The sequence below is a fragment of the Anarhichas minor genome, unplaced genomic scaffold (assembly GCF_050575085.1).
Source record: "Anarhichas minor isolate MPS153535 unplaced genomic scaffold, ASM5057508v1 ptg000014l, whole genome shotgun sequence".
In the NCBI taxonomy this organism is placed as follows: domain Eukaryota; kingdom Metazoa; phylum Chordata; class Actinopteri; order Perciformes; family Anarhichadidae; genus Anarhichas; species Anarhichas minor.
This window is the reverse complement of record NW_027466460.1, coordinates 7,558,158-7,685,721: the sequence shown is the minus strand read 5'-3', so window position 1 is coordinate 7,685,721 and position 127,564 is coordinate 7,558,158. Positions and strand designations below refer to the sequence as shown.

General features: G+C 38.7%; 12 protein-coding genes across 18 annotated transcripts; 6 read left to right on the top strand and 6 right to left on the bottom strand.

The window, feature by feature from the left end:
- Positions 1-7,198: 7,198 nt before the first annotated feature.
- On the bottom strand, positions 7,199-12,708 carry LOC142950002 (zona pellucida sperm-binding protein 2-like). The gene is made up of 21 exons (XM_076091907.1): positions 12,689-12,708; positions 12,530-12,606; positions 12,349-12,444; positions 12,136-12,260; positions 11,500-11,643; positions 11,351-11,425; positions 11,086-11,250; positions 10,914-11,010; positions 10,612-10,829; positions 10,376-10,532; positions 10,088-10,296; positions 9,872-9,989; positions 9,512-9,711; positions 9,334-9,448; positions 9,080-9,249; positions 8,918-9,009; positions 8,706-8,836; positions 8,419-8,608; positions 8,141-8,282; positions 7,914-8,043; positions 7,199-7,835 (listed from the first exon to the last, which is right to left on the bottom strand). Exons 1-21 carry the CDS (start codon positions 12,706-12,708, stop codon positions 7,765-7,767), a joined length of 2,742 nt encoding a protein of 913 aa, XP_075948022.1. The 3' UTR covers positions 7,199-7,764.
- Positions 12,709-15,117: 2,409 nt separating this feature from the next.
- On the bottom strand, positions 15,118-18,303 carry ccdc86 (coiled-coil domain containing 86). The gene is made up of 4 exons (XM_076091295.1): positions 17,670-18,303; positions 16,820-16,949; positions 16,652-16,726; positions 15,118-16,103 (listed from the first exon to the last, which is right to left on the bottom strand). The coding sequence occupies exons 1-4, from the start codon at positions 18,212-18,214 to the stop codon at positions 15,951-15,953; spliced, it is 903 nt and encodes a 300-aa protein (XP_075947410.1). The 5' UTR covers positions 18,215-18,303; the 3' UTR covers positions 15,118-15,950.
- A 733-nt stretch (positions 18,304-19,036) lies between these two features.
- Positions 19,037-26,109, bottom strand: LOC142950001 (polyunsaturated fatty acid lipoxygenase ALOX15B-like). The gene is made up of 14 exons (XM_076091905.1): positions 25,957-26,109; positions 25,395-25,599; positions 25,163-25,244; positions 24,697-24,819; positions 24,494-24,597; positions 23,959-24,125; positions 23,645-23,788; positions 22,113-22,316; positions 21,844-21,930; positions 21,429-21,598; positions 20,837-20,958; positions 20,265-20,365; positions 19,409-19,579; positions 19,037-19,216 (listed from the first exon to the last, which is right to left on the bottom strand). Exons 1-14 carry the CDS (start codon positions 26,107-26,109, stop codon positions 19,037-19,039), a joined length of 2,013 nt encoding a protein of 670 aa, XP_075948020.1.
- A 6,654-nt stretch (positions 26,110-32,763) lies between these two features.
- Positions 32,764-43,321, top strand: LOC142949573 (NLR family CARD domain-containing protein 3-like). The gene is made up of 8 exons (XM_076091294.1): positions 32,764-32,866; positions 33,870-34,019; positions 34,311-34,427; positions 35,274-35,377; positions 36,792-38,577; positions 40,517-40,693; positions 41,813-41,986; positions 42,770-43,321. Exons 1-8 carry the CDS (start codon positions 32,793-32,795, stop codon positions 42,792-42,794), a joined length of 2,607 nt encoding a protein of 868 aa, XP_075947409.1. The 5' UTR covers positions 32,764-32,792; the 3' UTR covers positions 42,795-43,321.
- Positions 43,322-44,407: 1,086 nt separating this feature from the next.
- Positions 44,408-51,503, top strand: LOC142949572 (beta-galactosidase-like). Its single transcript, XM_076091293.1, has 16 exons — positions 44,408-44,563; positions 44,930-45,099; positions 45,364-45,514; positions 46,797-46,857; positions 46,990-47,084; positions 47,173-47,353; positions 47,919-47,977; positions 48,067-48,188; positions 48,367-48,407; positions 48,702-48,814; positions 48,975-49,049; positions 49,149-49,238; positions 49,360-49,473; positions 49,828-49,959; positions 50,209-50,442; positions 50,817-51,503. The coding sequence occupies exons 1-16, from the start codon at positions 44,507-44,509 to the stop codon at positions 51,069-51,071; spliced, it is 1,950 nt and encodes a 649-aa protein (XP_075947408.1). The 5' UTR covers positions 44,408-44,506; the 3' UTR covers positions 51,072-51,503.
- A 1,568-nt stretch (positions 51,504-53,071) lies between these two features.
- On the top strand, positions 53,072-60,691 carry glb1 (galactosidase, beta 1). The gene is made up of 16 exons (XM_076091289.1): positions 53,072-53,242; positions 53,703-53,872; positions 54,400-54,550; positions 55,771-55,831; positions 56,094-56,188; positions 56,277-56,457; positions 57,019-57,077; positions 57,167-57,288; positions 57,546-57,586; positions 57,881-57,993; positions 58,154-58,228; positions 58,328-58,417; positions 58,539-58,652; positions 59,007-59,138; positions 59,388-59,621; positions 59,998-60,691. The coding sequence occupies exons 1-16, from the start codon at positions 53,186-53,188 to the stop codon at positions 60,250-60,252; spliced, it is 1,950 nt and encodes a 649-aa protein (XP_075947404.1). The 5' UTR covers positions 53,072-53,185; the 3' UTR covers positions 60,253-60,691.
- A 1,080-nt stretch (positions 60,692-61,771) lies between these two features.
- On the top strand, positions 61,772-66,579 carry cldnd1b (claudin domain containing 1b). Of its 2 annotated transcripts, none has more exons than XM_076091292.1 (5): positions 61,772-61,890; positions 62,236-62,716; positions 63,145-63,252; positions 63,749-63,886; positions 65,086-66,579. In XM_076091292.1, exons 2-5 carry the CDS (start codon positions 62,458-62,460, stop codon positions 65,304-65,306), a joined length of 726 nt encoding a protein of 241 aa, XP_075947407.1. In that variant the 5' UTR covers positions 61,772-61,890; positions 62,236-62,457; the 3' UTR covers positions 65,307-66,579. The 2 variants fall into 2 exon arrangements, with proteins under 2 accessions (XP_075947407.1, XP_075947406.1); XM_076091291.1 differs by having other exon boundaries at positions 62,236-62,743.
- A 10,955-nt stretch (positions 66,580-77,534) lies between these two features.
- On the bottom strand, positions 77,535-79,952 carry LOC142950107 (N-acyl-aromatic-L-amino acid amidohydrolase (carboxylate-forming) B-like). Its single transcript, XM_076092006.1, has 6 exons — positions 79,726-79,952; positions 79,381-79,573; positions 78,765-78,858; positions 78,561-78,668; positions 78,142-78,254; positions 77,535-77,729 (listed from the first exon to the last, which is right to left on the bottom strand). The coding sequence occupies exons 1-6, from the start codon at positions 79,950-79,952 to the stop codon at positions 77,535-77,537; spliced, it is 930 nt and encodes a 309-aa protein (XP_075948121.1).
- Positions 79,953-86,752: 6,800 nt separating this feature from the next.
- Positions 86,753-92,713, top strand: LOC142949566 (neuromedin-K receptor-like). The gene is made up of 5 exons (XM_076091285.1): positions 86,753-87,120; positions 87,979-88,167; positions 88,369-88,519; positions 90,988-91,184; positions 91,285-92,713. Exons 1-5 carry the CDS (start codon positions 86,753-86,755, stop codon positions 91,505-91,507), a joined length of 1,128 nt encoding a protein of 375 aa, XP_075947400.1. The 3' UTR covers positions 91,508-92,713.
- Positions 92,274-96,230, bottom strand: LOC142949568 (ecto-ADP-ribosyltransferase 4). Of its 2 annotated transcripts, none has more exons than XM_076091287.1 (4): positions 96,022-96,230; positions 94,914-95,000; positions 94,103-94,791; positions 92,274-93,023 (listed from the first exon to the last, which is right to left on the bottom strand). In XM_076091287.1, exons 2-4 carry the CDS (start codon positions 94,962-94,964, stop codon positions 92,948-92,950), a joined length of 816 nt encoding a protein of 271 aa, XP_075947402.1. In that variant the 5' UTR covers positions 94,965-95,000; positions 96,022-96,230; the 3' UTR covers positions 92,274-92,947. The 2 variants fall into 2 exon arrangements, with proteins under 2 accessions (XP_075947402.1, XP_075947401.1); XM_076091286.1 differs by lacking the exon at positions 96,022-96,230 and adding an exon at positions 95,225-95,374.
- Positions 96,041-103,722, top strand: primpol (primase and polymerase (DNA-directed)). The gene is made up of 16 exons (XM_076091284.1): positions 96,041-96,509; positions 97,180-97,472; positions 97,590-97,684; positions 97,764-97,902; positions 98,599-98,746; positions 98,838-98,934; positions 99,025-99,173; positions 99,317-99,479; positions 99,564-99,661; positions 99,796-99,888; positions 100,487-100,595; positions 100,688-100,764; positions 100,890-100,936; positions 101,041-101,274; positions 101,744-101,768; positions 103,094-103,722. Exons 2-14 carry the CDS (start codon positions 97,299-97,301, stop codon positions 101,269-101,271), a joined length of 1,620 nt encoding a protein of 539 aa, XP_075947399.1. The 5' UTR covers positions 96,041-96,509; positions 97,180-97,298; the 3' UTR covers positions 101,272-101,274; positions 101,744-101,768; positions 103,094-103,722.
- Positions 103,723-104,846: 1,124 nt separating this feature from the next.
- acsl1a (acyl-CoA synthetase long chain family member 1a) lies at positions 104,847-124,302 on the bottom strand. 5 transcript variants are annotated; one of them, XM_076091280.1, is made up of 22 exons: positions 121,666-121,803; positions 121,198-121,544; positions 114,763-114,975; positions 113,374-113,488; positions 113,228-113,292; positions 113,004-113,105; positions 112,264-112,363; positions 111,984-112,159; positions 111,723-111,755; positions 111,471-111,522; positions 111,310-111,383; positions 110,228-110,305; positions 109,671-109,805; positions 109,304-109,438; positions 108,869-108,964; positions 108,710-108,782; positions 108,517-108,605; positions 106,982-107,098; positions 106,705-106,848; positions 106,493-106,594; positions 106,340-106,411; positions 104,847-106,173 (listed from the first exon to the last, which is right to left on the bottom strand). In XM_076091280.1, the coding sequence occupies exons 3-22, from the start codon at positions 114,955-114,957 to the stop codon at positions 106,033-106,035; spliced, it is 2,094 nt and encodes a 697-aa protein (XP_075947395.1). In that variant the 5' UTR covers positions 114,958-114,975; positions 121,198-121,544; positions 121,666-121,803; the 3' UTR covers positions 104,847-106,032. The 5 variants fall into 5 exon arrangements, with proteins under 5 accessions (XP_075947395.1, XP_075947398.1, XP_075947394.1 ...); XM_076091283.1 differs by lacking the exons at positions 110,228-110,305; positions 121,198-121,544; positions 121,666-121,803 and adding exons at positions 110,368-110,445; positions 124,225-124,302; XM_076091279.1 differs by lacking the exons at positions 121,198-121,544; positions 121,666-121,803 and adding an exon at positions 124,225-124,302.
- Positions 124,303-127,564: the final 3,262 nt, after the last annotated feature.

Below are 127,564 nucleotides of genomic sequence, written 5' to 3'. Positions count from 1 at the left end.
GCTTTATATTTGTTTCAAGAGTCGGTATCAACGTATTCATTTGCTACTTGTATTTAGACTGAAAATAACAAATGTTGATCACTCTATATTTAAATGACTAGCACTTCATTCTGAAAAAGTCCTTCAACTGAAGGAAGATTATTTACTTTGTATAGATTAGATAACTACATTTTCAAGAAAGACTAAACTTTATACAGGATTTTGAGAAAACAGTTTGTACATTCGTTTAAATATCATTCCTAAAACATTGAAACCACTAGTACACGTTTGTGATGGGCAGGAGACGCTTTGGAAAATTGCAGTCGACTTTAAAAGTGATGACAATAACAAGACACAAACCGAGATGTTCAGAGTTCTACCAAACTTTTATTATGATCAACATTTGAACACACTGGATCATCTAGATTTTCGAAACCTATCAACACCAGTGATTTATAACATGGTTATTTGGTTATATATTTAAACATAAAGTATATGTTTCTGTGTGCATAACAATGACTGTATTCTGTAAAAACAGGTAAAGGCAACACAACCAAGTTACAAGAGGAACTTGTAGAGAACAACACTAAAGTAACACGCAACAAGACTGCTCGTGTACGTGACCCCAGCATGTGCAGCAGCGTTGGTGGTGTTTGTTGTTATCGCCGCTGTTGTCGTGGCTGCGCCGGTCGTAGCTGCGGCAGTTGTGACTGCGGCGGTCGTGGCTGCAGCAGTCGTAGCTGCGGCAGCTGCAGGTGCTGTAGTCTGAGCATTTGCTGATGCTATTACAAAATAAATAAATATAAAATAGATAAGACATACATTTGAAAGAGAACACTATGTCCCTTTTCCAAAATTTGCAGTGCACTGTAACAAGAAAAATAAGCTCCACTCACCAATGAGAAGGAGTTGTACAATAATTGGCAGAATCATTTTGAACCTCTGTTGTATCTAAAAAAAAAAATATCAAAAATTATGTTTTCTTGCAAGGTCAAACAAAACAATTCCTTCCATGTAAAAGTGAACTAAGAATGTCAGAGATTTCTAAAAAAAGATCTTAAACACAATTGATGACAATACTGAAAACAATAAATATGAATAACGCCACAAAATCTGTTTTCTACACACTTAAATATAGAAAATTATAAACAAAAAGATTGTACTTACAAAACTCCGGATTTTACTTATGTAGCTGCCTTGAGCTGTTGTATGAATGCTGCTTCTCTTGACTCGCACTTTAATTAGTTCACCGTCAGATGTGCACCAAGTTTGTCACGGCCTTTATATGGTGAGTGACCGACATGAATAATGATGTTCAAGACACCCAGTTTCAACGTGATTGAAAGATGATCATTACTTCTCAATCGGTCCCCTCAGTGTAACAAATTGCTTTGTTAATAGGTCAGTCTGACAGAAAATTAATGAATTCATTTGTAAAGCAAAAATGCCAAACATTTCATGGTTGCAGCTTCACAAATCTCCACAAATTTCACAAAAGATTTTATTTTATTTTAAGAATTTTGAGGTTTGGGCTATTGGTTGAACTGAAGGTATCCATTTGGGCTCTGGGTAATTGTGACAACTTATCTCAGTATTTTCAGAAGTTTTACAAATCAAACAACCCACTCAATCAGTTGATTGCAAAAATAAGCATCAGATTAATCCATAATGAAAACAATCATTAGTTGCATTTACTAAATAGTAAAAAAAAAAGAGAGCTGCACCTCAAGCAACAAAAATAAAATCTGCTTTTACATTGCATGGCCAATAACCATGAGTAATATACTCTAATGATGTAATTTTACAGTATAACAGGGGCGTTTTGCATTGAGTATACTTTTACTTGTAATACAATTATAGTGATAATATATAGTATACTATCCAAATTATACTTGCATACTTTTGCTTCAGTTACATTTTCAAGTCAGGACTTTTACTTGTGACAGTAATTTCAAAGTGTGGTGTTGATACTTTTGCTGATAAGTAAAGCACCCGAATGCTTCCTCCCACTGCCATTAACAATCCTCTAAAGCAGAGGTCTTCAACAGGGGGTCCGCAGAGGTACGTCCTTTGTACCGGTGTTACGTCCCTTCTGGTTTTTGAACCTACTGGTTTGGAGAGACGCCCAAGGTAACCAGTTGTTTCAGTTCACCCTAAACCAAAACGTTCCCTGGACAGTAACGAGGTATGACCTAATCGATAAATACCTGAATGACTGACGCACCTCTGAGATTAAGTGGCGGATCGCGTAGCGCGACGTCTTTGGATTTATTACTGTTTTGCTCGACAGAGTTCGAATCCAGGTTGTTGCGACCTTTCCATGAATATATTTTCTTCAATGTATTTCTTCATACACTTATACAATCGTAATCCGAGATGTGGTTTATAGATCTCCAGCAATATGTTTGTGAATGTTTGACGAATCTGACGACAGAGACAGAAAACAGCTGCTGCACACGGAGGAGAAACCAGTAGGTTCAAAAACCAGAAGGGACGTAACTCCGGAGCACAATGGCACCGAACTCATTGCAGTAGAGGTGAGGCGTTCCAACGTTTAATTAAATGTTTGTGGATAGGTTGAGTTATACTACACGGAAGCCAGGAGGTTGCTGTTCAAAAGCAGACTCTTAAATCGTGATTGTCTCTCAGATCTTGAAGCTTCGTCAAACTTCCAAAATCAACACAAGGATTATTTTCCTACTTTTTTTCATAACCAGTGTAAATCTAGAAAACACACCTAAAAGATTTTACTCGACTATATTTTCGAGACCAACCTTCTTATGATTGCAAATTAGTTTGAAATAAAATAACATAAAACATAACAAATATGAGAACTGAAACAAACGGGAGATAATTGACACACTTATACAGGTAGGCAAAGGTTGTTCAATCAGGAGGAACTTAATTTACAGTGAACAAATACATTTATTAAATTGTGCAAAGTAAAGATTTTGGAGAGTCGACACTGGTGGGGGTGTTGAAGACAGTCGGGGCAGGTTGAAGATCTAGATGATGGCATGTGGCGTGGGACTGAGTTCAATGAGCTCAGCAGGAGAAACCTTGAGCACCAGATGTGATGATGAATGGGGAGGAGGGTCACATCGATTCTGAAATGACAACTGACTGCAGAGAAGAGAACAGGTCTTTAAAGTTTGACGGAAAATATATGATTGGCTTAGGGAGGCCGTGGCAAAATCGCCTACTGTCTGCTGATAGAGTAGGAGTCAGAGAGTGAGAGCCAGAGAGAGTTGCGAGTGAATGAGAGCATAAAAACACTGTCCCAAAGTTACAGGTCAGATATGCTACTGGTTTACACGACAGGAGTTTGGTATCTTACCTGGTATCTTACCTGTCCCCAGGTAGCATTGAAGAGTGGCCGACCATCTTTACACAATGCTGACGGCAGCCTGCGGCTTGCCCCACATGCCGACTCCTGTCACCATGCAGGACTCAAGAGCGCGACTGTGTCAGCTCCCACAGTTCAAACACTCACCGTCAGCATTGGCTCAGAGACGCCAGGGCTACTACCTGGGTGTTGAGTGGTTGAAGATACTGAGGTTAAATGGCACAAGCCATCTGGCTTCATACATAAGATGACACGTCAACATTATATTCTGTGATGGAACACACATGTTCCATCCAGCATTCTATTCTATTCTATTCTATAGGGCAGATAATGTCTCCTTTTATGAATTCACTATTTGCTAGTCCAGCGTTCACTATGTTTTCCATGGCACAGTTTTCACAAAACTCCACACATGATGACCCATTAGCAGTAATGACATAACACTGTATATTACAAAAAAAATATTTTGTCTGTTGCAGCCATTTTAAATCATACATACAACAAGTCACAACAAAAGTTTAAACTCTTGCAAATAACTCCACAAATTATCCTTTTAACATTGTTAAGCTGTCCATGTTTGCAAATTCATATTCAAATGCTAATACCGTATATTGCATCCCGTGTACTGTATGGTAACTATATCCACGCCCAAATCTCACCTGCACCTGAGTTTGGGAATTAGTCAGTTGATGGATTTAAGACCTTGAAACTGTTTTGAACTGAATTATTTGGTGGATAATAGTTATTAAGACAAATAATAAGTCTTTCTACTAATTATCTTTTGTTTGCGTAGCACGTTTCACCGCTCCGATTGGAAGAAACCCAATTTGCATTTTACTATGACTTTTTTCGACACGCTAAACTGACTTTGTTATGACTTTATTCAACATGGTATACTATGACTTTTTTATGACCATCCGACATAATCCATAACTTTTGACAAAGTACCATCTAATTCAGTGGTCCCCAATCTTTTTTGCACCACGGACCGGTTTCATGTAAGACAATATTTTCACGGACCGGCCTTCAAGGTGTGGCGGGAAAACACGACGAAATAAAATGATACGACCGGCATGAAAACAAATTTAAAATGCATAAATAAATACAACTCACAATAACGCTGAATCAGTGGGAGCCATGAGCTTGTTTCTCTGTTTTCCTGTCTCCTTTAGTGGCCTTTTCACATTTGCAAAGACGCTCTCCAAAAGTTATTTACTCATGTTCGCTAGTTTGCGGGCTTAATTTTTGAGGTAACATATCACGTGACCGAGACAAGCGTCTTGACATGTGTCATGAGGCACAGGCGGATGAAATTGCGAGAGATTATCTCTCCTGATCATTCACTGAAGACTGCATCAGTGGTGTTGTATCACAACAGAAACACTATCGAAAGACAACATTTAGTGACACACTTGGGAATGTATGGCGAATATGAACAAAACCTATAAAAAGACATATTTAGTTGATTTCAAAACTCAATAACTATGTGTTAGACAATCTTAAAAACGAATATGTATCATTGACACAATACATTTGTTGTCATTTTAAATAGGTAATGAACTCTAATTCTGCTTCTGCCATTAAATGAAAGCTTGAAAATGCATTTTTCTGTCTGATGAATATAAAGAAGTAAACATGTCCCCACTAGGGGACAGTGTTTCCTAAAACAACACTTACCTCTGTGAATAAATGTGAGAATACCATTCATCCCATAATTTACTGGGATAGTCCCTAAACCTCTGTGCTTGTATTTTAACATTATTTTAGAAAGCTACTACTCTGTACAACATGTCGAGTGATATGCATCCGATTTAAGCAGCACCTTTATTTTTATTTGCGGAGATGTAGTTATTTTTGGACTGCTACGTATTTAGACTGCAGTTGCAGCCACAAGGGAAACCTCTTGTTGGAGCTGGACGTGGTCATGTATTGTTTAAATGATTAGTGCTGACATCAGAGTCAATGTCATGTAATATAACAAGAAGCTGTCAGCTTATTACTGTATCATTTCACAGTCCTAAACCCCTTAACCCGATACATGCAACGACATATTTAAATGGCTCTTACCAGTGTTTATAGGCGCTGTTGGCAGGTATGATAAAATACCTAAAGACTTTTAATTCATGAGGCCATTACATTTTTTCCAACTGGAAGAATCTCGAGTTAGATCAGAAAAGGAATTATCATTTGCTCTTAATGTGGTCAAACTACAAATGTTTTTGCAGCAAACGGTTTGATTTATAGTGGTGTCATTGCTTGTACAGGTTGCTTTATGTTTATATTCATGCTGATATCTTAAAAAAAAATAAATCAATCCATTCCTATCCAGATCAAATAACGATAACTTGTTCTATGACTGCTGTACATAAATATAAGTAAATTGACGACATGTACATTTGACAACAATGTGTTTTCTTTAGCTGACAGATTTAAGGATATATAAAATATGTACTCTATAGTTTATGAAGCTGTCAGTATCCCCTTTCTATCTTGTGCTGCTGGTCCAGACGTGTCTGTTCCAGGCTCACTTTGGCATCTTCAAAATCTGGATTGAGCTTTATTGCTTGCTGGAAGTCACCCTTGGCATCGTCGAAAAAACCTGTAAGATAGTAAAAACATGTACATACATCATAAGTTTATGATTTGTAATGAACTGCCTAACTGGCTTGTTAAGAGTCATCACTTTCATTTAGTGGGCAGCATGAGCACGAGCGCTATCAGCGAGTACACAGCTCCATCTAGAGTATCAAAAAGGAAAGGACACATCAACCCACCTATTGTTGTGAATATGACTATTGATTTTCAGATTGAATCTTATATCTGATCTGTATCAAAGGACAGCTTGTTGACTGTTTAAGAAAAGAAAAGACACCATGATGAATTGTATTGAAAATGCAGAAGTATTGAGCAGAAAGGGACAACAGGAATCTTGTGGAAAGGCATATTTGATGAAGGAAGCTTTGATCAATATTTCACTGAGCCAGTGTTGTTTTCTTCATTGATTGTCTTACTAATCTCAGTATCTAATGTGTCAAAGGCAGTCTAAGAGTGTCGGATAGTTTCACAGATTTTTTTCCTGGCCTTTCAAACAGTGGTAAAGCAATGTAACCAGAGTTCACTGTTGCTCTTAATTTTACTAAAACCTAATTTCTGAGGAAGTTAAACATGTTGAAAAAACAGGCTGTGTTTTGATAAGGTGTTGGGCCAATGAAAACCATCTTCTAAAAACATATTCCCCCATTTGGTGCGATGATGGTTAAGGTGGAGAACGTTGTTAAACATGGTCAAACATTTCCCATAGGTGTTCCATTGAGTTGACATCTGGTAACTGTATGGAAATATCTGCATTTTGCTTCTTATTTTCAGCTTTTGTATAAAATCTGGTATGAATTGAGTCTTTGCACCCATAGATATAGATTCCTCCTTGAATACATTTTTAATTCAATTTAGACACGATGACAACAAATCCTAAATTTCGGCAACAGACTAGTCCATTCTTTGAATGTACAGAGTCGCCTTTTTGCGGTACTCATAGAAGAGTGCCGCCGTAAGACATTGCCAGGCCTGAAATGATGGCGAAAGTGTCCAGTTCGAACCTACGATCTGGGTGAACTTCGTGACTACTCCAAATGCCTCGTTAAACCGCCATCGTCAGATTCATTGACAGTCTGGGATCACTTTCTTTCAAGACCTCGCTACAGTCAAGTCTGTCAGACATATCTGTTGAACATAGCAGAATTTTTATTAAATTAACATGGTTACCTGCAATAATTTGATTCCTTAGCGGAGGATAAATTGCAGAAGCCGGAGATTTGCAGCTGTTGCAGTAAATTACCCTGGGATCAAAGTTTGGGAGAGCAGTCGGAAAGGCTTTTCCGGAACCTGGAGACAGCAATCTCGCTAAGGGATGACTGGATGTTTGAGAGAGCAGCCAGGACCGGATCTTCTTCCTGAAGATCGGCGTACGGAAGGGGTCTTGCTCTTTTAGCCGTGGTGCTAACATCAGTGGAAGCGAAAGCATGAGCGATGGTGGCGGGGAGACGACAATTCTGCTTGGATGTACTTTTCGTAGGAGTAGCGACAGGAGGAACTACGGCCTGATCGTTAGCATTTGCTACGAAAAACTGAAGGTCTTCGTGACTTGCCCCAAGGGACGCAGGGCATTCGCAGCAATAGAGTGCTTTGTTAGACTTTACTTAACTATCTTTACCTAGACATTTGCTGCTTTATAGTTTTAAAAATTTGACAGCCCCTTTAGTAACCTAAAGCTTGTGGCCCAAAAAATAAAAAAAATAAATAAAAGAAACAGCACTCTCCTAAAAGAAGGATTGCCGTCTTGACTGACTTATAATGCAGGGTTAAGACAAAAGAGGACTTCCCAAAGCTTTGATACATATTGAGCAAAGAAAAGACTGCACAAAAGTTTAAAGACAATTTGTTTATTCAGATGTTAACACAATAGGCCCAGAGGAGATTTGCCTTTGCTGAGTAGAGTCTGTTCCTCTTTGCCCTAGAAAGACAAGAAGAGTATAGATCACCAACTGCACGTAGATTTAGTCGACAAAATTTTTCTCCAGATTACACTTACCCCGTCTTACTCCTTTCATCTCTTGCGGTCTGGAGTAAATCTGGGGTGTAGGTTGCACACACTGGCCTCTGCACAAACCATCGAATTGGCTGTTTTTGTCACAAATCGCTGCATCACAGTGGATATAGATCTGCAGACAGAAGGGTTTATTACACAGGGCTACATGCTGCTGTACCATGCAATGTGGCCAATACACACTTCATTTGGTTACAACAGTCCCACTTTACCTCATCTTTCAGAACCGCCTCATCTTTAGTGAAGGTGAACATCTTTATAGAGAAGCGTTTGATGTGGGATGGGACTAAAACCCTTGCGTCGCTCACAACAGGATGGAAAATGGTCACATGGCTATCATCAGGATTCTCACAACTGGAGGGAATAAAACAAGCTTCTGAATGCTTTTTGTTAAACCCATGACATTTGGATTATGTTTTAGGGATTGTCACAAATTGCTTTCAATAAAGAGAAAAGCTGAAGGTGCACAAAGTTTTATGCTGCCATTTACCCGTCCACAATGATATCCCAGAGAGGCAGAGACGTCCGGTTGTCATAAAGTGTAGCCCAACACTTCTCCACAATGAGCTCCAAATTTGGGTCAGTAGACTCAATCAGCTCCACCTCAAAATACAGAGGCTGCCTCAGATATTTCACAACTGGATAATCTTCTGCTTGGTAGAAGAGATTGTATGATGAATCTGGAAGAGTAGAGTCACATTAGTAAAAGGCATGGACCGGCCAGACGGTGTACAGTCTTGCAAAAACAAGATAGGCGTTTAATGAAGTCAACCTTACCTTGGGCTAGCCTCATTTGCACCATCAGCTGCCCTGAGCCGATCTCTGCTGTGGGTTCATAGCGTCTTGGTTTAGAGCTGAATGCGACAGTCCGAGTCTCATTGACCACGTAGTAGCAGGAAACGGTCTGTCTATAGGAGAAAAATACACTGTAGGTGTTGACCTCTCACTAGACGGTATGTCCGGATAAAAGATTGGACGAGTCCCTTTACCTGTACTCAGGATCGACTGGCGATGTGGAGGCTACTCTTTTGTTGTAATACAGTCCAATCTCATTTTCATACAGCATGTAGTGGTCAAAGAACTAAAATAAAAGTGAGGCATTAGAATGTTTAAGAAAATAATTTGTAGATTTAAGGTGAACCAACACTTACTGTTCTAGTGGTTCCACAGGAATCGACACTGAAAGAGAAATATGCAGAGCGATCGTCACTGAACGCCGGTTTGCAGGACTGGTCCTTTAGGGTCAGCCTACTTGGGCTGAGATTGGGCACAGATTCCACCTTCACAGCCATAGCGGTCATGGTTCCATTGGGGTAGCACACTGAGGATAGAGGTGGTAAGGTTGAAAAAAAATATCCTACAATCCCAATCAGCAGAAATACTGCATTTTTTTTTTATGCCTTACTGGTTGTTGTAAAGAGGAAGGTGCAGGACAGGTAGAGATCAGAAAGCACCCAGTTGTTGATGGGATCCAACAGAAGCAAGTCAACTCGGGTTCTGACTGAATCCGAGGTTATCAGCTGTAAGACAAAAGGTAAGTTATCCAGTGCAGCAAATTTATGAGATTTTATTGTTCGACATACCTCGAACGCTGTGTCCTTGGCAGTGTATGGCAGGATGAGGGTAAAGTGTGTGCCGTTTCCTTGGAAATTGTATTCCTCAGCCATCTCAGCTGTCAGCACTCGAGGGCCAAGCATGGCCTTGAAATTGTGGCCTTGATTTCCGTATTTTACACCGATGTAAAACTGATTCTGGTCACAGGTGCCAGTGATGGTGGGTAGCTCTAAAAGCAGAGAAACATTTATTAACCATTTGAGTGAGCAACTTTCTCTCCCTTTGGTGTTAAGGGAAGACACACAATATTAGTTGAAACATTCTCCTATTCCCCGTTGGGTCAAAGCAATTAACTAGATACCGTGAAAAGCAAAAGCATGAGAGCTCACCAACATCCTGATGAGATGCCTGCAACTCGACTGGGTGCGCAAATTGAGTTTCTTCAGGCAGGGTGATAAACCCAAAGATCAGAGGGAGGAAGTAGGTTGTAACCAAGCGGTCAGGATTCTGCAGATAGAAACGGCTCAGTTAGGTCTTTGAAACACTGGCATGCAGAGCAAATAAGCTGGCACGGAGTGGCTTTTTGCATTTATAATTTCACATACATGTTTCAGGACTACAGCCGAATCGAAGGGTACTGAAAGAGAGAAGCTCTTGGTTCCATTGGAGTGGTTGTGCTCCTGGACGGTGAAGCCTCTGGCATTGCTCTCCTCAACAGTGAGAACCCCGGTGGAGAAGGTGATGTTCCTCAGCACCACATCATGAAGAAAGGTGCTCAAGATAATGCTGAACACCCGGGCCTCTGGAACAGTATCTGAGGAACAGAAAGAGACAGGTTTGTAGCCTTCTTCTCGAGCCTGAGATTCTGTTGTCTACTGGAGAATGTGACTTACTTTCGTGGAAGTGGGGAGGTTGAGGCATAAGAGGGGTGGTAATGGGGAACAAAACCTTGTATCTGGTATCATCTTGGGTGTCAGTGGTCCTCCACAGTACCTCAAGCATGGGCTCCACAATGTAGGTGATGTGGTACTGGTAATCTGGGGCATGGCTCTGCAATTATTCATGACATTTTAATAAAACATGCAAAGACTAGTGACTCTTGCATTTCTAATGTAGAAGACTTCCCAACCTTGAAGTGACCATCAGGCGAGCCCACTGGGATCTCAATGACGATGTGATGGCGTGTGGTGGACAGTGTGTAACCCCGTGCGGCCATCTGAGCTCCATCAAGCCTCTTCCCGTTGATGCCCATGTGCATTTCTAGGACTTCAAAGTTGCCATCCAACAGCTGTGTCACACGGCGAGGTACGTGCCAAGAGATTACATTGTTGATGAAGAGGACGCCACCTGTAAATGATAAAGCAACTGTTGACGCAACTGTGTGACAACTAAATGTTAACTGTGTCCAGCCACTGATTGCTCGAGACTTACCTGTGGGACAAGCAGCTGCCAGGTTCACCACATTCAGACCATGCGGTGCCTGATAGTAGGCGCTCACCCTGAAAACTTCAATGGGGACTCCACCCACCTAAAAGATGTCAGGTTTAACATCATGCTTTTAATGTCACGTAAAATGCAAAACACTGCGATGAGTGTTACTTACCTCCTCCGAATAAGTCTCTGCTGTATTGTACGGGGATCGCATAACCAGACGGGTCGAGGTCACCATGGCACCATAGCCGGCTTGTTCAGCCTCACTAAGCACCATGGACACTGGTTCTGGGGTGTAGAATGTCAACTTCCAGATACCATGCGCTGCCCCAGAGGCCTATAGGGAAGGGAAGAATGAGTAATTTCCCCCGTTTGCAATAACAAATGTTGCAGGTTGAACAGCAAGTCCACCCCAACAGTGGATTTGTAACACATACATCAGGAATGGCGTCGATATCTTTAACATCTTGAGCCTGTCTCTTTGCTTCAGGAGTAGTAATGTGGTTTGACACCTAAAACAAGAAATGGTGGTTTAATAGTTTGTTATGACACTGGTTGGTTGACCCATTAATGTAAAGTGACCTACTTCCATGTAGTTCCTGTCACAGAGAATCTCTCTTGACGCCCACCGAGTGTAGCTGCAAGTCTGCATCACATCATGGGTAACCACGTCTGATTGAGTGTGGCCGTACATTCGGAGCCTTAAGCCAACATTAAAGGTCTGATCGTCCTACAAATGCAATGCATGAAATGAGAAGAATTTTGGCATTAGTGGAGTCAAGAGCTGAAATCACGCAATTTGTTATTTAAGTAATTAATGAAAAGAGTCAAATATTTCCAGCCACCTTTGTCCATTTTGGCATTGTTAAATTGCCTAGTGTTGAGATATTATAAAGCTTCATTTAAAAAATTCACAGACCAAACATTAATTTAAGAGAGATAATGGGCAGATAAATGCAGCCTTGAGATTTTTACACCACATTACGAACACTTTGTGTCCTATAAAATGCATGTAGAGGGAAGGAGAGAAAATACTGACAATTGCAGTTAAACACGGGAGGTTCTATTCAAAGTTTTTCAGAAAAGCAACTACAAAATAGGAACTACTGTGTGCCTCAAAAATTAGTCTCGAGAATTTAAGGGATATGTGAACTACACCATGATGTTTTTCTCACTGGCGAATTATAATAAATGTCATCTAATAAATTGAGCTTAAACGCACTTTGTTGTCCACGTAGCAGCCCAGCAGAGACGAGTAGATTCTGGTGTTACCCCACGGGTCAGACTCCATGCTGTATCCACACTGAGCAGCCAATCTGGGTGTTAACACAATGTGCTGGGTGCCATCTGGGGGGGGGGAAGACAGACAACCATGACAGGACTTTACTCACCTAGTGATGCACCAATCATGTTCATTAGCAGATTTTATACTCACCGACGGCTTCAACCTCAAGCTCGTTCCCCACTGCTAGGGCCTTGTCCAATGAAAGCCTCATTAGATTACCCACACAGTCTGACCGTAAACCACTGCCTGTTAAAGAAAAGGCTTGTGAGGAAGAGTAAACGTTCTTTAACAATAACAGTGGTAAAGTAATTTAGTTTGAATTCAGGCTTACGTGACTGAGAATTGAGTTTCATATTTGGCCTTGCTTGACCCAAGAGGATTACTGCAGCCATCAAGTTCCATAACAAACTTGAACAAGTAAAACACATAGTTTAGATACATTAAGTGTGCAGCTAGCAGTCTTTGAAACAAAGAATCAAAATTAACCTACATGTTCCCAAGCCTCCACATGTTGCAGTCTGAGCGCATCCTAACAAAAGAACTAGAGGAATCAAATCACTGTCAGCGCTTGGCACTGCACGCCCAGCACACCAGACAACAAACCAACTCAGAAGAGAAGTGACTGACTACCTTACTGCTCCAGCACCAGCTGTTTTATACATCAGCAAATTACAATACACAGGTGAGACCAATTGGTGATTCTCCACCCAGCTCACATGAAGTGAGACAGCTTGATGTTTTATGAAGACTGGAAAATCTTAATATATGCATACACAATAATCGGTAGTGTGATAAAAAATTATCCATTGTTCACTGATTACAAACATATATACATTTGAGTTTGGCATCAAAAATATATAATTTTAATTATTCGAGAGATCCAGTGTCAAAAGAGGCCGAGTATCTTTCCTGAAAACCATAAATTTAGAAATAAATTTAAGACACAAAACATGTTTTTCCTTTGCAGCTGAGAGACTTATAATTTTTATTGCATGCAAACACTTGATTTAGGTTTGTTTATAGTCACAAACCTCCTCCCAGTGTGTTCAAGATGGGGCAATAACATGTATTACCGACAGTAAAACCCAAGCTCATCTTTTCACCTGGTGCTTCTGGGTCGATAAGTCTGCGCAAGCGCGGTCCACTCACAGAATTATACAATAATATGCTTTAAAGGATATGTTTCCCATATTTCAGGACACTTACTAATATGGGGATCAAGACGATGAGAAACTTGAGACAAACATGTAAATTTCCTCATTGAACCTGAACTATCGAATATATTAATTTACCTGCCAAAAGAAGTTTATTGTGACAACCCCAAATTAAAATGTGCAGAGCAAAGATGAATTAGGGATTTAGGGCCAGATTCAAATGAAACATACTAAATTAAAAACATGATTAAGTGCCTTCTAGGGGGTCAGCGAACTTTTTGGTTGATTAGACAATTTGTTTATTTAAATTTTTTTCCCAAACATGAATGTGTCCATTATTTTAATAGTTCAGTATTGTATGCAAGATAACAGATATGTTTATGCATGACAGTGGCACTAATAGGCCATCACTCATTTCCACATTTATGTTTAAAATGAAAACAATTTGAATAGCTTGTGTGCATGATTATCATGCAATTGACAGACAATGTTGATGTTGGCATTGGTATCAGCTGACAAGGTATGTTTATAAATGGCGGTGGCACGGCTACTCACTGTACCTTGCACATGTTTAAAATAAAAACATGAATATATGAACCTGTGTATTATTTGAATAGCTTAGTATTGAATGCACAATAAAGAGGTATGTTTATACATGGCACTAGGCCAGTAAACAGTAAGACCAGCTTCAAGAAGTCCAGTAGAATACAGTTACTAAATAGAATTCAGTTGCCACAATAGCAATTACAGCATAATGGATTTTTTTATTTATTTTTTCTAGTGAGGTATGGTGTTCACGATAAAAAACATTAAAAAACATATATGTGACACACTGAAATGTAATGTATAAAAAAGTATTCCAGTCATAATGTCAGGGGACTGACTCAGTAATGTTATTAAGTATCATACATCCAGTTTATTTGGTCAGCTAAAACAAATGCAGTCTAACACATCAGCCCTGCAATAATCCTACATGAATATGATATAATGGGGCTGAATTGTTTTCAAGACATTTGTCATTTATAGAAGGTAGATTGTGTTACTTAGTCCTTTGTTTACATGGTCTTATTTTAATCCCATAGTTTACTTTGAAATCCAATATCGTGGAGAACAGAGCCTAAACAATAAACATGTGTTACTGCCCAGCGTCTGCACTGTAAATATGGTGAACAGCAGTGCCATCTGTCCTGTAACAGCCTCTTGCTTAACCTGATGAAAAATAAACAGTGTCTGACAATAGGCGCAGTGTCACCTCCCTCACACTATACATCTCAGGTGAAGCCATAATAATGAGACAAAACATATCATTGGCTGTTGATTAATAGATCATAATTATTGTTTTGTCTGCGAAGTGTCAACAAAATCGTTAAAAATTGCCATTATTATTTTCCAAAGCCCAAGTTGACACTTTCTAAATGCTTGTTTTGTCTGACTTTAAGTCAAAAACTCAAGTTCACTATCATATAAAAGAAAGGGTCAGAACCTCACATTTGAGAGGCTGATACCTGTGAATATTTGTCATATTTGGAAGCAATTAAAACATTTTCTTTCAATTGATAAATCAATTAATTGTTTCAGCTCAAAATTCACCCATTTTATAAAATTTAAAACAATAAAATGAATTGACTTTGGAAACAAGTTGTCAAAACAAACTCACCACACGATCCCTTTTTTCTATATTCTGGATACGTATCACACAATTAAGCTCAGCAGATGTACTTTTTCTAGTAATAACCAGTAAATAATTGAAGACTGAAGACATAGGTTGTCACTCTAAAGCTTCCATGTAATTTATTAAGTGCATTTAAAGTTATACAAGGAAAACATTTTGTTGATTTTGGCAGTCCCTCTGGACAAAAGCGGTCGTGTTTCCAAGCACAAGAGTCCCTTTAGAAAACCTCTCATTTTACTGCAGCAGGGTCTGACAGTCGGCCCCACTCAGTCCTGGTTCTCCCGTGCGCCCAGTACTATGGCCCGAGTCTCCGCTGTATGGTGTCGGTGTTGGCTCCCCTCAGGGACCGGTGTAGCAGCGAGGTGATGCTCTGCTCCTCTAACTAATAACATTATAGAAAATCTTCTCGCTGACGGTCTCAGATACTTATGTAGGTCATAACCAGTTAAGTTCCTCACAATAACTTTAAATGACACAATACTCAAGAACACCTCAACAATTGAAAAGTACATATTTCTGGTATTGTTGTTCTAATGGTATACATACTTTAAACTCGTCATACCTTCACTGTTTTTTTAACTTGTATTTCCCGGCCATCAAGTAGTGTGACAATTTGATTTACAATAAGAATTTCAATTTTATTAAATATAAAATCCTACAAGTAAAACAAAATTGGTCATATGTGATGTTTTACAGGCTTTTGAGAGACGTTAACAGAATAGGCAAATCAATGATCGGATATGTATGCCAAAAAAAAAAAAGACAACAGAAAAGGTTGAATCTTTAGAGTGGCGACCAACAGCAATCTCACCTATTGTGCAAAATGTTTAACTCCCATACAGATGTGCTTGCTGTATTTCAGACATCCACATATAAAACATGTAGGCCAAGTTCTGAAGAGTTGCATTTTTATTATCTCACAATCTTTAGGTCATATCTTGTTCAACCTTCTGACTTTTTTGCGCTTTGACTTTTACGCGCTGCTTCTGTGACTTCTGCAGCAGAGCCAGCGTGTCTCTCTTCTCAATTTTCCTGAGTTGTTTCTTCTTCATCCTCTTGATCTTTGCCGTGTTCGTGATCTGTGATACAAAAGAGACAGTAGAATATAAACAACGGTCAAATCTCCAATACAAAGATTGTGTGGGCTTATGTTGCCAATCAATTATCATACCTGCAAACTCATGAGAGGTGAAAAAGGTGACAAGCCCGAAACCCTGTCGGGTTCAAGTCTGAACGGTAACGGAACATAACGTAACTTAAACTGTAACGGAGGGAAATGAAGACGCTGTAGACATCTTAACGCTGATTGGCCAAGACTCAACACGTCAAAGATGTTCTATTGCGAAGATCACGACATCACATTTTCGCCTCGTCTCACTCCAATCTGAGAAACGCTGGCTGGCTGGCCAGTTGACACATATTTTGACTATCTCTGTTGAACATTTATTTTTTTACTTAAAACTTCCTGTTTCAAAATAAAAGCCATCTAGCGTCTTTCTGTGGACAGAATCCCTTCATTGTTATCACGAGGCTTTTATTCTGAAATATTGTGGCCCGGGCATTAGGTTGTCATCATATATTGGGTGAAGTCTTCCAGAACTTTTAGTGTGAACAACAGTTGACATACCACTTGCACAATCTCTGATTTGCGTTCGTTCTCTGCACGACGTTTCAAGTTGTCCTCTCTCCTTTTCCTCTTGTCCTATAAAGCCAGGGAACATAGAATATAATGTGAAAAAAGGTGCAAACACTTAAAACATTACAACGGTTAAATCATCACACAGCTTCTGCCTACCTCTCTCTGTTTGGCTTTATCCCCTTTAAGCTGCAAAGTATACCGTTTCACCAGGTCCTTGTCCCGTTTGGCCTCCATCTTCTTTTCCCAAGAAGAGCACAATGGTTTGTCTCTCAACATTGCAGAGAACCTGAAAGACAAAATCAGATATAGCAGGTTTATAGATGATACAAGATTGTTGGCTGGAATAATTTGCATGTACGGCAACATGAGGCCAGGGACTGCTGTGGCCCTAAAAGCTGAGTCAGTTTAGTGACGAATGCTGGTAGACTTTTGGTAGAAACACATCCTCCCTCTTGTGTATTAATACTTTTTTCTACAATCCGCAATTCATTTTCATTCAGTGGAATAAGCCGACCTTCATCCGTCTTACATGATACTTTAACACAAACTGCTATACGATAACTTAACCTAAATTAAATCACACAATTATGATTCAGTGATATAATACCTAATCGATTTTTAAAAAATCCAACAAGTGACAGATTTGAGATGTGCTGCTAAGAACACAATGCTTTCAGAACTGAGGTGTGATACTCGACCCTCATTTATATTTCAAAACCAATATTACAGATGTATTACTTTCTGCAGCTTCCCCCTTTAACTCTATGGAGATATATAGCATCTTAGTTTCTAAAGCGATGTTTTATATAAAAAAGAATTAGTAACTAAAGCTCTTAAATATAAATAGTGGAGTAAAAAGTACAATATTTCCCTCTGAAATGTAGATGAGTAGAAGTATATTGTTGCATGAAATCAAAACAAAAACTTGACTTAAATGACAGTAAGCTACTTAATTAAATGTAACGTTACTCAGTTACTTCCACAGTAAGACTAACGCTATCCTCACCTCAGCTTGTTGCGGTCCTTCCACACTCTGCCGGATTTGGGTTTTCCCAGCGGAATGACCGGACTTTGTTTCGCACTTAAACCCAGACGAGGCTTCTTCTTTGGAGCGGCCGCAGAACTCGTGGGTGCCGTTTCTGCCGGTGCAGGCCCGGGCAGAAGAATGTCTTCGTTCCCGTTAACGTGGCCTCCGTCTGTATCTGCTGCAGCCTGTGCGTGCGGCTCCGCTTGCTCTGACGAGGTAACGTCACCGGACTCCGGTTCGACTGACATGGCGAGCTTCTCTTCGGCCAGACTCTCGAGTTTCTGCCCTGCTACCTCCGTGTTTTCCTTTTCTACCGTCGCCAGCTCCTGGAGGACGGACCTCCTGGTCCTCCGGCTGGGGGTCCTCACTGGGGCTTCTGAGTCCAGAAGTGCGGCTGGAGTGCGCACTTTGCGGCCGCTGCGGGTCCGTCTGGTCTCTGGCGGGGGATCCTGGACCTCCTTCTCCTCGTGTCCCACTTCAGAACCGGTAGTTACTTCTAGCATGGCTGTCTGCCTCTTTGACATGTTTCTAATTAAGTTGGCTACACCAAATTACTCTGATAAACTTGCGTACCCACGTGTGACCACCGCCAGCGTTGTATACTTGCTTTACTTCCGCTTCTAAGGCGGATGGTAAACAACGTAGCAGCGCATTATCTCCCCCTACTGGTCTGGAGTGTGAACTGCAAACTTCCTATTCTAGTACTCTGCCTCATTTCTTTGTTGAACCCATAGACTGTTGATGAAAATCTCTCAACAAATTGCCTACAAACCCATACTAGAAATAAATGGAAGAATTGATGAACACAAATCCAAATAGTTTATTTTTTTTTAAACATTTCACAGTACATATTTTTGTTATGTATTTTTCTTTTTTTTTGAGAGGAAAAACACCCAATATCAATGTTATGAATCAATTCTTTATTATGCGGCATGGGGGAACACACCTCAGAGATGAAAGTGCAGTTTCTCTCTGTTTTTATAGAGAAGAAAAAAACAAGCATAACAACAGACAGAAACAACTCCAGGACTATTGAAGCATTATCTCTTTCTATGATGACAGAAACCTCCTTTCTTCTACATCGTTAAGCATACATTGCTCTGTCTGATAATTCCTTGTTTTGCACAGTTTATTTCTAAAATGTTAGTCATAATGCTAAATAATATTTTTCCCACAGAAAGTTTTTAAAATAAGATGCTCTGTATATTAATTAACGATGATCACATGCAGTAGTTTCTTTCACCTATAGTAGTTATTAGTTAAAACATGCAGTTCTTCCCTTTCTCACTTCTGTTAATATGATGCTGTATTTGGCCAACAGCTGTGGAGATCACACCTTATGATATTCAAAGGGACACACTATTTTCTACCTCCTTTGGATCCAGGTATGTGTATGGGACGTCCAGATCCTTGTTTCTGTTTGTGATGGCCTCACTTAAGATTTGAAGCTCTCCTTGAAAATCCCTGATCAGGTCGCAGGGAGTCTCCTCACTAAAATGCTGCTCTGGGTAGTGGCCAAGAGGGACCTGATGACATCAATGATATATTTAAAAACTTTTTTTTAAATGTTTATCAAACATAAACTATTAGTAAAAGAATGAACAGTTTGTAGGAAGTTACCAGGATTTTTCCATGGCTCGAAGAGGGTATTTTTGTTTTAATACCTCAAACATAAATGTGATTTGCTATTTTATTTTCATGAGGTTTTGTACACTTACGGAGTCATAGGATGGCCTGCTAAGTAGCCACATGGCAGCCATTCCGTTTGCTGCAATGCCCATGTTAGGCAACGCCTGCAGCATTGTGGCCTCGTTTGTTGTCCCCTTTTTGGTTGGTGGAGGAATTTCCAGGGTGGTGGGAGTGTTGGGCATCCAGCCACCGTAGTCAAACTGCGACGAATGAATGATTGACAGATGATTAATACTTTGAGAAGCCACATCATGTCAGTAGTTGGAAAGTTGACTACGTTGGTCCACACTGAAATATTCCAATAACTATTGGATGCATGCAATATGGATTGGAACAAAACCTTTGCAGACATTCATGGTCCCCAGAGGATGGCTTTGGTGTTCCAAAGTTTCTCCCTAGAGCCACCATGAGGTGGACATTCAACTTTCTGCTGGATTGCCATTTCATTTAGTTTAAACATTCATGTTGAGCTCAGGGTGATAACTTTAGTGATCCTATGACTTTTCATTGGGTGCTATCATCAGATCAAAATTTGTATATGTCCAATACTTTGTAGCCAAATACCTTAAAATCTATTGACATTCCCATCAGCCTAAGCTGCACTTTTTGTTTTGTGCTAATTTTGCAAATGCTTGCATGTAAACGTAGATTGTGATCTTATAAACACTATACCTGCTAAAAGTCAGCATGATAGCGTTGCCATTGTGAGTATCATAGCATTCGTGGCATTTAGCTCAAAGCATCACCGTGCCAAAGTGCAGCCTCACAGACCTGCTGGCATGGCTTAGAGACTCTTGTTTATGTTAAGGACTTAAGACTAACAGACAACCTGATAAACCTATTCCACAAAAATAGCAACATTATGATTTTATAAAAAGGCCTCACCTGTCCAGCGTTCACAGCCGAGTGCTGTCCTGAGCAAGTGAAGATCACCATGGTGACAAACTTCACCATCTCAGCCACAGTGGTGAAGCTCTGTGGAATCCCTGAGAATTAGAGGGAATAAACTGCGTTACCAAAAGGTTCTCGGGATTCAGAGACTAAATATATCAGTAAGCAACCATTTGCAATCTAATGCTATAGTGGGGTCATGGCTACTAGAGAATGAAGTCGCTCTCCCTCTCTTGTAATCCAAGCTTCTCTGTGTTTTGTTTACGTAGCCGGGCCGGCCCAACAGGCATTTTAGTGCATGTGAGTCTCAGTGTGTGCCCCACTGGTTAGCTCAAGGTTGCTGATCTACACTGTGCTCATAGGGCGGGACCGCTGATAACGCCGTCCTGACACACGGCATCATCGCGGAAGCACAGCTTTCTCCATGTTGAGAGACTATACAGCCCAATATCACAAATTTGCCCCAAGGGTCTTTGCAATCTGTAGAGCATATGACACCCTCTGTCCTTTGACCTTTGCTTCCGATAAGGAACAACACCCCCCTAAAATATCCCCTTAAAGCCCACCTGTGCCGGTTTGGGAAAGGAATCCATGTTCAAAAATGTCCGAAATCCACTTCTGTAGTTCAGAGTCTTTCTGGACCTCAGTGTCATTCTTGTAGTAGAAGCTCAGCACTCCCTTCACAAACCTTTGACAAATGTGGATAAGTTCTGTTAAACACATTCCCAGTTGAATTAGCCATTTTTTTTAAATACACACTGCAGTAGTAAGACATTATTTTGTAAGACAATTTAAGGCCATCTCTTTAGAATGATCAGCTCTGTTCTTTTTAAGAATTTGATGCAATAGCTTATTCAACACAGTAGATCACACAATTATAAATAAATAGTTTTTTTTACATTTTACAAAACATTTTACAAAACTTGCCAATTGTCTTATTGAGAGTGAGATGAGAAGATTAATATCACTCTCATATGTGTGTGTTAAGTATAGGTCTACAACTGGTAACAGTTAGCCTGGCTTGCTTCATAGTTCAAATATATACCTATAAGCACCTCTAAATTGGACTCATTGACACATTAGCATGACAGCTACATGTCACTAAAACATACATGATTTTGCAATAATGTGCAACAGAATGCAAACTGCCTATAATACTTGTGGATGATACTCCAAAGCTTGATTCCATCATCCCTGTAGTAGAAGTTCGGTACATCCTCCAGCCCACGGTCAACAATGTCGTCTGGTATGCAGAGGGAGCGGTAGGTCACTGAGGACAGTGATCTCTTCAGGAGTGTCCTCTTACCCTCTCCTCCAGAAGCTGCAAACTAGGAGAAAATCAAATGTGTACATGATTGGTGTGGAGAAAAATGTTTCAGTCAAACTTCACTTTGATGAACAACAGAATAAACTTGATGAGCTTCAGTTGTCCGTACTCGAATATGAGTTTATTACAACACAGATCTGACGTAAGAGAAGATCTTGGTAATGTATGCCTGGATACAGTCTAAAACATTACATTTGCTCAGCTTCATACACTGTGTCCCCACTGAGCATGTTGTTCATTTCATACCTTTATGAAAAATCCATCATCAGATATTAGAAGACCTCGAGCTAACTTGTTGATCTGTAGAGTGTAGCGCGTGTGAGGTACAAGGAGCTGAGGGAAAGACAAAACCTCTGTGAACGTGATGCTTCTATACCATTTAGCAGTGTGGAATACTTAAACAAATATATACACACTAAAACATTATGATTCATCCACTTTGGAAGACACAAAAAACAGCAACTTGAAAAAAATTACAACTCCAGTAAAAATTCCGTATTCTCCCTTTCAGTTACCTTGTACAGCGGATGCACCATGGGCACGTTGCGCAGCAGTGACACTGCAAAAACTTCAGCCAGCAAATGACTGCGCAGCAGGTGAGCATTGAGTTGATGGTCGTTGAAATCTGCACTTCTCACAAAAATCTTGGCCGTCAACCAGTCGTACTCAGAGTCAGTAGGAAAGAAGATGGGATTATCATCTGCTGGCGTCTGCTTCAGCTGCAGGAGAAGGAAGGGAGGTGTGGTTAATTCAATCCATTCAATACATTACCAGTAGTGGTCAATAGGAAGAAATGAGAAAATTCATTGCTTTAATCCAGGCGGCAACCTCTGGTCTGGGAGTTTTCCCTGTTTTCACTTTTAACTCTTTCACGGTGTTTTCAGTTCATGAAAGTTAAGTGTAACATTTTGTCACCAAAATGTCAGTGTTTGGTTCGGTTGTACTCCACCCTCTCAAACTGTGTGTTTATGACAGGTGAAAAAAAATTGGTAATTTACAAAGCTAGTTCTAAATGTGCTCAAAGAGTCACATGAATAGTAGTAATTCAAGCAAACTCTAATTTCAATGTCTAATTAAGCTTAGTTCATACTCGCCGTAGTGAAGCCGGCGCAAGGCACACGTGATCACATGACTGTCACAAATAGTTCACTGATTAAAAACACTATTTACATGTTTTGGGATTTTTTTACAGGGCTTGTACAAAGGTAATAAAGTAGTCCATTAATATGAGATATGACTTTACAGATAATTACAATCCCTCCTCGTCATTGTGAAGGTTGATTTATGGCTTTTTGCCAGATACACCTACAGTCTATGGGCATATCTATGGGTTACACTCGTTGTCTTTTTGATTACTTACAGTTAATTTTGTTTGTACGCCTTCTGGTGTTTCGGAGAATAATGCAGCGTATAAACGCCTCCTTTCATGCTCGGAGTTCACACCAAGGGCGAGTATTAATAAAGCTTTACATTTGAATATCACCACAAACCACCAATCACGAAACATCATCAAGTAGACAAATGGGTTTAGCCTCTGTTATGCAGCTAACGTTCAGTGAAACAAAATGGATCGGTTTTGAAATCAAAAAGTGATGTGGGAGACAACAGTAAAAGCTTCAAAGTGTGTGGTGATGAACCCTGAATTCATGGAATTTGGATTCATAATGGCAGCCAGTGAAAGGTGAGGGTAAGAAGAATATTTATTCTGGTCTTTACAGCTGAGAGAGGCATCATTTACAGCCTAGTTAAGTTTTTTTCATTTTTCTTTGTCACTATTTGGTTTTTTTCTCATTTATTAATTGGGGTTTTAACAATCAGAAGTGAGCCAAAAGGAACACCTGGTTTAGAGTGAATGAAGAACTTATAACTTTCAGGGATGGAAAAAAAATAGGGAACAGAAAGAATATATTTGCCAAATATTGTTTTCACATTTTCTTATGTCGTAAATACAGGAGAGAAAACAAAGATCACACTTAGAAAATGGATCACCAGAATTATTTTCCCACTTGCTTCCCAGGGCATCCGTATATTTGAGTGTTAATCTCACCTGAATAGCAATTGGCACCAGCTCATCACCAGATGTTTTGTGAAGCAGGACGAGGGGAGCCATCAAGTACTGCCTCTTCCCGTTGATGATGTTTGGTTTCAGCCCATCCAAATGCTTGAAGTCACACAGGAATATGTTTCCTTTCTGTATTTCATTTAGTGAGGATGAGAAATTATTTAACTCACATGCATACAGTGTGAATATTAATTATACTAAGCGAACGTAAGTGAATGTTAATGCAACATGCTTTTCCAAATTGAACATGTCATGGAGCAAAATATGAGTCTAAGATCAATCAAAGTCAAGACATTTACCTCCATTTCACCTTCCAAGCTACACTGATCACCGAGGAAGACCATGTCATCACTGACAGGAAAGTTCGTGGGCAGGACTGAACAACGTTGGATCAACATGGGGTTGACACCGTTTAGAAACTGGTAGCCAAAGAAAGCGTCCTCCTCCCAATGTTTCTGGACATATTCTGGGAAAAAAGTTAAACTTCATTGAGTTATAAACTTTGTGCTAGAAAATATATTACAGTTATCAGCTTCACTCTACACTGTATATGAAACAGGAAAATTGCAAACAATGTGTTGCACAGACTGCACTCACAGACATGGTTGTTTATAGTTATTTATCAAAGTCTTGATTGTATTCAATTAAATATTGTTACACATTTCTTTCTGTGAGATTTTTTCCCCTGTTTACTGAGCTATAAGTGATAATAATTATAATATATATATGATAAGTTTAGCATCATGGAATACAGTTTAATATCTGAATGAGTACAATTTAATATACTATCATGCATACAGTATCAAGTATTTCATTAAACTACCATGATAGTACCTGATATCTTAGTCCGTTTGAACCAGAACACCTTCTTGATAGCATCAATATTCGGCCAGTTCTCCTTGGCATCAGTAAGTCCCTTCAGTTTCAGCTCAGCCAGCCTAGAAAATAAAAGCATAGTGTAACTTTATGATGATGCCGGACTGATTTAATAGGTAGGTACATAGTTACATAGATCTGACAGAATTTGAGGACATCACCCAGTGAGTGCAGTGAAGTGAAACTCTGTGGTCTTGGTGAAGGAGAACTGGACCTCACTAGGCAGAGAAAGAGGGTCTTTTGCATTCATGCAGTGGGGTACTCCCTCTCTATAGTCATCCCAGCTGGAAAAGAGAGAGGAGCAGATTGATAAGGAACAGTAGATTTAGAGTATGCAAGCATAATATACTTGACACGTATGCTATATTGTAATTTTGCAACATCCATCCATCCATTATTCAAACCGCTTATCATAATCCGAAGGCAGAGTACACCCAGACAGATCGCTAGACTATCGCAGGGACTTTGCAACATGATATAATATCAAATATTTAAATAAACCATGGCAGGTGTCGCAATGTCATCTTGTGGTTAATTTATAATTAATATTTTCTCGCAAAAGGGCGTAGATGAATGTTAGTTTTGGGTTGCATAAAGTCAAATAATGTATAAGCTCTGATTGCTCACCCATAGTCTTCCCCTCGCTGCTTCAGCTCCAGCACCCGACTGTACTTGCCAAGATCATGGTGGTCGTCAAAGATTCTCAGAGCTTGAAGAAAGAAATAACAAGGTTTAAAATTGTTGATAAATACAGCGAGTTGGTTACTCCAGCCTCCTTATAGATCAGCATTTCCTTCTTTTGTCTTCTGTGGTCAGTGAACAGCGTACAGGATGTCTGACAAGTCTAATTCACACAAACCTGTTCCCTCTCTGAAGCGGTGCACCTCATTGTCAGAGATCCAGCGGTAGATGGGAAAGTTGTAGGTGTCACCCTCAGGGGATCTCACTTCCACCTTGGCAGGGAACCAAGACTTTTCAAGGAACAGTAGGAGACACGGTTTATCTATCTCTATTAGGATCAGCTTTCCAATGGAGTCGGGGCAGGACACGGTAAAACTGGACACCTGGAGTTGAAAACATTCATACAAGAGATAAAAATGTATTTGATAACTAAGAACTGAGCTGTAACATCCAAATACTTATCATAAACTACTGAATGTGGAAGGGTGGACAAAATAAAAACTTAAGCAAAATGATGTCACTGCATAAAATATGTATTCATGGGGATTTGTTTTGTTGCTTTGGTCACCTTTGTGGCCGTAAGTTAAAGAGTTACAGAGCAGCACATATCCTGTTGCTGCACATATGAGTCTGAGTTGACCAGACTTTACATCAGCTTCTCTAGATTGATATTTAATGTGCCATAATCTCGTAAAGTTGAGACAGTATGTTATACATTTAGAGCAATATTTCAGACTTACTGCTCCACTGATGAAGGATAAAGGTCCTTTGAAGCCTATCAGCCAGGTGCGTTTGCTCTCCCCTTCCGTGCCCACCAGCTTAATGCAGACACTGTTAAAAGTGCTGGCAGAGGCGAGGTTGCCAGTGTATATGGTCACTATATAATTCACCATTTTCACACTGGAAAGCAGAAGAAACCTGGTGGGGAGAGAAAAATAATAACCATTCTCAGCACTGTTCAGGTTAACTATCATGTAGACCTGAGAGTAAACACTTTAAAATACCGGTATCACAATGAAAAGGCTATTGGCAAATGCTGTTATAATAACTGATATTAAATTATTCTTTTCTACCTTATTTATTACAATCCAGTCTATGTGAACCGAAAAAGCATCTCTCTTCTTACCTGTTAATGAGAAGTTCCTTTTTGAACTGCTCACCACTGAGTCCCCTTTTTATACAGTTTTGTGGGAGTGCATTCAGGGAGTAGTAGCCAGCTGAATGCTGATGGAATGTTGGACATATATCAAGTTAGACCTACAAAACAACAGGGAAATGAAGCAAATAAGGAAGCACTATTATCATTCAAGACAATCAAGGTTTTCCACCTGTGAGGAAAATCCCTGTTATAATTATGCATAGTCATAATGTTCCTGTTTATATAATAATGACCAGAGGCTTATGTATTCACATGATGGTTATTGGTTAAGTTGGTAACTGCATTAAGTAAACTCGCAAAATACTTTAAGGGTTAGACTTCATTCTGTATATATGTGTTTTTGTGTGTATTTTGAGAAAATAAGGATATGCATAAATAAGATACCTTATGTACAAACCACCTGACATGGATGAGTAGGACGTTAAGCAGTTGGATTGCAGATGTTTCACATATAAAGGGTAAAAGTAATGCATCCTAAGTCATTACATGTCAAATCCATGTTAAATGGATATTTGGTCTACTGGTATACTTCGATTTCCAACTTGCATCTTTTACTAGACTAAAACCTGATATTTTTCAGTATTTTACATGACATTTGGGAGCTAGTCCAGGATGTCTGACTGGAGGAGTCCCTGAAACGTGGTGACAGGTCAACCATGCACAGCCGAGGAATGGGTTTCTCCCTGAGAGAGGCTCGTAATCAACCTGAGGGGATGGGAGAGGCTCCTGAATCAGAGGGTGCATCACAGATTCCTCAACATGGCGTCTCAAGGGATAAATATTATCTAGAAAAGGTGAGGACACAATATAGCCTCCAGAGTAGAACTCACTAAAGCACTGACAAGTTTATTAATGATGTTGGACACTTTGTTTAAGCTTAAAAGATAAACAGGATCCTTGTTAATTAAGTCAAAGTTAACTTAACACCCACTAAAGGAAGAATGGGGAAATAAACTAATACACACATGTCGGCACAGAATCAAGGACCTACTCTATTTTCTATTTATTTCCTTTTGGTCCATGTGGGGTGGCCCCATGGTCTCTGATATGCGGATGACATTCCAGAGTCAAAGGAAGATGATAAGGAAGGCTAGTATATAGTTTCTAACTAGTCTTCCTTCATGAAATCTGTTATCTCCTCATCTGCTCTGGCTGTCGTCACTATGACAAAATGTAATATATCAGGTTTTCTTTAAATGTTTATTGACAGTTCCAAAAGTATTTTTTCATTTTCCACATCTATTCTTGATGATCTGACCTTGTTCCCTGTTCACTTCACAGGCAAATCCTCCAAGCACAGATTTCTTTACGTAAATACAGAGCTCCAGCCCCAACTGTTTTCTCAAAAGTCCCGAATCGTTTAGATTTTTTAAATACCTTAAACTTTGTGAGTATTTGAGAGTAAGAGACATTTAGAAGAAAAGAGGAGGAAAGGAGAACAGAGTGACCAGCAGTAGATCAAATAAAGTACCGTAAAATAATAATATATGCTCCTGTTGTTTATCCGACTATGCTATTCCCTAAAGAAATCCATTATTGAAGACCACATTTACTTGGCATTATTGGGGATCCTTTATTTGAAATGACAACAGTCCAGAATAGATTTAGATCCAACTGTAGCACATTTGCCAAATATTCGTTCTGTGAACTCTACTCCAGCATAGAATAACAAAAATAAGTTTCAAGATTACTAATGCTGTTTACACCAAATTCCTTCGCTGTTATGTAAATTCTAAAATAGTCACAGTTTTTGCCTTTTTTTGATGGTCAAAGTGAACATTTTCATCCAGAAGGAAAATGACAGTTGGGGTACAATTATATGCAAAATAAGATGTAGGCTCTACAGGCAGGCTGTCCCCTAAAGATAATGTTCCCATACAACAAAACAATACATTGTGAATTACTTTTGAAAGGAAAATTGTTTTGTTGTGGATTACGCATGCTTTTGACTTATCATAAATCTGTCTCAAAACACAAGCCTTTCACACAGGAGACTGCTGTTTGTGTTACGGGTGTACAAAGTACTTTTGTTTCCTTATTGTTTTGTTTCAATTTCGTAATCCTTTTAAGTCAACCCATGATGTTTTTTTTAACTAAACCTTACTAAGAAATTGTGTAGTGTTTTTAGATTTATTATGTTCGTTAACCACGTGTTTAAAATGGTTTAAAACTGCGCCCTTTCTGTCCGGATAAAAATATGGTTCCCTCGAAACGTAATTGAGAGTTTAGGTGTATGGGAGCATCATTTTATAGGTGACAGCTACAGGAAAGCTACAGAATGAATGTTACTATCACGTTTTTCTAAATGATGTACAGCCATTCTAGCATCTCAAATGGCTTGAAGAATCGTGCATATAGCTGTGGCAAATGGGAAAAAAAATATTTCAACCTTTTAACCCCCTAGGTTTGGGCTGAGTCACAAATTTTTACTCTGCCCCTGAAATTGATACTCTAATAACTTCAATCCACTTTTTAGTTGTACACTGTCCTCATTTCTCTAACAGACAGCTGGTGGTTTGTGGACAATGAAATAAAATATGTTCAGGGCGAGGCCCCATGACTTCAGTTTTGTCTGAGTTAAACATGAGGAAGTTGCAGGTCATCCAGGTTTTTATTTCCCTAAGACATGCTTGAAGTTTAGCCAACTGGTTGGTTTCGTCTGGCTTGATCGATAGATATAATTGGGTATCATCTGCATAACAATGAAAGTTTGTTTCGTGTTTACTGATAATCTTGCTTAAAGGATGCATATATAAGGTGAATAGAATTGGTCCAAGCACAGCATCTTGTGGGACTTTGCGACTAACTTTGGCGTGCATCGATGATTCATCATTTACAAAATGGGATTGATCTGACAATTGGGACTTAAACCAATTGAGTGTGGCTCCTTTAATGCTAATTAAATGTTCCAGTCTCTGTAATAGGATATGATGGTCAATGATGTCAAATGCAGCACTGAGGTTCTAACAAGACAAGTACAGAGACAAGTTTTTTGCAATTAGAAGGCCATTAGTATTTTTCACCAGTGCTATCGCTGTGCTATGATGCACTCTTAATCCTGACTGAAAATCTTCAAATAAACTAATGTTATGTAGAAAGTCCCTCAAAAATGCTCTGACTCTCTGTCAGCTACAGTGCTGAGGAGATCAATATTATTGATGAGTAGTAGACTGCTCTGATATTACGAAGGGTCTTCCGATACATTTTAAGACTCTCGCCAGACTGTTTTAAGGACTAAACTTGATAAAGATTCTTAGTAATTCAGATTCAGAAATTTCAGAATAAAGACCTGGGGCCTGGTACACTATAACAAATAGAATAGGCTTGAGTCAAAGAAGGCTGCTACTCCACCTCCTTGGCCTGTGCCTCGAGGAATGTGAGTCTCAATATGACTTGGAGGAGTTGATTCATTTAGGCTGATACATTCTTCATTACACAGCCAGGTTTTCTTAAGACTAAATAATAAATATGATTATCTGATATTAAATCATTCACTAATAGATCTGATATTTAAGTGTCCACATTTAATTTCCTATTTTGTTGCACTGTTGCGGTGGTCGTGTTCATTTTTATTAGGCTATTGTGTGTAACTCCTCTTCTATTTACTTCTGATTTATCTCATTTAAGTGGCTGTGGGGAAGACACATGGTCTCTATGGGTCTTTGGGTTACTGCTCTAATGAGAGTGCAGAGAAGCGTGTAAGGGAGCAACTCTGCTTCCTGATCTCCACTCTGAGTTAAGTCCACGAATAAACTCGGTCAGATTTCTAGATATGAGCATCGCGCTATCCAAAGTGGGATGAATGCTGCCGTTAATCAAACCAGGTCATCCCCAGAAAGTCTGGCAATTATCTACGAAGCCCACATCATTTGCAGGACAGCACCCCGACAGCCAGCGGTGGAATGATGACATGCAACTGAACATGTCATCCTTGGTTAGATTTGGTGAGGGGTCATATTTTCTTTCTATTTCTTAGCACTATTGTGTAGCACAATTTGTATAATGTACTGGTAAAAGACATAAGGCACAAACTTGAAGGGTTGAATAATTTTTTTGGGACCTATATTAATGAATGTGTGTGTTGTAGCTGCCTCTCAGCTTGAACAAATGGAGGCCAGCCCTGTAAAGACAAACTTATGCACTCAATTTGTCTGTTTGGTTTCCTCAACACAATGTGGTCATTGTGGTACAACCTTTGTCAAAATGATGATGTATTGAATGAATTGTTGCTTTATTGTGCAATAATATAATTTGTAATGTTTGTGTTCAGGTCACTCACCTCTGTTGTTGAAACACTTAAGATAAGGTAAGATGATGAGACCACAGTTTAATACTTTTAATCAGTTATTCATAACACACTTTAATGCAATCTTAAGGTTACTAAAATTGTACTGTATGTGCTGAGAAAAATCACATCCAGCACCCGGACTATCAGCACTGGCACCCCTCAGGGATGTGTGCTCTCCCCACTGCTCTTCTCCCTCTACACCAACGACTGCACCTCGGAGGACCCAACTGTTAAACTCCTGAAGTTCGCAGACGACACAGCGGTCATCGGCCTCATCAGGGACGGTGATGAGTCTGCGTACAGACGGGAGGTTGAACAGCTGGTCCTCTGGTGTGGACAGAACAACCTGGAGCTAAACAAGCTCAAAACTGTGGAGATGACAGTGGACTTCAGGAGGAGCCCCCCAACACTACCCTTCCCTCACCATACTCAACAGCACTGTGTCTGTGGTGGAGACCTTCAAGTTTCTGGGATCCACAATCTCCCAGGACCTGAAGTGGGCCCCCAACATCGACACCATCAGGAAAAAGACCCAGCAGAGGTTATACTTCCTGCGCCAGCTCAGGAAGTTCAACCTGCCTCAGGAACTGCTGATCCTGTTTTACTCCACCATCATCCAGTCTGTTCTCTGTTCTTCTATCACTGTGTGGTTTGGATCGGCCACCAAACAGGATAGAAACAGACTACAACGGATTGTCAGGTCTGCAGAGAGAATCATTGGTTCCAGCCTGCCCTCCATCCTGGACTTGTACACCTCCAGAGTCCGGAAACGGGCTGGAAAGATCACTGCAGACCCATCACACCCTGGACACGACCTGTTCCAACTCCTCTCCTCTGGTAGGCGCTACAGGGCTCTTTACGCCAAAACCACCAGACACAGGAACAGCTTATTTCCACTGGCAGTCACTCTCATGAACAATTAACAGTCAAACTGCACTACTACCTCCATTCTGCACTATCACCTTAATTCCATGGACACTGTTGTTGTATGGGTTATGTTCATATATATAGATACACTGTTAGCCCGAACTAGTTGACTTTACTAGAAAATCGCGTGGAAACCCGTTGCCTCAAACCATTTAAGTTTTTACAAATGGAGGAACTAAACAGATCAAGTTGTGTTAACATAGAAGCTTAATGAATGCAGTAGACAAATTTAAGTCCACATTAGTAATCTTTACTAAAAATCATGAATTCACTTGAATTATTTTTTCTTTAGTCTAAGTTTAATGAAATAACTATTTTAAGTTCAACATACATACGCATATATAAACAAATCACTAATATAACATTATTTATTGCTACTTAAGACCATTAGTTTATTTAAGTAATGTCTTTACTTTTAATTCAATTAATTATACTATTTGATTTTGAGATTTAATGTATTGTTTCAAGAAAATTGTACAGAAGGAAAGAAATTAAACAATAAATTTTAATGTTCCGATGTGTTTTATTTTTTCAAAACATTGCATTGTAACTGTTAAAACTGAAAGAAATTCCAACTTGTCGAGGGAAGAAATACAGCATTACACAGTAACTGTGCCTTGTGAATGACTATTCACATGCAAACATTTCAACTTGACTGGATAAGGACAGAGGAACTGGGTTAAACATATCGAAACAACTGAACACCAATATGCAGTCCAGAGACAGACAAGAAAGACAGACAGAGAGAGAGACAGACAGACAGCAGTACAATGCCTCCAAGTCTTGTGTGTATGTAGAGGGTCAGATGAAAGGTGGTTCATCTTAACGTCCTCCTGTCACACAGAAAGCTCCAGATCTAGAGGAATATGAAGCAGCTGATGTTCAACTGTGTTGTTGTTCCTCACAGTCTGGAACAGAAACCTTTACACAGAAAGCTCTTATAGATTCATGTTCATGATTTAAACATAAAGATAATGCAGCAACATTTTGACCAAAACTCATTTTCATTCAACCTGTTCAAGCCGAGAGAGACGTTCATAAACACATCATAATACAAAGAGGATCTGTGTGAGCTCACAAACACACCCACAGGAACTCTTCTGTGGGTTCTACAGGAACTCAACTGATTTCCTGTAAATGAAGAGGGTCGGAGGTACAGTGATGATGTGATCCAGGTACATGAGAACAGGAAAAGAACCCTGATGTGTTTATCAGAAAGTTCAGACTCCATTTTGAGTCACAGAGCAGAAGGAGAGAAGCTGAAGGCTGAGGCAGGGTGAGTGTTAATCCAACATTTGATTGTTTTACTGTCACAGTGTGTGAGTCACTTTCCTCCCTGTGGACTGTAGAGCAGTGGTTCTCAACTGGTCTGGCTGCGGGACCCACCATCACCCCTTAATGACAAGCCGCGACCCACGACCCAAATTATATATATATATAATTTGGGTATATCTATATTCAAGAAGTACTAGTAGTAACATCTCTGTGTAACTGTCAAATCAAATAAAGAAAGTACACATCAATTATATTTTAACAATTATTATTCTCAGTTTTCAAATTGAACTGGATGGATTATAAATAATACATAGAAATACATGAATAAATGTTCTTCTCATTTCAAGTAAAATAATGGCTGGATTAAAAAATAAATTATGTAACGAAATTCATTTTAGAAATATTATTTCCACTGAATTGCCCTGCAGCTTTAAATTCAGTTCATTCAGGGTGAAGTGATAAATCCACAATATAATATTTTTTCTCATCTTCGAAAAAGAGAAATGAGTGTGGGAAGAATTCAGCTATATGAGTCTGTCCAGTCAGAGTCTAATGACTCTGGTCTCTCTGGTCATTTTCTCTTTTGGAGATCGTCCTATGATTTGACTTACTCAACTCACACCTCAATAGTCCTGCTCTGCTGTCTATCTCCTCGTCTCTCCTCCGTGTGTCACGGTGTGTGTACATCTCACTCAAATCAGGAAACTTGTCAGAATACCCATATTTGATTGGCTGAGCTGCATCACGTGATGTGATTCACAACGCATTGATCGGTGTGTTTCCTGCACCGCTGAACAAGTGCCGTAAATGCTGGAATAATTCCGCTGCATAAAAAATGCCCTTCAAAATTTTTTTGTCAGGCAAAGGCCCGCGACCCACTGAAAACGGGTCCGCGACCCACTTTTGGGTCGCGACCCAGCAGTTGAGAGTGTGTTACTTCCTGTTCTCTCGTCTTGATTCTGGTGTCTGCTCTCTCACAGTCAGTGTTACTGTTTTACTCTCAGACTGACTTCAGATCAGAAGATGAGTGGTTGTGAGGAGGAAGAGGAGGACAGAGCAGAGTCTCTAGTCTCTGGCTGTCTGTCTATGAAGAGTGATCGGTCCAAAAGGCTTCCTCTGTTCTTCAGTAAAGAACCTGGACCCTCAGACACACAGTAAGAGAACTTCTACTAACTCATTCATAGGAGTCATTTTCTCTTCCTGTACCTCTGACAATGTGTTCTGTAGATTTAGAGGTGTTGAGTTGAGTTTGAGGTTCTTCCTCTTAGTATCAGTGACAGCTGTCAGTCACCTAGAAAAGCTGTGATGTAATCTAAGAGCACTAATACAAATTTTAAAAGCTTCTAAATATCTGCAGTAACAGTAGTTTGTGTATTCAGATCTACTTTAATGTCTTTGTTGTTTTCAAAGATTCATTCTGAATAAAATCATCTTGATGTTTGCAGAGTTCAGTCCAGACAGAGAGCAGAGTCTCCAGGATTCATCTGTCTGTCTATGAAGAGTGATCGGTCCAAAGATCATCCTCCAGTCTTCAGTGATGAACCTGGACCCTCAGACACACAGTAAGAGACTGTTGTTACTGTGAGCTGACCTGATGAAGATGATGCATTGAGGATGAAGACTAAAATGTTCTGCTCAAAGATTTATATTATATTTTCATGAGATGAAGCTCAAAGGTTCACTTCCTACAGATTCAGAGCTTTCAGTGTGAAGCTTTAAATCTTTAGTAAGTGGACCTTTGAGTTCAGACTCTCTCCTCCATATATTGATCCTGAAGGTCTAGAACAAACATCATGAGCAGAACTGATGTCAAAGTTCTCTGCTGACAAAAACTAGACAGGAAATGGTCAACTGTACATTTGGACCTCTTCTGTTTTCATCATGTTTGAATTGATCCTTCATTTGATAGTTGACAGTAGAAAGTGACAGAAAACAGACATGAAGAAGGAAAGTGTGTGGACTTGAACCTGAGACTCCACTGTTACATACTGTGTGTTAGACTGTTGCTCCACCACAACATGTAGACCTCTTCTAACCTCAGTTCAAACACAACTAACTCAAGCTGAGCTGTGACACAGTAAAGGACATGATCAGCTCTCTCTAATGGAGGACTTTTACTGTGAAGGAGCTGCAGGAAGTGTTGAGTTAGTTATAAACAAACTACAGACAGATCACTCAATGTTTCATCAGACAGCCTGATATGAAAAGCAGCTGATTAGAGTTTATGAAAGCAGGAGAGTTGAAATCAAAGAACATTTTCATTACAGACTGAACGCTGAATTCAAAGAGAAAAGTAACACTTTAACTGTTCTCTGTGAACATCTGAGCTTCTACACACTTTAGTCCACATCTGGATGTTTTAACAACAACCAACAAATCATTCCAGTTCTAAAAAAATGTCTTTACAGGAAGTGGAAGAGGAGTCGTGTTTCTAAGTTCTTTCTGAGGCTGATGTCCAGATCCAGAACCAGAGCTGGACTGCAGACAGCCACTGAGACCAGAAGTGTCCAAAGTAAGACTGTCCATTTCTCTGCTGATGTCTTCATGTCTGGAAACAGGACGTGTTGTTTTAATACAGAGACACTTGTTGGATTGAACGATGTGAACACACAAAGGAAGAAGCTCTCATTGATTCATATACGGTCCTAGTCTGTTTGTTGACGGAGCCGCGGTGTGTTTCAAAGAGCAGATCGATCCGGGCAATATAACTAACAGGCTCTGTGTGAGAAATATGAAATCAATGTGACGATGAATGTATTTTAACAACTAACACACAGACACACATCTTTGATCCACGTCGTTCATAACTGGACTTTTAACAGTCGCTCTGTTAACTTTGTCTGTCGGCTACAGCTCAACAAAACAGGAAGTAAGAACAATCAACACAGAGTTAATATAATGTACTCTTTTAGTTTACAGTAGAGACTTTGAATGAAACATAACAGTTCCATAAAAATCAATCTGCATTTATTGATTGTAATTATATCTGGTTGGCAAAAGAAAAACTGTAGTTTCTGTTAGTTTAGTTTCTAACAATATCTACTAAAAACACTCTTCTGGTTCAGTTCATGCAGTCAATCATTAATGACAATTACATATGTTTTTATGATTCAGTAGGAAACATGAATCCATGTTTGTCCTCAGCTTTATTCTTTTAATTTGATCTCAATAACCTTCATGATAATACAATCCCACCCGTTCTCATAAGTGTTGAATGGATTAACAAAGCAATAGTTAGTAGTTTGAATGTTTTCTTGTGTGTGAACACAAAGTAAGGAGGCCCCCAAAGAAAGTCTTTCCTAGAGCCCCTGTTGTCTAGAGCCCAGTCTGGGTTAGCTCACAGCTGATAACGTGTCATCAAAGTGTAGCCCCGCCTCCTGTTAGCCCTCAGGGAAACACTCTCAGAAGTGCTGCTGTTTGAACTGTTAGCACCGTTAGCTGCTAGCCGCCGGCTCAGCGGTCAGCCATGTTGAGAGCCGCGTGGAGTCAACAGAAACGCTCTGAATTCACTATTCAGCAGCTTTAACTCATGAAACAGGTGAGACTGACACAGGTGGAACAAATCCAGGCGGGACAGACGATCACAAAGACAGGAAGTAAAGTGATCTTTCAAAATAAAACAGGAAACCGACCATGTAGAATCCCAGCACCATGACAGAGACGGTCTCCTCCCTCAAACCAAAGCCACGTCTGTAGCTACACTGACTGGATCAACACTGTCTGTGCTGGTGACCAGAGAGAAAGCTCTCTGTGTTCACATCTCACTACTTTAGTAGCTTCTAACTGAATTTAACTGAAAGTTACTTTCACTCATATGTCCCCCTTTGTAGGTTCAGATATCAGCCTGATGTTATTGTTTACTGATTGTTTTAGTCAAATCAATATCATATCTTCTTTATATGTTCTCTCTGGTTTCTCTGTTTCAGGAGATAGTGGTCTGCAGGAGGTTTTAGATGAACTTAAGATCAGTCTGAAGAAGAGATGTGAATGTGTGACTGAAGGAAGTGATGAAACAGGAAGTGGAACCCTCCTCAACAGGATCTACACTGAGCTCTACATCACAGAGGGACAGAGTGAAGAGGTTAATACCCAACATGAGGTGAGGCAGCTTGAGTCAGCTTCCAAGAAGAAGACCCTCCATGACACTCCGATCAAGTGCCACGACATCTTTAAAGCCTCAGCTGACCAACAGAGACGCATCAGAGTCGTTCTGACCAACGGCGTCGCCGGCGTTGGAAAAACCTTCTCGGTGCAGAAGTTCACTCTGGACTGGGCCGAGGGTTTGGAGAACCAAGATGTCAGTCTGGTGGTTCTGGTTTCGTTCAGGGAGCTGAACTTGATCAAAGATGAGCAGTACAGTCTTCTCCAGCTGATCCATGTTTTCTATCCAACATTACAGAAGGTCCCAGCAGAGAAGCTCTCTGTCTGTAAAGTTCTGTTCATCTTTGATGGTCTGGATGAAACCAGACTTTCATTGGATTTCATCAACAATGAGGTCGTGTCTGATGTCACACAGAAGGCATCGGTCAACGTGCTGCTGACGAACCTCATCGAGGGGAACCTGCTTCCCTCGGCTCTCGTCTGGATAACTTCCAGACCTGCAGCAGCCAATCAGATCCCTCCTACACATGTTGACAGGATAACAGAAATACGAGGCTTCACCGACCCCCAGAAGGACGAGTACTTCAGGAGGAGGTTCAGTGATGAAGAGCTGTCCAGCAGAATCATCTCACACATCAAGACATCCAGGAGCCTCCACATCATGTGTCTGATCCCAGTCTTCTGCTGGATCACTGCTACAGTTCTGGACCACATGTGGACTACAGACCAGAGAGGAGAGATGCCCAAGACCCTGACTGACATGTACTCACACTTCCTGCTGGTCCAGACAAAGAGGAAGAAGCAGAAGTACCATGAGGGACATGAGACGAGTCCTCAGGAGCTGACGGAGGCTGACAGGGAAGTTCTTCTGAAGCTGGGGAGGCTGGCGTTTGAACATCTGGAGAAAGGAAACATCATGTTCTACCAAGAAGATCTGGAGCAGTGTGGTCTTGATGTCACGGAGGCCTCGGTGTTCTCAGGAGTTTGTAGTGAGATCTTCAAAAGAGAGAGTGTGATCTTCCAGAAAACAGTCTACTGCTTTGTTCATCTGAGTGTTCAAGAGTTTCTGGCTGCAGTCTACATGTTCCACTGTTTCACAAACAGGAAGAAAGAGGTACTGAAGGACTTCATGGGATATTACTATTCATCTCTGGAGGACTTCTTGTGTACAGCCATGGAGAAATCCCTTCAAAGTCAAAATGGCCACCTGGACCTGTTTGTCCGCTTCCTTCATGGCCTCTCTCTGGAGTCCAACCAGAGACTCTTAGGAGGCCTGCTGGGTCAGACAGACAACAGTCCAGAAACCATCCAGAGAGCCAGCAACAACCTGAAGTGGATGAAGAGTGATTATACCCCTCCTGACAGAAGCATCAACATCTTCCACTGTCTGATGGAGATGAACGAGCTCTCAGGACATCAGGAGATCCAAGAGTTCCTGAAGTCAGAGAACATATTGGAGAAGGAACTCTCAGTGATCCACTGCTCAGCTCTGGCCTACATGCTGCAGATGTCAGAGGAGGTTCTGGATGAGTTCGACCTGAAGAAGTACAAGACATCAGATGAGGGACGAAGGAGACTGATTCTAGCTGTGAGGAACTGCAGAAAGGCTCAGTAAGTCCAGATGTGATTAACTTTATGAATCAGTGTAGATCAGTAGTTTAGTTCTTCAAATACAGACACTATGAAATTCATATTCTTAAAATAGTGTTCCAGTTGTTTAATACAAAATTATAATTCAGTTATATTTCATCACAGATGTTCTTGATGTTTCAAATGCTGCGAGTGAAAACATGTTTCAGTTTCAGTTGGTTTAGTTTTCACTGTGAAATTAATGAACACAGTTATTCTATTGATTTCTAATGGTTGTTATATTTTATATTGATATAATTCTTCCTCTATTTATCTTCCTTTGGGTGATGGAGGCGACATGCAAACCTGCTGAAACAAATGAAGGACTTTAGAGGTTGTGTTTGAGCTTTTATCACAACATATAAAATGTGTTTTTATTGAAGCCAAATGTCCATAAATGTTTTCCATAAATACATGTGAGAAATTCAAACAAGGAAACCAACAAAGTGATTCTTTGAACCGTTGCCTCCACGAAGGAGTTCAGATTTCCTCTTTACCCAGCTGAGTAACATGAAGTATGTTTATTATGGTCCACATGAAGTCCTTGTGTCTCCTAAGATCCAGACCCTGTAGGGTCAGATGGAATGTAATGTACTTCTACATTTACCTGACGGAGAAATGTTACTGGTTACATTGAAGATTCACATTTGACTCACAAAATATACAAGAATTAAAATATGAAGCATTATTATTTATTAACTATCCAGCATCATGTTAGAACTGAAAGCTCCACCTTTAACAGACGTTAATAATATTATTATTATTTACGTCATATTATTCATATTCATATTAATATTATTCCTTATTTTGATCCTTTGGCAACAATCTTTACTTAGTGTAAACTGTGGGACTGCAGGACTTTTACTGAGCGGTATTAACAGTTCTACAAAACCATTTGACAAAACCATCACTGTTATATTATTATTAAATTGAGTATGTAACTGTTGCTGCACTGTGAACACAAGTGAAGTTGTGAGATGATGTTGAATGCTGTAACAGTGATTTAGTAGCACAAGAAGAGAAAAGTCATCACATCAGAGAACTGATTCAGTGATGTCAGTTACACATCAATATATATCTGAGGTTTAGCATTAGCATTAGCCACATTAGCCTCCATAAACTGCTGGTCATACAAGACAAAGACTGTCGCTGTAAATCTCCAGAGTGTTGAACCGAGAAATGTTTCATTTTATTGTTTATGAATTCAACTTTTCATTTTTTAAGTTTTTTTTACATCGTCCTGTTTTTAAATCTTTTAATTTGTTCTTTTACTCAGAAATAAACTCAGAATGGTTGAATTCAGACTTTTATAAAGATCTTATGAACACCATGTTATGTTTTTAATGCTGATTCACTGAAACATATTTCTGATGACATCATGTTGAAAATGATAAAGTTGAAAATAATGCAGCCTCATTGGTGTTGAATACTTTTATTTAGAGGCTCAGAACGACAAAAACATCTAATTATATAAATATTAAATCATATACAGGTCTAATATTATCAAGTAATCTGTTTCAGTCCTGTAACGTTCTTCAGCTGTCTCTGAATGTTCTGGAGGTGAACCTGACAGCAGCAGGTAGCTGTAGCTGTTAACCTGCTTTTCTAATGAAGAAGGCCTCATGCTAACGTTGTGGAGACAGACATGGGATCAGATCACACTGACAGACTGGACATTATGGAAGCCTCAATGTAACAACACTGTCTCCCTTCATCTGCACATTAAAGAAAAACAAAGATTAAAAGTCTGCAGGTAGGAGAGAGAGAGTGATGAGAGTTATTGTTTCATGTGAAACACAGTGAGATAAGATTAGCTGAACCACTGATGTGAAGAGATAATGTTCATCAAAACAGGAAGCAGGAAGTAAATATTAAGTGTCCTCTTTCATAATAATATTTTGTAATATTTGTGTCGTTCCAGACTTACTGACTGTGATCTCTCATGGACTCACTGTGAAGTTGTGGCCTCAGCTCTGAAGTCCAACCCCTCCCATCTGAGAGAGCTGGACCTGAGTAACAACTACTACCTGGAGGATTCAGGAATGGAGCTGCTGTCTGCTGGACTGAAGAGTCCACACTGTCGACTGGAGACTCTGAGGTCAGTTCACTGACTGAAAGGTTTCAGGGTTTGGCTGAAAACAAAGGCTGACTATTTGTTAGAGTAACAGAAAGTAGAGAAATTAAGTGATTGACAGGAGAGTTTTTAGCTTCCACAGACTCTCAGTGAAGGTGATGTCAGTCCTGATGAGGCTGTAGAGTGTGTGAGGGGGATGATAATAAGCAGCAGCCTAACACCGGCCCAAACGTCTCCACAGAGCAGGCTTTTAGAACATAAGTCTCTTGTAATTACTTGAAAAAGATGTCAGTTGAGACCAGTCATAGTGAAAGTGGCTCTTCAACAAGTGATGATTATGAATGACATCATCAAACTATAGATGTTTAAGGTTCTAACTTGTTTCCAAGTTCTTGTTGACAGCAGGTCTATCTGTGGTTCTGTTTTCATGTTTTGTCTCATTATCTGAAGACACAGACCTTTAGGTTACAACTAAAAACACATGTTGCAGTTTGTACTGATGTGACCAGAATGTAGCATGTAGCATGTAGCATGCTAAAAAAAAGCTAAATCTACAGTCTGACAGAAATACCTGATGTTTTATTGATTCAGAAAGAATCTCCAGTCTACCTCTCCTTCTATATCCCACAATGCAAAGCGCTGGAACAGCACATTCTTTGTTCTATTTCATCACTAAATTCACCAATGAGGACTTTTGAGGAGAGAAATCAACTTTGTAGATTTAAAACATTGTCAGTTAAATTGATTGAACATTTGAGTGATGTTTTATATTTACAGTCACACACACACACACACACACACACACACACACACACACACACACACACACACAGAGATCTAGTCATATTTCTTAATGCAGCTGTTTAAAGGATCAATATAGTCTTGATCCTCTAGTTCCAGACCTGACTGAGACCAGCAGCATGGTGTTAATCTGTGTTGACATCAATAGGTGTATGAATGTTGTGGTGACATGTGGATGATGTCTGTAGAAGGCTGACATGATGATGATCCACAATAACACAATGACAAAGAGAAAAGCTCATTGATGAGGACATAGTCATGTTGAGCTACACATTTAAAACATGAACACATCTGATTGGATTATAAATGGATTCTTATCTTCATCATTTATTCTTTATTCAGGTTCAAGAGCTGCAGGTTGTCAGACATCAGCTGTACTTCTCTCGCCTCAGCTCTGAAGTCCAACCCCTACCATCTGAGAGAACTGGATCTGAGATACAACGAACTGGAGGATTCAGATGTGAAGCTGCTGTCTGATCTTGTGGAGAGTCCAGACTGTAGACTGGAGACTCTGAGGTCAGTAGAGGGTTGGACTCAGTCCATGCTGGTTCCAGCAGTATTGAACTAAACACAGATCCAGTATTTCCTGTAAACCTCCAACCTTCTCAGTGAAGGTGTGAGAGGAGAACACTGACAGGCTTCAGGATTGGACAGAAAGTCAGCCAATCAGATGAGCCACAAGCTTGTTGTGATCATGTTTGTGAGTAGTGGTAGGAGGAGGAGGAGGAGGAGGAGGAGGGGTAGAAGGAAGAGGAGGAGGAGGGGTAGTCGTAGGAGGAGGAGGAGGAGTGGTAGGAGGAGGAAGAGTAGTGGGAGGAGGAGGAGGAGTAGTGGTAGGAGGAGGAGGAGGAGGAGTGGTAGGAGGAGTAGTGGTAGGAGGAGGAGGAGGAGTGGTAGGAGGAAGAGTAGTGGTAGGAGGAGGAAGAGTAGTGGGAGGAGGAGGAGGGAGACATTCAAATGTCAGTGAGACTGTGGTTTTTATCAGCTTTGAACCCATCATTACAGTGAGCAGTGAACACCTCTCTGTTTCTGCAGTCGTGATGCGTTCACTACCCTCAGCTCTTTATCTCCACTGTGTACTTGAGTGAAATGTGCAGAGTGAACAGACTTGATGTCCAAAGTGTGTGCAGGTGTGTGAGCTTGGAGCTCAGTGTGTTCACTCCAATACGTTAAGATGAGAGCTGAAGGGACTGAAGTCCTGTTGCTCTTTCGACTGGATGTGCTGCATCACTGACTGACAGGTGATGAAGGGAGTCTCTGCAAACACTCATTCATCTCTTCTTCTTCTTCTCTCCTCAGATGGAGGAGATCTCACTGGAAGTGAGTCCATCATCATCTCTGTGATCATCTGGATCTGATCAGAGGATCACAGAGGATCTGGACTCCTCACTCCACCTGGACCTGGATTTAGTTTAGTCCTTTGGTTCCTTCATGTGTTCTGACCCTAAAGTGTCTCTGCAGATGAGTTGTGTTCATGACAACATGACAGCAGATGAACACATTTAAATGGATGTTTCTGCTTTGCTTTCTGTTGCAGCTCCTCCCTGTGGAACGATGGAGTTCTGCACTTTATTTACTCATATTTCTCAGTAACAGTGGGAGTTGATATCACATGTATGAAGTTACCTTATTACCACCAATACCAGCCACTTCTCATGTTATAACAGACTCAGATTAGCTTGTAACAAACAGGAAGAGAAGATAAAACCTGAACCTGAACTCAATAAATACATAAATATATCTTTTGTTTTCATGCTTTCATTCCATCTTCACATCATGTGCATCGTAGTTTGTTCTTTGTACTTTAGTGATCTGTTGTATTTAAAGTTACTACGAAGAACTTTCATTTAGTGAAAGAAGACCACCCACTGTCAGAGTGGAGCTCAGAAAACAACCTTCTGCTCAACGTCAGTAAAACCAAGGAGCTGATTGTTGATTATATAAAAAAGGAGGTGAAGATATCTCTGTCTCCATCAATGGAGCTTCAACAGCTTTACGTTCCTGTGAATCAGCATCACAAACAACCTGACGTGGTCCTCACACATCTCCATCCTGGAGAAGAAAGACTGTATTCCTGAAGGAAACTCAAGAAGTTCCTTGTTAACTTTGACAGAGGAGCAACAGAAACATGACCAACTGTCATGAGAGGTTCAGGGTCCAGGACAGGAGAGCTCTCCATACTTTTTGGATATATATTTATATTTATAGTGTAGTCGTTAAATATTTATGCTTACATCTGTTCTACTTTTTTTGTTTTTTGTTTTTGTTGTCCCTGTCTGTTATTTTTCTTAAATATATTTACATTTTGTTCCTGTTTATTTGTAAATTCTGTGCATGTACGTGGAGAGCAACGAAAAACCGGAGTCATTTGTCAGAGAGGCATTCACTAAACTCTATGGACGTTTGTATTAAATATCTAATATTTCTATGGTTTGAAACTGAACTTCATATTGTCAAAAAACTAAACAAAGACAAAAGACCTGTGTGAAAAATGGCATCACATCAAACATTGTCTTACTTTGTTTATGCGGAGATATGATTTGAAGATATATGGGTATATAGATATAGATCGATTCCCTCTTATTCATTTCTTGGACATTTTAAACCATTTCTCTCTGTGATCCATCTTTCCTGTAGCTTTTTATTATTTTATTTTTCAGACAAGATTTGTAGACTATTTGTTATTTTCAACGTTGTGCGTTTTAAAGTTTGTTGTGCAGGTTTATCTATTCCCTCATTGACGAGAAACTCTGCTAAAGCCTTTACACATCATCTCGCCCCAAACGCCATAATTAAAAAGCGCGACACTGCCACCTACTGATCAACACCTTGTTGTTTTTACACCACAACGATGCAGCGTCCCATGATTTTACTTCCGCAACTCATGAAACCACACCATTCAAAAGAGCACAGTGTACTCAGGGAAGTAAGAAGTGTAGCTGACTGTGACCAACTAAAGAGCATTGCTTGAAAAGCTGCATTCATTTATTAATGCAACACGTACACCGGACAGCACGGCTCGAGTGAGGATTCATCATGTCTCTGCTCAGATTCGGAAGCATGCTGCTGTTGTTGCTGCTGTTTGGACATTCAGTAAGTACCTCTGACTTTTTAAAGGGTTTTATACCCTGTTGTCTGCCACAACATTTCAAAACAAAGGATTGGGACTTGGTCTCAAATTCATTTTTTTTGTTTTTTTTAATACACTGAGACACACGACATGAATGTCAATGTGAGTTAATATTTTTTGATATTTTTGGGCTAAATGCATGTTAACAGTAAAGTTGGATTAAGTCAGGCTCAAATTGTCTTGTCAGCTCAGTTAAAAAAAATACATTGTTTTTCTTTTATGTCTGTAAAGTGAGATGTCAGCCCTGCACCATACAAAACATTAAACTTTAATCACATGATGGAACACAATATAAACTGACTCATTGTGAGTTAAATTATGACCTGCAGCTCGGGGCACCAGGTTCATTCAGCGTGGATTACCAGAAGGACTGCTTTCGGAAAGATGGGGAGGAGTTTCGATACATATCAGGGAGCATCCATTACAGCCGGATCCCCCGGGTCTACTGGAAGGACCGGCTGCTCAAGATGTACATGGCAGGGCTGAATGCCATCCAGATGTACGTTTACTTCATGTCTCACTGTCTTACTGCATCACTCTAACTTTGGTTTGTTGTTGCAACCACAGGCTGTTGTTGTGACTGTGCCATGTTTCAACAGAGAAATCAGTTCACATCACTGTTGGCTCTTTTAATGTTTGCATGTGGTTGTGCTGCAGTCATTCTACAAAATGGCATAATTTGTCAGCAGTCACATGTGCTGTAGTGATGTAAGTATGTAAGTATGTGTGTTTGGATAATATTGACACTTTATTCACGTTGAAGGTACATTCCCTGGAGCTACCACGAGGAGTTTCCGGACCGGTACGATTTTAGTGGAGACAAGGATCTTGGATATTTCCTTCAACTGGCCCAAGACATAGGTTTAGTGGTCATCCTTCGTGCTGGACCCTACATATGTGCAGAGTGGGACATGGTGAGTGCCGGATGTCAGTAAACACATTTTGAGTTTTTGACGGTATTAAGAGACCATTCAAGAAGAAAGAAATACAGAACACATTAGACTCTTCAGTATTTCCATCTTATGCTACTTTATACTTCTAGTTCAACACATTTCAGAGGAAAATATTGTACTTTTTACACAACTACATTTATTTGACAGCTGTAGTTACCAATAACTTTTCAGATCAAGAGTATACACACAAACCATCTGGTCAACTTCTCACATATGATGCATTTACCCAACAGTAAATAAAGTAAAATCATAAGAAGATCTCTCTGAGCCGTGACTTGTCATTAAGGAATGATGGTGGGTCCCACAGCCAGACCAGCTGAGAACCATTGTCCTCCATGAGCGCAGAAAATATTATATTTTCCTGAATATAAGCTTCTGCATTTTCCAAATGCTCTAGTACTATTCAAACGTATTGTAAGTCTCGTGCCGAACGGTACGTACATTTAATACGTACATAGTTACAGCCTTAGAAACTAATAATAACTGTGGTGCCATCATGTGGTTATAAGGAGGTATTTCAGCTGCAGGACAACAGTGAAGGCCTAGGTATAAAATGCACGGCCCGCCACTGTAATTAAGGTACTATGCAGTTTATGTCAGCTTAATAATAAAAGTGTGACATGTAGATATGTCGTGTGTATGTTGCACATGCAGTATAATTTTCCTTCCAGCTCAAAGATGTCGGGACAACCTTCTAAATATATATTTTGGTTTGAATGTTTTGCTGTTTGCTGTTCCTACTAATTATATGTTCATAAGCGGTAACCAAAGGCCAATAATTAGTCGATAATATCTCAAAAATGTTGCCAATTTCTAACTGGAAACCCTTACTGTACAGACGTGATCTTTTAAGCGGCTAATACTTTTCTACTTCTACTAGTAAAATGATGACAATACTTCCCCAATACATTGTCATCTCTTTGATTTATACTGAGGGATGGTACAGTATACCTATGTTTATGGTCATAGGTTTACTGTTCAGTTTTTATATATATTTGGGGATGTTTTGATGTTTGTTCTCCAGTATGAGAGCTAATCAACACTGAAATCTGTTGTAGCCAATGTAAACTTTTTATTGTCACTTAAAGTGTACAGAGGGTGTTTGATATTTAAAACATAGATTATAAGTGTGTTATCACTTTAAATTGCACTTACACTAGATGAGGTTATCCGTTATGGTTGGTAGGCCATTTAAATTGCACCAAAAGCCTTTTGCCATTGTTTGTGTTATTCTGTCAACCAGGGGGGGCTCCCTGCCTGGCTTCTCAAGAAGAAAGACATTGTGCTGCGGTCCTCAGATCCAGGTGAGAATCAAAGAAAAACAGGATGAATGCTGACATATATATATATATATATATATATATATATATATATATATATAGTCATGGTTGCATGCAGCAGTACATACAACACTATAATGATTTGCTTTGTGTCAGATTACATCAAAGCAGTAGATAAGTGGATGGGGAAGCTACTGCCAATGATGAAGCCTTTTCTCTATCAGAACGGTGGTCCTATCATCACTGTACAGGTGAGTCTTACGCGCATTACGTTTCATTTCAGAACTTGATTCCATAAGAAAAATAACATTTCCCTCCTGCTGTGGCTGTGTCTGGTAGGTGGAGAATGAATACGGTAGTTATTTCGCCTGTGACTTCAGCTATATGCACCACCTGACTCAGCTGTTCCGGTCTCACCTTGGTGAGGAGGTGGTGCTCTTTACCACAGATGGAGCTGGGCTCAGCTACCTCAAATGTGGCGCAATACAAGGTCTCTACACTACTGTTGACTTTGGGCCAGGTAGGTGTTGGGAGTCTAGTCAGTGCAATGCAATTGACAGCAAACATTGACTGTTGGTTAAAGGTTCAGTTATGTATTTCATTTCATTTCATGTTTATTTGGTAGGGACAAATACAATACACATGTTTTCAATGCAATGTATACCAGCATTCTTGGCTACTGCTAATAACCCTAGAAGGGCCTGTAAATATTTAAAGAATTAAACTATGTGGTACAATATGTTGTCCTTAAAGAAACAGCAGAACAGCTTGCCAACATACTCATACATTGACCACAGAAACTTGATTGATTGACTGACTGTTCATCTTAACATTTAGTTAAGTCTTTTGATCTTAAGTGTCAAACACTGGGCTACAGCTTCCAGATGCTGTGACAATATGTCTGACACTGCAGTAGCAGTATTGTAAAAGCAATTTGAGATTAGATGCATTACATGAGGATTTACAGTACTTCAATCATTTTCTTCTTTTTATGTCATATCTTAGATTAGTCAGCAGTCATGAGGAAGTCGCACAAATAGCTTTTTTTTACCCATGAGCTTATCTTTGTGTTTTCATCCTGTTAGGTGAGAATGTAAACGCTGCCTTTGCTGCACAGAGACACGCTGAGCCTCATGGACCTTTGGCAAGTATTTCCCCCGAAACAGTTTGTGATTTCAAAACCACACTGCATTTTCTCTCAGGCACTCATGAGGTTTTCTGCTGTATGAACAGGTGAACTCTGAATTGTACACTGGCTGGCTGGACCACTGGGGGTCACGTCACTCTGTTGTGTCGTCTGCCATAGTGGCAAAGTCCCTCAACGAGATCCTTGCCCTGGGAGCAAACGTCAACATGTGAGTCTTCAGATTTAATGACACACTGAAGGCATATACAATTACACAAAATATATTAATATCATGGTGACTCTACGGCCACCATCATAATATGTAACTCAAGTTACTTTTCGAGTTATTTGAATCTATTTGTGCTTTTATTGTTGTCTACATTTCACTTTAATTTCTCTCCCCACAGGTACATGTTCATAGGGGGAACAACCTTTGGATTATGGAATGGTGAGTGCACTTTAACAGACTAGTTTGATGAGAAGACATGATAATTTCAAGTGACTGACAGCAAAGCCACTTGGGTCTTTTCTGTTTTTGGAATGATTAACTTCAGAATCAGAATTGTTTATTGCCAAGTACGTTACACATACAAGGAATTTGGCTTGGTGATTGGTGCATAACAGTAAACACAGTGCAATAGTATATACAAATAAGAGTATGTTAAAGCCTTTCTATGTTTATTAATAGAGAAAAGATGTGCAAGGGTGTGTAACAGCCTCTGATTGCCTCTCGATATCTCAGGTGCAAACGATCCATACGCCTCGCAGCCCACGAGCTACGACTTCGACGCCCCGCTCACGGAAGCAGGAGACCTGACGGAGAAATACTTTGCAATTAGAGAGGTGATCAAAATGGTGAGAACACTGGTGCAGGCCTCTAATTTTTTTGAAGTATTTCTTCAGCTGTTTTGTGTAAAATTGAATGGCATTATCAAATTGTCACATCCACAAGTGTTACATTTGTATTTTTGGAGTATATGTCATCTGGAAGAACATGTGTATTTTTTCACAACAGTACCGTAAGATACCTGCGGGACCAATACCGCCTTCAACTCCAAAGTACGCATATGGGACTGTTGGGATGAAAAAGGTAAGCAGGCAGTGGACACTGTTTCCATTGAAAGACTTTTTGTCACATGATTTAAAACATGAAGAATAAATTATAAAAAGCAACCCTGTGTCACCACAGCTCCAGGTGCTATCAGATGCTTTAGAAACACTGTCTTTCTCCGGCCCCATCAAAAACAAATATCCTCAGACTTTCATTGAACTGAACCAGGTATCCTTTAATGCTTTTCTCTTTTATGTTGTGAAAAACCAACAATATTTTTTCCACCTGATTTTAACTTTTTTAGCTGTTGATTTGTCTAAAATGTATCTCTTTCCTGTTTGTCCTTTAGGCCTTTGGTTATGTGCTCTACAGGACCACTCTGCCTGTTAACTGCAACACACCAACTCCGCTGTCATCTCCACTGAACGGCGTCCACGATAGAGCGTATGTGTCAGTGGACGGGGTGAGTCTGATTGTTTCTTATCAGAAGTTACACGCAGGTCCACGCTCATGCCTTTTGTTGTCTTTGCTCATCACCAGATGAGTTAAACTATGCTGCATTGGTACAATTTGAAATGCGTCAATAGCGTCTCATTTGACTCATTTTAGATTAGCAGCAGTTCTTGCACGGTCGCATGTTTTAAGACGACATTGAACTCTTGAGAACTTGAGCTTCTTTTGTATAAATGTTAAACAAATAGCATAGTAAGATAGATAGATACTGGTATAGAAAAATCTAAACATGATGCCCAGTTCTAGTTGAAAATGTAGCAAACTCTGATTATTTCTGATTTAATCATGCTGATTTCTTCTCAAGGTGGCTGTGGGGATTCTTGAAAGGAACAAAGTCATAACTGTCAATGTGACTGGGAAAGCTGGCAGTCAGGTGGACATACTGGTGGAGAATATGGGTCGGATCAACTACGGAAAAAACATTAACGACTTTAAGGTTTATTTCCAGCTACATTTTCAAGATACTATGTGTGCTTTGACGTATAAATGTCACAACGCTTTACTTGATTTCATTTTGCAGGTTTTACAAGCCTTAAAAACTTAATATTAGATTTAACTGCAACAAAATTCTGTTTTGTATTTGAATTTCACACTTTCTGTGAAGTAAAACTTCTGAACAATTTCCAAAACTGGGATGTCGGTGTGAATTCTCAGCTCCTCCCGTCTGTTTGTTTGTACTGCGCAGGGCCTGGTGTCCAACCTGACTCTAGGGAAGGATACGCTCACTGGCTGGACCATGTACAGCCTGAACATCGATGAAGCGGTCAGTCAGGGTCTTCTCGGTGAAACGAAACCAACAGACCCACCTAAGCCCCCTGCTCTCTCCCTGCCAACCTTCTACGAGGGAAGCTTCATTATTCCTGCCGGCATCCCAGACCTTCCCCAGGACACCTACATCAAGCTGCCCAAATGGAGGAAGGCATGTCACCCAAGCGTTTTTTGATTTAGTTAGAATTGAAGCCACTTTGCCCTTAAAAAAATAAAATAAGAACAATGTCAATTGAGCATAAACCCTGATTGTTCGTAGTAACATTTTTAATGACTCCAGGGTCATATGCGCTCAAAATTTGTTTTTAAATTATTTGTTGATAAGACAACTGAAAAAAAAATAATCGCCAACAATTTTGATAATGGATTCATCGTTTAAGTCAAAAGTTAAAATGTGGAAGAACTAATAAAAATTCATGCTGTTTGAGTGTATTTTGTCAAGATATTCTCTAGCATGGGCTCAATCAAATGATCGCAATGCTAATACTGTCGACGAATTACTCAGTTCTGTCATTTTCTTTTCAGGGACAAGTTTGGATTAACGGCTTCAACTTGGGACGTTACTGGCCAGCCCGAGGGCCTCAGGTGACACTTTTTGTCCCTGCCAACATCCTCACCACAGCTGCACCCAACAATGTGACTGTCCTGGAGCTGGAAGAGGCTCCCTGCAGCTCAGGGCCATGCAGTGTGGAGTTTACTGCCACCCCCATCCTGAATGCAACAGTCCAGTCTGACTGCAAACGGCAAAGGAGGCTCTTCAATAAAGATGATTTGTTGTGATAATAAGGGAACTCACTTTTGCACAAAAGGAATCAATTTACACTACTCTAGTTGCTGATGTACATACTCGAATCAGCACTTGTGTGACCTGGATGTATGTCTGATTTTTAAAAAGCTGTAATATGTGAAGGGAGGTTGATTTGCCTCACAACATCAGTGATTGGATGTGTCTTTATGAAACGTGAAGATGGTGTTTTTTTTAGCCAAATAATCTTTTTAACCATCACATCAACTGTGGGCACGTCTCTCTCTACCTCACTGATTCTGCATAACTCGATCTGAGAGAATGTTTTATTTTTATGGGAAAAAACACATCAGGAAAATACTGTATACAACCACAGATGCATTGTGGGACTGTTAACATGTAGCTTCTATTGGCTTTGAAAATGCATTTAAAGCTGAAAATAAAAGGGAAAGTATGATTTGATAATACTCCAATGATCCTCTTTCTTATTATGTGACTATATGCTAGTTGGATATATGCATCACCATAATATAGAGAGACGTCTTGTAGTAAAGATGGAGAATATAAAAAGATGTTCTCTGCCTAAATTGTGTCCTAGGAAGCTGGAGAAATAACTTACTTAAGTACCTTTACTGGAAGACAAACATTTCATTAATTGTTCATTTATTATCCCAGCGGGAAATATTTTATGCAGTGAGCACAACATTTTAATAGAAAACAGAGAACATGGGGCAGAAGACTGCAAATTAATGATCATCTTATTTGTCCACATCATAGACCTGTGAATAGGAGCTTTTATATTGTTTTACCAAACATGAACCAAGTGGCTTCATTGACAGTTGATGGCAGCAATGCATTTTTAACATCCAGTCTACCAACAATAATTTGGAGCAAAACAACTTGGTAACAGTGAAACACAGGGCAAGAGGAACATCATTTTAACAACAAAATTACACAGGAAAGAGGTCACAAGGTCTTCAAATAGACGTGGACATTCTAATTTAAATAATTCAGATAATAAGAAATAGCCGATAATGGATTTTTGAGACCAGTAATAAACACAAAATGTAAAAAAAAAAAAATACTTTATAAGGACCCTTTATATGTGTTATTTTATTAAACAAGTGAGACCAATAGTAATGAGCTGACACTTTAAAAATATACTTGTCAAGAGGACAAACTATGCAATAGTGACACAGACACAGCAACTTAATACCCTGAAATAAGTCCCATCTTTCTGAAGCTTTTAAGGTTCAGTTTCCGTTGACAATTTGTCAGAGAGGCATTCACTAAACTCTATGGACGTTTGTATTAAATATATAATATTTCTATGGTTTGAAACTGAACTTCATATTGTCAACAAAACGTTATATAATAAGCTTCAAAATGCTTACATTTATTATATTATTTTGCATATGGTGCAAAACGTTCTGAATAATTTGAACCAGGAAACATTCCTGTTCATGGAAATCCATTCACTCACTTCAACTTCAGCTGAATGAGCAAGATTACAGCAATCACAGCAGATAGGGCTGATAGTGAGCTTTCTGCATTCAGGTGTGAAAGGTAAACAAAAACTAAAGAAAGACAAAAGACCTGTGTGAAAAATGGCATCACATCAAACATTGTCTTACTTTGTTTATGCAGAGATATGATTTGAAGATATATGGGTATATAGATATAGATCGATTCCCTCTTATTCATTTCTTGGACATTTTAAACCATTTCTCTCTGTGATCCATCTTTCCTGTAGCTTTTTATTATTTTATTTTTCAGACAAGATTTGTAGACTATTTGTTATTTTTAACGTTGTGCGTTTTAAAGTTTGTTGTGCAGGTTTATCTATTCCCTCATTGACTAGAAACTCTGCTAAAGCCTTTACACATCATCTCGCCCCAAACGCCATAATTAAAAAGCGCGACACTGCCACCTACTGATCAACACCTTGTTGTTTTTACACCACAACGATGCAGCGTCACATGATTTTACTTCCGCAACTCATGACACCACACCATTCAAAAGAGCACAATGTACTCAGGGAAGTAAGAAGTGTAGCTGACTGTGACCAACTAAATAGCATTGCTTGAAAAGCTGCATTCATTTAATGCAACACGTACACCGGACAGCACGGCTCGAGTGAGGATTCATCATGTCTCTGCTCAGATTCGGAAGCATGCTGCTGTTGTTGCTGCTGTTTGGACATTCAGTAAGTACCTCTGACTTTTTAAAGGGTTTTATACCCTGTTGTCGACATTGAAGGAGCTATACATGCAGCCACATTCCAAAAACATTAAAAACGGATCAGAACATATGATTATATCTGGTTTTATAAAAGCCCTGCCACAACATTTCAAAACAAAGGATTGGGACTTGGTCTCAAATTCATTGTTGTTGTTTTTTAATACACTGAGACACACGACATGAATCTCAATGTGAGTTAATATTTTTTGATATTTTTGGGCTAAAGGCATGTTAACAGTAAAGTTGGATTAAATCAGGCTCATATTGTCTTGTCAGCTCAGTAAAAAAAATACATTGTTTTTATTTTATGTCTGTAAAGTGAGATGTCAGCCCTGCACCATACAAAACATTAAACTTTAATCACATGATGGAACACAATATAAACTGACTCATTGTGAGTTAAATTATGATGTGTTGACCTGCAGCTCGGGGCACCAGGTTCATTCAGCGTGGATTACCAGAAGGACTGCTTTCGGAAAGATGGGGAGGAGTTTCGATACATATCAGGGAGCATCCATTACAGCCGGATCCCCCGAGTCTACTGGAAGGACCGGCTGCTCAAGATGTACATGGCAGGGCTGAATGCCATCCAGATGTACGTTTACTTCATGTCTCACTGTCTTACTGCGTCACTCTAACTTTGGTTTGTTGTTGCAACCACAGGCTGTTGTTGTGACTGTGCCATGTTTCAACAGAGAAATCAGTTCACATCACTGTTGGCTCTTTTAATGTTTGCATGTGGTTGTGCTGCAGTTATTCTACAAAATGGCATAATTTGTCAGCAGTCACATGTGCTGTAGTGATGTCAATAAATACGCCACAGAAAATGATTATGTATCGATCCTGAATGTCGATTAATCGTTAAAAATATTTTTCTTTGAAATAAATGCAATAGTTCTCTGGCCTTAGAGAAATGTGAATACAATTTCTAACTTTTATGATTGTTAACTAAATATCTTTGGGATTTGGATTGCTGATCGGACAAAGAAAGACAAATTGTTTATTTGAGAAAATAATTGAAAGGTTGATTGATGATGATGTTTGTTGCAGCTGTAATGAAGCGACATCATTAAACATAAGTATGTGTGTTTGGATAATATTGACACTTTATTCACGTTGAAGGTACATTCCCTGGAACTACCACGAGGAGTTTCCGGACCGGTACGATTTTAGTGGAGACAAGGATCTTGAATATTTCCTTCAACTGGCCCAAGACATAGGTTTAGTGGTCATCCTTCGTCCTGGACCCTACATATGTGCAGAGTGGGACATGGTGAGTGCCGGATGTCAGTAAACACATTTTGAGTTTTTGACGGTATTAAGAGACCATTCAAGGAGAAAGAAATACAGAACACATTAGACTCTTCAGTATTTCCATCTTATGCTACTTTATACTTCTAGTTCAACACATTTCAGAGGAAAATATTGTACTTTTTACACAACTACATTTATTTGACAGCTGTAGTTACCAATAACTTTTCAGATCAAGAGTATACACACAAACCATCTGGTCAACTTCTCACATATGATGCATTTACCCAACAGTAAATAAACTAGTCAATTATATCAACTTCAACCAACTGAAGCATTAAACTGCTGCTTTAACAGTTCTGCATTAGTAATAATAACTCAATCATATAATAACCTAGTCACATACGATAGAACTTTTAGGGGGTCATTCTGCTGCCAAACTGAGTACTTTTACTTTTGATCCAGAGCTCAACATTAACTTTTAGAAGTGGTTGCCAGGTTGGCGACCAGGCATTAGCTTTTGGTCGCCCCAAACGGAAAATATTGTTGGCATTTTTAGTCACTTTGTATTTTGAGTAATTAAGCAGTTTATGTCAGCTTAATAATGAAAGTGTGACATGTAGATATGTCGTGTGTATGTTGCACATGCAGTATCATTTTCTTTCCAGCTCAAAGATGTCGGGACAACCTTCTAAATATATATATTTTGCTTTGAATGTTTTGCTGTTTGCTGTTCCTACTAATTATATGTTCATAAGCGATAACCAAAGGCCAATAATTAGTTGATAATATCTCAAAAATGTTGCCAATTTCTAACTGGAAACCCTTACTGTACAGACGTGATCTTTTAAGCGGCTAATACTTTTCTACTTCTACTAGTAAAATGATGACAATACTTCCCCAATACATTGTCATCTCTTTGATTTATACTGAGGGATGGTACAGTATACCTATGTTTATGGTCATAGGTTTACTGTTCAGTTTTTATATATATTTGGGGATGTTTTGATGTTTGTTCTCCAGTATGAGAGCTAATCAACACTGAAATCTGTTGTAGCCAATGTAAACTTTTTATTGTCACTTAAAGTGTACAGAGGGTGTTTGATATTTAAAACATAGATTATAAGTGTGTTATCACTTTAAATTGCACTTACACTAGATGAGGTTATCCGTTATGGTTGGTAGGCCATTTAAATTGCACCAAAAGCCTTTTGCCATTGTTTGTGTTATTCTGTCAACCAGGGGGGGCTCCCTGCCTGGCTTCTCAAGAAGAAAGACATTGTGCTGCGGTCCTCAGATCCAGGTGAGAATCAAAGAAAAACAGGATGAATGCTGACATATATATATATATATATATATATATATATATATATATATATATATATATATATATATATATATATATATATATATATATATATATATATATATATATATATATATATATATATATATATATATATATATATATATATATATATATATATATATATATATATATATATATATAGTCATGGTTGCATGCAGCAGTACATACAACACTATAATGATTTGCTTTGTGTCAGATTACATCAAAGCAGTAGATAAGTGGATGGGGAAGCTACTGCCAATGATGAAGCCTTTTCTCTATCAGAACGGTGGTCCTATCATCACTGTACAGGTGAGTCTTACTCGCATTACGTTTCATTTCAGAACTTGATTCCATAAGAAAAATAACATTTCCCTCCTGCTGTGGCTGTGTCTGGTAGGTGGAGAATGAATATGGTAGTTATTTCACCTGTGACTACAACTACATGCGCCACCTGACTCAGCTGTTCCGGTCTCACCTTGGTGAGGAGGTGGTGCTGTTTACCACAGATGGAGCTGGGCTCAGCTACCTCAAATGTGGCTCAATACAAGGTCTCTACGCTACTGTTGACTTTGGGCCAGGTAGGTGTCGGGAGTCTAGTCAGTGCAGTGCAATTTACAGCAAACATTGACTGTTGGTTAAAGGTTCAGTTATGTATTTCATTTCATTTCATGTTTATTTGGTAGGGACAAATACAATACACATGTTTTCAATGCAATGTATACCAGCATTCTTGGCTACTGCTAATAACCCTAGAAGGGCCTGTAAATATTTAAAGAATTAAACTATGTGGTACAATATGTTGTCCTTAAAGAAACGGCAGAACAGCTTGCCAACATACTCATACATTGACCACAGAAACTTGATTGGCTGACTGTTCATCTTAACATTTAGTTAAGTCTTTTGATCTTAAGTGTCAAACACTGGGCTACAGCTTCCAGATGCTGTGACAATATGTCTGACACTGCAGTAGCAGTATTGTAAAAGCAATTTGAGATTAGATGCATTACATGAGGATTTACAGTACTTTAATAATTTTCTTCTTTTTATGTCATATGTTAGATTAGTCAGCAGTCATGAGGAAGTCGCACAAATAGCTTTTTTTTACCCATGAGCTTATCTTTGCATTTTCATCCTGTTAGGTGGGAATGTAACCGCTGCCTTTGCTGCACAGAGACACGCTGAGCCTCATGGACCTTTGGCAAGTATTTCCCCCGAAACAGTATGTGATTTCAAAACCACACTGCATTTTCTCTCAGGCACTCATGAGGTTTTCTGCTGTATGAACAGGTGAACTCTGAATTTTACACTGGCTGGCTGGACCACTGGGGGTCACGTCACTCTGTTGTGTCGTCTGCCATCGTGGCAAAGTCCCTCAACGAGATGCTTGCCCTGGGAGCAAACGTCAACATGTGAGTCTTCAGATTTAATGACACACTGAAGGCATATACAATTACACAAAATATATTAATATCATGGTGACTCTACGGCCAACATCATAATATGTAACTCAAGTTACATAATTTACATCCGCAAATACATTTTCTTAAGGAGAGAGAATGACTTTAGAGACAAGGAGCTCATCTCTTGCTCTTGAAGTTTACAGTTATTTGAATCTATTTGTGCTTTTATTGTTGTGTACATTTCACTTTAATTTCTCTCCCCACAGGTACATGTTGATAGGGGGAACAAACTTTGGATACTGGAATGGTGAGTGCACTTTAACAGACTAGTTTGATGAGAAGACATGATCATTTCAAGTGACTTACAGCAAAGCCACTTGGGTCTTTTCTGTTTTTGAAATGATTAACTTCAGAATCAGAATTGTTTATTGCCAAGTACGTTACACATACAAGGAATTTGGCTCGGTGATTGGTGCATAACAGTAAACACAGTGCAATAGTATATACAAATAAGAGTATGTTAAAGCCTTTCTATGTTTATTAATAGAGAAAAGATGTGCAAGGGTGTGTAACAGCCTCTGATTGCCTCTCGATATCTCAGGTGCAAACGATCCATACGGCTCACAGCCCACGAGCTACGACTACGACTCCCCGCTCACGGAAGCAGGAGACCTGACGGAGAAATACTTTGCAATTAGAGAGGTGATCAAAATGGTGAGAACACTGGTGCAGGCCTCTAATATTTCTGAAGTATTCCTTCAGCTGTTTTGTGTAAAATTGAATGGCATTATTAAATTGTCACATCCACAAGTGTTACATTTGTATTTTTGGAGTATATGTCATCTGGAAGAACATGTGTATTTTTTCACAACAGTACCGTAAGATACCTGCGGGACCAATACCGCCCTCAACTCCAAAGTACGCATATGGGACTGTTGGGATGAAAAAGGTAAGCAGGCAGTGGACACTGTTTCCATTGAAAGACTTTTTGTCACACGATTTAAAACATGAAGAATAAATTATAAAAAGCAACCCTGTGTCACCACAGCTCCAGGTGCTATCAGATGCTTTAGAAACACTGTCTTTCTCCGGCCCCATCAAAAGCAAATATCCTCAGACTTTCATTGAACTGAACCAGGTATCCTTTAATGCTTTTCTCTTTTATGTTGTGAAAAACCAACAATATTTTTTCCACCTGATTTTAACTTTTTTAGCTGTTGATTTGTCTAAAATGTATCTCTTTCCTGTTTGTCCTTTAGGCCTTTGGTTATGTGCTCTACAGGACCACTCTGCCTGTTAACTGCAACACACCAACTCCGCTGTCATCTCCACTGAACGGCGTCCACGATAGAGCGTATGTGTCAGTGGACGGGGTGAGTCTGATTGTTTCTTATCAGAAGTTACACGCAGGTCCACGCTCATGCCTTTTGTTGTCTTTGCTCATCACCAGATGAGTTAAACTATGCTGCATTGGTACAATTTGAAATGCGTCAATAGCGTCTCATTTGACTCATTTTAGATTAGCAGCAGTTCTTGCACGGTCGCATGTTTTAAGACGACATTGAACTCTTGAGAACTTGAGCTTCTTTTGTATAAATGTAAAACAAATAGCATAGTAAGATAGATAGATACTGGTATAGAAAAATCTAAACATGATGCCCAGTTCTAGTTGAAAATGTAGCAAACTCTGATTATTTCTGATTTAATCATGCTGATTTCTTCTCAAGGTGGCTGTGGGGATTCTTGAAAGGAACAAAGTCATAACTGTCAATGTGACTGGGAAAGCTGGCAGTCAGGTGGACATACTGGTGGAGAATATGGGTCGGATCAACTACGGAAAAAACATTAACGACTTTAAGGTTTATTTCCAGCTACATTTTCAAGATACTATGTGTGCTTTGACGTATAAATGTCACAACGCTTTACTTGATTTCATTTTGCAGGTTTTACAAGCCTTAAAAACTTAATATTAGATTTAACTGCAACAAAATTCTGTTTTGTATTTGAATTTCACACTTTCTGTGAAGTAAAACTTCTGAACAATTTCCAAAACTGGGATGTCGGTGTGAATTCTCAGCTCCTCCCGTCTGTTTGTTTGTACTGCGCAGGGCCTGGTGTCCAACCTGACTCTAGGGAAGGATACGCTCACTGGCTGGACCATGTACAGCCTGAACATCGATGAAGCGGTCAGTCAGGGTCTTCTCGGTGAAACGAAACCAACAGACCCACCTAAGCCCCCTGCTCTCTCCCTGCCAACCTTCTACGAGGGAAGCTTCATTATTCCTGCCGGCATCCCAGACCTTCCCCAGGACACCTACATCAAGCTGCCCAAATGGAGGAAGGCATGTCACCCAAGCGTTTTTTGATTTAGTTAGAATTGAAGCCACTTTGCCCTTAAAAAAATAAAATAAGAACAATGTCAATTGAGCATAAACCCTGATTGTTCGTAGTAACATTTTTAATGACTCCAGGGTCATATGCGCTCAAAATTTGTTTTTAAAATTATTTGTTGATAAGACAACTGAATAAAAAAATAATCGCCAACAAATTTGATAATGGATTCATCGTTTAAGTCAAAAGTTAAAATGTGGAAGAACTAATAAAAATTCATGCTGTTTGAGTGTATCTCGTCAAGATATTCTCTAGCATGGGCTCAATCAAATGATCGCAATGCTAATACTGTCGACGAATTACTCAGTTCTGTCATTTTCTTTTCAGGGACAAGTTTGGATTAACGGCTTCAACTTGGGACGTTACTGGCCAGCCCGAGGGCCTCAGGTGACACTTTTTGTCCCTGCCAACATCCTCACCACAGCTGCACCCAACAATGTGACTGTCCTGGAGCTGGAAGAGGCTCCCTGCAGCTCAGGGCCATGCAGTGTGGAGTTTACTGCCACCCCCATCCTGAATGCAACAGTCCAGTCTGACTGCAAACGGCAAAGGAGGCTCTTCATTAAAGACGATTTGTTGTGATAATAAGGGAACTCACTTTTGCACAAAAGGAATCAATTTGCACTACTCTAGTTGCTGATGTACATACTCGAATCAGCACTTGTGTGACCTGGATGTATGTCTGACCTTTTAAATGCTGTAATATGTGAAGGGAGGTTGATTTGCGTCACAACATCAGTGATTGGATGTGTCTTTATGAAACGTGAAGATGGTGTTTTTTTTAGCCAAATAATCTTTTTAACCATCACATCAACTGTGGGCAGGTCTCTCTCTACCTCACTGATTCTGCTTAACTGCATCTTGTATTTGAGAGAATGTTTTATTTTTATGGGAAAAAACACATCAGGAAAATACTGTATACAACCACAGATGCATTGTGGGACTGTTAACATGTAGCTTCTATTGGCTTTGAAAATGCATTTAAAGCAGAAAATAAAAGGGAAAGTATGATTTGATAATACTCCAATGATCCTCTTTCTTATTATGTGACTATATGCTAGTTGGATATATGCATCACCATAATATAGAGAGACGTCTTGTAGTAAAGATGGAGAATATAAAAATATGTTCTCTGCCTAAATTGTGTCAGCTGGAGAAATAACTTACTTAAGTACCCGTACTGGAAGACAAACATTTCATTAATTGTTAATTTATTATCCCAGCGGGAAATATTCAATGCAGTGAGCACAAAATCCTCCACTAATTTTAATAGAAAACAGAGAACATGGGGCAGAAGACTGCAAATGATGATCATCTTATTTGTCCACATCATAGACCTGTGAATAGGAGCTTTTATATTGTTTTATCAAACATGAACCAAGTGGCTTCATTGACAGTTGATGGCAGCAATGCATTTTTAACATCCAGTCTACCAACAATAATTTGGAGCAAAACAACTTGGTAACAGTGAAACACAGGGCAAGAGGAACATAATTTTAACAACACAATTACACAGGAAAGAGGTCACAAGGTCTTCAAATAGACGTGGACATTCTAATTTAAACAATTCAGATAATAAGAAATAGCCGATAATGGATTTTTGAGACCAGTAATAAACACAAAATATAAAAAAAAAAAAAATTAGAAGGACCCTTTATATGTGTTATTTTAAACAAGTGAGACCAATAGTACTGAGCAGGACACTAAAAATAAACGTGTGAAGAGGACAAACTGTAATAGTGACACTATTTCCACATTACTAAAAACATATATTTGGCATTTTTGTACTGCAATATTTTGTTACTTATCAGCTGACATGTAAGCCCATATCTGCAATAAACCGATATCGGCTAAAATCTGCCTGGGCCAATTTAATCTGTCCAACAGGTAGATAGATAACAAGGGAGGCTGGAATGTAGGATTTTAATATTTAAAAAATAATGATCTTCTAAAGTGTTACAGGTATATTTCATGTCCTCTTTCAAAGGTTTATTATTATTTCTATTTATTTATTCAGAATTATTGGGTATGGTTTGGTTTCTAGTCTCACTTAAGCACAAGGTGGCGGTAAAGTGCCTCACGCGCTAAATGTCAAACGCCAGAAAAAGTCATAGAAGAAGAAGAATAAAAACTTGCTAACGTAGAAGAAGTGGGCGGAGGCCTGGCCGAGATTTTTGACGTGCAGAATAATTTGTTTCCAGAGTTTTGTCCAGAAATGAGGTAAACATTTTTTATAAAAATGGACGACATTAAACTAAACATTTACGTTAACATATTACATTGCGTAACTTAGTCGTCGGTTAAATGTATCGTACGTATGCAGCCAGTTGTGGCTTACTATAATTAGCGTTAGCTAGCTAGTAAGATGCTAACTTAGTTGCACAGTTGAGGAAGCTGTATTTGTTATGATTATTAGCTGTATGAAACTGTTAGCTGTAACGTTCATAACAAGCTAACAACACCTTACTATTGTACATTGTTGCCAGCAGGTAAACAGAATGTATTACAGCACTTAATCTTAAATAGCTTAACATTATAACGTGTGTATCTTTGCTTATTCCGCAGGTTGTGAACGCCTATTTGTTTGGGACAGTAACGTCATGATTAAATAGTATCATATGTTGAGATACTTTGGCACTGTCATAATACCTGGCAATAGTTAACAGACATGCCGTGGTGCCTAAACACTAAGCGGAAATATATTTTTTAAACCAGCCCACAGTGAAAGCCAAATCTGCATTTGCAATATACAGCAGTTTATTGTTGTAAACTATCCTCATCGAGACCATGGTAGACAACCGCTATGCCACAGCTCTGGTCATCGGCTCGGTGCTGAGCCTGCTGGCGACGGTCTACCTCTCTGTGGCTGTGGGAACTCCGCACTGGTACCAGTACAGCAGCCCACCAGTGAAGCGTGGGGACAGCAACGTCTCCGAGCTCATCAAGGAGTTCATCGATGGAGAGTTTGACGAGAAGACTTCCCGCGAAACCATGTTCCGCCTGAACGGCACCCTGGGACTGTGGTGGAGGTGCATATGGGTGCCGAGTGAGTCACACTGGTTCAAAGAGCCAAGTATGTCCTGTTCAAAATATTACATCTCTACAGCTTTTATAGCCCCGCTTTAATCCCAAGCAGAGACATACTTTGATGATTTAAAACGCTACAGAAACAATGTTTTGTCTAGTTTTAAAGCTGACACTTTAAAGCTGACACTTTAAAGGAAAAGTTAAATCTGTATACCCCTACCTGTGAGTCCGATGTTGTCATAAGTCACTTCTGCTCATCGATTTGCAGCATTACCTGCAATGCAACAACTGACAGTAAATTGTATAACTACCTCAGTATTAATGAAATGACACATTTCTATTGTATCGTTGTGTACTGTATATCCTCCTGCTGCCCAACATCACACACCCTGTGTGTTGGTAAATAATGACAGCTCAGTTGAATTTGCACTCTGGTCTTGACTTTAGATCCAAAGATGGAGACACAGTGTGTGAGTTTCACTCTCCCTCAGCAGTTCAGTCTAAAGTACAAATACCTTGGAAACCATAGCAGCGAAAAAGATCTGCTGAGAACATGTGAGTCTACTCTGTTCCTCCTGTGTCTGTAGTGTTCTGTTCACCCTGCATTCATTTTAAAGTGTCACCGAACTTTATAGCCACTACCACAGCTGGGGAACTTTCTGTGAGTGACATTTATCGTTGTGAGAGGTCACAATGGACAATTTTAGATATGGAGTATTAAAAATATGTAATATTTTAAATCTAGATTTAGCAGCAGTAACAATTGCATGACACTAACATATACAACATCAAAGCAATACAGCAGACAATTCAGAAAATACAAAACTATTTTTAAGTGATGTTTAGCTGGACAATTTTTTTCAGCTTTAAAAAGTTGTTGGTGAGAGAATTTTAGGCACTAACATGCTGTAATGTCCTGCAATTAATTGTCGGCCCATGCTTTTTTGCATCAGTCAAATTTGTCTATAACATTCCTTGTAGGTTCTTGAATTTGCTCTTTTAGTTAGTTTTAGATAGTTTTTTTTTGTTTATTTTTAATGTCATTTTTCAGACTTGTGGAGGTGCCAGTTTCTCTTGCCCCTGGTGTCTCTGGCTTTGGTGTTTCTCGGCGTCCTCGTTGGGGTCTGCGCCTGCCTGTGCCGCAGCTTCACCCCCACTTTGGGTGTGGGAGTGCTCCATCTACTCGCAGGTGAGAGAAATCCTAGTATATTACCCAATTTCTGCCGTGGACCACAGACAAAAAAAGTAGGAAAAAAATGCCACGGGATCTGTGCTGTTCTGAAGGGACATTTGTACTTGAGTGTGGTGCTCACCGCCATATTGGCAAATATTTAAACAAGAAAACACAAATCATGGGGAAAGGGGTGGCGGCAAGTATTGTAACAAGAAACTCTGTTGAAGGAGAAATGTATAATATCCCTTTTTAAATGGTGAATTTGCAACAGTATGTTTTGGAGGAGCAGACAAAGGCAGAGCTGCTGCTGTGCTCTTCTTTAAAATAACAGCAATTGAAATGAATCTACTGACATTAAAATACATGTCAGACTGGTAATAATCTCACGTAATACTAAATTCAACTCTATGCAGACTCTATTGGGTATAGTTTTTCGATTGACGCCAGTAACACATACACTAAAAATAGTCGAAGTACGCTTGCGGCAATGTTCCGATCTGGAGAGCAAATGTGTAAAAACATTAATGGAGTATTCTGACTCACTGACCATGAGGGTGATGGTGTGTGAGCGTACATAGGAAACATTTGTTGCAGGTATTTGTACGCATGTTGTGAGCCGGCAGCGCCTTTTTGTGCCTAACACGCGTCCAGCTGGTGATTCTCAAAGTTAAAACTAGCATCAGCCTGGCGGCGCTGCTTAAGGCCTTCCTCTTGTCAGGTGAGTTCCTCCTCATACATCTTCTTCTGATTGAGACCATTTGAACCGTTTGCTTTCACTTTCCCAGATGTATAACCCTCAGAAGGTTTTCTTTTGCTTTGAGTCATTGCTCTGAAGCAAACGTATAATGTTACCTGGTGAGCTAATTCACACAGATCCTGACTCCTGTGTTGTTATACATTCAGTTAATAGATGATAGTCTAAACAACTGCCTCGCTGGGTAAATACCCAAACCTTGCTATGTCATATATGCAATTTCTCTTGAAGAATAATGTTAGATTTAATAGAAGTGTAATCATTTATTCTGATGTTAGTAGGGTTGGTCTTGATTTATTAATGTGTGCCTCTGCAATAATGACTCTGTGATTGTTGTTGTTTAGTTTCAGACGACACAACTTATAATTTCACTCTTGTTTCTCTCATCCTGCTGCCATCAAATGCAATGCAGTGCTTCAAATGTACTTTTCATCGATTACGTCTGTCCTCTACTCATCAGGTCTGTGCACTCTGGGCGCCGTCTGCTGTTTCCTGGCCGGGGTGGATTTGCTCCGGCAGTATTCGTCCCCACCAGAAGGGGTGGAGGGCTCTCTGGGCTGGTCCCTCTACCTCGCTCTCATCTCCTTCCCTCTGCAGATGATGGCAGCTGCTTTGTTCCTATGGGCGGCCAGGAGTCACCGCCAAAACTACACCCGCATGACTGCTTACAGGGTAGCCTAAAGAGAGACTACTACAACAACTCACCTTAAAACCGCCTACTGGTCTCAGGAAAAAGGTTTCTGGTTAAGAAAGGACTGTACTGGTTGTAACTTCTCACTTCTTCTGCAACAATCTCTAAAAAAGATTGACATGATATCCCAGATCTAGGCAGAAATACACTCAACCAGTTTGCAGCTAATCATCATAAGTGCTCATATTTAGGGGTTTCATAGCTTTGAGTTGTGTTATTTCACATTTGTTTTCTAGCATTTGTAACCTGAATCTTACCAAGAGCATGCTCTTAACTTATTTTAACACCAAGATGTTGTGGATCATTTGTTATTTCTGGTGTTGACTGTGTTGGTGTGCTGTACTTGAATGCCTTCTTTTCAGTTGCCATTGCTTCTAAAGCTGCTCACCACATTGCCCTTAAATGAGTTATAGATTATAAAACTTGCAAACAGATTTCAGACCTGCTTTTATCAGGGTAGCTTTCTCTGTTAGTGCATGACAAATATTACGCAAGCCTATATTTTTATGTTTGTTGTGTGGTTTTATTTTTGCATAATCTTAAATATCAAGCCTTTGCTGTGCATGCCTTTTAAGCTGACATTTCTGTCATCTGTGGTGGTTGTTGTTGGTTTCAGTCTGTGGTACGTGTTGACTAAATGTCACTCAAAAAATGTAACCACTCATCTCCCATTGTCACCGTCTTTATAGGTCTAATATTTATGAACACTTAACTTGTTTTGAAGCTGATTTGATGTAACTCGAGCAAACCTGTGACCTCTTTGTAACATTTAGATTCTAATGTTTCAGCCCCAGATTATACTACTGCCACTTTACATTTGTTAAGATACTTCAGATGTTTTTCTAATCGTGGTTGCAGTCAGTTCTCGCTTCCTTTTTAGGGCTCAGTTTCATCAGTCACTTAACAGACTGGTTTCGACAGCCAAATATCAGTTTTGCATAAATTAAAGCTGTCTAAATGTCGGAGTCAAAGAGACCGGTAACTTGAATAATAATTGACTGCAAAATCTTCACTTGCAGGAAACTACATCTATCTTTACACTTTGCATTTGTGTGGAAAGTAAATGAATTTGTTTTTGTATTATTGTATTTTGTGTCCAAAATAGAGGATTTCTTAGCACCAGAAAAAAATTGTGATGTTTTAGTGTCACAATGTTTTTGTTATTTGTCTGATGTGTACACAACATGGCTTTTGTAAATGTTTTTTATGTATTCTGATGCACACTGCACCTGTTTCTGTATTGATAAATTTGACATTTGCTGACTTTGGTCTTCTTGTTTTTGTGTGATCTGGTGTCATAGAATTAGTAAAACATCATCAATCCTAACAGTGTAAGTATATACAAGTTACAGAGATGCTTTGCTATGCTCATGCTATTGCTATTGCTAGCCATGCTAGCGACCTGGCTCTTGAGATAGCAATGCTTTGCTTTATGACTAAATACCTGCAAAACTAATGACATTCCCATCCCATACTTTGTGTAAAGTGTTAATTAGAAAATGTTAACATGCAAAAGAAAGTTGTGAACATGGTAAATATCAAAGCAGCTAAACATCAGCACGTCATTCAAAACTCAAAGTCAAAACACACCATCTAATAAATCACAGGGATCCATATTTTCCATTTATTGTTGGAATGCTGTTAAGCATTCCAACTATTGTTCTTCAAATCTTTATACTTCTTCTTATAATTGTTGGAATGCTGTTAAGCATTCCAACTATTGTTCTTCAAATCTTTATACTTCTTCTTATTTTTATAATAATTATATTTCTTCCGTACGCTTTTTGAAACTCTTCTGCTCCTTCATATTTTAAGCTACAGAAACCGTTCAACTATCAAAATGTTCAGCTCTTTCAGCAGAGGGGTGCTATGACTTTTCATATTTCTAACCTTTAAACTTTATGAATTATTAAGCTTTTTGCAATTTTATTTTTGAATGGGTTTCTATGGAGAAAATGTTCAAATCCTCTTCAACTTTCAAATCCTTCTACTTCCTCATACTTTCAGCTACAGACACCATTTCAACTTTAAAATGTTGAGAAAACCCTGATCTATTGCCGCATTATTCAGCTTTTTGATATCTTTTATACTTTTTGAACTGCAGCAGTTTAACTTTTATGATTTTTTCAGTCCTTTTATGACTTTATAATGGGTGTGTATTGCGCAGCTTAGAGTGCGTGATGTCACCGCTAGAGTGAAGAGCAGCTTGAGATTCTTGTGAAAAAACATTTGTCTTTTGCCACTGTGTCCACAATCTTCACTCTTCATGCATAATTTCTGGATGTAGAAGTAGCTAATCTTGTCCTTGTCGTAGACAAATGACTGTGGAATCCCACAGATTTACACATTTGGCACAGAAGCCTGTAATTGAGAGGAAAACCAACTTTCTGCTCCATAGAGACCAATGTTAAATTTTGCTTCAAAAACATCTTCCACAGAACACGGTACCCCATTTCTAAATCGCCAGTTCAGCCACATTTTTTACACTACAGATACAATTTTTACAGGATCTGTTCTTCAACTCATCCTTCCTCTCATTTATTAATATCGGAGCAATAGGAGCTACGGTTATGGGAGTTTTGAGGATTTGTTTGAGAGGTGTTTCCCTGTTTAATCTCCATGAAAAGGCTGCAAGGACACAGGTGTTTCTGATTAAGCTCATTAGTGATGTTGATAAACACACAGACTCACAGACACACACACTCCTCTCTCTCTCTCTCTGTGTATGTCTCTCTCCCTCTATCTCTGTATGTCTCTCTCTCTCTGTGTGTCTCTCATACAGTCATTCAGGTCTGACAGCTTTTTACAGGACTCCCCTCCCCCCACTCCATTTTAAAATAAAAGCCCCACAGAGTGAATTCTAACTGAAATGCTTGTGATGAAGCCTGACATTTAATAACCTCTGTATGTGTTTCATACTTTCTGATTCTGTCTCCTCCTCCTCTCTCCCCCACCCAGCCCCACCCTTTCAAAATAAAAGCCCTATGGATTAACTGTATTTAAACGTTAACTAGTACTTATTCTAATGCCAGTAATACTTCTACTACTAATAATACTTCTACTACAACTACAACTTCTAGTACTACTACAAATATCACTACTGTTGACATTTTTTAAGCCACAGAATTTTCATATTTGTAATCTTTAAATTCTTTGAAATATTAAGCTATTTGCAATTTTCTTTTGAATGGGATCTCTATGGAGAAAATCTTAAAATCCTGTTAACTTCTTCAACTTTCAAAGCCTTCTTCATACTTTCAGCTACATATGACTTCATATTTATAATCTTTCAACTTTTTGAATTATTAAGCTTTTTGCAATTTTTTTAAAAATTGGATATCTATTTTCAGCAATGTTTTTGAGATTCATTTCAGCTTTCAGCATTCCAACGCATTTTCAGCAGGAAATGCATTTTCTAGTTGTTGGAATGCTGTTAAGCATTCCAACTATTGTTCTTCAAATCTTTATACTTCTTCTTATTGTTGGAATGCTGTTAAGCATTCCAACTATTGTTATCCTGTTTCTTTATTGTTGGAATGCTGTTAAGCATTCCAACTATTGTTATCCTGTTTCTTTATTCTTCCTTATTTTATTTTTTTTATAATTATATTTCTTCCGTACGCTTTTTGAAACTCTTCTGCTCCTTCATATTTTAAGCTACAGAAACCGTTCAACTATCAAAATGTTCAGCTCTTTCAGCAGAGGGGTGCTATGACTTTTCATATTTCTAACCTTTAAACTTTATGAATTATTAAGCTTTTTGCAATTTTTTTTTTGAATGGGTTTCAATGGAGAAAATGTTCAAATCCTCTTCAACTTTCAAATCCTTCTACTTCCTCATACTTTCAGCTACAGACACCATTTAAACTTTAAAATGTTGAGAAAACCCTGATCTATTGCCGCATTATTCAGCTTTTTGATATCTTTTATACTTTTTGAACTGCAGCAGTTTAACTTTTATGATTTTTTCAGCCCTTTTCTGCTTTTATAATGGGTGTGTATTGCGCAGCTTAGAGTGCGTGATGTCACCGCTAGAGTGAAGAGCAGCTTGAGATTCTTGTGAAAAAAAGATTTGTCTTTTGCCACTGTGTCCACAATCTTCACTCTTCATGCATAATTTCTGGATGTAGAAGTAGCTAATCTTGTCCTTGTCGTAGACAAATGACTGTGGAATCCCACAGATTTACACATTTGACACAGAAGCCTGTAATTGAGAGGAAAACCAACTTTCTGCTCCATAGAGACCAATGTTAAATTTTGCTTCAAAAACATCTTCCACAGAACACGGTACCCCATTTCTAAATCGCCAGTTCAGCCACATTTTTTACACTACAGACACAATTTTTACAGGATCTGTTCTTCAACTCATCCTTCCTCTCATTTATTAATATCAGAGCAATAGGAGCTACGGTTATGGGAGTTTTGAGGATTTGTTTGAGAGGTGTTTCCCTGTTTAATCTCCATGAAAAGGCGGCAAGGACACAGGTGTTTCTGATTAAGCTCATTAGTGATGTTGATAAACACACAGACTCACAGACACACACGCACTCCTCTCTCTCTCTCTCTCTGTGTCTCTCTCTCTCTCTGTGTCTCTCATGCAGTCATTCAGGTCTTAGAGCTTTTTTACAGGACCCCCCCCCCCCCACACACACACACACACACCATTTTAAAATAAAAGCCGCACACACATGATTTAGAGATATACGTGATGCAGCTCAGCCAATCAAATATGGGTATTCTGATAAGTTTCCTGATTCGAGTGACATTTACACACACCGCGACACAAGAGGGAGAGACGAGGAAAGACATGGCAGAGCAGGACAATAGTCATGTAAGCTGTAAATGATAAAACATAGGATAATCTCCAAATGAGAAAGATTGCCAGAGAGATCAGAGTCTCACTCACTCACACACCCTCTCTCTCTCTCTCTCTCTCTCTCATACAGTCATTCAGGTCTTAGAGATTTTAAGAGGACTCCCCCCCCCCCCCCCCCCCCCCCCACAGACACACACCCCATTTTAAAGTAAAGGCCCCACAAAATTAATTCTAACTTAAATGCTTGTGATGAAGCCTGTCATTTAATAACCTGTTTATGTTTATCTAACATTATGATTATGTCTCCTCCCCCCCCCCGCCCACACCCCATTTCAAAATAAAAGCCCCACAGAGTGAATTCTAACTGAAATGCTTGTGATGAAGCCTGTCATTTAATAACCTGTTTGTGTTAATCTAACAATATGAGTCCATCTCCTCTCCCCTTCTCCCCCCCACACCCCATTTCAAAATAAAAGCCCCACAGAGTGAAATATAACTGAAATGCTTGTGATGAAGCCTGTCATTTAATAACCTCTGTTTATGTGTCAAACATTATGATTATGTCTCCTCTCCCCCCCACCCAGCCCCACCCTTTCAAAATAAAAGCCCCATGGATTAACTGTATGTAAACATTAAGCTCAAAATTAGACTTTTTCAAATACTGCCATTACTATTACTACTACTGTTATATTATATACTACGACCACTACTACAGCTATTACTACTTCTACTTCTACTACTTCTTCTAAATACTAATACTTTTACTACTAATGATACTTCTACTACAACTACAACTTCTACGACTACTATTACAAATATCACTACTGCTACTACTTATTATAATGCTACTAATACTTCTACTACTAATAATACTTCCACTACAACTACAACTTCTAGTACTACTACTACAAATATCACTACTGCTGACATTTTTTAAGCCACAGAAACCATTCGAATATCAAAATGTTCAGCTCTTTCAGGAGAGGGGTGATATGACTTTTCATATTTGTAATCTTTAAATTCTTTGAATTATTAAGCTATTTGCAATTTTCTTTTGAATGGGATCTCTATGGAGAAAATCTTCAAATCCTGTTAAACTTCAACTTTCAAAGCCTTCTTCTTCTCATACTTTCAGCTACATATGACTTCATGTTTGTAATCTTTCAACTTTTTGAATTATTAAGCTTTTTGCAATTTTTTTTTAATTGGATAGCTATTTTCAGCAATGTTTTTGAGATTCACTTCAGCTTTCAGCATTCCAACGCATTTTCAGCAGGAAATGCATTTTCTAGTTCTTCCTTATTTTATTTTTTTTATAATTATATTTCTTCCGTACGCTTTTTGAAACTCTTCTGCTCCTTCATATTTTAAGCTACAGAAACCGTTCAACTATCAAAATGTTCAGCTCTTTCAGCAGAGGGGTGCTATGACTTTTCATATTTCTAACCTTTAAACTTTATGAATTATTAAGCTTTTTGCAATTTTTTTTTTGAATGGGTTTCTATGGAGAAAATGTTCAAATCCTCTTCAACTTTCAAATCCTTCTACTTCCTCATACTTTCAGCTACAGACACCATTTTAACTTTAAAATGTTGAGAAAACCCTGATCTATTGCTGCATTATTCAGCTTTTTGATATCTTTTATACTTTTTGAACTGCAGCAGTTTAACTTTTATGATTTTTTCAGCCCTTTTCTGCTTTTATAATGGGTGTGTATTGCGCAGCTTAGAGTGCGTGATGTCACCGCTAGAGTGAAGAGCAGCTTGAGATTCTTGTGAAAAAAACATTTGTCTTTTGCCACTGTGTCCACAATCTTCACTCTTCATGCATAATTTCTGGATGTAGAAGTAGCTAATCTTGTCCTTGTCGTAGACAAATGACTGTGGAATCCCACAGATTTACACATTTGGCACAGAAGCCTGTAATTGAGAGGAAAACCAACTTTCTGCTCCATAGAGACCAATGTTAAATTTTGCTTCTAAAACATCTTCCACAGAACACGGGACCCCATTTCTAAATCGCCAGTTCAGCCACATTTTTTACACTACAGACACAATTTTTACAGGATCTGTTCTTCAACTCATCCTTCCTCTCATTTATTAATAGCGGAGCAATAGGAGCTACGGTTATGGGAGTTTTGAGGATTTGTTTGAGAGGTGTTTCCCTGTTTAATTTCCATGAAAAGGCTGCAAGGACACAGGTGTTTCTGATGAAGCTCATTAGTGATGTTGATAAACACACAGACTCACAGACACACACACACTCCTCTCTCTCTATCTCTCTGTGTGTGTGTCTCTCTCTCTGTGTCTCTCTCTCATACAGTCATTCAGGTTCTTAGAGATCTTTAGAGGATCCCCCCCCCCACACACACACCCCATTTTAAAATAAAAGCCCCACAGAATGAATTCTAACTGAAATGCTTATGATGAAGCCTGACATTTAATAACCTGTTTGTGTTTATCTAACATCATGAGTCCATCTCTTCCCCCCCCCCCCACACCCCATTTCAAAATAAAAGCCCCACAGAGTGAAATATAACTGAAATGCTTGTGATGAAGCCTGTCATTTAATAACCTCTGTTTATGTGTCAAACATTATGATTATGTCTCCTCTCCCCCCCACCCAGCCCCAACCCTTTCAAAATAAAAGCCCCATGGATTAACTGTATGTAAACATTAAGCTCAAAATGAGACTTTTTCAAATACTGCCATTACTATTACTACTACTACTACTGTTATATTATATACTACGACCACTACTACAGCTATTACTACTACTACTTCTACTACTTCTTCTAAATACTAATACTTCTACTACCAATGATACTTCTACTACAACTACAACTTCTACTACTACTATTACAAATATCACTACTGCTACTACTTATTATAATGCTACTAATACTTCTACTACTAATAATACTTCTACTACAACTACAACTTCTAGTACTACTAATACTACAAATATCACTACTGCTGACATTTTTTAAGCCACAGAAACCGTTCGAATATCAAAATGTTCAGCTCTTTCAGGAGAGGGGTGCTTTGACTTTTCATAATTGTAATCTTTTAACTTTTTGAAATATTAAGCTATTTGCAATTTTCTTTTGAATGGGATCTCTATGGAGAAAATCTTCAAATCCTGTTAAACTTCTTCAACTTTCAAAGCCTTCTTCTTCTCATACTTTCAGCTACATATGACTTCATATTTGTAATCTTTCAACTTTTTGAATTATTAAGCTTTTAGCAATTTTTTTTAAATTGGATATCTATTTTCAGCAATGTTTTTGAGATTCATTTCAGCTTTCAGCATTCCAACGCATTTTCAGCAGGAAATGCATTTTCTAGTTCTTCTTTATTTTATTTTTATAATTATATTTCTTCCGTACGCTTTTTGAAACTCTTCTGCTCCTTCATATTTTAAGCTACAGAAACCGTTCAACTATCAAAATGTTCAGCTCTTTCAGCAGAGGGGTGCTATGACTTTTCATATTTCTAACCTTTAAACTTTATGAATTATTAAGCTTTTTGCAATTTTTTTTTTGAATGTGTTTCTATGGAGAAAATGTTCAAATCCTCTTCAACTTTCAAATCCTTCTACTTCCTCATACTTTCAGCTACAGACACCATTTAAACTTTAAAATGTTGAGAAAATCCTGATCTATTGACGCATTATTCAGCTTTTTGATATCTTTTATACTTTTTGAACTGCAGCAGTTTAACTTTTATGATTTTTTCAGCCCTTTTCTGCTTTTATAATGGGTGTGTATTGCGCAGCTTAGAGTGCGTGATGTCACCGCTAGAGTGAAGAGCAGCTTGAGATTCTTGTGAAAAAAACATTTGTCTTTTGCCACTGTGTCCACAATCTTCACTCTTCATGCATCATTTCTGGATGTAGAAGTAGCTAATCTTGTCCTTGTCGTAGACAAATGACTGTGGAATCCCACAGATTTACACATTTGACACAGAAGCCTGTAATTGAGAGGAAAACCAACTTTCTGCTCCATAGAGACCAATGTTAAATTTTGCTTCAAAAACATCTTCCACAGAACACGGTACCCCATTTCTAAATCGCCAGTTCAGCCACATTTTTTACACTACAGACACAATTTTTACAGGATCTGTTCTTCAACTCATCCTTCCTCTCATTTATTAATATCGGAGCAATAGGAGCTACGGTTATGGGAGTTTTGAGGATTTGTTTGAGAGGTGTTTCCCTGTTTAATCTCCATGAAAAGGCTGCAAGGACACAGGTGTTTCTGATCAAGCTCATTAGTGATGTTGATAAACACACAGACTCACAGACACACACACACTCCTCTCTATCTCTCTCTCTCTCTCTGTATGTCTCTCTCCCTCTATCTCTGTATGTCTCTCTCTCTCTGTGTGTATCTCTCATACAGTCATTCAGGTCTTACAGCTTTTTACAGGACTCCCCTCCCCCCCACTCCATTATAAAATAAAAGCCCCACAGATAGAATTCTAACTGAAATGCTTATGATGAAGCCTGACATTTAATAACCTGCTTGTGTTTATCTAACATTATAAGTCCATCCCCCCCACACCCCATTTCAAAATAAAAGCCCCACAGAGTGAATTCTAACTGGAATGCTTGTGATGAAGCCTGTAATTTAATAACCTCTGTATGTGTGTTTCATACTTTCTGATTCTGTCTCCTCCTCCTCTCTCCCCCACCCAGCCCCACCCTTTCAAAATAAAAGCCCCATGGATTAACTGTATGTAAACATTAAGCTCAAAATTAGACTTTTTCAAATACTGCCATTACTATTACTACTACTACTGTTATATTATATACTACGACCACTACTACAGCTATTACTACTACTACTTCTACTACTTCTTCTAAATACTAATACTTCTACTACTAATGATACTTCTTCTACGACTACTATTACAAATATCACTACTGCTACTACTTATTATAATGCTACTAATACTTCTACTACTAATAATACTTCTACTACAACTACAACTTCTAGTACTACTTCTACAAATATCACTACTGCTGACATTTTTTAAGCCACAGAAACCATTCGAATATCAAAATGTTCAGCTCTTTCAGGAGAGGGGTGATATGACTTTTCATATTTGTAATCTTTAAATTCTTTGAATTATTAAGCTATTTGCAATTTTCTTTTGAATGGGATCTCTATGGAGAAAATCTTCAAATCCTGTTAAACTTCTTCAACTTTCAAAGCCTTCTTCTTCTCATACTTTCAGCTACAGACACCATAGTTATACATTTCAACTAGAAGGGTTTTCAGCAGTGCAGTTTAAATGCTTTCAAGTTTCAACATTTTTCAGACGGGTAGTCTCCCATTTCTTAATTTTCAGCAATTTTTTGACAATTAATTTCAGCTTTCAGCATTCCAACGCATTTTCAGCAGGAAATGCATTTTCTAGTTTTTATATTTCTTCCGTACGCTTTTTGAAACTCTTCTGCTCCTTCATATTTTAAGCTACAGAAACCGTTCAACTATCAAAATGTTCAGCTCTTTCAGCAGAGGGGTGCTATGACTTTTCATATTTCTAACCTTTAAACTTTATGAATTATTAAGCTTTTTGCAATTTTTTTTTTGAATGGGTTTCTATGGAGAAAATGTTCAAATCCTCTTCAACTTTCAAATCCTTCTACTTCCTCATACTTTCAGCTACAGACACCATTTCAACTTTAAAATGTTGAGAAAACCCTGATCTATTGCCGCATTATTCAGCTTTTTGATATCTTTTATACTTTTTGAACTGCAGCAGTTTAACTTTTATGATTTTTTCAGTCCTTTTCTGACTTTATAATGGGTGTGTATTGCGCAGCTTAGAGTGCGTGATGTCACCGCTAGAGTGAAGAGCAGCTTGAGATTCTTGTGAAAAAAACATTTGTCTTTTGCCACTGTGTCCACAATCTTCACTCTTCATGCATAATTTCTGGATGTAGAAGTAGCTAATCTTGTCCTTGTCGTAGACAAATGACTGTGGAATCCCACAGATTTACACATTTGGCACAGAAGCCTGTAATTGAGAGGAAAACCAACTTTCTGCTCCATAGAGACCAATGTTAAATTTTGCTTCAAAAACATCTTCCACAGAACACGGTACCCCATTTCTAAATCGCCAGTTCAGCCACATTTGTTAAACTACAGACACAATTTTTACAGGATCTGTTCTTCAACTCATCCTTCCTCTCATTTATTAATATCGGAGCAATAGGAGCTACGGTTATGGGAGTTTTGAGGATTTGTTTGAGAGGTGTTTCCCTGTTTAATCTCCATGAAAAGGCTGCAAGGACACAGGTGTTTCTGATTAAGCTCATTAGTGATGTTGATAAACACACAGACTCACAGACACACACGCACTCCTCTCTCTCTCTCTCTCTGTGTCTCTCTCTCTCTGTGTGTGTGTCTCTCTCTCTCTGTCTCTCTCTCATACAGTCATTCAGGTTCTTAGAGATCTTTAGAGGATCCCCCCCCACACACACACACCCCATTTTAAAATAAAAGCCCCACAGAATGAATTCTAACTGAAATGCTTATGATGAAGCCTGACATTTAATAACCTGTTTGTGTTTATCTAACATTATGAGTCCATCTCTTCTCCCCCCCCCCCCCACACCCCATTTCAAAATAAAAGCCCCACAGAGTGAATTCTAACTGAAATGCTTGTGATGAAGCCTGTCATTTAATAACCTGTTTGTGTTAATCTAACAATATGAGTCCATCTCCTCTCCCCTTCCCCACCCAGCCCCACCCTTTCAAAAATAAAAGCCCCATGGATTAACTGTATGTAAACATTAAGCTCAAAATTTGACTTTTTCAAATACTGCCATTACTATTACTACTACTACTACTGTTATATTATATACTATGACCACTACTACAGCTATTACTACTACTACTTCTACTACTTCTTCTAAATACTAATACTTCTACGACTAATGATACTTCTACTACAACTACAACTTCTACTACTACTACTACAAATATCACTACTGCTGACATTTTTTAAGCCACAGAAACCATTCGAATATCAAAATGTTCAGCTCTTTCAGGAGAGGGGTGATATTACTTTTCATATTTGTAATCTTTAAATTCTTTGAATTATTAAGCTATTTGCAATTTTCTTTTGAATGGGATCTCTATGGAGAAAATCTTCAAATCCTGTTAAACTTCTTCAACTTTCAGCTACATATGACTTCATATTTGTAATCTTTCAACTTTTTGAATTATTAAGCTTTTTGCAATTTTTTTAAAATTGGATATCTATTTTCAGCAATGTTTTTGAGATTCATTTCAGCTTTCAGCATTCCAACGCATTTTCAGCAGGAAATGCATTTTCTAGTTTGTTCTGTGGTTATAATTTAAAGTACATACAACATAATGTCTATACTCTCAGTCCGCCTTCACACTTATAGACGGCAAGGTCACAGTGATCTTTTTGGCTAAATGGAAAGCAATCTTCTTCTCATAGTAGGCACATTCATTGACAAAGAGAGGGTAGAGGTCTTCTCCCTCGTGCTTCACCGTCTCCCCAGAAAAGGACTGGAACACAGGGTCGCCTTTATGGAGAAGCTTGAAGTCGTTATCCTGGAGAAAGACAGAACGTGCACACAAAAGTTAATCATTATGCATCAGGGCTGCTTTTGAATGCACTATCACCTTTTTAGCTCGACATGGAGCGCAAACCTGTCTGCAAACAGTTGATTAATTACACATCCAGCCGGTATGTAGAGAAATTAGCATTGATAATGAGTCGTATTCTTGTTCACCTGGTGAAACTAAGTGCAATAGTCATTCTATTTTAGCTCTGTTTTTTTGTCTCTACCAAAATGAAACGATGAGCTAAAACTCTGTAAAGCTGCATAAAGCTGAGGGGAGCTGCAGATTCTGTAGTGACCCCTTTCACATTGTCATTTGATACATTATACAAAATATTATAGTCGCTATAAGTGAAGGCTTGTGTGTGCATGCATTTCCCCCAGATATCCTTGTCCTCTACCTGCAGCTGGGGGTGAATGGCAGCAGTAATGTCATTGGTTGAAGGATCCCTTGGGTAGTCTACACTCCTCACCGCTGTGTATCCTTCCACTTCGCCGCCTTCAAAAGCACTTCCTGTTGGCAAAGGACAGTAATAAGTAGCCATGCTGGTGTACTCAAAGAAGATCACAGAAGTACTGAGGTCATTTAAAAGCTTCAGTCATATTATAAAAGCATTTAATCTCTTCGCGGTATTTTGCCACACAGATAGTTGTCGTTTGGCCAGGTTTAGAGATATCTGCCTCCTAGGATTTGTGCTCCGCCGTCCCTTGTATTGGTGTAGAGACAGACATTTCAAACCAAAACTATCGACATGGCACATGGGAGGCTGTTTCATGTTTTGGCAATCTGACCCTTTAAACACCGGAAGTTGTTTCTTACCAGAATTAAATTGCTGAAGCCAGTCTATTGAGAGATCCATTGCCTCTTTCGCCATGTTAAAGATATCAGCTCTGAGCACGCCGTGGGGTTGCGGCCCGACTTCTATCGCTGCACAGAACAAGAGAACAATTCCAGCATCTTACCCTTTAATCAATTCAATTATTCAGATGCAGACAGACTAGTACACACTTAGTACACACTTACTGATGCCGTGTTTGCCCACTGACTCCAGGGAAAAAGCCTCAGAAGAGGGTGTATCAAGAAGGATTGCTCTCACAGGCGCAGAGGTCATCTTGCTCTGCAAACCAAACAGGTGGATTATTTACAGCACTGCATGCTTCAGTGCCACACATATCCACATCACATTGTTTAAAGTCTGAAATATTGAGTATTGATATAATGAAATTTCAATCATTATTCTTGCATTCTTATATAAAACAATGTGATATTTGACCTTAGAATAGTTAGAGACATTCTTATTGTCCTATCTGAGCCTTTATTTCTTTCTTTGAGTCGCCAAAGTTACTGTAAAAATACTCTGACTGTGATTCATTTTGTCTTGTATATAAAGATTGACATTTCTTGGACACTTTCATATTGATAACTAGGATATTCATTATGTGTCATTTATATTGTGTGCAGTATTTGCAGTAAAATTAAAGTTCATTAAGTTGAACATTATTATACCGGCAGATTTAATACTTCGTGCTCTACATTTGTTGTGTGAACTATTTGAAATTGTTACAGTCAAAGTCAGGAAGCTGCATGTCATGAACTCAAATTTCATCCCTAAGAATATTTGTCTGGATGAAGCTCTTACCTGTATGTATTTGTAAATATGCAGGCTGATCCAGTCATAAGAGTAAAGGATGAGACACATGCCCATGTTGGCAGTGGTGTTATGGAGGTCGCAGAGCAGATCCACAGCCTCTCGGCTTCCTTTGGGCCCAAGCTGAGCGTTCAGCTCACGGGCTCTCCTCAACTCGTAGGGTGTAGAGTCTGTTATGGGGCCACTGGAAGCCAGACGATATATTGAGTTTCCTCATACATGCATACTGCTTTCTAGCACTTTACAGTTTAATTTTAAGGCAGTTTTCAAATGTACAGATTCTCTTTTAAACTATCCACGTTGAAGTTTTAGTACAACTTTTCTTTTTCAACTTACCTCAGCAAGGCATCTGTGAAACAGCGATTTAGATCCGTTTCCATGTATCTTATGCAAGCATCCACTGCCCGCGGATTTGATAGGACGGTAGTTATAGAAACCGATCCCTTCTGATCTACCTTCTGTTTCTGCATCTCTCTCACTATGTACACCCCTGACATCTCATTTCCATGGGTGCCACCACAAATAGCAACACGGGACAGTGGCGGGAAAGAGACGCGCTCCATCTGTCGACAGGAAACAATTGAGGACGTTAGAAAAGTGTTGCCCTGTCTTACTTTATTCTAACATTGACTGACCTCTCAGCAACAAGTTTAAAAGTGCAGGTACACATTCATGGAGTCATGTTATTCATGAACCAGACAGACGAGAGTAATGTGTTACCGATATGGTATGGTATGTTATGGTATGTTAATTATTTAACATTTAGCACATCAATTGTTATTTCAATTTTCTATGCAAAATTCTCGTCCATGTGTGTATTAGACAACACTCAATACAATATCAGCAGTAAAACAGAAATTCAAAAAGAGAATCGCCTTAGTATAGCCTCATTAAAAAGTCATGCAAAATGGGAACAGTTGGGGAGAGGAAACATTAGTGGGCACGGTAATGAAAATACACAAGCAGAGATGATCAAAGTCCAGTCTTTTTCACAACCAGCTAACTATCTGCAGCCTATTTGCACGGGAGCAAAGTGCTGTTCTACAACGTTCAAGTGACATAATCAGCAAAGAATGAAAGCATGAATCATCAAAAAGGGTATTAATATATGCAAGAAACAACGTTCACGCTTGCACGTCTTACCCTTCTTTCAAAATCCAGCCCTGCTCGGCACTCACTGCACTTCAGCGCCCTTTGAACTTGGAGGGAAGTCGTATCAGGACAGTAATGCAGTATTTCATAACCTGCCAGCAAAGTAATACAGGCACTCTGCAAGCTACTTTCCAGTCAGAGCCATGAACCGTTCACATGCACAGACTCAAAGGAATGCAAAGTAGAGCACAAACCACATACTTATACACATAGTTTCAAAGTCGGCCCTCCTTCTTCCTTGCATTTCGTCTACTACGGCCCACCTCTTTATGTTCTTCAGCTCAAATTTCAAGCAGTGTGACATTTAGTGATGTAACAGGAACTTGCTCTCTGTTATTTACTTAACCAGCCAGATCTTCTCTGAGTGCTCTTTGGACTGGGTGCAACTTTGAGGTGCAATAACAACAACAACAACAACTACTACTCTGCATTCTTTATTAAGCTTCACTGATGCAGGAGCCTCCGTTGTAGTCATATCATACCTCCAGCTGTTTATTCTGTATATATTAGTCTAATATTAGTATTACTTGTAATTACACCACACTGTTAATACTGTCTGTTCTGTATGTACTGTATGTTAGCATACACACTGTTAATACTCCTCACACTGTAGATATCTAGTGTATTCATCCCCCTTTCTGTTTATTCCACACTATTCCATATTTTATTCTGTATATACTCTGTACATTACTCTCCACTTTACTGCTTTTTGCACTTCTGGTTAGATGCTAAACTGCATTTTGTTGGTTTGCTTTTTGTTAGAGCTAATGTGAGCAGTCAAGTCTGGTTTATTTCACGACTTTGAAATTAACGATTAATAATAATAATCATTTTTTGTACTCTAAGCTTTGAGGCAGGAGTGGATTCATTGTTTCTGTGAGCTGCTAACCTTGAACCTGATCAAAGATCTAAAACGTGCTGCAGTAGATGTGTTTGTAGCGCTGTAAAGTTTCATTTTCACAGAAATGTTATACTCGTATAAGTGATGTAGCTTAGGACAGATGGGCTACAACTGGTGTAGATAGTAAGTTGAAGCGCAGTTTGATCCACGACTGGTATCCCTGCAGACCCGAGAGTTATAGGCCACTTGTGTTAATACCTCACAGGTGCTTTATTATATCAATTTGTCTTTTTCATGTCAATCGATTTGTTCCTAAAGACATATCATTGTTTTCTGTTTTCTTTATAAATGTAAAATACTAATGTTTGGTGCCCTGGGGTATCCCAGTCATGTTTGTCTTGAGTCCTAGTTTAAAGTATCACACACTGTCAGTCATTTTCATTTTACACAACATGCACATTATTTGCAACTTTCCTAAAATGGTAATAATGTTTTTCTTTTGCATTTGACATTAAATACTTCACGAATAATTCTTTGCGGATAAAGAAGGTAACATTTTGCTGCAGTGGTTGTTTCTTACAATAGCTTATGCTTGTTTTTTTCTTGTTTATTCTCTTTAGTTGGTTGTCCTTGTATGTTAAATATGTCGGTGAGAGTTAAATTGTCAGCATTAACTCCACAATTGTTTACTTTTACTTTGATTTAATTTGTTTATCATTGAATTGATATTCATATTAGATTCAAATGCGTTGAATACTTATTTGTTTTGTAAACTATATTATACTAGGTAAGTATAGGAAACTCTTTTACAAGGGAGACAAACAATACAAACTGTTTTATTCTACTGTCTTTCTCAGTGCTCTTTAACTTTAGCTACATGCACAGCATTCTTTACATGGCTCAACATTCAGTATCTCAGTACTCGTCCTTTATGATCTACTGTGGCTCCGAACCTTTTTCGCTTGTGACCCTTTTGTATAAAGCAGTGTGTCTTCATGTGGTCCCTTGTCTCAGGCATCATGAGTTCCTGCGTTACAACCTCTATACATTTCATTTTAATAAATGTTCAAGGCTATCAGAGCTAAAACTACCCAGTATTTCACAAAACACACACACACACACACACACATATAGACCCACAAAATAATTGTTTTTCTTCTTTCTTGTCACATTAATCATTCTTTTAACCCTCAGATGCATCTTGTGACCCATTGGAAGGGTATTGAATTGGGAATTACTAATCTACTAAATGTACAAATGTATCTCCAAAAAAATATTGATTACCTCACATCTTTCAAATCTTTCCTCTCCATATAACCCTGTCAGTCTTTTTCATTTCTCTCACTCTCTCTAAAGGGAAGTCCTAAACTCCATTTAGACATGTAATCCTGTCGGATCAGTCACTTGGTCATAAGCTGCTTTCTCTCACTCGTTCACTCTCTCTCTCTAACTCTCTCTCTCACTGTGTGTTAACTCCAGTGCATTTCATTTTACATCAATTATATAAATTTTAGGTAAAACCCAACAAGCTTTAACTGCATGAAAGTCATGAAAACTAAATTGCCAAATAACAACGATTTCAATGATTTTGAGATGTCTTTGTTCAGCTCCTTTAACCTTTAACCTGTTGATATCTGGCCGATTGATCCTCATGATTTATAACAAAGCCCAGCTTTTACAATGACAATTTAATACAAAACAGAGGTAACGTTTTTTAAGTATTTTATATTGGAGGAGCCACAAATCATGTGTTTGTGATAGTCTCATTACACACACAAGCATGTACTCCCATTTTGCCATCGTGTTTGCTGCCAGAAGATGACAGAAAAGCTCTGAAGTCCATGGATAAATGTACAAATTTCCCCATTGGAGGAATTACGATTACTGCTCTTCAGTCGTGGAAATTAACTAAGTCAATTTACTCTCAAGTATGAGTACAAAATTATTGTTTTGGCTAGACCAGATTGACTGAAATATTCAAGAAATTCTGAATAAAGAGGACATTTGACACAGGACTAAGATTAAATTAACATATAGCAATAAAAAATTAAGAGAGGAGACATTTTGATTAAAAGCACTAAAATTTGACTAAAATGATTTTTTGGCGACAAGAATAAAACTAGATGAGACTAAAACTATGAAGGATAAAAATAACTAAATGTGACTAAAACTAAAATTTAGACTAAGAGGAAATCTAAAATCCTTCCAGAATTACAATACTTTATAATACACAAAATGTATCTGACATCTATAGTTACAAGTTACTCTTCAGATTACTATATTACATGCTAACCACATCATGAGCTTAGAAAAGTCAGTTCATTGCTAGAAATTAAACCAGTGATTCCCAAACGTTTAAGGTTGTGGTCACTCACAAAAAAGCAGTGCGTAGTCAAGGCACTTTGTCACGTTTCAGAACCTCAATAATTTGTTAGCTGTTCCAGTTTTTCTGCAGTCATCCGCATTTATTTTTTTAAATAATTATTGTACTGGTACTCTTAAGTGAAAGGATCTGAGTACTTCTTCCACCACTGCTGCCAGCTGTCTGAGTTGGATATTTTGGGATTTCCCTTCAACCTTACATAGCTTGCCATAAGTGGTTGCATGCCAGTTTGTGTGGCATCTGACAGAGAGAAAAAAGAGTTTTTTGTGAAATGTTTGCAGTTAAACAGCTTGGCAGCCGTTTTTCTGGTTTAGTCACTGCTGTATTTCCCCTGAACAAATGGAATGCAGATGGGCCAAGGGACAGAATCTAAATTTATGGTGTGTCATTTCAGGAACAGTCTTTAACATAGCTTCTCCTCTGATGTGAAATTTAAAAAATAATCTTACATAGCTGACCTCGACAACGACCTATTGTCGGTGCATGTGTTGCTACAGAAGCATCGACAGGACAGATTGAAAGTCATCCACATTCATACACAGCTGGTGATGGTATTGAGGACATAAATTGATGCAAAAACATCTTTACAAGTTTACTTTTCTCCACAGGATTGTATTGACTGTATTAAACTCCTCTTGTCAGTCAATTTCACTGTTTGCTTTACACAGATTAAACTGTTACACACAGATCAGACACCACCTCCCATGTGATTAACTGATGCCTGAATTATTCAGATGAAATACAGGAAGAAGAATTTTTGATGCAGCTAATGATATTGTCATCCGTTACCTAATAACTTGTGACCTTTTTTATTATGGGGGAACAGGGTGTGTTTGGAAGAGGCTTGAACACTGGCATTTGAGACAGGGAGTGGCCCAAAAGAGGTGGCCTCTGGGTAATGAGGTCTTGCTGAGAGGAAACAGACTTTCTGACCTTCTTGTGGTCTTTTCCCAGCGTGCACAGTTCATGTGTTTGTGTGCTCTGAAGACCCTGACCTATGACCTCAGAATCTATCAGTACTTCCATGTCATAAGAAAACTTTTTACACATTATACAATGCAGCAAAAACAAGCGCAGCAGGTACACTTTGAGCTAATTGGCAGTTGTAACCAGCAGGAAAAAAAGATTCACGAGAGTCACAAAGACGGTTGGTTAATTTAAGAAATTGGTGTATGAGGATAAAATCACTGTGCTTTGACATTATCTCCCAATATCCATTACATTTGGTTTTGATTACATTGTCTGAACTTTTTTTGGCAGATATTAGGCATCTGTATTGTTTTCAGTCACTTCAGCCAAGTCGGATATAATGAAGCTTTCGGAAAAAATTCCCAGTCGTAGTTACAACTTGGATATTTACATAAAACTCATAACTATGATAACCCTGATATGACATTGACTCGCCATAAGCACTTAAAAACATGTTGGTGGCTGTGTTTTCAGAGCATGCACTTTTAGACATTCAAACGTAATTTAAAAAACAAATCTGTTTCAAATTAATTGTATTTGTTGTATTGTTTGAGTAAAGGGTTTGAAATAATTAATTGTCTTTGATGATTTAGTCTATTCTTAACGATGTGACTATATTTCGACAAATATATCTTAACTTTGGTCCTTTTTCTATTATTTGATTTGCAGTCAAACATAATTGAAAATGAATCGACAAGGCAGACTGGAGCAATCTATAGATAATGTTGGAGGTGAAAAATGAAGAGATGTCTTTGAATTAGGTTTTCTTTACCTAACCATGACAAAGAGTCGTATCATCAAAAGCCTTTTCCATATGTTCAACACTTACAGTAATGGCCTTTACATTTGATCTGTTCATACAGACCAACTTACATACAATTCAGAGACGTTGTTTTGATGGCACAGCTATGAAGGATTAACTGGATCACTCTCAGAGTCATCCAAGGCTTCAGACAGCTCTAATGCTGGACATGACCCATTGGAATCAAAGTCATGATTTGAAGAGAAACAGCTAATGGGCTGGAAGAAATGAACACAATGCACACCTGTTGATCAGATTTGGTCAGCATTAGGAGGAGGTTGAATGCACTTATTGTAACTTGTTTGGATAAAATTGGTAACGTAATTTGCAGTGGTGGAACTACATTTACTGAAGTACTGTATTTAAGTAAAATGTTACTTGTACTTTACTTGAGAATGTTCTTCCCATGTCAATATACTTTTACTACATTTTAGAAGGAAATATTGTGCCTTTTACTTCACTTTAATTATTAAACATTGTGAAGGTTTCACTTTGGGCTCTGCAGATAATAATGAGACATTTCTCGCTTTTTTCATAATCATTCAATCAAGAAATTGGTTAATCAAGAAAATAATCAGCAGATTAATCTACATTAAAAATATTCATTAATTTCAGTCAGATACCAAAAATTAAAAAAAGAAAAATCCATCTTTTACATTAATGCATGAGTACTCTAAACATATAATAATAGGCCCCTACTGTCACACTTTTAAGTAAATACATTTTCCTGATTAAACTTTAGTAACATTTTCTATGCAGGACTTTTACTAGTAGCAGATCATTTTAAGGTGTGGTAATAGTACTTAAATGGTATATAGTCCACCACCACTGCAAATTTGAGAGCAAAAACTGCTGAAACGGAAATAATGAATCCATTATCTCTCATATACTACCATGAATTAATTAAGTATTAATGTTGCTTTGAAATAACCGCCATGTCCTGCTAATATCAGTTTGGCAGCCATTGATAGATGTATGTGATTAGGGATTGTGCCAGGCTATTTAAAAAAAAAAAGAGAGAGAAAACCTGGTAAACTGAATTTATATATATTTTTATCCTCCATGGAGCTGTGCGTAATGCAGCTGCATCAGGACCACTCTCTCTCTGTCACTCTGGTCACATCTTGCTCGTATGTTGCGCATCAGAGTCGCCAAAGTAATTCATATCGCCTGACAGCAGCCGACTGAATCAGATCAGACTGAGGACACTTGAGGAATGGCCTCTGAACGGGATCAATCCAACACAACCAGGAACCTGACCAACCAGTTCGTGCAGCCGGCGTGGCGCATCGCGCTGTGGTCAGTGGCTTACAGCACGGTGCTGGCAGTGGCAGTTTTCGGAAACTTGATTGTGATATGGATTATCCTGGCGCACAAGCGGATGAGAACGGTCACCAACTATTTCCTGCTGAACTTGGCTTTCTCCGATGTTTCGATGGCTGCGTTCAACACGCTCATCAACTTCATCTACGCGGCTCACGGAGAGTGGTACTTCGGAGAGGTGTACTGCAGGTTTCACAACTTCTTCCCGGTCACTGCGGTGTTCGCCAGCATCTACTCCATGACCGCGATATCCATCGACAGGTATGATGAAGATAAGATCATATTGAAAGTGCAAAAGTGTTTGATATAGTGATATATTTATTTCACGTTAACATATTGATCATTTATTTCTTGTTTTTGTTTCCATAAACGTGTCTGCCTGCCTCCAGATTTTTTTACAACATGAGCTATTTTACATTTTACAGTGATTTGGTATAAATGAATGCAAAAATGTGGGTCAGTTTACTTTTACTAAATTCGAGCCATTTTTCAATTGTTGCTGTGCTCTCAATGAAACATGTAGAGATGAAGGACTTTAAACGTCTCTGCACTTTGAGAGCCTTTTATTTGAAGAGAAGGTTAGTAAGTTAAAGGAAAGATATACTTTAGTAGGCTAAATGGTACAGGCTTGTTAAGAAAGAAAGATGGTTACCTTTCTGCAGAAAATAAAGAAAAACTTGAAAATCAACTAAATCTTGACCCCTACCCTAAAAAACAGTGATGACCAATAGAGGCATCATGACTAATATCTTAATTGATTTCAAAAGGTGCTGTGACATTTTCTTGACTCTTTGATCCATATTATTGAACAGCTTTTGATCCATATTATTGAACAGCTTTTGATCCATATTATTGAACAGCTTTTGATCCATATTATTGAACAGCTTTTGATCCATATTATTGAACAGCTTTTGATCCATATTATTGAACAGCTTTTCTTTTGACAGATATTCATCTGAGCAATATAGTGAGTGAGTCACAGTAACCTGTTCTGCAAAATGCCAGTTGTGGTCATTTTTGCATTAAGTGCAACACACTGGAACTGTTATGTTTTGTGTTATGTTTGAATTTACCAAAAAAGCAATAGCTCGGGCCTATGTTGTGACCTCTGACCTGTAGGTACATGGCCATCATCCATCCTCTGAAGCCTCGTTTGTCGGCGAAGGCCACCACAGGAGTTATCGTCTGTATCTGGAGTCTGGCCGTGGTTCTGGCCTTCCCTCTCTGCTACTTCTCCACCATCCGAACTCTGCCCCGCAGGACCCTCTGCTACGTGGCCTGGCCCCGCATGGCCGACGACCCCTTCATGTGAGAACACTGACAACCCCTTTCGATCTTATGTCAAGCTTTATTGTCATTACCATGTCAAAACTTGGCTGTATTTGTGCATCATCTGGTTGTGTCTACCATTTACTTCAGATATGTCATCGCGCACAATCTCTTCATCCCGCTTGTCATTGTCACACCAGTTAAAATATTTACTGGTGATGTGTTTTTCCACTTTTGCAGGTATCATATCATAGTCACAGTTCTGGTCTACGTGCTGCCCTTAGCGGTGATGGGCATCGCGTACACCATCGTGGGGCTGACTCTGTGGGGAGGGAAGATCCCAGGAGACTCATCTGATAACTATCATGGACAGCTCAGAGCCAAACGCAAGGTAAACGCCACATTTATTTCATTAATTTGCACATTTTCTATTGATTTAGTTTGCGTGTCTTTGGAGGGGAAGCAAACAGGCTTATCTGTAAGCAGATTATGTACATGTATATAAGGTTTTTTCCTCAAATGTAGAAGTTAAGATTGTTCTTCAAATTGTTCATGAAAGGCCAACAAAATGACATATAACTGGCAGATATGATTCAACATTTCAACATTTCGAAGACAGTTTTTTACTATAAGGACAGCCTAGCTGATTTGCTGCTGTGTGATAAAACAACCACCATGTCAAAGTTCAGCCTCCTAGTGCGCAAACTGTGGCTGCCAAAGGGTGGGGAAATTGTTGTGGCCCGAGCAACAAAGCGATCTGAAGAGCAGCTGGTCGCAGATAAAAAGTTTTCACCCTTTCTGCAGAAAAGAAAGACAAGAAAGAAATGACAACAAGAATTTTAACAAATCTCAACTCTGAACTTAGAACAAGTACACTCTATATACGTATACTGCCATGTGTTAGAAATAGACCTTTGCAAACATAACTTAACTTTTTGCAAATGCAACGGCAGCCTAGAAGAAGAGACAAACGTTCAGAGGCAGACTGTGCACTGTGCTTTGCAGCAGTTACTGTGAGGGTTGGGTTAAACAGGGATTAAGGTCATCACAGCTGTCATGACAAGCATCTATCAAGTCAGCCTCCGGATTAACGCTAAAGAGTACAACAATTTATTGATACACCTCACAAATATTGCAAATCAATACTCTGGATTATTAAAAGAGATAGCTGGAAGGGTTAGGCTGCAGAAGGATTCATTTTTAAAAATACATTTTTGCAAATTTACACTCATCAATTTCATCCTAATTAGACTGTAAAATGAGCATAATGAATTGAGCAAAAACTGACAGTAACTTGAGAATAGATTCCCCGCTAGACTTACATTTCTAATATTATTTGGCACCACAAACATACACACATTCAGTGTACAGAAATAGAGACAGCAACAGGTGCAGGTTTGCCATTTACAATCTGTTCAAGGGCTTTATAGAAAAAAAATCATCAGAGGCTCATATTGCTGGCGAAATTGAGCCACGAGAGATAAAAGAGATTTATAAACGCCAGGGAACAAAGGTTACAAGACAATGTCAGGCTTGATATAAAGGCCCACTCTGACAAGATGCCATTTGGGCTGGAGATAAGAAGAAGTCGCTCTCATCTCCATCCTGCAGATGAGCCTCTGCTGATAATAGCCTCCTGCTCCTTTTAACCCCCCACCGCTCTGCATTGGGCTGCAACACACTGATGAGTTCTGTGCTGCTCTTTCATCTGTCCTACCTGGAACCTGCTGGGTCTGATGCGTCATCGCTGACCTTTCCCTCTCTGGACGCATTGAATGGAAACTTTATTGTGAGCAGAATGAAGGAAAACAAACAAAATAATTGATATTTCAGAGACAATGTGCATAAAAATGGCAGCTATGGCTTCAAATATTCAAAACCAGAGTAAAATGGCATTTTGATTTTGGCTTCCTTTGACGTTGCTCTAGTTAAAGAAGTTTTCAGATAGTGTGGAATTAAAAATATATATATTTTAAACTGCTCTAATCAAAAATGTTTGTATTGACAATTTATCAAATGAGTATTGTGAAAGGTATCCCATAGTGACAAACTCACAGAGAATTATCACCCTACTATGCAGGTCCTCCCACCTCTATGGAGGCTTTTAGCTCATTGTTTTGGTTTTACACCCCTTAAATGTTCTGAGTTAGTTCAGATTACATCCACACTAAATTTGTTAACGCATCATTTTCTCCTGGTTTTAACCCCGTCTCGGCTACAACAACGTTTTTCTTGCTTTCTTTACTTTACAAAATAACCATTATAATATAGAAATCTTAAAATGTCGTTGTCTACAGGGAAAACTGGATGATATGTTTTCATGTTGTGAGAATGTTGTGGAAGATTTCTAGGTTAATCGGGAGAAGAGAGTTTTTGTTCACAAATCAATAATAAAGTCTTAACAAGATTCAAGTTTGTCTTTGTCTGTTTATTCTCTTGCAAGAGGGAAGAGAATACCACAGCTCAGCAAAGCTTCGACTAAGTATCAGACACCACATAATTGTATACATACAGCGGTCCACTCCTCTAGATTAATCATACATAGGGGAGTAGAGGTCTTTTGACACAGGCTGTCTTGATCTGCTCATTATCTAGTTTCTGCTAGATGCGTTCAACTGAGAACCAATTACAGTTATCGGGTAAGATGAGAATTTCAACTACAAGTTCCTCATTACTGCATAGTTTTAACCACGCGTAAGTTTCGGGTTCACAACACGGACACACAGAGTTCAATATATTTTTTCCCATTACAAGATCCTAATATATTCTTTATTTTAATTCCACCCCCTTTTGGCTACGATGTTGCACTGTGACGGTGTCCTGTTGATAATGTAATCATTTATCTCCTTTGTCTCGCAGGTGGTGAAGATGATGATCATCGTAGTAGTGACTTTTGCCCTCTGCTGGCTGCCTTATCACGTCTACTTCATTGTGACGGGTCTCAACAAGCGTCTGAGCAAATGGAAGTACATCCAGCAGGTCTACCTGTCAGTGCTGTGGCTGGCAATGAGCTCCACCATGTACAACCCAATCATCTACTGCTGCCTTAATAGCAGGTGAGTATTCATAAGTCTCCCCCACAAACCAAAAACACACATATAAATACTGTATTTGTACACAGCAGCATGACTACATGTCGGGTTGATTTTGCTGCAGGTTCCGGGCAGGCTTCAAGCAGGTTTTCCGCTGGTGTCCCTTTGTCCAGGTATCAAGCTACGACGAGCTGGAGCTCCGAAACACAAGACTTCGACCGGGTCGCCAGAGCAGCATGTGCACCCTATCTCGGGTCGACACCAGCATCCTCAGCAAAGACAAGAGCACTTGTTCCCATGGACACAGGTTAAGACCCAACTCTGAGGCCCATAATAAAGACAGTTAGTTGTCTCCACTGGACACAATCCAGCTAACTTGCTGTATTTGACACATTCATTTGAGCTCAGAAATTCAGATTTTTTCTTTACTTATAGGTCTGATAATGTTAATTAACTCTGATAGTTGTGGTGAACGTTTAGAAATCTGGAAATATTGTTGATGTCTTTTCAAACTACACCAGAGGTTTTCAAACTGTGAGTCGTGCCTCCCTGATGATTTGGCCCGTTTATCAACAGCTACAGCAGTGGCTGTGATACGCAGTAAGATCATGGAGGTAATTAAGGTTAACCCAATCAACACAAAAACATGACACATGTATTTTCAGTTTGAGTATAACTTTCCAAGGATATTGTTATCTCAAATACTTTGTCATTATCATCATCATCATATACTTTCATCTGCTTTTGACATTTTGTGTACTCATGTTACACATATATTTAATAACATCAGACCATTACTCAGTGAATTTCGTCAACTATAACTACAGCATCAGTATAACTGCTGCTCTTCCAGCGTTAATGCCCTTAAATCTATTATAGTGACCCTGATATTAAGTGATCCTGGTTGGGTGTACGTTCACAGGTGCTTGCTGTTGTAATTTTCGTTAGTTTGAAAAAAGCATTTTGCATTTAAAAAAAACTTGTTTGTGACTGTTCATAGAGTACTAACATAGTTACTGTTTACTGTAAGTATTCATTTTTTGTTGCATATAATAAGTATGTACAATATCATATTCTGATGTTTTGATGCAGACTCAAACACACAGACACAAATTATATATAGCCTTTTATTGTGAATTTACATGTAATTGTATTATGATATAGATTAACTGTAAAATGTAAAAACAGTTATGTTAAATTCACTGAACTTGAGAAGACAAGTTAAATAAACTTATGCATGCCATTTACAGATTAAACAGTCCATTCTTCACTCGACAATATATGATCTTATGTATGTGTCTACTTCTATTGATGCCACTTTGCACCACAATATTGTCATCATAGCGCATGCTGTAATTCTGAGAAATGTAAAATGGTGTAACACAAGGGTAATGTCTGAATTCAATATCAATCTTCCTCATGGTTTTGATTGTTTTAATTATCATGAGAGGAAACAACTATTAATTATTTGACCTTGTATTAAAGACAAATGAAAAGTTTCAATCATGTTTCCCTCAAACATATGAAATGCCCCCCAAAAGTATAAAAGAACACTTTCCTCAGAAATATAAGTTTACAGTATATATTTGCTGATAAGCATAAAGCAAATGTGTTTGAAGCCATTAAACAACAGTGTTATGACTATTTTTTCAGCGGGCTACAAAAGTTTGCCACACCTTATTTGGCAGCATCGAAGCAAAACAGATGTTTATTGTTCAACTGTACAAAAAAAGCATTTTGTGTAACTCTCAGTGCAATCTGAGCAGCTATTTTTGTCCCATTTGTTCTCAATAGTTAAAGAAAAAAAGAGATAAAGCCACAAGCATCAACACAAGCCACTGGGTGGAGACATCAGCTGGGGACCTAGAGAGATGGAAATCAAGAGAGAGAAACGTTAATATCTTTGGTAATTTTGCAAAAAATATCTGCATCATACTATGAGCGAGGTTGGCCTACATGAAGACACCATTTTTCTTACAAATTGCAAACTGTTTAAGTTATTTCATGAAAGAGATTTGTGCCTTTTTTCTCCCTCAGCTTATCTCACTGGTTTGAAGTGGGCGTGGACATACAAGCCGCCCTGACTGTATGCAGCTTGTGAGAAGCCTGTAAACACTCGTCAGGGCTGTAAAAAGTCCCACAACTCCCCTTCCTTTTCAGATAAAAGATCATTTAGCTGTTTTAGCTGAAAAGACACCATCAGCAATCAAAGATAATACTATAAACGACTTAATCTTTCTAATATAGATGGAAATTAAACATTATCTAATCAATTTAAAGGTTCATTGTTGGGGACATTGGAAACCAAAATGTACGCCCTCGCTCAGCCTGCAAGAAGTTGATCAAGTTGATTATTGAGTGTTACAATCTTCTTTTTTTCAAACACTAAGTTTGATTGTTGCTTGTCATTAATATTTAAGGATTTAGAGAAATAATAAAGCTCTGCAACCAGGTTTTCAAGGGCTTTAAAATATTGTGGGCTTGGAACTTTAAGGGACTGTTTTGGTTAAATATACATAAAGTCAGGTGATTTCACGTGGTCTTTGTATCTATTTTAAACATTTGATGGTAAATTGACTTGTGTTGCATAGCGCCTTTCTATAGTCTTCCGACCACTCAAAGCACTTTTACACTACATGTCATCCTTCACCCATTCACACCCATTCATACACTGATGGCAGGGCTACCATGCAAGGTGCCACCTGCCCATCAGCACTATCTAGTGGAGCCGGGGATCGCACCGCCGATCTTCTGATTGAAGGACAACCCGCTCTATCACTGAGCCACAATTGCCCCTTACTTCCTGATGCCAGACAATTCTTCATGAATTATTTAACATTCAACAGTTTTAATAAATAAATCATGTTGAAAATCATAATATCACTGTTAATAATCATGGGATAGAGCAAAATATTGTATTTATTATAAAGAAAATGTCTTACCCTGACAGACTGTAACAGTTGTGCGAGCTGCTCAGTTCTGAGTTTTTCAAAACGATCTCAGTGAATTTATTACCATCCTCACTTTTTTTATTTACTGCCTCCACAGTGAACACTTCAGCTGGAGATATGAGTGTCATCTGGTCTTGGCTGCAAATGTCTCCAAGGTTAGCAAAGAAGCAAGAAGTGATATTAAAGAGGACTTTCTGGTCTAAATCGACCATTAGCTTTCTGACACTTGAGTAAACTTTGGCGAACCTTCCAAATCTCACCTTCGAGCCCTTTTGTGCTGTGTATTCTTTTTCTTGGACAGCATACAGAGTCGTGCAATTCTTTGTACTCAGAAGCAACATTGAATCCATGAGCAGGAAGTGAAGAGCCTTGAAATGGAATTGTTTTTCATAGATGTTTACATTTCCACCCAGTGTCTCTACTGCATTGTCAAAGGTATTTCCTTCTTCATTCCAATCAGCATATGCCAACAGTGCAGCGGTATGTTCTTTTGTTCCTCCAGGGATCAGCTTTGAACAAGTATCTGCATCCCATGCTTCCTGGAATTCCTTACTGTTGTTTAGCTCTTGTCTTAAGAGACCTGAATGGATAAACTTCTCCATGGCCTCTTCACGGCATCCGTCGTACATGTAATCTACAGCATTTGGGGCCATGTCCAGTTGTGCGCTCCCTGCAGTCACCTTTAATTAATTGAGCATGGTAGTTAAAATATAGTTTCAAGACAAGCAAATATTATCTTGAAATCTAACATAACATCACAACAGGGTTTAAATAACTATTTTCAAGAGAAACAACAACTTACTTTGTAGTAGAAAACAATTGCAGCAAGAAGCAGTTTTCTTCTGTCGCACATTTTGAAGGGCTTTTCTTTTCTTCTATCTACACTGACCTGAAACAGAAAACCAAGAAGAGAGTTGCAGGACCAAACTTGTATAAAAAGTTGTACGCAGTCCAGAAATGGGATGATCTGGCTTGTTGCTCAATTACTTTGTTTAGACAAGCCCTCGATCTCCTATTTTTTCCACTCTTGGAATATGTCACCCACCTTCTCACCCTATATAACCATGAATGATTAAACACTAAAACTAAAAGAAAATGTCAAACGGCTCATACCTTAAGCAGGGAAAATTAATTTCATGGAGCAAAAGTCTAGTCTGTGTACATCCAAGTGCAGGGAAGTGATCATTTTCAGCAGAACACTTTGGGGAAGTTAAAACGTATCACACCAGGAACGCCTTTTCATTTCCTGTGGAAGGAAATAACATATCTTTGGGGGCCCTGATGTTGAGTTACTTGTTCTGCTTCGGCTACCGAGTTACTGTAAGTTCTTGCTGATTTTGTCGCAGATGTTTTTATAAACCAGATAAACGTAAATGGTCCAGCCCAGCAATAAATTGTCTTAATTTCCCAGTTTCATTCAAATGCTCTCTTTCTTTCTCTCTTTCTCTCTAACCTCCTAAATTGTGATTTTATGATAAAGTCATAATATGCTTTGCTTTGTTTTTTCACATGTTCTCCTTAAACAATACTCCCAAAAGTAAAATAAGTGATAAGTCATATCGGTGAAATTGAGCTAAAACCTTTGAAGAGATAGCTGTTAATATTTTTGCTTTGATTGTGAGAAGCCTGACAATCTACCCATAAATAAACTTTTAATTTCCCTTTGTCCAACTAAATAGCTATAGACACTATTCATTTGTTGCTGCTTGCATTTGAAATAATACTTCATAAAGCAGACATATACTGCATTCAGTATGGAAGGAATGCACAAATACTTAATATAAAAGTTGTACAGGTCATTTTTGATAAAATCTTTAAAAGGTAAAACAAGTACTAAAAAGATCCTCCGATGCCCACTGTGTGTACTGTTGATAAATTAAATTAACACCTCTTAATGCACAACTACTTACCTGATGACTTTAGCATATGGTGTTTTCATTGGTGCTTGTGAATAGCTTCTTCCTCCAATGCAAAGTTATGTTTTATATGTATATTTGTTTAATGTTCTTAAGTTTAAGGCTTTTTTTCTTCTTTTTTTTATGTAGCCGGAAGTGTGAAGTCACATGATTGGTAGCTACCGACCAGAGACACATTACGCTTACGATGCATGCACTTTATTTCATCATAAGGCTACACATATAATTATTAATTGACGATAATTTACAGTAACAAAAACAAATATTATTGTCTGGTACGATCCCGTTTTATGACCGGAAACAGGAAGCAGCGCTGTTTCCGGTTCAGGACGCGCCAAAAATAAAACGACGCTGAGGCTGAAACTACTTGTGTGTTTATGTTTCAACTGAGAAAGAGACGGGACTGAATACCTGGATTATTGACATAAACACAGCGGTAACGTAGCCTACTGGCTTATTGTACCTTTGAGTCTTAACTAACGGTGAGTTATGACCAATGTACTCTTAAATACATTAGGACATCACGTTAAAGTCAAATGTTACGGTTACTGCTTAGATAAACTGCGTTAACTTTTCAGCTTGTTTATATGGTTAGTCCACAACGTCTAACGTCTGCGCAATGCCCAAGACTTATAATGGTAACCGTGCTGTTTGATCTGGCAATAAAAACAGGTTAAAATCCTTAGTATTAGCAGCAAATGTATTGTATTGAAGTATCAAAAGTCTTTATTCAGTTTTGTTCCTTTCAGAGTATTTTGTTATATTATTGAATGATCACTGATGTAAACTGCATTTTAATGTTGAAGCTGGTTGAGGTAGGACCAGTATATATTGTGTACTGTTGGGATGTTTAGGAATACATCTAATCCTATTTTACATAATATTTAATATACTTAATATACACTGAGTTACCAGTTGATTGGTGACACTGAAAGCGCTAAAACTAATGCAGTATAATACAACAGTCCTGTAATAAATCCTACCTTTATGGAGGTTATATCTGTGTTATCATATTGGAGGATGTAGTTTGTGAGGCTGTTTAATTGTAGATTGTATGTTGTACTAACAGGTGTTCGTATTATTTGGTCCACCCAGTAGGCTAAATAACAAAAACACCTCTCTGTGACGCTAATGCCGTTTTTTTTTTTTCAGGTTGAAAAGATGATAGGAGGACTAGAGTTCCAGCTTCCCCTCTGCTGAAGTTTCCTCGAGCAAGTCACTGAGTGGGTGCAATAAAGGGTCGAACAAAAGCGGTTGATAAGCATTTGAAGATGAGGAAGTGGGGAGATCGACTGAAGAAGGTTGAGCAGCTTGCTCAGTCGTTCCAGCTGAAACCTCTGGCCACACACTACAAACCTCGCTTGTGGCCGTGCCAGCCTTCCTCCGTCTGGAAGCTCTTTCCTCGTCAGTGTATGGCTATCGGCTTCGCTCAGAGCTGCAAAGAGGTACAGTAGTAACACACGACTCTTGTGACGCTGGACTATCTCATTAGACTGCACATTAGATGTTACATCCTGTGTGTAAAGGTCAGAAAGCTGACCGTGGTGCCTTGCATTCCCTAGGCTGTACATGTTTTTGCACTTGAAAAAGAAAAGACATCTCTGGGTCAAAGGATCTTCCTGGTCACCAGTTACAGTGAGCTGTGGCATTACTACAGGTAAAGATACATTGTCAAATGGTTAAAATGCGATGGTGTGCATCAATGATGATTTGTCACTTGATTTTTTTTTTTTCAGGACTTACACACAGTCCTTGATGCACTGCTATGAGGTGATACCAGATGGCGCTGTTTGTAAGCTTTACTTTGACTTGGAGTTCCACAAGCCCTCAAACAACGGAGCTGATGGTAAAGCTATGGTGTCTTCACTTATCCAGGTAGCGTACTGTTCGCATCTTCATTGACATATTGATATATTTAGTTTTATTGAGCAGCTTGCTTCACATGCAGGTAACAATGATTCAGTTGTTGTTGTTCAGTTCAACATTTATAAAGCCAAAGAATGTGTTACAAAATAGTTCACTTGGCATTCATTTAGTAAAGTAAGTAAAAATCAAAGAGCAGTTATAACAAAAAAATGAAAAAGTCAAAAAATGTCTTTATCTTTCACTCGTATTCTTCTATGTCAAGCTACAAAATACTTACAAGGGCTTTTTTTTAAGGCATATTGAATGTTCTAGGGCAGAGGTCTTCAACAGGGGGTCTGCGACCCCTAGTGGGTCCGCGGAGGTACTGCAGGGGAGTCGTGACATTTTTGGTTGATTAGACAATATTTCATATTTTTTCACATTTCTTTACATTTAAAAAATAATTCAGTATTGTATGCAAGATAACGGGTATGTTTATGCATGGCAGTGGCACTAATAGGCCATCACTCATTTTTCGTTTCCACATTTATGTTTAAAATAAAAACGTCAATTTGAATAGCATGTATGCATGATTAACGTTGAAGACCCCTGCTCTAGGGTATTAATTAAATCTTCCAGCCACATTTTAATTGTTACTTCCTTACCTAAAGATGTATGATATACAGCTGTATGATATTTACCGCTCCATGTTTTGTGTCTCGACAGTATGTTTGTGACAAGCTAATGGAAGTTTATGGGATTGAGTGCTCTGCAAATGATGTCCTTAATCTCGACTCGAGCACGGAAGACAAGTTCAGTCGACATCTCATCTTCAATCTCCAAAATGCAGCTTTCAAAGACAACATTCATATGGGTTTGTCCAGTGTTTCATGGAGGGAACAAATTTTTTTTTTAAATTTTTGTTCAGATGTTACTTCAGTTCATATATCCTGTCGTTTTTTTAGGCAGGTTTATCCACGCAATTCTCCACCCAGTCCTGAGCACACCCAAAAGTGGCCTGAATGTTGGGATGAATTCAGTGGCAGAAAACAGTGAAACACGGTTTGTTTTTCAGACATGTTAAAATAAATATATAAATGTCTTTGCTACCATCTCTTTGTGTAATTTGTCTCAATTATGTACTGACGGCAGAACTCGTGCCGTCTCTGAGGGGACGCCAGCAAAGGCAGATGAGATGGCTGAGAGTCCACAAGCCAAGAGGTGCAAGCAGGAAGAGACAGACCTCAAGTTCCTCCAGGTGAAAAACAAGGACGGCCAAGACTGTCTTTTTGTTGATCTTGGTAAGAGAAACCACAAGCTTTTATTTGTCATTTTTACCCTTATATCAGACACTAAAATGTTTCTCTTGATACATTCAGCACCTCTTTAATGCATCCATTTTGTAAACATTGCCAGTAGATAATTATACTTTTACATAAAACAGGTGTTTACACCAAGAACAGAAATTTCCGCCTTTACAAGTCATCAAAAGTGGGAAAGAACTCTGCATTCACTGTGGCAGATGACAACACGTTTATTCACAAACCTGACAAAGGAGTCTCCGAGGAGGAAAGTGTGTTCTTGGCTTCCCTAGTCTGTAATATGAGGTACAACACTTTTTAAACTCGGTTTTCTGAAAACATTGCCTTCATCAAGCCACAGCTTTAGAGCTTATTTCTGTGTATCATCAGTTTCACAGGTCAAAGAATTCTCACGTCGGACGTCCCGGAAACAAAGGAATCCAAAACCTCGAGGCCTCATTGCCAGCAGGGATCAGCCACATATCCAGGTAGCACTGAACTGACAAACGAGGCTTCGCTCTATGTTGTGCATGCATCAACAGTTTATTACATAATTAGTCAGAGTATCAATATTTTACCTTGAGATTTTTCCACATTGTTTGTTTTTTGTCAAATCCATAAGTGGCAGGTTCACTTTCTGGCTGCCTGTCGTCCCCTCATCAAGAAGTGGACAACTTTGTACTAACTGTGATTAAAAAAGATGGCGTCCATGGAAGTAAGTGTCTGGGCTAATGATATGCTATACTGTCTATAACTTGACAGAAAACAGTGAAAAAATGCGTGTCGCAATTTCCTCAAGACCTAGTTTACGACTTCAGTCTTGTTTTGTTTACAAAGTCCAAAGACATTCAGTTCACAATGATATAAATCAAAACCTATTTCTGGGGTTCCAGTGTAGCCAGTTGATATTCCTGAAGAAGACTTCCTTCTGTCCGCTGCTTGTTGTTTACAGCCGATTAGCAACTTGAGATGCGAGACTGGAGTTGAGAAACAACGTGTAAGATTAGATTGTTTCACAAATAGCTAGTTAACAAGCTAATTTCAAACCAATAAAAAGTCAATGTCAGACAATAACTGGTGGGTTCCCAGATTGCATTTCAACCAATTCATTCCGTCTATTATGCTTCCGATACCTATATATATTTATATATACCTCTCGATAGCATACAGTAAGTTGCTATTCACATTCGGTGAGTTGCAAAGTGTGTGTGTGTGTGTGTGTGTTCAAACCATCCCATGTCATTATGCACTAGTTACTATGCAAAGATTGATATCAGCAATGTCAGAACTGTCCGATATGTTTACTTCAACAGGCATCAGGCGATGGAGCTACTTTGCCGTTGAACAACTGCTTGTTTACGACATCGCTAAATACCGCTGGTGTGAAAACGTGGACAGGTTTCATAAAAGCAACAACATCATGTATGTATGTTTGTTTCATGTTTTGCTAAAGTTTGTGTGTGACGTGTCCGTCACTTCCCTTCTGATTTGGTCACATTCTCCTCCATCCGCAGGATTGTTGTGGACCTGAAAGAGGAAGTGTGGTACCAGAAGTGTCACGATCCTGAATGTAGGAACTTCAGGTCCTCAAGTAAGTTATGACCCTAATACTGACTTTTTATATTTAAAACAAATGAAGGCTACATGATCTGTTTATGGGGAGTGCTCAATGGTGGCAATGCTACCTGTCTGAGATAAATAATTCTAACGTTACAGGTTACCCACTGCCACAGGAGATCTGCGTCAGCTATATCATGACACTGGTTAGTTTGCTCTACTTTAACTAGCATCCTGACTGACGTAGCCAGGAAATCTTTTTAAAGCTCAAAGACATGGTGTATTTATGATGTGTTCTGTTCACTTACAGGATGAAGAAGAACAGGCTTACTTAATGGATGATGCGGGCAACATTGAACTCAGCCAGGCATCAAACCAGGCCCCAGAGAGCACAGTGTGTCCAGAGGAGGCAACGGATGACGTGTGGGGAGACGGACAGGATGACCAGGACTACTTGGAGAGCCTGGACGACTTTGAACAAAATAGGGATATCTCTGATCAGCTCCTGCTCAAATGCATGGCAGATTTTGAATCCCAGTAGAGGGTGAGTTTCATGTCACACAAGCAAGTTGAGGAAGGAGTTAATGTAGAGCAACTACACAGCCATCACAGGAGCATCAGTGAGAGCACGACTGGCTGACAACCAGGCAGACCGCTCAGAGGAGCCAGTGATAGCTTGTACAGCAGCCGTGTCATGGAGAGAAGGTACTGGTTGTACATCAGAAGTGGTAGAAAAACACATCTTACAGATGAGGGAATCAGAGGACACACTACTGCTTTGATTGCAGTGTCAACCCTATCATCAAATCCCAGTGTGCACATTTTACAATAACGGTCCACGACGCAGTGTTAAGAGGCAGAGCAGTCTGTTGACAGTTAGGACACTGTCCAACCAAATGTTCCAATTGGTTATAATTGCGCCATGTGTAAGGATTTGTAAATGCTTGCTTCTCTGACATGCTTTTGAAATCTGATTTTCAATTATTACACTTCGTGACGCTTTGTTCCAACAGACAAACATCTCATCTGATAATGAATGTAAGTACTATTAATGCCTCTGACTGCAACAAATGCAAGAATAAAGACAATTAAAAACAAATTCCAGGTTCAAACATCTGTCATTAAAGGAATGTATAAAGATAGTTTAACACGTCTTCTGATTAATCTAGAAAAAAAGAAAAACATTTTCATGGCATAATATACTATGACTTTGTTTTATGGCATTCCAGTATGTCATTTTATGCTAGGAATGCAGTGTCCTCTTTAGTTAAAAACCCTCAAATGATTAGCTATTGGATATTTAAAATTAAAAACTATTAAATGCTTTTGGCTTTCCATGCCGGACTCATAGTTTAGTATGTAAATTAAAAAGTCATAGTATGACATACAATTATGAAAGTCATAGTATTGTATGTTGTTACAAAAGTCATATCATAAATAATTCATAGTATAGTATGAATACTATGTATCAAAAATGTTGTAAAGTCACACCACAGTATGTCATGAAAAATCATGAAGTGTCATAAATGTCATTCAAAAACATATAGCATAGTATGTCGTGACAAAAGTCATAGTATAGTATATCGTAAAATTGTCAGTTTACTATGCCGTTCAAAAAAATGCATAGTCATGGTATAGTATGTTATAAAAATGTAATGACAAAAGTCAAAGTATGTCATCGTGAAAGTATTTCATTAAAAATCCATAGGATAGCATGTCCAAAAAGTCATAGTATAGTGTTTCGAAAAAAAGGTCATCGTAAAGTTTGTTATAAAAGAAAAGCCATAGTATAGTATGTCAGATCATAGGTCTAAGATCATAGGAAAAGTGTCATAAAAAACAGTATAGCATATCATAGATTAAAGGTCAAAGTAAAGTGTTTCATAAAAAATACATAGAATAGTATGTCAAAAAAGTAATAATACAGTATGTTCAAAAAAAGTCATAGTATGTTGTCAAGTCACAAAAAGTTTATAGTAAAGTGTCTACAAAAAGTACAAAATGTCATCGTAAGTCAGTCAGAAAACGGCCATAGTATAGAAAGTCCAAAAAGTCACAACAAAAATCACAGTATAGTTCGTTGAGTCATAGTATAGTGTGTCTTGAAATAGCAATTTTATAGTCTTTCAAAAAAGTCACCACACGGTCATATTAAAGTGTGTTATGAAAAGTATTTAAGTCATAGTATAATATGTCAAACAATGTCATGAAAGTGAGTTTGTCTAAAAAGTAAAAAACAAAAGTAATAGTATAGTATGTTGAAAAAAGGCATGAAAAGTATGTATAAAAAAAAGAAAAAAAAGGGTAAATCTGTCAGCCTGTTACAGTGGTGCAGTCTTTTCCTTTCTCATCCACCCTTCCAGAGGGATTCCCACCTGCTCAATACATCTGGATCTCCATCTTATGTTGGTGCTCCAGTCTTTCCCCAATTTCAACCGGCCCCGACATCTTTTTGACTCTGGTGCCAGCTGACAACCATCTGCCTGTCTGCTTACCGTCCCAGCTGATAAAACCTGCCTTGAGAAAATGTCAGGGCGGCTGTGATTTAACCCGAGTAGATTGCCCCAGTGTCTCTCTCTCTCTCTCTGCAATGTAAATCTGTGTGATAATTTAGGTGTTGTGTTAAAAGTGAACCCGTAGAGGCACTAGCTTAGTGGTTTTGGGCAGAAATTTATTTTTGGTTATATTTGTAAATTCATCCACTATTTCGGCACCACACTCGGGGAAACTTGACGGTCTAGTAAAACACTGAATTTAGTGGTGGTCAGATATGCTTTCTTTTTATTTTGTTCAGTCTTTGTTAGCTGTAGTAAGTAAGCGGCATTGTGTACGAGTTAATTTGATTTGTTTTGTTTGTTAAATGAGTTGGTGGTAGCCCAACCCTTTGTTCTTCATCTCACTCAGCTGTTTTGTATATTGTTGAGCAGATGTTTTGTTACTCTGGAATCTTTACTTTCATTGGTGCTTTAAATATTAAACTGCAGTACATCCAGTTGTTGCTTTCTTTACTGCTAGAGACCTACAAGGTTGTTATTATAGTAAGTTAACAAAGTTTCAAAAAACAGTAAAGTGTCAAAAAGTCATAGTATACAAGGTCTTTGAAAGTAATTGTAAAAGCCATTTTATAATAAATCGAAAAATATAAGTAGCTATAGTATGTCGAAAATAGTCACAAAAAGATTATAGTATGTCGACCAAAAAGGTCATAGCTTAGTATATCAAGAAAAGTAATAAAATAACCATAGTAAAGTATGTCAAAAAAAGTCATAAAAAGGTTTATTATACCTCTGTCTGTAGCATAGTATGTCCTAAAAAGTAACCAAAGAGTCATAGTATAGTATGATGAAAAGAATCATTACAAAGTCATGGTATAAGTATGCAAAGAATTCCCTTTAAGCCAAAAGTAAAAAAACAATGTTTTAAAAATTCATAGTATAGTAGGTCAAAAAAAGCCACAGTATAGTAAGTCCCAATACTCACAAATAAGGCATAGTATAGTATGCCTTAAAATTCTCATAAATGCCCTTAAAATGTTGGAGCAGCTAGCGCAGCCAAAATATTTACCACAGTACGAGAGCACGGGTCATCAAGCAAGGAGTATGGCAATCGACCCAAGTCAATAATTACAAAAATGAATTCTTGACAAATGGCCCAAAACATGTTTTGTGAAGTCACAGTGACCTTTGATCAAATCTAATCAGATCATAATCGAGTCCAAGAGTATGTTTGAACCAAATATGAAGAAATTCTCTCAAGGTTTTCTTGAAATCCCGTATTACTGAGAATGGGACGGACACGAGGTCGGTTACCTTGACCTTTGACCACCAAAATCTAATCAGTTCATCTTTAAGTCCAAGTGGAATTTGTGCCAAATCTGAAAAAAAATGAACTCAAGGCTTTCCCGAGATACCATAACAATGAGATGAAAGTGAGGTCACTTTAACCTAAAAAAAAAAATAGTATCACTTCATCATCGAGTCCAGGTGGACGTTTGTGCCACATTTTAAGAAATTCCTGAGATACACAAGACTGGATGGACTGACAACACGAAGACATGCCTCCAGCAATGGCACAGAATGTTTCTCCCCAAAGAATAAAAGATAAAAAAATAAACAGTTTTGGAAGAAAGTATTTATTTGGTACAGCTGAGAAATAAATAAACTGTACTTGTAACCTCAGCACAAAACTGCACCTTTACCCTTTTCAACATCGTCATGAAAAAACACACAAAACAAACTAGACCAAAGAGAATAATATGGCTTGAAATGTTAAATAGTCCTTAATGTGATTAAATGTGTAGAAATCATAATTCAGTCAGACCTTCTGAATTCAAAACTAAATCTTTTGTCAAACCACTGAGATGTGGCTCCGTTTCACACAAGACAATTTAAAATGTATGAAAGTTAATGTGAAATGTTGTCGAAGGACATGGAATTAATTTGAATAACAAGCTTCTTTAAATGGTGACACCAGTGTTCCAAATATTTACCCCTGAAAACTGAAATGCATTTTTTACAAATGATGGTATGCAGCTTTATCCTGCAACCTGTGGCACTAACATCTGAAAATCTAGGATGGCGGAACTGCATGTACAGTTTAGTAACATTTTACTTCCCATGGACTATTAAAAGAAAACAGAAAAAGGCACACAAAGTCCATCAAGCAGTATGATTCCCAACAGGCCAATAACTAAATTGTGCACTAAAACGGTGTATCAGTCCTTAATAGGAATGCAGTGAATTACAACGACAGAGTTATGAGGCACAATATTCTGCAAACAAATAGACCTTTCAGCAGATATACTATTTACAGGTTTGATGATTATATTAAATACCAACTTAAATAGATAGACCAACACATCAACTAGACTGGTAGATAAAGAGTCAAAATATAAGTCACTTTTGTAAAAGCATCTTTATAGAATTTGTTTTCTGCAGCTCCTAAGAATAAAAAACTGATAGAAATGTCTTCACCTTCTTGAACATGAAGCAGTCGGACTTAATGGCAGTTTATGGCATGAGCAAGTCAGATTTCCCCTTTCTGTTTTTAACCCTTACTCTTGGGTAAATTTGACCAGAAACATGATGACATATTCTGAACTAATTAGCCAGTGATAGCAGGGAAACGTTAGTGGTAGAGCTACTAGAAGAAGCGGGAACAATGCATACTTCAAAATGAGATTCATTATCCAAGATTGTCACTGACAAACGAATGGATGACAAACCCCTTTAACTAACAACGGGGCCCTGGTCATGTGCTTTAAATGATTGTTACCTTTCTGACAGTACTCCTCGATCCCAGTTTACATCTTAATTTGGGCATAGAGTTCATCAATTTGCTCTCTAAAGTAGCTCCGGATCTCAGTCCTCTTGGCCTTCAGGGTGGGTGTCAGCAGGCCGTTCTGGACAGAAAACAGCTCAGGATGCAACGCAATATCTCGCACCTGCAGAGACAGAAAAGAAAGAGCAAAAGCAGACTGAATAACACAAAAACAAATATTAAAAGTTGCATTTAAATTAGTTTCTGTTGCCAGACCAAATGCAGTTGAATGGAAAATTCAGAACTTGAAGGTATTTTATTTCAATAAAGTCAAACATGGCAACAATCACCTGCTCAAAAGACTTGAGTCCTGCATCTTTGCCCAACCTCAGGATGTCCTCCAGAATGGCATTCTTCACATCCTAAAAAAAACAGTCAGAAAAAAAGTTAACACGTGTAACACGTGTGTGGCTGTTTGAGCTGCAGATAGTAATGACTCCCACCTTGTCTTTGCACAGTTCAGCGTAGGAGCCTTCAATCCCTTTTTTCTTGATCCACATGGGCAAAAAGTCTGGATCAGGTACCACTATCCCCACCAGACATGCCTGGAAAATATAACATGGATAACACAAATTGCACCATACTAGAAACTGTATTGTGCATTATCATAATATCTGATATTTAGCGCTACACCAGTTTCACAATAATTACTTACCTTTAAGCTTTCCCCGTAAACGAATACCTGGGCCACTGGATCGCTGAGACCATACGCCGTTTCTATCTTCTCGGGGGCAATGTATTCTCCTTGTGCCAGCTTGAAAATGTGCTTCTTTCTATCAATGATCTTCAGAGTGCCACTCTGCGACAAAACCAGGAGAGAAACACAAACTGAAATTATGGTTGCAACTGATGCTATGCAACCCGGCGTAATACATATCTACCCATATCAATAATCATAGATCAATAGCGCTCCGCCAGCCTGTTCCACTTACAGGAAGCCATTTCCCAATGTCTCCGGTGTGCAGCCATCCATCATCGTCGATTGCCTCTGCAGTTTTCTCAGGATCTTTCAGGTATCCCTGGAATACATTTGGTCCTTTGACACACACCTAAAAGGTGACAACATTGATGAAAATCACATTTCTTTGAAAGCTTGAATTTGGCACATTTGCAGATTATATCATATTTGTATACATGTTACATTGGGTCTTTTTTAATAACAGACTTTAATAACAGACTTTAATATGACCTTTTTTTTACGTTTGATGACAATTTTTATGGTATGTTTTTGATGATATATGTTATGCTATACTATGACTGTTTTTTATGTCATTGAGTTTTTATGATTGTTTTGAATGGCATACTATACAATCATTTTTGTTTGGCATACTATTGTGTGACTTTAATGATATTTTTTACAACATGACTTAATCATATTTGTATGGCTTTCTGTACTAGAACTTTTCATGACATACTGTGCTATGAAAATGTTATTCATGGAATTCTATATTCAGGGTCCCGCACATTGTCTTAAAAGGCCTTGAATTCAATCCTTCCAAAAACAAGGACTTAATTACTCTAAAAATGCATTTTTATTAAATGTTTTATGACATACTGACTTAAAAATTCATTTTTCAATGGTGGCATACTATAGCATGAATTATGAATTCATTTTGAAAGATTTATGGCACACTATACTTTGACTTATTTTATAACACGACAAACTTTTTGTTTTTTATGACTGGTTACTTTGTCTTTGTAATGGCATTTTTAAACATATAATATTGTTTACTTTTTGTAACATTAGTACGACATTTATGACATACTACACTACGACTTTTTTGACGTAATGTATGACATACTACACTTTAAATAGAATTTTATATGACTTTTTACATAGTATACTTTGACTTTTTAATGCATGTTTGAATGACTTTATGACATTTTTAATGTTTTTAACGTCATACATTGTCATCGTTTGTTAGCGTGCCAACTTTAGCATTTAGGCTCTTAACGTACTGGAAAATTAACTTCATTAACTTTCATGTGTTACTTGTGTTTATCATCATTCGATTTACCTTCTGTGTATTCCTCTCCAGTCATGCGAGTATTCTAACCCTCATTACACTGTAATAAAAGATTCATCATAAAGGGTTCCCCCATTTATTTTCATTAAATTTGCAGAACATGCAGCTACTCTTCAGAGACAGAAAACGTAGACATGGAGTTGTTTTAGAATAAGCTACACTGACCGTGTTCATCGTAATGAAAATACTGTATGACACCCCAAATGCAACAGTATGGCTCGTTTTATGTGCTTCTAATAGTTGTTGATATGGCATTGAGGCATGCGTTTTACAGTACTGGCTAGTTTCACTGTTGGTTTTTGGAATATTTGTTATTTTTATAATAATCATAATATATAAAAATAATACTAGCCTTTAAGTATCTCTACTTAAAAAGTAAATAAATACATTTCCCTGTGTAACTTTATGTATTTAATTGTTACTGAAAAAGCACTCTTCACCTCTCCTTCTCCATTGGCTGCCAGGTAGTTCATTTCTGTCACATCCACCAGTTTGATAGCATTGCAGGGCAGAGGAGGCCCAACATGACCTGCAGACACAAAATAGTCACAGTTCAGTTTCATGGTTCAAAGACAGAACTGTTTCAATTGCACTCATAAGCTGTATTACATGAAAACGGACAAGCGTCTTTACCTGCTGTCCAGTCCCCGGGCATTGACATGGAGCACCCAGCTGTACATTCAGTCTGGCCGTAGCCTTCGTAAAACTGTGGAGTGCAGAGCAAGTTTTTAGTGACATTTCATGCAAACATCACCAAACAATAAATGAGTTGGGCGGGTGGATGCGGCTCACCTGGCAGCCTAGTGCAGCTCGTAGAAACGTCAGGATGGTTGGAGACACCGGCGCTGCCCCTGTGATGATGAGTCTGACACGACCGCCAAGGCTCGCCTGCAAAGTGTGACACAAACAGGAAGAACATCGTTTTTCATACATCATAAAACCCACTGGTTACTCAATTAGTAAAATTACTGTAAGGAACTTGTTATGTGGTCAGTGTTTATCTGACCTTTAAAAAAAAAATTAAAATGACTGTCTAACAATATAAAAGAATATCAAATGTATAAAAATAGGTATTTATTATTCTGTTTACGTACCTGTTAACAGCAGGCCAAGCCTATTTCAAAGCCAAGTATGCACGATATCTTGGTAATATCAGGCAGATATATTTCTTAATCAAGTGGAAGAAGTAAGCTTTAGTTGAACAAAAACACAAGATGCCATGTTTACCTGCACTTTTTTGAAGATGAGTCTGTCCCACATGCTGTCCTTTCTGACCACACCACTTTTAAGCTCTGCCTCCTTCCTACTGAAAGCGAAATCGAGCAGCCATCTCTTCAGCGGCGTGTTGGCTTGACTAAATACCTGCGAGTTATTGAGACAAGCTTTATTTTAATCACTACATTTGATAAACATTAACCAAGGCAGCAGACCAGAGAAAAGAGACGAGTAAACTAGTAAGTAAATTAATTGAATAAAAAAAAAAAAACTATAGTCAGAGAAGGATGCTCTTGAAAAAATAAGAACTAGTGAAACAGGTGGCTCTTCTCCTCATTATGACTTTTGTAGACATGAGTAAGATTACATGAACTCTGACCTTATCAAACATGCGGTTGAGGAGACGTGGCACCACAGGGAAAATTGTTGGCTGCAGCGTTTTCAAATCGTCCATCAAAAGTCGAATGTCGCCTTGGAAATAGCCGATTCGAGCCCCGTGGATGAGGATGACACCCTGATGACAAGAGAGCTGCTTATTCCTCGTTGTTGCAAGTTACATCAGTGTGACAATTTAACCACAGGGGGGCAGTGTTGTTGAGAACATTTCACTAAATATCCAGTGTGTGTTATTTGAACCCACTGCAGTATTTTCCAGAAGCTGTTACTGGCCGTGCTATTAAGTTACTTTGCGGGTCAAGGATGTCAAGGACATCTATTGATCACAAATTCCTCAAAACAACTAAGGAGGACATGAATTTGACCAACACACACGTTGCATTTTTTGGTGTCACTGCCTAGCACCACACAGTTTCTCACTTTCTCGGCTGCATGTGATTTGATGCCTTACTTTGAGGATAATAAACATGCTTTCTTGTTAAACCATACTTATTATTTCACTGTGCAACACATCTGAAGGAAAGCAACTCCAACACATACCTGTACAACTCTCTCAAACATGTGAGCTAGAGGGAGGTAGGATACATGAATATCATGGAGGTTCAGCATGCAGTGTATCTGCGGAGGACACACAAAACAAAACACATGCATGTATGCAGACCAAGCATGGCGAACTGTACCTCCACCACTCTCTCAAACATGTGGGCCAAAGGGAGAAAGGAGATTTGCACATCTTTATTGCTGGGCTTCAGTGTGCTCTGGACGACAACGTACACAGGGGGAGGGAGGGAGGGAGGAGCAGACACGAGGGGAGAACAGATGAACAGAGGCGAGATGGACAAGAAATAATAAAAAAGGGTCAAAGAGGGTCAACCTGAATCAGACAGGATTTGAGATTTTAAGCAAGGTTTTATCAAAAAGCTCAACATTTACAATTTATGTAATCCAAATCTCATGAATGCAAGGATGTAGCTTTGGTTTCAGAAGTTGGGGCAGCACTGTTCAGTCAAAGGTGTAAAAGAACGGGCAGGATGCCATTTCCAGCATATTTTACATGTGTCTAGCAAATAATAAATGACGACATTGTGTCTTGTGCTTTCCAAGATAATGGTAGTACAACAAAAATGCGCTGTGTAAATTGCTGCATTATTTATGCACTACTCCTCAAAATCACATTTTGTTTCTTTGAAGGAGAAGACAGTATTTGCGTTGTTACTACAAAGACTACTGTCCTTTACGGCCTAATCTTTGATAATCAGTTCTAGGGGAATATCAACTGTAAGCAAAAACATACAGTAGATTAAATAATTTGTATACATGCAGAGGAGGGCGGAGGTACTTCTTTCAGCTCTGAGTAGTGTCTGCAGTCTCACTCTCAGGCTGTGACTGAAAACAATAATTTTAAAAAATGAGGGGGGGGGGGGGGGGGGGACACCAGTGAAAATGACGTTGTGTATTCATGAAAATAAGATAAATCTAAAGGAATAATTCAGAATTAAGAACACCAGAAGCATCCACCTTAAAAAGAAGAGGACTCAAAATCAAAGATACATTAGACAATGCCCTTTATCTTAAGATGCAATACTTAAATGATTCCAAGTCGAGTTGGTGTGTTTGTTTACCTCAGTCATTCTAATGAAAGCTGAAGTGTTGGAGATTACATTCCCATGAGTAAGCATTGCACCTTTTGGGTTTCCTGAAAGCAAAGCGATGATCATGATTATACATGAGGGGAAAAAAAAGACATTTCCAAAAGATTAACGTAAACAAGTTGTGTAATTACCTGTGGTACCGGATGTAAAGCAGATAAGTGCAAGGTCCTCTGGTGTAGGCGGCTGTAATCAGATGACAGATCAACACTTAAGCGTTTAAAGCTTGAATTGCTATTGCATTTGAAATGTGCAAGAGGATACATTTTAGTTGAGTGCCAAACATAATCTTCCTGCTGATTACAACTGAATTATTTAAGTTTCTAGTTGTAATAATGTAGTGCGAATTAACAGCGTTTTTGTCATGTAATCAACAGGTCACTCACCACTGGTGTCTGGAGGTTGGCTTTACCCAAGGCCTGGAAGAAATTCAAAAGTTCATATAGTGAGATATAGCATGTCTGTAGGAAGGGCTGATGACAATCATGGTTGAAACACGCAGCGCCCCCAGGGCCTAATTCCTATTGTAGTTATAACCAGAAAAACAGGAGACACAGATCATTTGCCTGAACATCTGCTGACGGTTGGTGCTCAGCAGATAGATGATGTAATAATGAACACAATGAAGATGAACTTGTTCTTCTCACCTCAAACTCTTTCAAACTCAGAATATCAATGCCACACTCTTGTCCACGCGCCACCAGCTCACTGTCAAACGGCTCAATGAGCACAATCGTCTTCACCGCTCTCCTTTTCTCACCGACGCAGTCCAAAATCACCTGAGCCTTTTCGGGTATGTCACAGATCACTGTTGAGATGGCAGCTGGAGAACAAACATCACCGGATTAACCACTCAGTTTGTGTCAGTATCAACGATAGCGCTGCAGGCGGTGTGTGGTTAGCGCTTGAAGGTGAACTTTTGTGTACCTCTGTGGATAATGTAGCCGATGGCTTCGGTGCCAAGTGTGTCATACAATGGAACAGCCACCATGGAGTATGTGTAACAGGCCAGCTCTGAAATGGTCCACTAAGCGACAAAAAAAAACAGATCAACATTACTAATTGAAAAAACGTTTGGGAAGGAAATTACTTCATAACAGCTACCAACATCAAAAGCCTCCTTGAGTTGAGTTTATTCATAAATTAATCCTAACAGTCAGTGCCTTTACACTATATAGCTCATCATTATTTTGTATTTACTCATAGAAATGTTGACATCATGACTCAGAATCAATACCAGCCTGATTGGTCAAAAGACTCCAAGACATGCTGGGAATGCCGGGGGGGGGGGGGGCGTTTGCTCAGTTACAGAAAGTGCAGGTAAAAGCTGGATATTGAGTAACGTTTTGTTTTTGTTTTTTAAACTACCGTTTCCATGATCAAGAATTAACTTGAATGAATAAATGTCATTAGAGATGTGGGAAGCATTTCAGAGGTGTGGATGTCACGCATTAAATTGTGGTTCCAAAACATAAAATCAGACACTACTCAGGTCATTACTCTCATCCAGCAGTAAATGTTAACCATTTTCTTCCCAATACATGATGGCAACATTACAAAATGGTGAACTAAAGGCTGATCTACACGGTGAACAAACAGCCAATATATCTTTGACAAAGAAAAAAACTGTGCAACACAAGTGCATAAGATGATGCCATTTGTTGTACCTCCGGCCTGTTCTGGGAAAAGATGCCGATAAACTTGTCTCCTGTACAAGAGTGTCCTCTGTGAAGGAGAGCAGAGCCGATGTGCTCCGCTCTGTCCATCACCTGTGCAAAAACAAAACAAAAGTCTGTTTTTTGTTTTTTTTATACCTATTGAGACTTGGCTAGTTGTGTATTGTGGAACAGTTCAAATGTTATTATTTCCACGTCTGTGGTCCACGTCTCACCTCACTATAAGACTGCCACTCGTACGGCTGGTTTGGTTTCCTTGATCCTAGACATGGTCCGTCATCTTCGAAAGAAAATGCTCACTTTTATCTACATTCACCGGAAAAATGTGATCATATGTAACCGATAGAAGAGATGCACTCACTTGATACTCTGAGCCCTCGTTGGAACACCTGGTACATCGTGCGTGCGTCGCTGTAGTAGTGTGTCATGGGCTCATCGCTGTCGTTCAGTACCGACCTTCTTGCAAGTTCTCCACCCTACGAGAAAAAAAACACAATGTGAGAAGACGGAGAGCACAGATATATTTCGTGGTACACCTGCGCTCAAGATGACCTGGTAATCTGTGATATGTTGCTAACACAAACATGGATCCTGCATCATGAAATGACAGTGAACAGAGGGACAACACTTGTTGGTGTGTAAGCCATGTGCACTTCAGAGTCAGCAGAGATCTATGTTAGTAATTTAGTTTCTCTTTATAAGACTCAACTAGTTCCCAGTGAAGGCAAGTTGAAAATATTACATCAGAAAACTAACAAGGTTCTTTATTTTCACCTTCCTCTGTTGCTAACTTATTTGTCTTCGTTTTAAAAACATACTGTTGCAATTTCAACTTCACATGAAAGTTTTTTACGTCTACTGACTTAATCATGAGACAAACGGTTTGTAAAAGCATAATAACTAACAAGTCTCCTGAAATATTTAAAATTGGTTGGGATTATGTTACTACTTTCTAATGAGGCAACCTTTGTGAGAAGTTTACGTGGCAACTAATGGCTTTATTCATGGTTATTACATTTTTTACTAATGCATTATAGATCAATTAATAGCCATTGATACTGTGAGAAGGACCACTGGGTTGCTAGGTGAAACATTGATTTCCCTTATTTAAATGAATAAATGTTATAAAACACATTAATAAATACTCATTTTCTAATACACTATTAAGTGTGCGTTTATGCTAATGAGTTATTAATGAAGGGTTTTTAAATCCATCAGGTTTGCGGATGTAAATTAGATGATCAACAGCCCATAAACTACAGAACTAGCTGCTGGAGGAGGTTAAACATCAACCAAAGGGATTTTTCCCCAACATGGCAACCCAGAAGTTGATGGCTTGAATTAAGCTTTGATAAATAATGTATAAACCATAAATTACGTGATTTGTTACAGCTAATAAACCCCAGGGGGCCTTATGAGAAAGTTGTATTGGAGTGATAAAAAACAAATATCAATGAAGTCCACTTTACCAGCACGGCCAACATTTAACTAGCCTAAGATGAACTTTTTAGCACTCAAAGTGTGACAAGTAGTGACGATGTCAAAGCACGTAATTTAAGCTGTATTTAAAGTTATCATTCCTGAATGAGGTCTGCTGACTGGTCGGATCATTCTTCAGTTATTCCTCTAACTCACAGGATTACAAGACAGTGGATAGACAGTTATGTTTTCTGTGCTGTAGGATCCACATCGCATTTATTCATATCGGGACATTTGATATTAGCAGAGGAAAAGAACAGAGATCGCTTACTGGCATTTCCACTGACTGCAGGCCGAGGTCACAGGGTGGTTTGAGGGCTTTCGGCCGGGTGGCGAACCAGTAGGTAGTGATGGCGGCGAAGGCACCCATCCCCATGAGCGCATTGGTGGGCAAGCCGCGCATGTAATGCCGAAGATCCTCCAGCTCGGGAAATCGCAACTGTCTCAGGACTTCCTGAGCCTGCATGACTGTTCTGCACGGACCCTGCAGGGAAAAAGAGACAGAAACATAATTACATTAGGAAACTCTTTGTAAAATATGTTTTATTTTAAAAAAATAATCAAATTACCATCCATGATGAGTGTTTATTTTACTTTAAGATTTTAGAAAAAACGGTTTAAAATGTTTCTTCTTTCAAAAGGAAATTGTCTACAATGCAGTTCTTTCAGGATGCAGTGACACAGCAGGCGGTAATATTTGGTCCGTTTTTATCAATGAGTCTCTTGTTTTAGAGACAATCACAGAGCAACATCACAACCCGCTCACACAGAAGAGGAATAGTGGTCCCATTCAGAGTTAAAGGCAATTCACTACAGTCCGTGTCAACGCGGTCACAAATGCATGCTATTCTGAATACATTTTTTTTAAATAACTATTCATACGTTACTTGGGATCTAGGATATTGTGATGGGTATTTTTTATGTTTTTGTCTGATGTTATATGGATTTTCAAGAAGAAATTAGCCGATTAAACTATAATGAAAACGTCAGTTGCTGCACTTACATTTAATAATAAGACGGAGGACGTTGGAGCTATAAGGTATGCGTCTCTTCACCACAAGGACTTCACCTTTTTCTGGACTATTACCTTCCAGGTGTCAAACATATCAACAGCTGCCACAGATTTTAAAAAGTCCTCAATTAGCCACGTGTCGAAAAGTGATCCAAAGTCACATCGTTTTGTAGAATATTTCTTATTTTACACTTTAATTTCTTCCCGTCACTGTCAAGCAAAGTTAAACATAATACAGAACTGTTATGAATACATCTCTGGCATGATCACGTACTAATAACAGAAACATACAGTATGGACCCAAAATAAAGCTTCAAGGACAGATCGACAGTGAATCATGTAGGACAGGGTGATACAGCAGCAGTACACAACACTTATTGTAAGCCGCTTTGGATGAAAGCGTCTGCTAAATGACTAATGTGGTGTTCAGCCCTGAGATTCAGTGATGATCCACAACTTAGTGTTATTGATTATTTGGAATATTTCAATTATATCACGTGTTTAGTAGCTCAAATCTTCAGATCTGAGGGTTTCGTGTCATTAGGCCCTTCCAACAGCAGAAACCTTAGCTGTAAAGATCTTAACACTATGTGATCAGAAATCTGATCAGTTTGTACATTAGTCTATACTGCACTTTTTTTAAATCTTAAGTTTGATAGACTTTATTTTCCATTTTCAGGAGAATACAATTTTTACCTCCTCATTCCATGTTCAGCTTTTGTTGTATTTCTTCCTTTAAAAGTATTCCAACTTCATTAGATATGCGATACATAAAGATGATCAGTAACGGGAATTATTCAGAGCACACAATTAAATACTAGCATCAATTTGTTGTTTAAGAGAACAAGAAATGTCCGTCCTTAAATGAGAAAATGACCTGTTTCTTTGGGCTGTCTTTAGGTCTAAAATGCCCAAAAACTATAAAATAAAGATTATTTTTAAAGAAACTTCTAACAGAAAAATGCTGCCGAAAGTACCTTTATGTTTGCCACTGCTCTTACTTCCACAAACAATGCATACAAAAGGAAGATGTGCTATCCCATTCAACAGCTTTTGAAACAAAGACACAGGATGGAATTACGACGCCACACACATCTTCCGATCACAAGCCTCCATGAGTTATAAGGACACGAGCACAGACGCTGTACAATGAACGCTACTCTACTACGTCTGAGGGGAAGTGAGGCGTTCTGGTCTGGCCGTTTGAGAAATGAACTCACTGGGCTGAAAGCACATTTAACTGGATATATGGCTCCGTTCCACCAAATTCTAATAGAAAAGTCAAATGATTCTAATTACGTTAATTAAGTTGATGCTTAGATGAGCTTTTGGCAGGAAAGACAAATTTAAACTCAACTTCTATTAGGACCTATCTCACCTGCAGGTATTTTTCAAATATCACATCTGAATATGGAAATACATCAATATCAATATTTAACGTGGCTTTATGTACATCATGATCAACTCATTTGACCTCTAGATTAGACGGCAACAGCCCTGTATGTAAATGAACCGCCGCCACGTACGGTAGGTAACAATTGACTTCTCACCTACTTCTATTATTACCACCGATCTCATGGCAACTGAGACCAGTGCCAACTGGGACAACGTATTGTAGACAAGCTACTTTTCTTTTATTTACTTTTTATGACAATTTAAATGCAGAAAACTGTTGAACGTGCTCGAGGATCAACAGAGATGAATGATGATCTCTTTCATGTATATATTTAAATACCAAAACAAAGAGCACCGGCAAGATTCATTCAAGCTGTTGAGTTTTATTTGTGCTCTATACATTTTTTTTTTTTACAATAAAACAAAAATTCAATATAAAACCTTAAAAACTACTACTACACTAAGTCTTACAGGTGTTCCTGTTAGCCACTATGAAAGACCAGATGATCACACCACATCTGTGACAGCAAATCAAATGTAGCTAAATTAATTTTCAAAAACTTTAATATTGATTGTTGACAAATGAAGACAGAATAAATCTCTATACTCACAGTCCCACAGTGTGTGTGTGTGTATATGAAGATTCGTACAGACAGTGTCCAAAGGCGGAGCGGTGCAGCTATCTGACCGGCGCTTTGCTGCAGCCGTTGCTATTAGAAGGACTCACACCGACCTCTAATAGACCTCTGAGGTTCTCGCAACTATGAATAGCAGAAACACGCCCCTCTCAAACACAAACACAGAGGCGTGAGGCAAAGCTGCCCACTCACTGGAGCGATACTCAAGCAGCAGGTTGATTTAAACCCACAGTTTGAGCTTTTCGTCCTTGTGAAAACACAACCGATGGATCACAAGTAGTTATCAGGCGTGCAAAAAACAGTATAAAAAAAAGGTAATGCCAGTCACAAATTCAAGCAGAATTACAACTTAACTGATCGACGATCTGAGTGACTGAAACATTTCGAGCGATGTTTATTCAAGACTGAAGGACCAATGTCTTATCATACATTATCTGGACACAGTCTGTGTGCAATTCTTGTGTTGCCGAGCGTCCAAACAGGTGAAACATGTCAAACAAAGAATTACATGCTTATTACAAGAAGGCTTTTGTGTTCTACATAATAGATATGTTGACAAAATCTCTGAGCATATGAGCAGATTCCTTTGAGTCTAAGATGAATAATATAAGTTAATATTTCCAGTTTATTTACTATAGTTGAGAGACAATCTACATCTTATGTTTCTGCATTTTCAACTGAGACAAATGGAAACGGTGGGTTGAACGTGAAGACATTTCCTGCTGAAGTTTCATCAACTGACTGTAACAAGCAAAATACACATGGATGTAACGGTAATGTACAATGCTAAAACATGGTGGTAGTATGGATACAATCCTATTCTAAATCCTGTCATGATATGCAATTGTATGTCATGAGATCAATACAGACAATAGATAATACCTGGGTTTTATGGATACAATAAAAAGAGAATAGTTTTGTTAATACTGCCAATTCCTGATAAATCAAGATATTTCATCACATTGATGCTAAATTGTCATATTGCCCGCCCCAACTGAAATCAACAAATAGATTATTCGAAACTGATCATCAAATTACAATTTGGTTACAAACAGCTTCATGAACATAATGTTTCTGTTTGATGTGAACAAAACTTGAAAGCTGCCACTGTCTATTATCATTATGGAATAACTAACTTTTGAAAAAAATGCTATCGTAACTGTGCAGAGGCCAAGGAGGAGTCTTCAAATGTCTCGTTTGGTCTGAACACAAGTCCAAAACACAAAATGTGTTCAGTTTGTTGTTATAAGAGAAGCAGCAAATCCTGCCATGTGTAAAGCTGAAACCTGAGAATGTGAAGCCCCGCCCCCTGTTTTGTTGGTATTTGTCCTGATGATTTTCTTATTTATTTTAATAAAGACTAAATCATTTATCAAGAGTAATTGATAGATGACGCAATAATTAAAATAGGGTTAAGGTTCAGCTCATGTGCGTGTTTTCCTGTCAGATGGTCAACAGCAGACGTAAGCCATTGATCGCATGCTTGAGAGAGAGAGTTGTTGAAGTCAAAAGGTAATGCAACAACCCCCCCACCCCACCTCTGCTCTCCATACTTGGACTGGGAAGATGACAAGCCAATGGCAGAGCCAGCTCGCCGGTCACCCCACACACACACACACGCACACACACACAAGACATTGGGGAAAAAAGAGGGGGAGAGGACAGCTGGTTCATTTGACACATAACAGAACACCAAGACTGCAGCTTGAGAGTAGACTACAGCTGTAATTTTGAAACCACAGCCAGGAAGTTACAAAGAGAAAAGCCACGTGGTTGGTGAGTCACACTTGATTTCCTGGAAAATGTTCAAGTTCCTCTTTGTGGGACGGCACACAGACAAAGAAAGACTACTCGGTTTGGGTTAGGTTAAATGATTCAAGCTCATTATTACAACCGTAACACTTGAGGATTCAACACGCGGAGCCTTTAAACAAACTTAACTCAATCCCATCTTGGCAAGACGGTCACTTCCAAATCTCAGAAGCAGCTTTCTTTCAGCGGTTACATGAATCGGCACAAATTTGTGTACGTCATGCGCAGCTGAAGTATTTAGATGATTAATCGATTCATGGGGGCTGACGTAAGAGAGACACTCGACATTTATAGAGTTTGGAGGGTGGTGTCTTTCAAATCCAAGAACACAAGCGCACAAATGTGTTATATGAGCATGTCTGGCAAGCTAGTTTACAACCTCTATTAGTAAGTTACTTCCAAGGCTCAGGAGCTCATCAGAGCGCTCATGTTACACGTCTTCAACATGAACCGTCAACTGGTGAGGACGCTGACTTTTTGCCTGGGACCTTTAGCTTAGCATCTATCAAGAGCATCTATTTGAAAACCGACTTTCGTCGTTGACGAGTCAGCCAGAAACAAGTCAACCTGATGTTTTTAACCAACTCACTGGGCTAACGTGATCCTAATTACTTGCGGTCAAATGCGACATTTTATCAGGCAAAATCAAAAAGTTGCTGGATAGAAATGAGACACTGCTTTTTGTTTTAATACAAGGACCTATTGTATTGAAAAGAACTAATCATTTCAAGAGGAACATCTTGTAATCTACGAGATGCGTTTCGCAAAAAGGAAAGGTTGACCGTTGTAGCGGCAGTAACTTAGGGGAGAGCAGGGTTAATTGAAAAGATTACCTAATTTTTGTGTTATGCGATATAAGTAAATGGAGTAGTTTTGTGATTTGGAATATAACTGCAGAGGATCAGCAGGTATAAAACATGGATGGATGATACTTTGCACGTGTCTCAGCCCGAGCATGAAATAAAACTTTACCAAACCATTTTTTTTAAATTAGTAAATGTTTCTCTCGTCGATGAAGGCTACAGTGTCTTCCATTCAGACACAGACATCTTTCAAATTTAAACTATGTCTGACTTGTTTTAACAACATCCCATGTTAGAGGAAGAAATGCGTCTTGTTTGAACAAGATGATATAGACACATACAGTACACATTTTGATAAAACGAGATGTTGTTATAGCAAGCAAAGTGTCTTGTAAACCAACTAATTTGGTGTGCAGTGAAAGGGATCTTATTAATGAGAAACTGGGTACTTTTTTTAATTAGGATGGCCATCTGTTGCCATAGCAGGTTAGAGAATGACAAAATGAATCAATATTTGCAACCTTGATGTCATGGACATCTATAAAACAATGTCTTCTCCACATCCTTGTTGTATGTAAAGTGTGAATTGTCTGCCTAATACAGCTCTCTAAAAAGTACATTTTTTTTTAAACCTGAAACCAAATGTGTTCAGGAAATTACCACATACAGTGTTTCACTATTGATTCCGTTGTAAAGACACAAACTGTTCCAGATGAAATTCATGGGCTTTTTACTTATTGGATCTTGATGCTGGATCTGCTTCAGTCCAGCTCATTCATTATTTTTTTAATCTTGTGCACAAGATTAAAAAAAAATAATACCTTTTGGGACATTAGGGGCTCCATGAGCACGTCTTGAGGGAAACAATCTAAATAGAAGGATGAGTCAGAATACTCCTGTGTAAAAGCACTTAGGTTTACAGGTATAAAGCGTTAGAATGCTCCAAGGCATTTACTTTAGACACTCTACCTGAAAGCTGTACACGTTTGATCAGGAAAAGACAACCTATCGGTCTCAGTGCATACATTTGTCACAGCGTGGCTTACTGGATGTTTGCTGAAGCTAATGTGACATCTTTCATCTGCTTCGCCCCTCTGACGGACTCACGTCCAGCCTCCACCAGTCACGTTTGACCCCCAAGTGTTAGGACACGAAGGCTGACCTTGCACAGGACGACCACGCTCGAGACTGCAGGTCTCAACCGTCCTGGTGAAATGGCACACTCCCAGTCACATGTTCTCACAGTGGAGAAATGTAGGGGAGAGGGAGGGATTTGTGAAGTGGAACAAAGGTCACACACCCGTCAACGGCTACCAACACAGCATCAGGACAAATGACCTCAACGCTGCAGGTCAAAGAAATGACTGCGCACGAGTCAATCTGGGCAGAAACTCTAATTCAAAAGGTGAGATTTTTTTTTGGTTAGGAAACAAATGTTATGTTCAGATTAAAATGTGTTGGATGCATATCATTCCTGAGTGAACATTTGCAAAAGCAGACTTCTTTTTAATTACCTTTGTTAGTTGCAGTGCGACACTTCTTAGCGTGTCACCACCAACAACTGTCAATCAGCAGGAGTATGCATCACTTCCTGGTTCGCATGAACAAACAGTGGGGACCCACTCGTAAAAAAAAAAGAAGCTAGTAGTTAAAAACGAAACAGGTTACCTTTAAGCGCTTTGCTCTTCCACCGAGGTTTAGTGACTTTGAATAAAACACTACAGCACACTGTATTACTTATAGTTTTTTCTTGAATAATTGTCATTTAGTCCAGAAAATGTCAAAACCACATGTAGCTCAAACCTATACGACGTCTTATGTCTCAGACCAACCGTCCAGATCTCCCACATATGCAGTCTATCGCATAACGAAAGGGAAAGCAAATCCTCACAACTGAGGGGAATGTTTGGCATTTTTGTCCATAACTCTCACATATGCAGTCTACGATCGCATAATGAAAGGGAAAGCAAATCCTCACAACAGAGGGGGAATGTTTGGCACTTTTGTTTGAAATACAACCAATTACCAAAATTCTTGCTGTTCTGTGAATAAGCTGATCGATTCATATTTATTTTCAGTAGCCATGCCAGATGAAAAGACGTACTCGAACAGACTTGGGATGAATGTCTGGCATCTTATTTTGATTTCTTATAACTAGCTGATATTTTCCAAGTTTCTTTGAAAAATCTTTTCGAAGAAGTAAATCATTCTTCTATTAACGCTCCATGCAGGAGCATGCAAATTTGAGGTTGGTTCATTAATGCGGATCCTCATCTTGTTGCTCTCACATGATTCTTTTAAATTCACTTTCGTAGGTTATGACATCTGAGGTTTGGATCATAGACTGTATTGAAATACTGAGTAAGTCTCTATATGTTTCTGAAAGGGGGGGGGGGGGGAAATCGATGAAGATTGACTCGCTCTCCATTTGAGGAACCAAAGTTTTGACTCTTCCGTGTTAGATTTAGTTTTCTGCACCGGAGGTTGCAGCTTGGTTGGGGTGACTTTTCTAATTCCTGCCCTAAGAAAAGGTCTCACATCAGAGCCGCTATTGGTTGTTGCGTAAACACCAGACAACTCAGCTATTTGCGTGCAAGATGAACCCCAAAACAGACCGATAGTGGTATTATCAAATGACCAGAGCAGAGTGACGACAGTCAGCTCCTGAATCACAAAACTACACATAGTGTCCCTCTCTGTTTGCAGTAATGAAAGCTCGTCCTGTACTCAAAGGCAAATTACACTGCACGGTCACTTTAGGATCATCCCATGTCTGTAGTTCAACTGCTCATGTGACTGCACAGCATGGCCAGAAGAGCATTACCTAGTGTTCAGAAAATGCTGTTTAAGAAGAGAGAAATCGACAAACACGAGCTGCATTCCACAGATTCCTGTTAGAGGATCTGCTTCAACATCCAGCACTTCACACTACAGCATGTTGGGGCACCGCAAACCTGTTTACAACACGTTACCGTCCTTCATCTGTGACTTTCAGCGGGAGGAGTTATGATGTTTGACTTTACTTAGACAGTAAGTAAATACATGTATGTTGATCAAAGGCAAATAAATCAGATCTTTGAATAAACTGTCTGTAGGAGTTTTGAATAAACTCCTACAGACATTTGTTTCCATACTTCCTTGTGTGTGTTTGTATCTTGCTTACAATTGCTTACTTGAAAACTCAAATACTGGTACAACGGAATACAGTCATAGATCCAGAATGGCAGATTAAGTTGAAAATCCCACAATATATACCTCAGAGTGCCAATGTAACCTTGCCTAAAGAAATGAATCCAAACTGCATGTTTCACTGTGATGTGTATACAACTCAAAACAAGTTTGCCAATAGTCACAATATTACTGGAAAAATGGGAGCGGCCCAAAACCTGAAAAACCAGAGTTAGGCTATTAAGTCTTCAGCTCGGTGTGCTTTCCAGACTCCCTCAAGAAAGTGTTGTAATGAGGAGTGGTTGGAGGTTACTGGGTCAGACACACACACACACATAGGGGATGTGGCGGGGATGCAACTACATGCGCTTGATAATGGTCTATAACCGTCGTGGTAATCACATTTCATTAACAATAGCGTCAATGTGCATGGCAGTTACACACAAAGTCGATGAGGCCGAGATTAAACCAAAAAAAAAAATAAAAGTTTCCAACCTAAACATCTTCTCTCACGCGGTGTCTGATCAAATGCTTCGTGTCCATATGTCTTGTCGTTTCAAACGATCCGCTTCGGACGCACACGGAATATCTCAGCAATACCGACAGAACGGCTCAATAAGATAAACACATTATTCTGATGAAACACGATGATGACTGAGCAAGCTGTCGACGTAGACAGTGTGAGATATACGGAAATGAAGAGATGATGTGGAGAGAAGATATACAAAACGTGGCTTTCTATTTCAGGTCAACAATAAGGGAAGTGCGGGTTTTTTCCCCCTCCCTGCGTGCTCGTAAAAACACCACATTTCAACAATCCTCCGTAAACAGCATACAGGTTTGTGACTGAACGCAAATGTCCGCGTAAATATTTGAGGGAGAAAGTGGGAAATGTTTGCACTGACCTGTGAGCACCAGCAGACCCGGAGACCGATCTTCAGTCTCTTGAGGAAGCGGCAGCTGCAGTCTACATTTTACTCAGCTGGTGCAGCTCTCAGCCAATCAGGAGCGGCCACACGTGTTGCATTTCCTAAAGTTTGAGAGGCGTGCTGTCATTGGTCCACTTTTTGTGACAATAACTGTACATATCTATCATACAGTCATATCAATTACAAATAATAATATGTATTACAACCGCAACAGGCAGCAACCCTGTAGAGCAGGGAATAAGTTACCTCACACATTCAGCGGTATACAAGTTAGTAAGTACACTTATTTAAGCGCTTTACTGATTTACAATCTTAATGTACTTGTTCTTTACTTGTGTATTTTAATTGTATACTACTCTATACTGTAGCTGGTAAAGTTGGGACCAATTTTATTTACTTAACATACTAGTTAACTATGTTAACTATCATTATTTGTTGATTATATTTTGCAGTATTAATCTGAATTTGCAAAGCAACTAATTTATAAAATAAATGTAGTGGAATATAAAGAACCTTAAGTACTACAATACCTCATAGTATGTTACATGTAGTTACTTTTCACTCCTGTCTAGCTATATAAAGTAATTAAAACCAGCTAAATTCTAACAGTAAAATGCCATTAACATGCTGATGCATCGGTATTAACAATAATAATAATAATAATAATGTCACGTATCAAAATACATCCGCATACAGGGGCCATTTTTCTGCATAATCAGTATTTTTACTTTTGATACTTTTTACTTCTACATTTGTACTTCAGTTGGATTTTGAATTGAATAAGAAAATACATTTGACTTGTAATGGACTATTTTTGCATTGTTGTACAGATACATTTTTATTTTTATTTTTTTGCTGGTAAAAAGTCACATGTGGCCTCATCTTGCAGTGAAGCGGAGACAAACTGAGAGTTACTTCACACTCATTTGCACTAATAAACTATTAATAGCGTACAGTCAATATGTAGTGATAAAGCATAATCTGCAAATAAAAGAGAATCAATTAAAATAAAAAGATATAGTATAATGGGCAACATAGAGTGGTCGTAACTTTCTGCATTACAGCACATGGATGAAAGGAAAAAAGTAATATGACAATGACAAAAAAGGAAAGAAAATATATATTTTGATATGTTGGTTTGGATTTGATTACGGACCACAGGTCTGAGCTTCCTCCTGCCTCTACAACAAAGTACATTCACTTAAGTACTTTATTCCATATATCATAACAATAATCAATATTTAATATTGAGATAATTGTACTTAACTTAGATATTTGTATGCTATATTATGCCACTAGATGGCCATATTGGAATTTTTACACAAGATTTGTTTTGCAGAAATAGTAACTAGAGGTTTTCAACTTTGTTGAAGATTAAACAACATGCAGGGTGGGAGTACATCTCCTTTTTCTAGAAAACTGTTTAATTTTATTTATTATTTTTATGACAAGGTCAATTCCTTCACCATCAGATTTCATCAGAGTTTTTGACCTGACAGCATAGAGAGGGATGTCTTTTTTTTCCCCAAAACATTTTCTAGAAAAAAAACAAACTACGTAAGTTATCAGTTACTACTTATAGAAAATGAAGACAACATACTAAGACAGTTATTTTAATTAGAATTGAGTTCGATTTTAGTGTTTTTTGTGTGTGTGATGAGTTCATGAGCAGCTCCTGATTTCCAAATGAATTTCCTTAAAGAAGAAAAAAAGAAATCTTGCAGAAAATATCATTTAACAGCTACTATTATAGATGAAATAGGCTTTTCTTTGACTTCAGTATTTCTAAAATCCTTGCTAAATGATTCTTGGATTACAATCATCATACAGTTATATAATAATATAATAGATTGTAGTTTATATTTAAGGAAGACAAGAGTTTGTCAGAGTAGATCTTTTTCTGTAAAATATCTTCCAGTGAACGGACCACTGAAGTTCCCTCAATGTACCGCCAGAGGGAGCTGTTTACCCACTTTCAACAGAGAGGATAATAGAGAGTTTTTAAAAAAACGCAATTTTAAAGAATAATGATCTTTTCAGACACAACACAATGGTGCAGATAGCCCCGCTAAATATAAGCTTATCATAAGTTATTGGGAAAACAGAGTTTTAATATATTTTTTAAAATTAATAATTCTAATGTCTGGGTTGAGTTTATATTGTTCTTGTTCCTTTTTTCATCCCCCAAGATGCAAAAATCACTGTAACGTTCCTCTAAATCTAAAAGATTAAAGTGGTGAATAAATATATATATTATATTTTATCTTCTGGACGATCATTATGATACTATTACTAAATATTGTTTGAGAGGAGAGGAATGCAATATACTTTTGCTCCCATGTTTAGACATTTAAAAAAGTAAATCTTCAGCTTCTGTTGCTGTTGTATTTGTTTTTCAAAAGGGCCTGTAGCCGCTGAACCATGTAGTCTGAACTCAGCTTAGATCATTTGGGGCTCAATGGGGACCGTGTGAACTGCTGCAGTTCAGGCGGAGGGTGGCGCACCAAGCTAAAGGATTGTGTCCGGGACCCTCTGAGGTCACCACGGGTCAGAGCGCAGCGCCTGACAACACCCACACACACACACACACACACACACACCCACACACACACACACACACACACACACACACACACACACACACACACACACACACATATATATATACACAAATACACACACAGACATAATCCAAACCGGAGCTGCTATCATAAATTAGGCTTGTCTGGAGGCTTGTTTATATTTTCCTGTAACGGGCTGGTGTAATGATGTTATAGTGATACCACAGGAGATTGAAACGAGTGATTAAGTCACCACAAATTCCCTGAGCAGACACATTATTTCGAGTCATATTATCGAAGCATCATTTTTTTAGAGATTGTTTGTGTGTGTTTTGTATGCTGAACCAAAACTGCATGATTTGACCACACCAGTAACTGCAGCAATGTAAACATGTGCAATGTGTTTTGAATACATACAGTAGCCTTTATGCTATTTAGGCTACTAGATATTTCATAATAAAATCACACAAGTAATAGCTGTCTGTTGAGGGCAACAGTTGTTGTGTCATGTTCACACAGATCTCACATGTTCTCATCTGACTGATTCATTTGTGCCTTTAAGGGATGTGATGATTTTCAATATGATTATTTTCTTGCTCTGCTGGGCTACATGGAAAAAACCTAAACAGTAACTGACTGCTGCGTTTGATTTGCATAAAAGATATTTAAAGTGACATCACTCTCTAATAACAGGATGCATATGGTACTAAAGGGATTTCTATGTAGCTATGCTGTGATTTCTGTGCACCCTTTAA

Excerpts from the sequence above, each read along its gene's own strand:
- cldnd1b (XM_076091291.1), top strand. The coding sequence starts at position 62,458 with ATGGTAGACAACCGCTATGCCACAGCTCTGGTCATCGGCTCGGTGCTG. Across the intron at positions 62,744-63,144 it reads ACACTGGTTCAAAGAGCCAA|ATCCAAAGATGGAGACACAG; the intron begins GTATGTCCTGTT and ends TCTTGACTTTAG. Across the intron at positions 63,253-63,748 it reads AAAAGATCTGCTGAGAACAT|ACTTGTGGAGGTGCCAGTTT; the intron begins GTGAGTCTACTC and ends GTCATTTTTCAG.
- LOC142950001 (XM_076091905.1), bottom strand. The coding sequence starts at position 26,109 with ATGGTGAATTATATAGTGACCATATACACTGGCAACCTCGCCTCTGCC. Across the intron at positions 24,820-25,162 it reads CAGCGAGGGGAAGACTATGG|CTGGGATGACTATAGAGAGG; the intron begins GTGAGCAATCAG and ends TCTCTTTTCCAG. Across the intron at positions 20,366-20,836 it reads CCTTTCCCAAACCGGCACAG|GGATTCCACAGAGCTTCACC; the intron begins GTGGGCTTTAAG and ends TCTAATTCTCAG.
- LOC142949572 (XM_076091293.1), top strand. The coding sequence starts at position 44,507 with ATGTCTCTGCTCAGATTCGGAAGCATGCTGCTGTTGTTGCTGCTGTTT. Across the intron at positions 45,100-45,363 it reads GGGCTGAATGCCATCCAGAT|GTACATTCCCTGGAGCTACC; the intron begins GTACGTTTACTT and ends TTCACGTTGAAG. Across the intron at positions 48,189-48,366 it reads CTGGGAGCAAACGTCAACAT|GTACATGTTCATAGGGGGAA; the intron begins GTGAGTCTTCAG and ends CTCTCCCCACAG.
- ccdc86 (XM_076091295.1), bottom strand. The coding sequence starts at position 18,214 with ATGTCAAAGAGGCAGACAGCCATGCTAGAAGTAACTACCGGTTCTGAA. Across the intron at positions 16,950-17,669 it reads AAGGACCGCAACAAGCTGAG|GTTCTCTGCAATGTTGAGAG; the intron begins GTGAGGATAGCG and ends TTTGTCTTTCAG. Across the intron at positions 16,727-16,819 it reads ATAAAGCCAAACAGAGAGAG|GACAAGAGGAAAAGGAGAGA; the intron begins GTAGGCAGAAGC and ends CTGGCTTTATAG.
- primpol (XM_076091284.1), top strand. The coding sequence starts at position 97,299 with ATGAGGAAGTGGGGAGATCGACTGAAGAAGGTTGAGCAGCTTGCTCAG. Across the intron at positions 98,747-98,837 it reads CAAAGACAACATTCATATGG|GCAGGTTTATCCACGCAATT; the intron begins GTTTGTCCAGTG and ends TCGTTTTTTTAG. Across the intron at positions 99,662-99,795 it reads GGGATCAGCCACATATCCAG|TGGCAGGTTCACTTTCTGGC; the intron begins GTAGCACTGAAC and ends CAAATCCATAAG.
- LOC142949566 (XM_076091285.1), top strand. The coding sequence starts at position 86,753 with ATGGCCTCTGAACGGGATCAATCCAACACAACCAGGAACCTGACCAAC. Across the intron at positions 88,520-90,987 it reads AGCTCAGAGCCAAACGCAAG|GTGGTGAAGATGATGATCAT; the intron begins GTAAACGCCACA and ends TTTGTCTCGCAG. Across the intron at positions 91,185-91,284 it reads TACTGCTGCCTTAATAGCAG|GTTCCGGGCAGGCTTCAAGC; the intron begins GTGAGTATTCAT and ends ATTTTGCTGCAG.
- acsl1a (XM_076091283.1), bottom strand. The coding sequence starts at position 114,957 with ATGCAGGCTCAGGAAGTCCTGAGACAGTTGCGATTTCCCGAGCTGGAG. Across the intron at positions 111,756-111,983 it reads TGAGTTTGAAAGAGTTTGAG|GCCTTGGGTAAAGCCAACCT; the intron begins GTGAGAAGAACA and ends AATTTCTTCCAG. Across the intron at positions 106,412-106,492 it reads CTGAACTGTGCAAAGACAAG|GATGTGAAGAATGCCATTCT; the intron begins GTGGGAGTCATT and ends TGTTTTTTTTAG.
- LOC142949573 (XM_076091294.1), top strand. The coding sequence starts at position 32,793 with ATGTGTTTATCAGAAAGTTCAGACTCCATTTTGAGTCACAGAGCAGAA. Across the intron at positions 32,867-33,869 it reads AAGCTGAAGGCTGAGGCAGG|ACTGACTTCAGATCAGAAGA; the intron begins GTGAGTGTTAAT and ends TTTTACTCTCAG. Across the intron at positions 40,694-41,812 it reads TGTCGACTGGAGACTCTGAG|GTTCAAGAGCTGCAGGTTGT; the intron begins GTCAGTTCACTG and ends TTCTTTATTCAG.
- LOC142950002 (XM_076091907.1), bottom strand. The coding sequence starts at position 12,708 with ATGTGGAGGCTTGGGAACAT. Across the intron at positions 12,445-12,529 it reads GAAACTCAATTCTCAGTCAC|GCAGTGGTTTACGGTCAGAC; the intron begins GTAAGCCTGAAT and ends TTTCTTTAACAG. Across the intron at positions 9,990-10,087 it reads CGGCTGTAGTCCTGAAACAT|AATCCTGACCGCTTGGTTAC; the intron begins GTATGTGAAATT and ends TTCTATCTGCAG.
- LOC142949568 (XM_076091287.1), bottom strand. The coding sequence starts at position 94,964 with ATGTGCGACAGAAGAAAACTGCTTCTTGCTGCAATTGTTTTCTACTAC. Across the intron at positions 94,792-94,913 it reads CAATTGTTTTCTACTACAAA|GTGACTGCAGGGAGCGCACA; the intron begins GTAAGTTGTTGT and ends AATTAATTAAAG. Across the intron at positions 93,024-94,102 it reads AACTGTTACAGTCTGTCAGG|GTCCCCAGCTGATGTCTCCA; the intron begins GTAAGACATTTT and ends CCATCTCTCTAG.
- glb1 (XM_076091289.1), top strand. The coding sequence starts at position 53,186 with ATGTCTCTGCTCAGATTCGGAAGCATGCTGCTGTTGTTGCTGCTGTTT. Across the intron at positions 57,078-57,166 it reads CTGAGCCTCATGGACCTTTG|GTGAACTCTGAATTTTACAC; the intron begins GCAAGTATTTCC and ends CTGTATGAACAG. Across the intron at positions 57,587-57,880 it reads AAACTTTGGATACTGGAATG|GTGCAAACGATCCATACGGC; the intron begins GTGAGTGCACTT and ends TCGATATCTCAG.
- LOC142950107 (XM_076092006.1), bottom strand. The coding sequence starts at position 79,952 with ATGGAGCGCGTCTCTTTCCCGCCACTGTCCCGTGTTGCTATTTGTGGT. Across the intron at positions 78,255-78,560 it reads GCTTCAGCAATTTAATTCTG|GAAGTGCTTTTGAAGGCGGC; the intron begins GTAAGAAACAAC and ends CTTTGCCAACAG. Across the intron at positions 77,730-78,141 it reads CCATTCACCCCCAGCTGCAG|GATAACGACTTCAAGCTTCT; the intron begins GTAGAGGACAAG and ends GTCTTTCTCCAG.